At 49.6% G+C, this 139685-nt stretch overlaps 6 protein-coding genes and 1 long non-coding RNA gene across 16 annotated transcripts; 4 read left to right on the top strand and 3 right to left on the bottom strand.

The window, feature by feature from the left end:
- Positions 1-24360: 24360 nt before the first annotated feature.
- Positions 24361-34917, top strand: LOC138083832 (pepsin A). The gene is made up of 9 exons (XM_068977760.1): positions 24361-24416; positions 24826-24982; positions 27402-27519; positions 28563-28681; positions 29412-29611; positions 31585-31701; positions 33082-33226; positions 33320-33418; positions 34656-34917. Exons 1-9 carry the CDS (start codon positions 24361-24363, stop codon positions 34803-34805), a joined length of 1161 nt encoding a protein of 386 aa, XP_068833861.1. The 3' UTR covers positions 34806-34917.
- An 8024-nt stretch (positions 34918-42941) lies between these two features.
- Positions 42942-73382, bottom strand: VWCE (von Willebrand factor C and EGF domains). The gene is made up of 20 exons (XM_068978954.1): positions 73273-73382; positions 70497-70591; positions 70285-70374; positions 69805-69933; positions 67418-67534; positions 65366-65482; positions 64363-64491; positions 62712-63154; positions 62536-62629; positions 61001-61083; positions 59291-59378; positions 57459-57544; positions 56152-56269; positions 55190-55275; positions 53359-53455; positions 51772-51854; positions 50315-50405; positions 50149-50231; positions 49681-49771; positions 42942-43903 (listed from the first exon to the last, which is right to left on the bottom strand). Exons 1-20 carry the CDS (start codon positions 73380-73382, stop codon positions 43284-43286), a joined length of 2850 nt encoding a protein of 949 aa, XP_068835055.1. The 3' UTR covers positions 42942-43283.
- Positions 72844-77781, top strand: LOC138084610 (uncharacterized). Of its 2 annotated transcripts, none has more exons than XR_011145210.1 (3): positions 72844-72924; positions 76060-76172; positions 77306-77781. It is a non-coding gene; the product is annotated as an uncharacterized lncRNA (long non-coding RNA). The 2 variants fall into 2 exon arrangements; XR_011145211.1 differs by lacking the exon at positions 72844-72924 and adding an exon at positions 73768-73883.
- An 11-nt stretch (positions 77782-77792) lies between these two features.
- DDB1 (damage specific DNA binding protein 1) lies at positions 77793-104110 on the bottom strand. Its single transcript, XM_068978953.1, has 27 exons — positions 103963-104110; positions 102612-102760; positions 101440-101556; positions 100874-101095; positions 98697-98811; positions 97688-97785; positions 96832-96990; positions 96150-96233; positions 95464-95580; positions 94761-94863; positions 92084-92159; positions 91887-91995; positions 89082-89260; positions 88822-88985; positions 88609-88716; positions 88245-88452; positions 87375-87470; positions 87158-87269; positions 86076-86199; positions 85594-85758; positions 84794-84888; positions 81300-81470; positions 80890-80999; positions 80463-80632; positions 80179-80281; positions 78878-79001; positions 77793-78284 (listed from the first exon to the last, which is right to left on the bottom strand). Exons 1-27 carry the CDS (start codon positions 104021-104023, stop codon positions 78201-78203), a joined length of 3423 nt encoding a protein of 1140 aa, XP_068835054.1. The 5' UTR covers positions 104024-104110; the 3' UTR covers positions 77793-78200.
- A 209-nt stretch (positions 104111-104319) lies between these two features.
- TKFC (triokinase and FMN cyclase) lies at positions 104320-115999 on the top strand. Its single transcript, XM_068979207.1, has 18 exons — positions 104320-104591; positions 105747-105862; positions 107769-107958; positions 108914-109024; positions 109099-109280; positions 110565-110643; positions 110924-111013; positions 111627-111661; positions 111738-111822; positions 111909-111998; positions 112631-112747; positions 113071-113190; positions 113352-113489; positions 114450-114556; positions 114660-114763; positions 114880-114913; positions 115020-115109; positions 115475-115999. Exons 2-18 carry the CDS (start codon positions 105860-105862, stop codon positions 115634-115636), a joined length of 1737 nt encoding a protein of 578 aa, XP_068835308.1. The 5' UTR covers positions 104320-104591; positions 105747-105859; the 3' UTR covers positions 115637-115999.
- Positions 116000-117517: 1518 nt separating this feature from the next.
- Positions 117518-126796, bottom strand: CYB561A3 (cytochrome b561 family member A3). 4 transcript variants are annotated; one of them, XM_068979208.1, is made up of 7 exons: positions 126681-126796; positions 124345-124450; positions 123117-123315; positions 121147-121355; positions 120374-120528; positions 119494-119650; positions 117518-118271 (listed from the first exon to the last, which is right to left on the bottom strand). In XM_068979208.1, exons 3-7 carry the CDS (start codon positions 123298-123300, stop codon positions 118149-118151), a joined length of 828 nt encoding a protein of 275 aa, XP_068835309.1. In that variant the 5' UTR covers positions 123301-123315; positions 124345-124450; positions 126681-126796; the 3' UTR covers positions 117518-118148. The 4 variants fall into 4 exon arrangements, with proteins under 4 accessions (XP_068835309.1, XP_068835311.1, XP_068835310.1 ...); XM_068979210.1 differs by having other exon boundaries at positions 118135-118888; XM_068979209.1 differs by having other exon boundaries at positions 118135-118433.
- A 344-nt stretch (positions 126797-127140) lies between these two features.
- TMEM138 (transmembrane protein 138) lies at positions 127141-133237 on the top strand. 6 transcript variants are annotated; one of them, XM_068979218.1, is made up of 5 exons: positions 127141-127404; positions 129152-129405; positions 130639-130810; positions 132371-132446; positions 132719-133237. In XM_068979218.1, the coding sequence occupies exons 2-5, from the start codon at positions 129278-129280 to the stop codon at positions 132829-132831; spliced, it is 489 nt and encodes a 162-aa protein (XP_068835319.1). In that variant the 5' UTR covers positions 127141-127404; positions 129152-129277; the 3' UTR covers positions 132832-133237. The 6 variants fall into 6 exon arrangements, with proteins under 6 accessions (XP_068835319.1, XP_068835313.1, XP_068835318.1 ...); XM_068979212.1 differs by having other exon boundaries at positions 132371-132845; XM_068979217.1 differs by lacking the exon at positions 127141-127404 and adding an exon at positions 127544-127619 and having other exon boundaries at positions 132371-132845.
- The last annotated feature ends 6448 nt before the right edge of the window (positions 133238-139685 follow it).

Here is a 139685-nt window from a genome sequence, read left to right as displayed (position 1 = left end):
TCATCAGCTCACTCTTTCTCTCCCTGGCTGTTTCTCTTCTCTCATCATTGATTCTCTTACCTGACAGCTTTCTTCCCTCAGGCCTCTACACCTAGTGAGGGAGTCTGAAGCTGCCTGCCCCAGGGTTTTATCTCTCTAAGACGACTAATCAATAAGGAAAGAAGCTCAGAAGACATCAGGGTTCCAGGGAGGGCTCTGAATAGGCCACATCAGAGCATGTGTCCAGCACCGGACCAACCATCCTGGCAGGGGCATGGGGCCCTGTGCCTGGCTCAGTTGATCATGTGGCCCTGCCCCCACAGCAAACATGATTGACCGATTTCTGCAGAAGCACGTGGTTGAAACTGGGGAAAGGCAGCCCAAAGAAGTGACAGGGGGATGTTCTAGACCATCTCACAGATGGAGAAACAACAGAGGTGTAGGCGGGAGACCACAGGAGTAAAGAGCTTCCTCTTCAGGGAGACAGGAAATGGCTGGCATGGGACAAGGGGAGGGGCACTGCCTTCTGGCTTGTCCCCCCAACCCTGAAACACACCCGTAAACCCTGCAGTTACCATCTGTGTGCAGATCAGCCATACGTCCACGGGTACTTGTGCCTGGCTCCTCTGAGATGATGCTGGATTATGACTGGCTTGAGGGGAGTGAGAGCGGACTGGGTGCAAAGCTGATAAATGGGGAAGAGGTGAGTGTGGAACTGGTGATTCTTTGTTTTAACAGTAAATATTGTGAAGTGAGCTAAATGAAGACTCGAGTGAACAGTCTCTCCAACTCATTTTCCAGGTGGTCTTCATGGAACCATAAGCAACAATTCTGTCGATGAGAAACCACCAACAAAAGTTAGAATGATAACTCAGGTTAATTACAGACGCTAAATCTTACTGACCCCCAAGGAGTCCTGGCAAGGCATAACCCCCATTGTACCGATGGAGAGAAGCCTTCTTTAGTCTACTGGCTCCAGCACTGGTGAGGCACACAGCAGGCCCTCAAGTAACGCACGTTGAGTAAATGAATGGGTGAATTAGCAGATACTTCTCAGAGACACATTGCTTCATCCATGTCAGAACACATGCACGGTCTCAGCACAGCTACTGCATAGTATCAACCAGAGAAGGTCAGGCTTTGCTCCCCTAGATGAGCCTGAGACCAGGGCTGGAGCTGGAGTCTGTTAATGAGCCCCCTGGTCCTGAGGTTCTGTATTTGCAGCCTGTGCCACCAGCTTGAGGATGAATTCTGATCTTCAAAGCAACTATCTTCCCCCAACCTCCACTTTTATCCTTTACAAATTGTAGACCATAGATTATTAGACTTTGGTGAGAGAAAAGGTCAAAACAAAACAAGAAAAAGGTAGGTCATGAACACTTCTACTAAGAGTGTAAATTTGTTCAATCTTTTTGGAGATGATTTGTCCTAAATATACCTGTGGCCTTATGTCCATGAAATTTTGCTTCTAATATTTATGTAAAGCTATTGGGCTTCCCTTGTGGCTCAGCTGATAAAGAATCCACCTTCTATGTGGGAGACATGAGTTTGATCCCTGGGCTGGGAAGATCCCCTGGAGAAGAGAAAAGCCGCTCCAGTACTCTGGCCTGGAGAATTACATGGACGGTATAGTCCATGGGATTGCAAGAGTCGGACACGACTGAGCGACTTTCACTTCTATGATCAGAAGCACCCACAAACATAAGGAAGCAAGAAAGAATTCTTCAGAGTCTCTTACAAAAGGAAAACACTGGGACATTCCAAGGTCCATTCAACATAGTGTCCATAGCATAGACAGGCCATCATGCAACCAACTGCCTGAAAATAGTATCAATTTTAAGAGAAATTCTTGCAGTAGGACACTGAGAGAAAAGAACAGAATACAAAGCAGCATGATCCCAGGCTTGCAAAGCACGTGGAAGACAGTGCGGCATCGTCGCCAGGCATGTGCATCCTGGGGCTGTTCTGCCTGGGCTCAGATTCCACCTCTGAGACCTACCAGTTGTGACCTTAATAAATTCATCCCTGGAAATCAGTTTCCTATTCTGTATATTTGGGGGTAGGGATTGTTCCTTCCTCACTAATCATCCGGAAAACCCAAGTCAAATGACCATAAGGTACTATCTCACATCTATGAGGATGGTCATTATCAAAACTCGAAAGGTAGCAAGTACAATGAGGATGTGGGACCCTGTGCACCAATGGTGGGTGTGTGAAATAGTGCAACTGCTGCCAAACAGAATTGAGGTTTTTCCAAAAAGAAGTCTTTTAAAAAATCACTATTTGGTCCAGCAATGCCATGCTTGGGTATTTATTCCAAAAAAAAAAAAATTATAATCATGATCTCAAAGGGACATTTGTCCTGCCATGTACATGGCAGTGTTTCCCACAATAGCCGAGATGCAGAAACAGCTTGGATCCATCAACAGTTGGATGAATAAAGAAAACGTGGTAGAGACAAACAATGGATATTATTCAGCCTTTTTAAAAGGAGGAAATGCTGCCATTTTCAACAATTTGAATGAACCTGGAGGATGTTATGGGAAGTGAGAGAAGCCAGTCACAGAAGGATGAACACAGTATGATTCCACCCATAAAAGTTGTCTAAAATAGTCAAATTCATAGCAGCAGAGAGTAAAATGGTGGTTGTCAGGGGTTAAGGAGAGGAGAAAATGAGGACCTGCTATTCAAATGGTATGAAGTTTCAGCTACACAAGATAAGTAAGTTCTAGAGATCTCATATACAGCCTAATGCCTATCATTAACAATACTGCATTGTGCACTTAACTTTCTGTTAAGGCAAAGGGTCTCGTGTTAAATGTTTGTTATTGTTGTTAAGTCATTAAGTCGTGTCCAACTCTGTGACCCCATGGACTGCAGCACGCCAGGCTTCCCTGTCCTTCACTACCTCCCGGAGTTTACTCAAACTCATGTCCATTGATTCAGTGATGCCATCCAATCATTTCATTCTCTGTAGCCCCTTTCTTTTCCTACTGCTACGATAAATAAAGAAACAAATACCTTTTTAAAAATGAAAAGTCTTATGTATACATACAGCTGACTCACATTGTTGTACAGCAGAAACTAACATAACATTGTAAAACAATGATACTCCAATTAAAAAAAGTAAAAATGAGTAGTCCTTTCTAATTGGAGGGAAGGGAGCAGAGGCTGATTGCTAATTTGTACATTACTTCTTTCTGGGGTGTTGAAAATGTTCTAAATTTAAGCCATGATGATGGCTACATAACTCCATGAATATATGAAAAATCACTAAGCTGTACACTGTAAATGATAGAATTTATGACATTTGAAATGCATCTCAATCAGATAGTTATATGCATATATAATATATGCACATATATATATATAAACAGCAAAGAATAATCCCCAAACTTCTAGAGCGATAGTGAGGATGAAGTTAATTAATCTACGGAAAGCCTTTAGGACAGCGCCTGAAACACAGCAGCATGAGCTGTTACTATATTTCACTGTCACACCAGACAAAGACCGAACGTGTATAACAATGGTTTCTATCAAGGTGGTAGCAATTCGGAAAATATTTCCCCTTGTGCTTTTCTTAGTTCTTTCAGGAATGGCATGTATGATCAGAAGAAAGTTAAGCATTATTCTATAAAATACAGAGCCTTCCGACAAAGAGGGGACCGTTTCTTTGGTGGAGCTGGCTGCTGGAGCATATTGAGGCTGCTGCTGCTGCTAGGCCGCTTCAGTCGTGTCCGACTCTGTGCCACCCCATAGACGATATTGAGTCCCATAGAAAAACCCATCCTGCAACAGATGGTGAAGGACTGACATCTAGTGGCCACGGTGGATATTGCAGGCACATTTCACCCGCTGTGACCTCTCTGCTGGGGAACCTGCCAGTTGATTTCATCTACTTGGAAGGGCTGTTTAGCAATATGAAGCCATTCCCATCAGCTCTCCCACTTTTAGACCTGATAATCACACTTTGACAAATGGATTCCAAGTATATATATTTATCTATAAATGATTTATTAACTATAAATATTGTCCCAAAGATTTGATATATACTAGTAAAAAGTTCGGAGAACGCGATGGCACCCCACTCCAGTACTCTTGCCTGGAAATTCCCATGGATGGAGGAGCCTGGTAGGCTGCAGTCCATGGGGTCACGAAGAGTTGGACACGACTGAGCGACTTCACTCTCACTTTTCACTTTCATGCATTGGAGAAGGAAATAGCAACCCACTTCAGTGTTCTTGCCTGGAGAATCCCAGGGACGGGGGAGCCTGGTGGGCTGCCGTCTATGGGGCCGCACAGAGTTGGACAAGACTGAAGCGACTTAGCAGCAGCAGTAAAAAGTTAGAAACCACCTTAGATTCTAACATCAAGGAAATTATCACCAGGAAAGAATCAGCTCCTAGCTCTCTAGGGGACTATGCCCGAATAAAGAAATGTACAGCCTGAATCTCAGGTCACAAACACACTCACTCTCCCTTCTTCACCTCCTTCAAATCAGTAGAGAAATGACCCCTCCTCTATTTAAAATGCTTAACCCTCCCTGCCCTCTCCCTTGCTTTCACTTTCCTCCAGCAGCACCAATTCACACACTATATCATTTCTCTATCTTTAATTATCTGTCTCCTTCCCTGGAGACACAAGGGCAGTGATTTGGGTTTGTCTCGATCCTTGATGAATCTCCAGTGCTTCCGCTAGAACCTAGGACATCATAGATGCTCAATAAATATTTTGGTTATGAGTATTAGAGCAATCAAGGCTAAGAGAACACCGTGTTATAGGTTCATGCTGAGTATAACTCTGTGAAATTGAGAGGCATGAATGTTGCTGCTTCCCTGGTGGCTCAAATAGTAAAGAATCTGCGTGCAGTGCCGGAGACTCGGGTTCAGTCCCTGGGTTGGGAAGATCCCCTGGAGAAGGGAATGGCTACGCACTTCAGTATTCTTGCCTGGAGAATTCCATGGACAGAGGAGGCTGATGGGCTACAGTCCATGTAGTCACAAGAGTCAGACATGACTGAGCGCCAAGCACATACATGAACATTGCCAACTGTACCAGTCTGTTCAGGCCAATAGCAGATGCCACAGACTGGGCACCTTACACAACAGGCATTTACTTTCCCATGATTCTGGAGGCTGGCAGCCTGAGATTAGGGTATCTGCAAGGCTGCTTCTTCTCCTCGATGTATAGATGGCCATCTCTCTGTGTTTTCACGGGGTGTTTCCTCTGAGCATGTCTATATCCTAATCTCCTGGTGACCTCATTTAATCTTAATCATCTCTACTTCCAAATACAGTCATTCGGAAGTACTGGGGGTAGGACTTCAATATACGGATTTTCAGGGGGGAAGGGGGAGGGTAGGGACACACAATTCAGCCCATAACACCATAAACACAAAAACAACCTTGAGACATGTCAAAAAAATACAGGAGTCAGCATAAAGAACTCCAGTGGGCCAAACGTGGGACAATTTCAGCATGAAAATTATGATAATAATGGATTATCACTGACTGACTGAAGTCAGAAACTATGAGCTCACACTGATCAATAAATACAAGTATAAGCAAACAAGATGAAAGGAAATCTCTTCCTTGCTGAAGAACACCTATTTCTTCAGTATTTATTTACAGCTGCACTGGGCCTTTGTTGCGGCTCAAGGGCTTTTCTCTGGTTGTGGCAAGCGGGTTACTTTTCCTTGCAGTGCAGAGGCTTCTAACTGTGGCGGCTTCTCTTATCTTGGAGCACAGGCTCTGGGAGCCCAGGCTTCAGCAATTGTGGCTTACGTCCCTAAAGCGTGGGCTCAGTAGTTACGGCGCAATGGCCTACTTTGCAGCATGTGAAATCTTCCCGGACCAGGGATCGAACCCGTGTCCCCTGCATTGGCAAGCGGATTCTTATCCACTGTACCACCAGGAAGTCCAATAATTCTTAAAATGTAGAAGAAACAACAGAGTTATAAAATTACAACTCTATAACCATCATTTCAGTCACTGATTCAGGCAGAAATCCTCAATGGTTGCTTAAACTTTGGGTGAAGAGTGGATGGACCACAGGTTACTTATACAGTTACAAAGTATCTCCCTGCCAAATGCCTCCATGATCACAACCCAGTAACTACAGTGGAGAAGCTTGGTGGGAGACACCACCTTCACTAAATAATCAAGGTTAATGTCACCAATAAAGGAACGAATCAACAATTATGTACCTCCCAATATGATGCCCTGAGAAGGACACAGCATTGCTTCTATAATATTCCTGCTAAAAAACAAGTTACCTGGGACTTCCCTGATGGTCAAGGGGTGAAGACTCCACTTTCCAATGCAGGGGACACGTTCCACCCCTGGCCAAGGAACTGAGATCCCACACACCATGCAGTGTGGACAAAAAAAATAGAAACATAATCTGAACTGAACCGTAATAAAACATCAAACAAACCCAAACTGAACAACGTTCTGCAAAAGTGGCCTGCACTTTTCGAAACTGTTATCATCAGGAACAACAAAGGCAGGCTGAAGAGCCATCCAGACTGAAGGGGAGTGAAGTGACCAGGCAACCCAAAACAATATATGACCCTGGGTGAAATCCTGCAGAAGAAAAATCACTAAAAGGGACAGTTTTAGGACAACTGATGAAAACTGAATGCGTGCCATGTATTAGACAACAGGGCATCCCCGGTGGCTCAGTGGTAAAGAATTTGCCTGCAACATAGAAGATGCAGGCTCAATCCCTGGGTCAAGAAGGGTGGGAAAAGGAATGGCAACCCGCTCGAGTATTCTTGCCTGGAGAATCCCACTGACAGAGGAGATTGGAGGGTTACAGTCTGCGGGGTTGCAAAGAGTTGGACAAAGCTTAGTGACTAAACAACAACAATTTGATAATAGTATTGCATCAATGTTACATTTTCTGAATCTGTTCATTTTTGCGCTATAGTTCTATAAGTAAATATCTTTGTTCTTTGGAGAATATCAATAAAGATTTAGGAGTAAAGATCACAGTGCCTGCAATTGATTCAAATTATCACACCAATATGATAATAAATAACAGTGTGTGTGTGTGTGTATAGAAACAATAAATATGGTAAAACATCAATAGTAGGTGAATCTGGGTAAAGTATATATGGGAGTTTGTGGCCCTGTAGTTGTAATTTTTCTGTAGATTTGAAAATTTTCAAAATAAGAAGTTTTTTAGGGTCTTCCTTGGTGGTCCAGTGGCTAAGACTCCGAGCTCACACTGCAAGGGAGCACGAGTTCCATTATTGGTCAGGGTATCAGGATCCTGCATGCCACATGGCATAGTCAACGAAATAAAAAAATTAAAAGTAGCCTTTTAAAATTTTAAATGTTCATGTACGGATGTGAGAACTGGACTATAAAGAAAGCTGAGCACCAAAGAATTGATGCTTTTGAACTGTGATGTTGGAGAAGACTCTTGAGAGTCCCTTGGACTGCAAGGAGATCCAACCAGTCCATTCTGAAGGAGATCAGTCCTGGGTATTCATTGAAAGGACTGATGTTGAAGCTGAAACTCCAATACTTTGGCCACCTGATGCAAAGAGCTGACTCATTTGAAAAGACCCTGATGCTGGGAGGAATAGGGGGCAGGAGGAGAAGGGGACGACAGAGGATGAGATCATTGGATGGCACCGCTGACTCGATAGACATGGGTCTGGGTGAACTCTGGGAGTTGGCGATGGACAGGGAGGCCTGGTGTGCTGCGGTTCATGGGGTCGCAAAGAGTGGGACACGACTGAGCGACTGAACTGAACTGAACTGAACTGAACCAATAGAAAAGGGAGGGGGAATATTTTTCAAAAGAAAAGATTTACCTTAGCAGAAATAGAAAGACAAATAACATATGCTATCACTTATATGTGGAATCTAAATTATGATAGAAACAAACCCTATCTAGCAAGCAGAAACAGAAGCACAAGCACAGAGAACAGATTTGTGGTTGCCAGGGGGGCAGGAAGTGGGGGGTGCATGGATTGGGAGTTTGGGATTAGCAGATTCAAGCTATTATAACGAGGATGGATAAACAAGATCCTACCGTATAGCATGGGGCTTCCCAGGTGTCTCAGTGGCGAAGAATCCGCCTGCCAATGCAGAAGACGCAGGTTCAACCCCTGGGTCGGGGAGACCCCCTGGCTATAGTCCAGGGGTTTGCAAAGAGTCAGACATGACTGGGAGACTGAGCATGCATACACTGTATGGCACAGAAGCTGTATTCAGTATCCTGTGATAAACCATTATGAAGAAAGAAAATACATCTGTGCATAACTCAATCACTTTACTACAATTACAGCAGAAATTAATGCAGTTAGTTGCATTGTAAACCAACTAAAGGAAATCAGTCCTGAATATTCATTGGAAGAACTGATGCTGAAACTAAAGCTCCAATACTTTGGCCACCTGATATGAAGAACTGACTCACTGGAAAAGACCCTGATGCTGGGAAAGATTGAAGGCAGGAGGAGAAGGGGATGACAGAGGATGAGACGGTTGGATGGCATCACTGACTCAGTGGACATGAGTCTGAGCATGCTCCTGGAGTTAGTGATGGACAGGGAGGCCTGCCGTGCTGCAGTCCACGGGGTCACAGAGAGTCGCACGACTGAGCGACTGAACTGAAACCAACTATTCTTCAATAAAAAAATTAAAAACAAAGAAAAGAATTGTCTTTTTTAGGAAAAAGAAGTTATGAGTGATTTCATCTCTCTTACTGTTGTTCCAGACCTTCCCTGGTGGTCGAAAAGGACTTGGACGTGACTTGGTGACTAACAACAACAACGTTGTTCTGGAACTTTGGCCACAAACACGATCACATGTCTCTCCTTCCCACAGCAGAAGTGAGAAGAGAAGAGCTCTCCATTTGTCTGCTGCCAACTGTGGACCTATTTCACTCTATCTGTGACCCAACCGATTGGATGTTAACGCCCCTTTTTATAAATGAGGGCAGGGAGGCTCACAGAAAGGTCACTCAAGGTCACTAACATGGAGGCAGGGGCAGAAGCAGGGTCTGACGTGTGTTCATAGGCTCCGTCTTTGCATACTGTGTACTCCAGGCTCTGGGCCAGGCGGAGCCAGGCGGAGCCAGGCGCTGTGGTGAAAGCCTGGGAGGACCCTGCTCCCATCCTAGGCTCACAGTCCACTGCTGGTGGTCAGGCCCCATGAGCTTGATGCCAGGGGGACGAGAGAGTCACAGGACAACAGAGGGGATGGCACAGGGGCCCTTTTTTCCCTTCATCTCCAGATTCTTTCTCGGGGATCTGCCCTGCTCAGAGCCAGGAGGCTGCCCACAGGCCCCTAGGGTGGGCCTAGAAGCCCTAGCGGAGATCGGACAGCAGGGAGGGGGCCGATACTCCCTGTGCTCCTGGCCGCTGCATCCCTCTGCCTTCAGAGCCCCAGGTTTCGGTTGCTGCCCCCTCCCTGCCCCCCACCACCGCCTCTGGCTCCTGTGCCCCTCCACATCCCTCTTTGGGGTCACCCTGCCCGCTCCTCTGTACACAGCCCCTCCCTGAGTCTCTTTGGTGAAACCTCTGGCTGGTCACCTGTTTTCTGCAAGGACTCTGACCCCTACGTCTGGTGAGGAGAAAGAAGCACATTCAAAGGAAACAGCATGTGCCAAGTCCCAGAGGCAGAGAAGGCTGGCCCGCTGGGAGAACTCAGACAGCCCCGGCTGGCCTGCCGGAAGATTGGAAGGCAAGCTGTTTCAGCCCAAGTCCCAGCTCTCAGCCTTGGACTGGAAACTGTACACCTCCTTCCCTCCATTCACTGTGGCCGCCCATATGACCCATCTCTAGGGGTCTGCCTGCAGCCTTCCCTGGGCCATCCATGGGGTCTGCAACCTGGGGCAGAGAAGCCAGAGAAGGCAGGCCTCGGGCTCCACTCCCCATAACACAGGCCCGCCTCCTGCTGAGAATGATAACGTGAGCGGCTGGTGTTGCCTGTACACCAGCAGCGTGATTTCAGTGCCTCCAGCTGGCCTTAGAACCCTCCTCTCCCTAACTCAGCCATCCAAGGCTCATTCCACAGGGTCAGCTCCGGTGTCTACCGCTCAGCACTTAGTCCAACGGGTGCCAAGTGCAGATCCCTATGAAAATGTGATTTCCCCCTGAGGGGTTTTAACTTCCAATCCGAATATTATTAAGACAGCTTGAATGCCTCCTCGCCCATGGCAACCTCAAGTGAGCTCCTTTTTCTAAATGACCCATGGCATCTCTTCTCAGTATCCTGCTCTCGTTAACTAGCACTATCATTTTCTCTCTTATGCACCTGTGTGTTAGTTGCTCAATTGTGTCCGACTCTTTGTGACCCCATGGACCGTAGCCCACCAGGCTCCTCTGTCCATAGTTATTCTCAAGGCAAGAGTACTGGAGTGGGTTGCTATTTCCTTCTCCAGGGGATCTTCCTGACCCAGGGATTGAACCCGGGTCTCCTGCATTGCAGGCGGATTCTTTACCATCTGAGCCACCAGGGAAGCCCTTTCTGTCTTATAGGGATTTTAAATTGGGTCGTATCCCTCCCATTCAGATGTGAACCTGTTAAGAGAAAAATTCACAGCCAATTCATCTCTGTTGAGCTTACTACCTGGAATGTAGAATGAATGAATGACAAGATGAATAAGGCAAAGGAAGTGATGGGTGCTCGGGAACACAGCCACGGTGAATGGTGCGAGGCAGGCACCAGGGCATAAGAAGCTGGTAAAGCCTTCCACATAGACTGCAGCCTCATTCCTCACCTCCACCAAGGCATGAAGTTGCCTGAAGCTGCTGCTGCCGCAGGCTTTTTAGGCCAGGAGGGCCTGGCTGCCTTAAGAATGGATTTGTCCATCTGGAGCAGGAGGGTAATAAATACCCTCCAGTCACATCCCAGCTCCCTCCACTGTAACCAAACATGATAAAGACACCAGTCAGAAGCCAGGACCCAGGTCACTGAAACAAAGAACAGGGCCTGCATCGAATGAGATTGGATCAGAAAAGGCATAGAGGATTGGGTCCAGAGCTGTGCTCACCAGGGAGGGATGTGGAGTTAGAGATAAGGAGAACAAAGGAGATGGGGGCCGCCGGGGTGGGACCCATTATCAGCAGAAGGACCCTTGACCTCTGTCCTCAAGTGGGGTTCCCCCATGGCCACCATCTCCAGTAGGTTTGCTCTGCAGCCCAGGGAAGGACCGACTCAGAGGAGGCACCATGAGGAGGAGCAGGGGCTGCAAGGGCAGTGGGGGCTTTCTGAGAGCCCCTTTGTCCCTGCTGTGGGACTTCAAGCCAATTCCTTGTTATGCTCCAGTTCTCAGGAATTTTCCATACCCTGGTTAATATCTCCATCCCCCGCCAGCCCCCTCCCAGGTTCCAAACATTTCCTCTTCTGCTTCCAGTTAACTCTTGCTTGGCCCAGTTTCGAATTTCTGCCTCCTACAAGCCCTTCTCTCACATTTTACCCAAAAGCAAGTATCAGAACGCTTTCCGAAAGCTGGCCAGACTGGTCGCAGGAGGCTAGGGTTGAGGTTCCTGGCTTCGCCTGTCCCTTCCCGGGACTCTACATGGCTACATTTCTGCCCCCAGGAACCACTGCCTAATCGGTGCTTTCCAAGTGTCCTCGGGAGCTTGGACTACAGTGCCCACGCCCTTCCTGTTCAAAGGACCACACCAGGGGGGCTATCAGGGGCCAAGTTTCTCACTCCCCTTGCCCCTATCCTCAAGGGAAAAGTCATTCATTCATTCATCCACTTAATCTGTGAAAGTGAAATTGTTAGTTGCTCAGTCGAATCCAGCTCTTTGCAACCCCATGGACTGTAGCCCACCAGGCTCCTCTGTCCATGGGATTCTCTAGGCAAGAAAACTGGAGAGGGTAGCCATTCCCTTCTCCAGGGGATCTTCCTGACTGCACTTTCTTTACCATCTGAGCCATCAGGTAGATAACTTAATCTGTATGGAATATCTATTCTGCATCAACTGCCAGATGGCATCTCAGCTTCTTCTTACATACTTCCCATGGAGCAGAGCTCATTACCTGTAGGTTACCTTATCCACAGTAAATAACTCAATTTGCTCAAGGCTGGACCCCATGGAAGGGCTTTGGGAGCTCTGAAGCTGGGGATGCTGAGTTTCAGAGTTAGAGCTAGAGCTCTGAAACTAGCTCTGAAACTATGTCTGTGTGTGTGTCTTCCTGGGAAGGGAGCCCTGAGTTTTCACCACATTCTAAAAGGCAGTGAATGCTTACAGGTGTGGACTCAGGAACCAGACAGCCTGGGTTTGAAACCCACCTTTGCCTTCTGTAAACTGTGCAACCCTTCAACAACTTAGGAACATTTCTGCACCCCATCAGTAGAATAGGAGTACCTACTGGATAAGGTTGTCAAAATGAGACTTCTTCATTGTATAACACATGTGGCTTTATCCATGTTAGCCATTGTCATGCTCATGGGTACCTGTGCCTTACTGCCACTGGCTCTCAGCTGCCTCCTTGTCCTGGTGACTTATCTAGGTGGAAGGGGTGTTGTACCACCTGCCCCAGGGATATGGACTGTACTGAGGAAAGCATTCTCTCTTCCTGTGTTCCTTTGATCCCCAAAGAAACTCACATGCTGCTGGCGGGAATACAAAATGATAGAACCACTTTGGAAAACTGTTTAGCAGTTTCTGCTGAAGCTAAAACATCTGCCTACCCTGTGCTCCAGCCGTTCCACTCCTGGGTCTTACAGAAATGCAAGCATATGTTCACGATAGGGTATGTACTATAATGTTCATGGCAGCTCTTTTCCTAAGAACCCTACACTGAAAGCTACCCAGATGCCCGCTGACCAGAAACGAGATAAATAAACACAATGGAAAAATATGCACAGCAATGAAAATAACCTATTTGCAGCTATATACTACACTGCTGTGAATCCCACTGACATGATTTTCAGTAAAGAAGCTAGATACAGAAGCACGCTTGTTACACAATGCCCTTTATCTAAACTACAAAAATAGGCCAAAGTAACCTTTGTTGTTTGAAGTTAGAGCTTTGATTAGCTTGGTTCTAGAGGCTGGGTGTGAAGGAAGGAAGCCTGGGAGAGCTTGGGGGAGGGGGAGGGGCTACTTGTAATGTTCTGTTTCTTGATCTGCATAGAGGTTATATGGGTATATTTGTGAAAATTCATCAAGCTATTCCCTATGACTTGCACTGTTTTGTGTACATATTACACTGTAAAAAGCGATGATGTAAACTTTTAAGAAATCACTTGAAAAAAACATTTTTTCTTTTAAAATCAAGTTGCACAAGCTGGTTGGAGACACAGCCCCACCCACCAACAGGCCTGCTGCCTTGAGACCCCCTGAGCCTATGGCCACCCAGGGACACAGCCCTGCCCATCAGAGGGTCCAGAACCTGTCCCTGCTCATCAGTACGCTAGCACTAGTCCCAGGAGACCCCCAGGGCCCTGTAGCCAGAGACCCCAGGACACAGCTTTGCCTACCAGTGGGCCAGTACTAGCCCCTAGACCCTGTGGACCTCAGCTCCACCCACCAGCAGGCTGACACCAGCCCTGGAACCCCCTGACCCTACAGCCAGACACTGGCCCACCACTGGCCTGGCCTTAACCCCAGGACCCAGCCTCACCTACCAGTGGGTGGGTATCAGCCCTGGGATCCTCTAGGCCATGACCTATCCACCAGAAGGCCAACAATAGCTCTGGGACACCTTGCATCCCTCAGCCAGCTGCCCCAAGACCCAGCCCTATGGACCAGCAGGTTGATATCAGCTCTGGGACTCCCAGGTCCCTGCTACTAGAGACCAAGAAACCTGGCTACTAGTAGGCTAGCACTAGTCCTGGGATCCCAAGGGCCCTGCTGCCAGCCGCTGCTCCACCTACCAGTAGCCAGCAGTCTCTGCATAAGGCAAGGCCAGGCAACCAACCAGACTAGGGGCCATCCATGCATACTAGACCACCTACAGTAATCAGCTCACCACAACAGAAGGCCCCATGCAGACCAAACAGAGGGCACCCCTAGAGCATATGGCACAGTGGTTAAGAAGCCTCCTGCCAGTTTATGAGATACAAGAGACGTGGGTTCAATCCTGGGGTGGGGAAGATTCCCTGGAGAAGGAAATGGCAACTGTTCCAGTACTCTTGCCTGGAAAATTCCATGGACAGAGGAGCTTGCGGGCCTACAGTCCATGGGGTCACAGAGCTGGACACAACCGTGCAACTGAGAATGCGTGCACCAGAGCATATGGCTCTGGTGACTACAGGGAAGTGCACTGATGGGACACACAGGACGCCTCTTACAAAAGGCCACTTCTCCAGAGTCAGGAAATGTAACCAACCTATCAAACACGTAAAAATAACAAATTAGGCAAAATGAAGAAACAGAGGAATATGTCCCAAAGGAACAAGATAAAGCCCCAGAAGAAGAACTAAGTGAAGAGGAGACAGGCAAGCTACCCAATAAAGAGGTCAAAGTAATGATCAAAGAAACTGAGGGAAGATTGGATGAACAGACTAAATTAGACCTTTGTAACAAAGAGTTAGAGAATATAAAGAACCAAACAGAGATGAAGAATACAAAAGCTGAAGTGAAAAATACACTATAAGGAATCGACGGTAGAGTAAACGGTGCCGAGGAACAGATCAGCGAGGTAGAGGACAGAGTATAGCAATCACTGAAGCTGAGCAGAAAAAAGAATGGAAAGAAATTAGGACAGTTCAAGGGACAGCATCAAGCACATGAATATTCCCGTTATAAGGGTCCCAGAAGAAGAGAGAGAGAAAGGGGCAGAAAACATATTTGAAGATATATAATAGCTGAAAATTTCCCTACCTGGCAAAGGAAACAGTCATCCAAGTCCAGGAAGCACAGAGAGTCCCAAACAGAATCAACCCAAAGAGGACCACGCCAATACACACTGTAATTAAAATGGCAACGATGGAAGATAAGGAGCTAATATTAAAAGCAGCAAAGGAAAAGCAACAACTTACATACAAGGGAACTCCCATAAGGCTATCAGCTAACATTTCAGCAGAAACTCTGCAGGCAGAAGGGAGTGGTATGGTATCTTTAAACGGGTGAAAGGGGAAGCCCTACCACAAGAATACTCCAGCTGGCAAGGCTTTCATTCAGATTTGATAGAGAGATCAAAAGTTTTACAGACAAGCTAAGAGAGTTCAGCATCAGCAAACCAGCTTTATGAGAAATGTTCAGGAGACTTTCTCTAAGTGAAAAAGAAAAGGTCACAGCTAGAAACATGAAATTACACAAGGAAGAATCTCACTGGTAAGGGCGACACACAGGACGTCTGCACGGAAAAGGTAGTAAATCAGTCACATTGCTTATCTGCAATAAGCACGTAAGGGATACACAAAACAAAAAGATGCAAAATATGATGTCAAAAACCGCAGACATGTGGTGAGAAATAAAATGCAGAATTGTTAAAATGCATTTGAACTTAAGAAATTAGCATATATGCACCCCTACATTCACATCAGCATTATTTACAATAACCAATATATGGAGACAACTTAAGTGCCCATCAATAAATGAATGGATAAATATATATATATAGTGTGTGAATATATATATATATAGTGTGTGTATATGTATACACACACAATGGAATATTACTCCATTATAAAAATGAGTAAAAACTTGCCATTTGCAACAACATGAGCAAAACTAGAGGGTGTTATGTTAGTGAAATAAATGAAACAAAGAAAAATACTGTATGATTTCATTTATATGTGGAATCTAAAAAAATTAAACAAATGAACAAACATAACAAAGCAGAAATAGACTCATAGATACAGAGAACAAACAGGTAGTTGCCAGACAGGAGCAGGGTAGGAGAAGGAAAGATATAGGTGAGAGGGATTAAAAGGCACAAACTTCCAGTTACAAAATAAATGAATCATAGGTGTGAAACATACAGTGTGGGGAACACAGTCAAATATTATATATCTTTTTATGGTGACAAATCGGACCTATTATAACTAAGATCATGGCATCGGGTCCCATCACTTCACGGCAAATAGATGGGGAAACAGTGGAAACAGTGTCAGACTTTAATTTGGGGGCCTCCAAAATCACTGCAGATGGTGATTGCAGCCATGAAATTAAAAGACATTTACTCCTTGGAAGGAAAGTTATGACCTTTGCCAACAAAGGCCCGTCTAGTCAAGACTATGGTTTTTCCAGTGGTCATGTATGGATGTGAGAGTTGGACTGTGAAGAAAGCTGAGCACAGAAGAATTGATGCTTTTCAACTGTGGTGTTGGAGAAGACTCTTGAGAGTCCCTTGGACTGCAAGGAGATCCAACCAGTCCATCCTAAAGGAGATCAGTCCTGCGTGTTCACTGAAAGGACTGATGCTGAGGCTGAAACTCCAATACTTGGCCACCTCATGCGAAGAGTTGACTCATTGGAAAAGACCCTGATGCTGGGAGGAATTGGGGGCAGGAGGAGAAGGGGACGACAGAGGATGAGATGGCTGGATGGCATCACCGACTCAATGGACATGAGTTTGGGTAAACTCCAGGAGTTGGTGATGGACAGGGAGGCCTGGCATGCTGCGATTCATAGGGTCGCAAAGAGTCGGACATGACTGAGCGACTGAACTGAACTGATTGGACCTATTTATTGTGTCGATCATTTTGAAATGTATAGCAATACCAAAGCACCGTGTTGCGTAACAGAAACTAATATAGTGCTGTTGGTCAATTATACTTCAAAAACAAACTCATAGGGAAAGAGGTCAGATTTGTGGTTACCAGTGTGGATCACAATAAACTGGAAAATTCTGAAAGAGATGGGAATACCAGACCACCTGACCTGCCTCTTGAGAAATCTATATGCAGGTCAGGAAGCAACAGTTAGAAGTGGACATGGAACAACAGACTGGTTCCAAATAGGAAAAGGAGTACGTCAAGGCTCTATATTGTCACCCTGCTTATTTAACTTCTATGCAGAGTACATCATGAGAAACGCTGGGCTGGAAGAAACACAAGCTGGAATCAAGATTGCCGGGAGAAATATCCATAACCTCAGATATGCAGATGACACCACCCTTATGGCAGAAAGTGAAGAGGAGCTAAAAAGCCTCTTGATGAAAGTGAAAGAGGAGAGTTAAAAAGTTGGCTTAAAGCTCAACATTCAGAAAACGAAGATCATGGCATCTGGTCCCATCACTTCATGGGAAATAGATGGGGAAACAGTGAAAACAGTGTCAGACTTTATTTTTTGGGGGCTCCAAAATCACTGCAGATGGTGATTGCAGCCATGAAATCAAAAGACGCTTACTCCTTGGAAGAAAAGTTATGACCAACCTAGATAGCATATTCAAAAGCAGAAACATTACTTTTCCGAACAAGGTCCGTCTAGTCAAGGCTATGGTTTTTCCTGTGGTCATGTATGGATGTGAGAGCTGGACTGTGAAGAAGGCTGAGCACCGAAGAATTGATGCTTTTGAACTCTGGTGTTGAAGAAGACTCTTGAGAGTCCCTTGGACTGCAAGGAGATCCAACCAGTCCATTCTGAAGGAGATCAGCCCTGGGATTTCTTTGGAAGGAATGATGCTAAAGCTGAAACTCCAGTACTTTGGCCACCTCATGCGAAGAGTTGACTCATTGGAAAAGACTCTGATGCTGGGAGGGATTGAGGGCAGGAGGAGAAGGGGACGACAGAGGATGAGATGGCTAGATGGCATCACTGACTCAATGGACGTGAGTCTGAGTGAACGCCGGGAGTTGGTGATGGACAGGAGGCCTGGCGTGCTGCGATTCATGCGGTCGCAAAGAGTCAGACACGACTGAGCGACTGAACTGAACTGAACTGAACTGAGGTGGGATTAGGGGAAGGGAAAATTGAATGAAGGCTGTCAAAAGATACAAACTTTCAGATATAAGATAAATAAGTACTAAGGATGTAATGTACAACATGATAAATTAATTATCATTGCTATATATAATCTATGAAAGCTGTTAGAGTAAATCCAGGGATTTTCCTGGTGGTCTAGTGGTTAAGAATCCACCTTCCAATGCAGTGGACACAGATTCAATCCCTGGTCAGGGAACTAAGATCCCACATGCCGAGGGGCACCTAAGCCCACCCACTGCAACTACTGAGTTTGCAGAGTCTGTGTTCCACAAGAGAGAAGTCCGTGCACCACACCTAGAGAAAGCCTGCACACCAGAATGAAGACCCAGCACAGTCAAAATTTAAAAGGGAGAGAGTAAATCCAAAGAGTTCTCATCAGAAGAAAAAAAATTTTCTATTTCTTCAGTTTTTGAATCTGTATGAATAGATGGATGTTCACTAAACTTATTGTGGTCATCATTTCAAAACAGTGCTGTAGGTCAATTATGTCTCAATAAAATTTGAATATCAAATAAATATACTGTATTGAATTACCTCACTTTTGTAAGTAAATATATTCATTTATAACATTAAGGGTGGATAGTTCTGGGTAGTGGAGTTGAGTTATTTTAATATGTTTATAAATCTATAAATATCTACAATGAACATGTGTGTGTGCATGCTCAGTCAGTTCAGTCATGTCCAACTCTTTATGACCCTATGGACCATAGCCTGCCAGGCTCCTCTGTCCATGGGATTCTCCAGGCAAGAATACTGGAGTGGGTTGCCGTGCCCTCCTCCAGGGGATCTAGACCCAGGGATCAAACCCATGTCTCCTGCATTGCAGAAAGATTCTCTACTACTACTGAGCCACCAGGGAAGGCCACAATGAACATAAATTATTTGCAATAATCGGGTCCCAAAAATGTTCTTATAATTTTAATTTTTAAAAGCTATGTCTGTCTCTGGAGAAACTCCACAGATTCAAGACTGAGAAGTGGAGATATGTTCTCTGTGTTGTTGGATGACCACATGCCTGGGATGAGACCCTGACTGAAAGCTCCCAGGGGACCAGCCATCCCAAGGCCTATCAGATCAGCTCAATAACACTGATCGTGCTTAACGTGCTCCATTCCAGTCTTGCCATGATTCAGTTCTTCAGATTTCCTTCCATTGCTTGATTTGATATGTTCGCAGAACATTTCTGAACACCTGTGCTCTTGGCAGGAGATCCCATGCATTAGCAAAGCAGTTCCGAAAACCTCCAGAAGCCAAGTGCCAAGTAAGGCTAATGGCAAAGTAAACATTGTTGTCTAATCTTTCTGCCACGCCAGTCTGGCACAATGAGATTACACAGCTTCCCTGAAGGCAGTCATGGATCAGTCCTGGCTGACATCAGACTTCACGGAACGTTTACTATACACTCTAACCAATGGACGGAAACCAGGAGGATGTATGTGGGCACAGAGCCTGGCCCAGGACAAAAGCCTCCCAAGACCAGAGCCTTCTAAGACCCAGGGGTCTACTCCTGCCCACATCACTACATAGTTGTGTGAACCTGCACTGATCACTTAACTCCTCTGAATTGTGACAATGGGGATGATGCGGGAATAATACTTTTTCAATAGGTCATGTATCTCAAAGCACTCGTAAAAGCATTGAAAAGCCACAGAAACACAGTCCTTGTCATATTGATGGGGATTTACAGATAAGCAAACCAATGATGTCAGCCCCCTCCTTCTCAGATCATTCATATTGCCTGAGCAGAAAACCACCTCGCAGAACACTGAAATGGCCCCCAAATGGCGAAGAGCAGGAGGCAGCCAGGTGCATCTTTGTGGAGTTTTCTAGGAGGTGTCGAGCCCTGTATTAGCTTTCCATCACTGCGACAAATTAACACAAACTTAACAACTTAAAACAACTCACATTTATTATCTCAGTGTTTCTGTGAGTCAGGAATCCAGGCCTAGTCTAGGCTGGGTTCTCTGTTTCAGGGCCTCTGACAAAGTGTCAGCCAGGGATGTGATCTTATCTGATGCTCCAATAGAGGTCATCTTCCAAGCTCACAGGGTTGCTGGAAGGATGCAGTTTCTTTCTACTTTTTTTTTTAATTTGGCTGTGCCAGGTCTTAGTTGTGGCATGTGGGATCTTTAGCTGTGGCATGTGGGATCTGGTTTCATGACCAGGGGGTCAACCTCAGGCCCCCTGCATCGGGAGCATGGAGTCTTAGCCACAGACTACCAGGGAAATCCCTGGATTCAGTTTCTTGTGGGTTATCAGACAAGGGGCCTCAGTTCCTTGGGGGCTGGAGGCCACCCTCCGTTCCTTGCCATGTGGGCCTCCTCATGGGACATCTTGCCTCTTCAGAGCCATCCAGGGAGAAAAATCTATACAAAAAGCCTGCTGGCAAGACCAAAGTGACAATGTCACATAATCTAATCACAAAAGTGGCACCCCATCTGCTTTGCCATATGCTATTGGTTAAAAGCAAGTCCTAGGTCCTACATACATTCGAGGGGAGGGGACCACAAGAGGCATGAACACCAGGAGGTGAGGATAATTGGAGGCCATCATAGAGTCTGCCATATATTGGGAATTGGTGCCACCAAGCAGGTCAGCACCAGCCCCCATGAAGGTTTCCCCAGACTTCAGATTCTTCACCAATCCAAGGGTTTCCCGTGTGATCCAAAGGCGTCTCCGGGTGGGAAGGAAAGGGACCTTCCCCTGCCCTCTCCTGACCTGACCACGAACTCCTCAGCGTACACCCTAGCTCCATCTTCTTCATGGATGTACGCCCAGCAACTAGGACAGCCTACCCAGCACAGAGTAGGTACAAAATAAAAACATGTTGAATGATTGTGCACATGGATCCTGCAGGTTACTGCCTGAGGAGTCTCCCTCCTGCTTCCCAAACAGATTTCTCTTCTGTCCAAAATTCCTATGTGGGTCCCACAGACAAGCTATTCCCCCAGGCCGATGCCTAATCTTGGGCTCCAAGCACCATATGTCAGCTCCAGGATGCTCAGAGAAGCATCCCTCCTAAGTGGACTCGGGCCATCCCACACTTACCCCCAGGCTGACATGGAAGAGGCCATCTGGACAGCCCAGTGCCCAGGAGCCTGAGAAACGTTCACAGTCCCCACCCAGCTCCTTGGAGTTTTGCCGCCACCTGCCAACCTTGTCACCCCTGCCACAGACATGGAGTATGGACATATTTTACTCATGATTCAAAGGACCAAAACAGAAGCAGAGATGATGATCAGTTGTCCTTTTCTTTTGTGGGATTGCATCATTTTATGTGAAATGAACCCAGTGTGTCCCAGCCAAGGCCTCCATGGCCCTGGGCAGTGCCTGGTGCCCAGTTCTGCCTTCACTCCTACGGTGTGGCCATCTCTGGCTTAGCACTCCACCTGCTGTAAAGTCGGGGGTGTCTGGTCTATTGTCACTGAGTGAAATCCACCTTTTCAGGTGAATCTAGACTATTTTCATCACCCCGCATAGCTCTCCCATGGCCCCTTGCAGTCAGTCTTCTATCTGACCCCAGCCCCTAGAAACCATGGGCCCATTTTCTGTTCCCATTATTTAGCCTTTTCCAGGATGCCATATAAATAGAATCCTACAAATGTAGCCTTTGCATCTGGACTCTCACTCTGCATAACGCCCGTGAGATTCAGTTCTTCTCTTTCTATCACTGATGGTCTTCCATAGTTGGCTGTACACTCTTCACTTACCCAAGGATCTGCTAACTGAGTTGTTTCCAGTTTGGGGCTATTACGAAAATAGCTGTTATAAACATTTGAGTGGTCTTTGTGGGAACAGGTCTTTGTAGGGACATATGTTTTTTCATTTCTTTTCAGTAAATAGCTGGGAGGGTGGTTTCTGGGCTAAATGGTAGGTACATGTTGACTTGATAAGAAACTACTAAACTGTTCTCCAAAGTGGCCATAACATCTCAAGTTCCCCGCCTGCAACAGAGGAACATTCTGCTTACCCAGCACCCTGATCAGAACTTTCTATTTCAGACATGGTATGTGTATGGCTGGTGAGGACTCTGTACTTAATCCTCACAAAAATCCCATGGAATTGGTGATACTATTATCCCCCTTTTACAGATGAAAAAACTGAGTCTCAGAGACTGGATCAGTAGCTCCGGGTCTGGAAGTTATTCAGAGGTAGGGCTGGGATTCAAACCGAGATCTTGAAGCCAGGGCTCTTCCTGAGATTCTTCCACAGCTCCTCCAGTAAACCCCAGTTAGCGGGTACACAAGGGAGAAAGCATGGGGAGAGACAGGGACCCAGATTCAAGCCCTTGCTCAGTCACTTCTCACCTGTGTCACCTCAGGCAAGTGGCACAGCCTCTCTGGACCTCAGTTTCTTCATCTGTAAAATGGGAATAATAATATCACTTACCACAATGAGCTAAGAGTAGTGAATCTAAACCCCCGCATCTCCCCTCAGTGTCAAGGAAGAGAAACACATGAATGAAGCCCTTCTTGAGTCAGTTACTGCAATGGCTGGCAAACGGCAGAAACCGCTAACTGTGAAATCATGATCCTGCTGAGTACACTCCCAAGCTGCTCTTAACTAAGCCGAGCTTACATGGGATTAATTAAAGTGTTGAACACTTGATGCACCATATAATTCACAGAGGGAGATGAAAGATGAATAAAACACACGTAATGTTCTTCATGGTTCATTGCCCACATCTCAACCCTGAGGGTTCCCTGACTCACCCTGCTCCACCCAACCTCAGTTGCCTCCATTTCTAAGCTGAAAAGTATGCAGAGCCTCCTTTTATTTTTTGAAAGTATCATAAACAGTTTCATATTTGCATAACCTACACATAAAGTGTGAAAAATCATGATGAGCACCCACGTACCCACTGCCCAGCATGAGACACCAAGTACCTCTGAAGACCCCGGCCAGCCCCCAGAACATGCCCCTCCCTCCACCCACCCCAGGGGGAGTCTTGAGCTAGGGTTTCCATCTGCTGTTCCCAGGACCAAGCAGGCATCTTCAGGACCACCAGCTCCTCCTAGAAGCACTGAGATGTGCCCAAAGGAGACGGCATAGCTCAAAGAAGAAATGCTCAAAGGGGAGGAAAAGAGCAGAGAGGAAGCAGGCACTAAAAGATGAGAAAATGCAAAATACAGATCAAGGATCCATGATTGGGGCACAGAGGTGTCTGAATGGGTATGTTTCGAATGCAAACATGCTTTGTAGTTAGGCTCACTACCACTGGCCCAGAACTTGATTCACACTGCCCACCCCTCCATGCTCATCCAGAGGCCCTAAGGAAACTGGAGTTTTATAGTATCTGTGTTTCCCACTGTTGGAAAAACCAGGTGTGGCCCAGGGAATCTGTTATCAGAACAAGACCCACAGACACGTCTTGCTACCAACTTGTGACCTCCCCACCTCCCACCCCCTCACCAAAATTTCTACATCAAGCTTCTCACTCCACTTGGTCCACTGAATAAACCTCACAAAGGGAAGCAGAATCCACTGAGCTAGAAAGCATCCCTATTAAGAAGAGAGCTTTTCACTCCGTGTTTCCACTGCAGGGGGCATGGGTTTGATCCCTGGTGAGGGAAGGAAGACCTAGTATGTCACGAGGCATAGCCAAAAAGAGAGAGAGAGGCAGAGAGAGAACTTTTCTCAGTCATTCACACCCTAGTATGAATTTGCCTGGATTGCTTTGGTCCACTGCAGCTGATTCAGTCAAGTTTTAAGCATGGAGCACTTGGGAGTCAGACCCAGATGGGGTCTCAAAGGCTTTGAGTAACCAAGAGGGTGGGAGAGGAGCAGTATGAAGAAAAGGGTGTCAGAAAATGAGGGACACAGATTCCACAGACAAACCCAGCCTGTTTCAAGTTTGCTTTCTCCAGGGTCGGAAGCATTCTTCCACCCACCCCATCCCCTTGCCCTGTACTATATACACCACTTTCCCAAGACGCGGCCCAAGAGCCACGAGCAGCAAGAGAAAAATAAGGCCCATGTGCTAGCCAGACACCCAGCAACCCCATATAACGATCCTTTCATGGGGAAATGTTTCCTGAGTCCCAAACCACCCACCCAAGGATGTGCTTGAGGACTGACACTCTGGGGACATGACCCATCACTGCAAGGACATCCGCTCTGTCCCACCATCTGTCCCACAAGGACCATTCAGGTACCTGGAGCTCCTCTGCCATCTGTCCAACATTCTGTGCACTTTGGACCAATTTTGTCGAAATATTCCACTTATCGAGTTTGGATGCCTTCTATCATTTAAGAAATAAGCCGCCACTTGGCCACTTGCTCTCCGCGGGGTCATTCCAGCCTGAGGTCTGGATAACAAATGGAAAGCTACTCAACTGGAAACTCTGAACATGGCATAGGGCAGGCACAATCTTATCAGGAAACTTTCTGCTTGGGGTGAGAGTAATGGGTGACGTTGGTGGCTGATAAGGCCATGCCCGAGGACTCGGGCTGTATATAAGGAGCGGCTCCTGCCTGCTACGGTACACTTTCCCGTCTTCCCTTCTCCGGAGGCTTGGGAGCCAGGAAGAACCATGAAGTGGCTGCTCCTGCTTGCTTTGGTGGTGCTCTCTGAGTGCAGCGTCTTCAAGTGAGTCTGGGGAACGCTCTGCACCAAGAGCTGTTTTCCTGGGGTTATTTCCTTTTGCTGTCCTTCCCTCTTCCCTCCCACAACTCCTCTCTCTGCATCCGTCCGGAGCCTCTTTTCTCTGCTTGTTGGGGGACGCAGCACAGCAGACGTGGTTAATAGCACAGACCCTCCAGGCCAGGCTGGGTAGGGTTCTCAGCACCAACACTGGGCCGGGCCACTTCCGGCAAGCACTTCTCCTGTCTGCCTTACTCTGCCCAAAGACGGGAGCATCTCCCTTCTCAACTTCCTTCTTGTGCTCTTGGGCAAGCTTCCTTTTCCTTCTGGGTCTTCCACAGCACCCCATGAGCAGGTCCTTTGCCTAATCACCCTTCTTCCTCCAAACCAACTGTGTGCAAATGCTCCGCCACAGGATCCCACTCGTCAAAAAGAAGTCCTTGAGACAGAATCTGATCGAGAATGGCAAGCTGAAGGAATTCATGAAGACACACAAATACAACCTGGGCAGCAAGTACATCCGGGAGGCAGCCACCTTGGTGTCTGACCAGCCCCTTCAGAACTACCTGGATGTGAGTATGTGGGCAGGCAGCGGGCCAGCTGCAAGGACTCAGCCTAGAGGAGAGACAGGGGATCCCAGGGTCTGGGAAGACAGGCCAGTGTACACCCCTAGGCAAGTGTAACCCAGGGTCTGCTCCCTGGATCTCAGAGACACAGGGAGAGTAGAAAAACTCACAGTCAGAGGTGTTGCTCTCAATTCATTTATTCATTCGTTCATCCAATGCTTACCTAGGTGGAGCACCTCCTATGTGTCAGGCTCTGTGCTGGGCCCAGAGAAGCAACAGTGGATGAATGTCAGGGTCCCACAGTCTAGTAGGAGAGACAGATGATAATCAGGGAGCCTCACTAAGCATGACAAGCACGACCAGGCCAAGGCCACCCAGTGAAGCTGACACACTGACTGCAAGACAGATGACGGGCAGGGACACCTCCCTGGGGCAAGGAAGAGAGAGGGGAGTTCCGAGAGGACAGGAGAGTGTCCCAGAGAGTGGGAAGACTTGCACCAGACCCTATGACAGCGGGGAGCAGAGTGCATTTGAGGAATGGAAGCCAGAGTCCATTTTCAAAGCGAGGTCCGTGTCCACGGGGGCTGGTGGGTGGAGCCAGACCAGAGTGGGTCGGGGGGATAAAGACTGGCATCTTAATTGCCACCAGATCACCTTAACTAGGAGGGGGGATTGACAAGATCAGATTGGAGTTTCAGGAAGATCATTCTGACTCTTCCATTTCGGATCCGATGGGCTTGCCCTTCCGTGGATACTATACGTCCCCTGGGTGAAAGCCAAGGTCGTGAAGCAATCTTGCCTGTCATTAAGAGCTTGGCCTATGACATTTGCCAGACCTAGGGAAGTCTAGGCTCTCATGTTTCCAAGTCATGGGACCTTGAACAAGTCTGAGTGAGACTCAGCTTCCTTGTCTGTAAGACAGAACTATTACTATCCACCACCAGAGGGTTGTTTTGAGTAATTCAAGCAGTAACGTAGTGGGGGAGGGTTGATTTGGGGGAAGTTGTTTCATTTGGGGTTTTGTTGGGTTTTTTTGAGTGCTTAGGTGGGGGCTGGACTTTGGTTAGAGCTTGGGAAAAGCTTTGTAAAGTTAGCCCATTTGTTCACTTTACAAATATTTATAAAACACCTACTCTCTATCAGAGACTATGCCAGGAGCTGGGGAAACAACAGTGACTAAGCAAAGATCCTGGAGCTTATATTCTAGATGGAAAGACAAATAAGAGACAAATAAATAGGAATGTAAGATAATTCCAGGTAATCACAAGTGCCACAGAGAAAAAAGCCAATTAGTTAGAGTAAGGAGAAAAAGAATGGGGCAGGGGCAAATTTAGATAAAGTAGTCAGGGAGGGCCTCTTGATGGAGCTGATATTTGACTACAGCACTGAAGGATGGATAAGAAGGAGTCAGCCAAGGAAAGATCTAGAATAAACATTTTCTTAGCACAAGAAATACCAAGTGCAAAGGCCCTGGGATGGGAATGAGCTGGTCATGAAAGAACCATAGCAGTGTGGTTGGAGCAGGGCTAGCCAGGGAAAAACTGCTGCCACTAAGAATAAAATTCGTGAAGATACTTTCTTTCTCTTTTTTTTATTTATTTGGCTGCACCTGGTCTTAGTGGTGGCATGCAAACTCCTAGTTGTGGCATGAGGGCATCTAATTCCCTGACCAGGGATGGAACCCAGGCCCCCTGCATTGGTACCATGCAGTCTTAGCCACTAGACTGCCAGGAAAGTCCCAAGGATACCCTTTCTTAAACCCATTGCAGTCATCTAGACTTAGGAAAAAGATATCTCAAGGGGTCTTCACTTCTAGGTGACTTATTTATCTCCCCATCAACAATTTAAAGAAAAAAATGTTTAAGCATTTACTCTGCTGGGGTTTCCCAGGTGGTGATAGAGGTAAAGAATCTGCCTGCCAGTGCAGGAGACACAAGAGACCTGGGTTTGATCCCTGGGTTGGGAAGATCCCCTGGAGTAGGAAATGGCAAGCCACTCCAGTATTCTTGCCTCGGAAACCCCATGGACAGAGGAGCCTGGCAGGCTACAGTCCATCAGGCTGCAGATGGTTGGACACGACTGAGCGGCTAAGAACAGATTTACTCTGCTGGGTAAGTTTCTACCCTGTCCGAGAGTGTGCATTCTCTAGGATAACAAGACTAAGACATTCAAGGCAAGAGGGGACAGCAGGTTATTGTTGAGTGTTCATGAGGCTTAGAAGAGAATAGCCAGAGGTTGACAGGAGAGCAATCAGGGAAGACTTCAAGGAGGAAGGGAGACCTGGCTGGGCCTTGAAGGATCAAGAGATGAAGGAAAGGGGGCCAGTGAAGGGGGAGACTGGATGTGGCCAAGAGGACCCAGCGACAGTCCCTGGGGAGGCCAGGCTGGGGAGTCCCCATTTGCTGAGCTGTGTGTCCCCCGGCAGACGGAGTACTTCGGCACCATTGGCATCGGCACCCCCGCTCAGGACTTCACTGTCATCTTTGACACCGGCTCCTCCAACCTGTGGGTGCCCTCCGTCTACTGCTCCAGCGAAGCCTGCAGTGAGTGTCCCCCCGCCCTCTCCAGGTTCCTGACACTGAGTCACCTGGGAGCCCCGAATGCTCAGGGGCCTCACATAGGTCTGATTTCAAGCCCGCTGAAGCCACTCAGTTATCCACTCCAAAAGCATTCACTGAGCACCTATTATGTGCCAGGCTCAGGTGCCCTGGAGGATGAAGGTCCCAGCCCTCAGGAAGTTCAGTCCAGGGGCAGAGTGTGCACCTGCACATCACCATGGGTAGCTGTGGGCCTGCTCCAGTCAGCATGAGCCTGGCAGGACCTTCCATCAGCGTTGCTGCTGTTCAGGCGCTCAGTCGTGTCCAACCCTTTGTGACCCCATGAACTGCAGCACACCAGGCTTCCCTGCCCTTCACCATCTCCCAGAGTTTGCTCAAACTCATGTCCATCATGTCGGTGATGCCATCCAATCATCTCATCCTCTGTTCACCCCCTTCTCCTTCTGCCTTCAATCTTTCCCAGCATCAGGGTCTTTTCCAATGAGTCAGCTCTTCGCACCAGGTGGTCAAAGTATTAGAGCTTCAGCTTCAGCATCAGTCTCTCTAATGAATATTCAAGGTTGATTTCCTTTAGGATTGACTGGTTTGATCTCCTTGCAGTTCAAGGGACTCTCAAGAGTATTCTCCAACACCACAGTTCGAAAGCATCAAATCTTCAGTACTCAGCCTGCTTAATGGTCCAACTCTCACATTTCTACATGACTACTGGAAAAACCATAGCTTTGACTATGGGGACCTTTGTCAGCAAAGAGATGTCTCCGCTTTTTAATATGCTGTCTAGGTTTGTCATAGCTTTCCTTCCAAGGAGCAAGCGTCTTTTCATTTCATAGCCACAGTTTCCATCCACAGTGAGATGATCCCAGTTGGTCCAACCAGATAGGAATGGAACCTGGGAACACTAGATCACCAAAGTCTAAAGAAAAAAGTTAACTTTCTCTTCCAAAATCCAACCCAAAACGAAGGCACCCTCAGCCCATGACTCTGGCTCAGCTTTTGGAGTTTGACCATGTCTCCTCTTGTCCTCACAGCCAACCACAACCGCTTCAACCCTCAAGACTCCTCCACCTATGAGGCCACCAGCGAGACACTGTCCATCACCTACGGAACCGGCAGCATGACGGGCATCCTTGGATACGACACCGTTGAGGTGAGCACACTCTGGCCGGCCGCCTCATCCTGCACAGCTTCCAACTTCAGGGACCTTGGAGGCCACAGCACAGACCTCTCCCCACCCCCTCCTCACCCTCTGTGGCAGCTCATTCAATATGGATCTTGGTATCACAAAAGCAACCTAACTGGGGCATGAAGAAAGTGGCAGAGATACCACAGATATTTTGGAGGGGCTGGTGGCGGCAGGGTGGGGGGCAGAAGTAGTAAGGGAGGGGAATGCCAGAAGCCAACGTCAGCACCCAAGCTGAATGCTATGAAGGGGTAGGAAGAAGGTAGGAAAAGGCTCAGTTCTCTTTTAGCACCTCCTCTTCTTCCTCCTCCCCGAGCCCACAGCCCCCCTGAGTCACAAAAGCTCCACCACAAGCATCCCCAGCCTTTCCAGGGCGCACCAGGGGTCCAGGGTTCTGATTTGCCCGGCGTCTGCTTTGCATCTGATCTTCAAAAACACACACACACGGTGACCATCTGTTCTGCAGCACATTCTCACACCAAGTCGCAGACGGTGCCCATCTGGGGATCAGCCTCAGTTGTTCTTTCCAGCAGAATAACAAGAAATTCCAGGGCTAATCCCTCTCCCCTCCTTCCACCCTGATGCCCCAGAAGCCAAGTCCTACATGCAATGAACCAGGGGATGCTCTGAGCCCAGGGTGGGCACCCCGCGGTGCTCAGCACAAGCCAGTGAGAAACGTCTTGGTTCCCCCACGCAGGTCGGAGGCATCAGCGACACCAACCAGATCTTTGGCCTGAGTGAGACAGAGCCCGGCTCCTTCCTGTACTATGCTCCCTTCGATGGCATCCTGGGTCTTGCCTACCCCAGCATCTCTTCCTCTGGGGCCACCCCCGTCTTTGACAACATATGGGACCAGGGTCTGGTTTCCCAAGACCTCTTCTCCGTCTACCTGAGCAGGTAAGTGAAGGAAGGAGGTCACGGTCACCAGGTCCAGCAGGATGCTGTCAAAGGCTGGATGGGCTGGAATCTTGGCAAGCAGGGGGATTGGCAAGGTCAGTGTATTAGACTTGAGAGGTGTATCTTTGGAGAGAACAGTGCCAAATTCCTCTCTGATGAACAGTCTTCATCATCTTATTTTACTAGCAAGATTCTCTGTCGCCTTGCTTTATGCAAGTCAAATATCATTAGCTATTTGCTCTCCAGAAGACCACCATTTAATGTGAGTCCACTTAGGGACTTCCCTCGTGGTCCAGTGGTTAGGATTCTGCTCTCCCAGTGTAGGGGCCCAGGGTTCAATCCTTGGTCAGGAGCTAGATCCCACATGCTCCAACTAAGACTCGGTCCAGCCAAATTAAAAACAAAAATTTAAAGAGTGAATCCACTTAAAATTGGAGCCAAAGTTCATAGCAATAAATGAAAAGAAGCTTTGATTGGGATTTAGACCTTGAACAGAGAAACTTTTAAATGATGAAAGCAAGTTTCTTTTATTAGTTAACAAAATTTAGGTTCCAGGTGTGGCTATGAGCTAATTCTAAGAATAAAGAATAACCAAGCTTTGGTTTTGGCTGAGTAGAGGTTTGTGCCAGAATATCTGAGGTTGTGTCATCAACTTTCTTGAGACACTCAACCTTCCTCTGACACTCACATCCTTTTCTTTTGAAGCGATTTGTCGTCATTGATGGGTTGTTTGTTTTTTTTTTTAAGATATTGACTGTCCTATAACCTCACTGGTACTATCAGATGTTTATAAGGAAGGTGGGGTGGGGTTAGGGGAGTGGAATCATCTGTCTGTGACCAGTTGTTTGCTGAATAATTTCTTAGTGTCATCTACATTTGCTTTCCTGTCTAAACTGAAACTGCAGAAATTTAGACAATGAATATTCCAGTAATCAGGACTCCAGCAATGTACAATAGGAGGGTCTTTTTAGCCTTTTTTTCTCTTGACCACTTAATATTCAAGTTTCAGCTCTCTTAAACATAATCTGTTTTTATGGGCAGTTAGGTAATTCACATAGGGCCAACTAGATTGAAGTTTCACAATCCCAGCACTATTGACATTTTTGGACCAGATGATTCCTTGCTGTTGGGGGCTGCTTTGGGATGTCTGGCAGCCTCCCTGGCCTCCACCTACCAGAGGCCAGCGGCTCCTCTGACCCCCACCTAGTCGTGGCAATGAAAAACGCCTGCTGCTAAGTCGCTTCAGTCATGTCCGACTCCGTGCGACCCCACAGACGGCAGCCCAGCAAACCACGAACTACATTATCAAGGCTTTAAGAGCAGACACTGTCGTTCATTTATTTCTCTTGAGGTCCCCACAGCAAAGAGAGCATGTGGTGGAAACCACACACACTTTGGAACCAAAAAGATCTGTGGCTCCCGGGCTGTGTGACCTTGGGCACACTGCACCACCTCTCTGAGCCTCAGTTACTTCAGCTGTAAAACAGAAATAAGAGTGATCATGGCATGGGTCTTGATGTCAGGATTATAAGAAACCCTGTGGACCACACACACTGCTCAGCTCTTGACGTAGGCAAGATCCCAATTAAGAACAGCTCTTAGTTTTTGGTTGCTGGGGAAAGGATGGGAGAAAGGGACAGTTAGGGAGTTTGGGATGGACATGTACACACTGCTATATTTAAAATGGGTAACCAACAAGGACCTCCTGTATAGCACACGGAACTCTGCTCAGTGTTATGTGGCACCCTGGCTGGGAGAGGAGTTTGGGGAAGAATGGATACATGCTTATGTACAGCTGAGTCCCTCTGCTGTACATCTGAAACTATCACAACATTGTTAATCAGCTATACTCCAATACAAAACAAAAAGTTTGTTTTTTTTTTAAACTAACTCTTAGAATGCACGTAGTTTATATGTTCAGTTGGAATTGTGAATGTATGAATGAATTCCTGTTTTCCCTCCACTGTCCATAGCAACGAAGAAAGCGGCAGCGTGGTGATGTTTGGTGGCATCGATTCTTCTTACTACTCGGGAAGTCTGAACTGGGTGCCTGTTTCTGTTGAGGGCTATTGGCAGATCACTGTGGACAGGTGAGGTCATTGTGGATGGGCTATAACCTGGCATGGGCCCCAGACTCCATTTCTTTACACACTTGAAATTAACTAAGAATTCCAACATCCCCCTGGAACAGCCAGCACAGGGAAATGTGCTCCAGAAGGAGGTAAAAGTTGGCTGAATCAGAGAGACCCAGGGAAGGGCACATCACTGGAGGATAAGCAGTGTCTGGGACCCCTGCCCCAGAGACTCAGCAAGAATGAGACAGCCAATTCCCTTCTGAGCAAAGAGACAGGACAGTCTACCAGAATCTCTATAAAGAGTGAGGGGTCCCCTGTCCATACATCTTGGCTTCTCGGGGGCTTGTCACTTTTGGTCTAAGGTCAGGGCAAAATGGTGGAGAAGTTGTTTCAAAACATATCCTCCTATTGGCTTCCCTGGTGGCTCAGACGGCAAAGAATCTACCTTCAGTGTGGAAGACACAGGTTCAGTCCCAGGGTCAGGAAGATCCCCCGAAGAAGGGAATGGCAAACAACTCCAGTATTCTTGCCTGGAGAATCCCATGGACAGAGGAGCCTGGCAGGCTACAGTCCATGGGGTCGCAGAGAGTCAGACAGACTGAGAGACTCACACACACACACACACACACACACACACACACACACACACAAGCTTCCCTCCACTTTCCACTTCAAAGACTGTCTGCCCCCAGGTAGCTTTAACCTCCAGCTGTTCTGCCCGCAGTTGGCCTGCTTGGGTGACCCATAGCCCAGGTTTGCCCAGGAGTGAGCAGTTTCCTGGGATGCCAGCCTTTCAGTAGTTAAACCAAGACAGTCCCAGGGAAACTGGGACACACTGATCTCCCTATGTCTGCCCCAGCCATGCCAAAACCCCATCAGTTCCTCGAACTCCTGCCCCTCGGGTGAATGGGGCAGCCAGGGCTGGACTTACCCGGCCATCAGTCCAGCACCACTGCCCACCCCCTGTCGCCTCTACCTGTGGTGTCCTCCTCTAGCTCTTCTTCTCCCCAGCAACCTTTGGGTGTCCACCTCCCTGAGAAGCCTTCCCTGGCGTGGTCCACACCAGCACCCTCACCCTGGCTTGGGTTCTGTTCCCCTACTCATCCTGCTCCTCCTCAATCATAATTTATCTTTCCAGCTAGAGTAGGAGCTCCCGGCGGCCAGAAACCATGCACCCGTCTTGTTTGGCTTTGCATGTCCTCTGCCTAACACAGAGCAGGCACTCAGTAATTCCTGGTAAACTACATGAATTCAGAGAATGACCGTGAGAACAAGAGAAGCTGAAATGTTATGCACTGGCCAATGGATGGGGAAGGAACCAGGGTCACCTGGTTCCTCCTTGAGAGATGTACCGCCTAGGGGCTCAGGGGACCCTGACTTGCCTCTTTTCTTCAGCATCACCATGAATGGAGAGTCCATCGCTTGCAGCGACGGCTGCCAGGCCATTGTTGACACCGGCACCTCTCTGCTGGCCGGCCCAACCACTGCCATTTCCAACATTCAGAGCTACATTGGAGCCAGCGAGGATTCCTCTGGCGAAGTAAGTTCAGCCCTGGCTGCCCTGTTCTAGACTCAAGTGGTGGATCTGCCACACACGAGCAATGAAAGCCCTACTAACCCTCGCTCCTTCCAGGAGGTGATCAGCTGCTCTTCCATCGATAGCCTGCCTGACATTGTCTTCACCATCAATGGTGTCCAGTACCCTGTGCCCCCCAGTGCCTACATCCTGCAGGTAAGGGGGCTCTGGGCCTTCCACTAGATGTGCCCACCCAGAATGTGGCCACAGACTGCCCCTCAGCACAAGGGCAAGGGCACTTCCACAAGCTGGAGCTGCCATCTGCTCTGGACAGCCTCCGGAGAAAAAGAATACATCACAGATAAGTGTGCGAATGAGAATTGAGAGGCAGCACCCCCAGGGAGGAAAAGCAAGGCAAAGGTTGGTGGTGTGAAAGGAGGATTTCTAGCTGGGCCCTGGAGTCCAAGCTCTGGGTCTCGAGGATTAGCCCGAGGTTCTTCAGCAAGGTACTGGCCCCTGGATCCCTCCTGTATCTAAAACCTAGACCTTTCCCCACACCAGGGTGCAGTTATTGTAATCACGTGGGATTGCCCACATCAAAGCTACAAAATGTTGGGCAAATGGAAACCACACCTCCCATAGGGTCAGGGCTTATGACACTCCTATGGTTTCGCTGCTGCTGCTGCTAAGTCGCTTCAGTTGTGTCCGACTCTGTGCGACCCCATAGACAGCAGCCCACTAGGCTCCTCTGTCCCTGGGATTCTCCAGGCAAGGACACTGGAGTGGGTTGCCATTTCCTTCTCCAATGCAGGAAAGTGAAAAGTTAAAGTGAAGTCGCTCAGTCGTGCCGATGCACCCAGGAAAACCCTGCCTTCTAGTACAATGCTGGATGGGAAACTAGTTTTGCCCAGTGGGTGGATGTCATTCAGCAAGAACTAACTAGGCCCCTCCCCCAGCAATGCTAATTAGGAGGGGGTGGAGCCTTAGCCATGGTGGGGGATGGGGTGCAGAGGGCTTGAAGTTCCAGAGAGGATTGTAATATGCAGCCAAAATCACAAAGTCAGCGACTTAGTGAATGAAAAGGACTAGCAGCTGATCCAGTTTGCCACCGGTGGGGATCAGAATAATGAGAAAAGGCTGTGTCACAGTGCTTCCAGAATCCTTCCCGGCAGCTGAGTTCTCCCTAAACCCCTTAGCTCCGATGCTGACGTCAGGGTGTGTACATCTGCCAGAAACACTGGATAATGTCTGGTAATCCCTGGAAACCAAGACAGCAGCGAGTTGCTTACAGAGGCAGACCCCAGGCCAGGAAGAGCCAAGTCCCCAGGCATGAGCCAGGAAGCTCCTCTTTGCACGTGGCTGGCAGCGCACCGTGGTCCTGGATGCTCAGGCCCTAGCGCCTGTCCCCAAAGGGTCTGCGTCCCAGCTCGGGTTTTATTCTCCTTTCCTCCAGAGCGACGACGTCTGCTCCAGCGGGTTCGAGGGCATGGATGTCTCCACCTCCTCCGGGGACCTCTGGATCCTGGGTGATGTCTTCATCCGCCAGTATTTCACCGTCTTCGATAGGGCCAACAACCAGATCGGCCTGGCTCCCGTGGCCTGAGCCCGTGTGATTCCAGCCACTTCCAGGAAGATCCCTCCCTCATTCTGCCCCTGATCTTTGATATAGATAATTCTCCTGGTTGTTCCCCCTCTGGGATCCTGGAGGTGGAATCTTGGCCCTGTTCCCTGTCAGTCACATCAATAATGTAGAATAAATCATAACCTCCTGGAAAATGCCTTGTGTGGTTGCTTCTGTTTGTCGGAGTTCCCCTTTGCATCACTGGGGTCGGAACACCAGGGCAGGGGGACAGAGTGGACCACTGCCATTTGGACAGCGCCAAACACAGTGGCAGCACATGCTTTGTAACAGAGCTCGGAAGATGAACGAGCCTCTGCCGGACCAGCTGGGAGCGTCATATAAAGACCTGGGGACCAGAAATGCCAGGGCTGCTGCATTCTCGCAGAATTCGCAAGCGCCCGCTCAGTCACTTCAGTCGTATCCGCCTCTTCGTGACCCTATGCACTGTAGCCCACCAGTCTCCTCTGTCCATGGGGATTCTTCAGGTAAGAATACTGGAGTGGGTGGCTATGCCCTCCTCCAGGGGATCTTCCTGACCCAGGGATCGAAGTCCCTATAGAATAGAGCACCTGAATTCTCTCTTTTTTTATATATATATATATTAATTGATTGATTTGGCTGTGCTGGGTCTTAGTTTCAGCACTCAGGATCTCTAGCTGTGATTTGCAATTGAACTCAACTTAGTTGCGGTATGTGGGGTCTAGTTCCGCAACCAGGGAAGGAACCCAGGCCCCCTGCATTGGGAATGCAGAATCTTAGCCCCTGGACCACCAGGGAAGTCCCAGCACCTGAATTCTTGATTGAGGGAGTAACTTATTTTTCCCAAAGCCAAGAAGAGATGATGAGAAAAGGAAAAGAATTAAGGAGAGGTTCCCAGTGATGGTGACACCCCTAAGTATGCCAGGCAAGGCAGAAGTGACCTTGAGACATGGGCCAGAATGGTAAGAGAAGCTGACATCCCCAAATCTACCAGGCTGTTCTGTGATGAGCTGGTTGATGCAGACTAACCCTCGGGAGCTTCTCAACACTCTGGGTGCAAGACAACGAGCTGATCCGTTTCCCCATTGGTGATTGAAAGAGGGTGGGTTTCCATTCCCCAAGGAGAGGAACAACAGGTGATAATGGAGCCTAGACAATTCTACCTTTGGATTATAAAGAGAATAAGATTTGCTTGCACATACATAAACAGAAAAAGGGTCCCCAAGAACCAGATATCACAAAAGGGGTGGCATGGGATGAGGGGAGATGTGGTTAGGGGAAACACCTCACTATTCTCCAGGCAAGAACACTGGAGTGAGTTGCCATGCCCTCCTCCAAGGGATCTTCCCAATGCAGGGATCCAACCTAGGTCTCCCGCATCACTGGCACTCTTTACCAGCTGAGCCACAGGGGAAGCCCAAGAATACTGGAGCGGGTAGCCTATCCCTTCTCCAGGGGATCTTCCCAACCCAGGAATCGAACCAGGGTCTCCTGCATTGCAGGTGGATTCTTTACCAACTGAGCTATCAAGGAAGCCCTGCTGTGGCTTGTCCGCAAGCCTGTTTATCTAATAAACAAAAAATTCCACTAAGCTGGTGCACCACAACTATTGAGCCTGTGCTCTAGAGCCCAGGAGCCACAACTAATGAGCCCAAGAGCCACAACTTCTGAAGCCCGTGCACCCTAGAGCCTGTGCTCCGCAACAGGGGAAGCCACCTCAGCAAGAAGCCCACACCACAACTGGAGAGCAGTCCCTGCTCGCCACAGCTAGAAAAAAGCCTGTGTGGTGATGAAGACCCAGCACAGCCAATGATAAACAAAATTATTTTTTCAAAGTGTCAAAGTAAGTATGGGATGGGCTAGATTCTAGGCCCTTCTTCGAGGCTCACGGGGCACAGACCCCAATCAAAGCCTCTGAGAACTCCTACTGCAAAGTGATCTGTTTCACTTGGACTCAGCCCAGCTTGATCCCAGTTCCTCTCCTGCTGGTGAACTTATCACAGTCTCTCCTTGCACACGGCGCCTGCTTCTGCTGTGCTGAAGGCGGTCTGCTGGAGACACCGGCCTGAGGGCTTGAGCCCAGCCTCTCTGCTGAGGGGGACTGACTTTGGGGTGCTCAGAACAAAATGGCTTTGGGCACTCTTGTCATAACATTCCCCAATTTGTAATTTATCACATAAATGTAAGATATTGGAATCAACAAAGGGGTGGGGTGAACTCTCCCAGTCAATGTCCCAGGCCTCCCCAGTGTCATTCATACCCATTCTAGACTATTGTCCAGAGCTGCACGATCTTTTTTTTTTTTTTAATTTTATACAAGCCTTTCATGAAACCTATTCTTTCTTCCTTTAGCAGTGCCAGGTCTTAGTTACAGCACCAGGATCTTCGATCTTTGTTGCAGGGTCTTTATTTATGGAATGCAGGACCTTTCAGTTGAGGCATGTGGGATCTAGTTCCCTGACCAGGGATCGAACCCAGACCCCTTGCATTGGAAGGGCAGAGTCTTAGCCACTGGACCACCAGGGATGTCCCAATATTTTTAAAACATAAATTTGATCACATTCCTCCCTTGCTTCAACTCTTTCATCAATGCTCTGCAATTGCTTTTGGAATAAGACAATAAATCTCTGGCGTGGTTTCCAAGCCCTGCAGGCTCTGGTACCCCTGGACTTACCCTGTCTCACTTTGATCCCTCATACCCTTAGCTCCCACTGCCCTAGCCTTTGCCCACCGCCTGCACAAGTTCTCCCCACTTCAGACCTTTATACAGACACACTGTTCCCTCCTAGCATCCTGCAGGTATCAGCTTACACACCACTTCTCGGCAAAGCCCTCCCTGGCCACCCTCTCACAGGGTGGCCCTCCTTTACTTCATGGCACTGGGCGCAGCTGGTGATGATATCTTGGTAGGAGTACTTGTTTCAGATCCACCAAGGCAGAGACTGTGATCAAATATTTAACCGTTGAAGCACCAGCAGCCAGAGCAGGGCCAGGCACACTGGACGTGCTCAATAAATATTTATTGACTGAGCGATGAATTTGAGATCATGTTTTAAAAGGAAATAACTAGGATAAGATGAGAGAGTGGATCCGATTTGAGAGAGGCTATGGTTAAGACCACAGATGGGTCCATTCCCACTCGCGCTGACAGTCTGTCCTAGTCATACTTGGTCCTAGGACAAACAGGTGTATTCTCAGGTTTCTGGGGGTGAATTTCACCATGTCCTGGCTCTTTGCTCTGTTTGTGTTTCTGCTATTTCCTGACCTCCTCGCATGCCCCAGGCAGTATTCTAGGCTCCAGGGATACAGCCAGGTCTCCCCAGACCCTTCCTGTTCTCCTGTTCCTGGCCCCAACCTCCCAACTTCTTCCGCCGAGTTCTCCCTACTCAGCCCAGCAGCTGCAGCTCAGCCACTCCTTCCCAGCCCCTCTTCCACTCCCTCACCCTGGGACTCCTGGATCCACACAGAGTCTAAAAAGGCTCCCCGTTAGATCATTCATACTAGAAAACCCCAAGCTAATTTGTCTGATCTGACATCCCTCTATGAGATAAAATGGATTCACATTCCGTTTCTATGGTCTCAGGCCTCTTTCCCATCCATCATTCCCTACTTCCTGAGAGCCTCGGGGGTCTAAACTTAGCTCAATCCATCCTTCCCACTCATACTTATCCAGGAGTGTTTTGATTTTTTTTTTTTTTTTTTTTTTTTTTTTTTGCCGCAGCATGTGTCTTGCAGGATCTTAGGTCCCGACATGGGTTCGATCAAACCCAGGCCCATGGCAGTGAAAGCACCAAGTCCTAACCACTGAACCTCCAGGGAATTCCCCAGGAATGTTATTTTCATCTCATAAGTCTCTGCTCTGATCTGGGGAACTTGGACCCTCCCAGACTCAGATACCTGCCCACCACTGGTGGAAACATCACTGGTACAACCCCTAAGGAATGCCATTTGGCACTATCCATCAAAATCAGACAGGCATATACCTTTTGGCCCAACAACTTCACTTCTGGGAATTCATCTTAAAGACAGACTTGCACACGTGCAAAATGATGTAAGGCCAGGGTTATTCTTTGTAGCATCTTTTGTAAAGGCAAGATTTGAACCGACCCAAAGTCCACCCCAGGAGACGGTTAAAAGTCTGCTGTGTGCTGCTGTGAGCTGCTGTGCAGCTGTAAAAAGCAAAGGAAAAGATGCGAGCTAAGGATGGGATGGAAAGATCTCAAGAAGAGATTATTAGGTGAGAAAAACACACACATGCTGAACAACAGGTGATAACGGAGCCTAGACAATTCTATCTTTGGATTATAAAGAGCATAAGATTTGCTTGCACATATTTAAACAGAGAAATGGTGCCCAAGAACCAGAAACCACAAAAGGGGTGGCATGGGAGGGGGTGTTTGGTGGATATGGTGAGGAGAGATGCCTCACTACTCTCCAGGGAAGAATACTGGATTGGGTTGCCATGCCCTCCTCCAGGGGATCTTCCTGACCCAGGGATCCAACCTGGGTCTCCCACACTGCAGGCAGATTCTTTACCATCTGAGCCACCAAGAAAGCCCCGCATACAATTTTACAGATCTTTATTTCTAATGATGCGGGTTACCACACATTGAAAATAAGTTAATGAAAGGTACTTTTAAACCTCAGAGTTTGTCCCAGTTCAAAACCTACCATGGCTTGTCCTCAAGCATGTTTATCTGCTGCTGCTGCTGCTGCTAAGTTGCTTCAGTCGTGTCCGACTCTGTGCAACCCCATAGACAGCAGCCCATTAGGCTCCCCTGTCTCTGGGATTCTCCAGGCAAGAATACTAATAAACCCCAAAAGCAAGTCTCTTGAACCACGTCTGATCATTTGGCCCTTCAGGAATTCCCTGGGTGCAGTAAAACTGACTCAGAGGGAATAGGCTCCAGCCCACCCTCGCTGTCCTCTACTGCTCAGAACCCGACAGATGGACTCCTAGGAGAGAGAGTGCAGCGTGAACTCACCCAAGAACAAGTGAGCTTACTGGAGCGCAGGCTGCTGAGAACTCAGACCAGTTCATCTGTTGGCGAAAAGCACTCTGTGCCAGGAACTTCTCTGGCAGTCCAGCGGTTAGGACTCTGCACTTTCACTGCCATGGACCAGTTTGATCTTTGCTCAGGAGGCTAAGATCCCACAAGCCAAGCGGTGTGACCAAAAAAAAAAGCACTCTGTGCCTATTTGGGATCTTGAAAGTGGTTTTCCTGATGCCAGCCGTGGGCAAGGGGCATCATACTGGGCTCATTGCCGGCAGAGCATGCTCTTACCAAGTCCCCCCAAGACCTCCCACATGTCTCAGTTGGCACTGCCTGCCCACCAGGGGTGGGGAGACCACGAGGCTCCAACCTCGGGGGTCCTGAGAAGGGACTGTGGTGACCGCAGTGTGGGCGGTAAGAGCCCTGGCCCAGCTGGGGGATGGCTGGAGTGCTCTGCCGGCAGCTCCTGCATTTCTTCCTTCCCTTCCCCACTCCCGCACCCCCCCCCATCCCCTGCCAGGCCTTCTTAGGCCTGGAGCAAGCAGACAGGAGGCAGGCATGGTCCTTGGGTGGGGACAGCCAGACTCACTGGGGAGCAGACAGTCCAAGAGCAAGACAGGGACAAGAGTGACATCCTCAGGGCTTTGGGGGACAATTCTGAAGCATGTGCCACATGGCCTCCCAGAGGGTCCGCAGAAGGACAGGGTGCCATTGGCCCACAGCAGTGACCCACTCTTTAACAAAAGCTGACTGGCTGTCTTCCCTTCTCTCCTCCTCCCCCTCATCCCCACCATGCTCCCTGGGATCCCCTCCAGGGCGGTGACTCTCACCCAGTCTCTCTCTCTGGGTCTGCTCTCACAGAGTTCCAACTAAGACAAGGGATCACAGCACCCTAGCATAAACTGCAGCCATCAACTGCCTCTCTGCAACTCCAACGGAAGAAGCCAACAAAATGCCACGCGAAGGAAAAAAGCCCAGACTGGGAGTTAGAAGGCTGGGCCCTCCTCCCAGCTCAGCCTTCCTAGACTGTGCAACCTTAGGACACTCTCCTGACCTCTCTGGGCCTCTGTGGTCTCAGCTGTAAGTAGGGGATGGGGGAGTCTCAAATAAGCATGTCTTTATTTTTAGACCAACTTGGAGGAAGTGTTCACAGCTGTCCTCCCACTCCCCTATCCCCCAGCTTTTTTTTTTTTTTTTTAATGTTCAAAATGAATACCATTTATTATACTTAAGTGTTCTGTACAGGGAGGACTAGTACTAAAACTTGAATCGCATCCTCTGTTGAATACAGGGATAATGATGAGAAAACTGGCACTGACTTTGAGCCTCTACCATGTTGACAGCTGGCTTGTCTGAGGAGGGGCAGCCAGTGTTCCATACTCTCATCCTGAAATCAGATCCCAGGCAGCGCAGTGAAGCTTGGCAGGCTGCACAAGGTCACCACCACAAAGCAGAGAGACCAGTGGAGTCTGTGTCACATGCAACCATCTCAACTCCAGGAGGAAGCACTGCCATAATCCCATTATACAGATGAGGGAACGAAGACCTCCGGTCCCACGGCGAGTCAGAGCGTAGGGCTCAAACCTGGGTTTCATGCTACCCCAGGCCTCATTATACCACATATTTTGGGTCTCACTGCACTTGATGGTCTCTAAGTCCTTTGCATCTCTACAGTCTTTGGTTTTCAGGCTCCTAATTCCAAATTCATTATTTCTGCCACCCTGCTTGGATTAGGACCCCTCCTTACACTAACATAGGGCTTCCCTGTTGGCGCAGAGGTTAAAGCATCTGCCTGCAATGCGGGAGACCTGGCTTCCATCCCTGGGTTGGGAAGAGCCCCTGGAGAAGGAAATGGCAACCCATTCCAGTATTCTTGCCTGGAAAATCCCATGGACAGAGGAGCCTGGTGGGCTACAGTCCATGGGGTAGCAAAGAGTCAGGCACGACTGAGCGACTTCCCTGTACACTAACATGAGGGCTTCCCTGGGGGCTCAGACAGTAAAGAATCCGCCTGCAATAGAGGAGACACAGGTTCAATTCCTGGGTAGGGAAGGCCCCCTGGAGAAGGAAATTACTCCCTTCTCCAGCATTCTTGCCTGGTAAATCCCATAGACAGAGGAGCCTGGCAGGCTACAGTCCATGGGGCCACAAAAGAGACACAACATGGCGACTAAACAACTACACCAACATCTGGGCTGGATACCCCCAGGTGGCCTTTGCAGTCAATAACCACTGGGAATCCCCCTCCTGGGATACATGGTGAACAGCAGGGCAGAGAAGAGCCAAGGGGAGGGTGGCCTGGGCCAGCGCAAGTGGGGTCCGTACACCAGGGGCTGCACGTGATCATGCAGCCTTCTTAGGTTTCAGGGGTAGCAAGTTGGTGACTTGGTGACAGTGTAGTTCTCTGTCTTCCACTCCCACCTCACCTCTCCCCATCAATGACAACACTGTCCTCTTTCTGTCATGGAAACTGGGCTGCACCACCCAGAGGCCCCCTTCAGGACAGACACATTTACTCCCTCAGTCGGAAAGAAGGTTGTTGAGTGGCAGCTCTGGGCCACCAGCCCTCACAGAGAACTGCTCTGGCTGACGCCCCTTTCCGGGAGCAGCTCAGATAGAATTACCAGTCAACATGGAAGCACGAAGCTCTGTGCCGTTGCTCCAACTCAGGACGACTCTGAGGGCCATCTCAGCCTCAGAGCTCCACAGAGGGTTGGCTGAGACCTTGGCACTGCCCAGCCCCACCCCCTCAGCCTCCTGCTTCCCTCCCTCGCGCCCAGAGATATTAAAGCTGAGCATGGGCCGTAAGGCTCCATCCGCCTCCTACTCCAACTCAGAGGCTCCCTCCCAGAGAACCCACCCTGCAAAGCCCTCTCCATCTGTCTTTCCCCCTTCTCACTTTAGACGTCCCCCAGAATCAAAGGTCACCAGGCGCTCACTTAAGACCCCTCCCAATCCAGCCCCAGACCCATGCAGGCTTTCTTCCCAAGCTGGGGGTTGAAGTGGGCGCTAGTTCATCCCCCATGGGCTTGGCAGTGACGAGGCAGTGACTTCTCCCTTTCCAAAGGCGAGAAGTGAATGAGCAGGGCAGCCTGCAGGAGACCAGACAGATTTTAATCAGGAGACCCCAGGTGAGGACATGTGGCGGCTGGTAGCACAATCCCAGTGGAATCCTAGGCCCTTCGGACCTTCCTCCTCCTCCGGGGCAGGGAGTCAGCTGCCCTAACCTTTCTCAAAAGATAGGCGGGCTGTGGTCCAGGCAGGATGCTGACCATGGAGAACACGTTGCTAGATTCTCACAACACATCCCAAATGCTTCCTGTGAACAAGGCTACATCAGGCCCTGAGGATTTTCCTGCCGTGCCAGGAGTCCTGCAGGATCAGCAGCTTCGTTGGTCCCCAGAGCGGCCCTGCAAACCCCCAGGGCCGCTGGCAGAGTCTTCTCTGTCCCGCATGCCCTGGGCATGACCCTGAAACGGAGGCCTGCTTACACCGTGGACTCCTCCTCCTGTGAGGTCCCCAGGGTGGGCTGCCGGGGGCTGGGGCTGGCTGTGGCCACGAGGGCTGCAGAGAGTCTGGAGGTGGCTGGAGAGGACCTGCGAGGCCTGAGGACAGTGACGGGGGTCTCTGAAGCGCCGGGGCCTGTTGTGGAAAGGGCTGAGGCTCCACGAGGGACAGCGGCAGGCAGAGAAGGCCTTCTGGACGCTGAGTGGGCCCCGGAGGCAGAGGACGGGAGCGCTGGAGTCAAAGGAGGGGGTCCGGGAGCCCTGGGAGAGGCCGGAGGTAGAGAGGAGGCTCCTGGAGGGATCAGAGGCCCCTTTGAGGGCTGAGGAGGCTGGGAGGCCCCGGGCCCCCCTGGCCTTGAAGACGGTGAGGGTGAGGCCTGGGCTCCTGAGGGGCTCACGGGTAAAGTCTGGGTGTTAGACAGGTTCATTCTCAGGAGGAGCTGGAGAAGCTGGAGCGCTGGCCTCTGAGGAGCCACCGCTGGGGGCCCTGGGCAGGAGCTGCAGTTGATGGGGGCCTCGGGGTCTCCACGGGGGCTCCGGGCTGCTTTGCTGAGCTCCACGTCTCCACGAGGGGACAGTGCCCGGCTCTCCTCCAGGGACTCTAGAGAGAGGGGCGGGGGCGAGAAGATGCACAGTGGTTCTCCCTGAGGCAGGTCTGGCATGAGCTGCCCCGGGACGATGCCTAGTATGTGTCCTCTGAGGGTCCTTGCACAGCTGGGGGCCCAGCGGGGAGGGGGACTTGCCAGCTCCTGCTTCCAGGAAGGGAAGACCCAAGAGGAACCATGAACAGAGAGAGGCAGTGCCCCAAAGGCACTGGCTGTGTGACCTTGTGTAAGGCATTTAACTCCCTGAACCTCCATTTCCTCATCTGTAAAATGGGCTTCATAATAACAGTGATGATCATAGAAGCTACACAGTGAGGACTGAATGGAATGGAGCCGGAGAGGGCTCACCTAAACCCGGATGTAAACTGTGGGCTTCAGGTGACAAATGTGGGTCAGAGTGGGTTCATCAGTTGTAGCAAGGGCACCATCTGGTGGGGGGTGTTGACCATGGAGGGTGCAGTGGCTCTGTGCCTGGGGGAGGGCGGGAGGTAGGTACATGGGGAGCTCTCTGTAACCGTCTGCTTGATTTTGCTTTGAATCTAAAAATGCTCTAAAAAAAAAGTCTACTGAAAAATAGTCATTTTTTAAGTCTCAACCTGGAGTCCAGCATATCATAAGGACTTAATCCACGGTGGAAGGAAAAAAACTACTGGGAAAGGTATGATCAAGGGAGGAGACAGAGGCTGGCAAACACATTAGAAACTGGGACGATTAAATGTTAAAAATCATCGAGAGATAACCTTTAACAATTGTGAATCACCATGCTGTACACCTGAAATTTGTACATCAACTATGACGTGTTGGTTGCTCAGTCGTGTCCAACTCTCTGCGACCCCATGAACTACAGCCCACCAGGCTCCTCTGTCCATGGGATTCTTCAGGCAAAACAAGAGTGGGAAGTCATCCCTTTCTCCAGGGGATCTCCCTGACAGGGATCAAACCCGGATTTCCTGTACTGCAGGGCAGATTCTTTACCATCTGAGTCACCAGGGAAGCCCTAATCAACTATACCTCAATGAAGTAAATACATATATACATATACATATATATATAAGCCATCAGAAGGACAATCATACAACTCTACCAAAAACCACTGAGTTGTGTACTTTCAGTGTGTTACCTGTATGGTATGTGTATTATATCTCAAGAAAGCTGTGGTTTTTTTGAATTATCAAAAGGAAACAATTCACCTTGTATTTCAATAAAAAGCAATTTCTCCTTAAAAATACATCTCATTAGGAAGAGGTGACTGCAGCTGAGACAGGTGAAGGAGAAGGAGGTGGGTGGGCTCTGCATCTCGCCTCTTTGGGCCTGATTCCCCATCAGGGGGCTACAGAGCAGAATGGGACTGAGTAGGGAGTGAGGAATCAGAGACCTGGCCCTGAGTCTGAGGACACCATCACCTAGAGCATGGCCTTAAAGACAGAAACTTGGGAATTCCCTGGCAATCCAGTGATTAGGACTTGGCAATTTTGCTGCTGGGGGCCCAGGTTTGATCCCTGGTTGGGGAACTAAGACACTACAGGCTGGGTAAAGAAATAAAGTAAAGCAAAGAAGATGAAGTCGCTCAGTCGTGTCTGACTCTTTGCAACCCCATGAACTGAAGCCTGCCAGGCTCCTCCATCCATGGGATTTCCCAGGCAAGAATACTGGAGTGGGTTGCCATTTCCTTCTCCAGGGGATCTTCCCAACCCAGGGATGGAAGCCAGGTCTCCCGCATTGCAGGCAAACTCCCTACTGTCTGAGCTACCAAAGAAATCCTGGTGGCATGGCCAAAAATAAATAAATAAATAATAAATAGTTTTTTTTTAAAAAGACAGAAACTGAACTTCTCTGAGTCTCCACCTCCCTATCTACAAAATGGAGATAATAAAAGCACCCATACATGAACTTTGCTGACAAAGTTCCATTTAGTCAAAGCTATGGTTTTTCCAGTAGTCATGTATGGATGTCAGAGTTGGACCATAAAGAAGGTTGAGCACCAAAGAATTGAACTGTGGTGCTGGAGAAAACTCTTGAGCATCCCTTGGACAGCAAGGAGATCAAACCAGTCAATCCTAAAGGAAATCAACCTTGAATATTCATTGGAAGGACTGATGCTGAGTACGCCAATACTTTGGCCACCTGATGCAAAGAGCAAACTCATAGGAAAAGACCCTGATGCTGGGAAAGATAGAAGGGAGGAGGACAAGGGGGAGACAGAGGATGAGATGGTTGGATGGCATCACTGACTCAATGGACATGAGTCTGAGCAAACTCTGGGAGATAGTGAAGGACAGGGAAGCCTGGTGTGCAAAGAGTCGGACATGACAGTGACTGAACTACAAAATGCATGAAACATTCTTGGGGTATTTAAATGAAATGATACACATAAAATGCTCCGTATACTGCCTGGCACTTTAGCTAATGATTAGTCTCTAGAAATTGGGGGAATAATAGCCATCAGGTTGCAGAGTGGTTTGTGCTGGTTAAAGTGGAATCTACAATTACTCAACAGTTCCCAACTTAATGACTGTACAGGATCAGAATGTTTCCAATCCCTCCAGTCCTGACAGCAGCTGCTCATCCACAGATCTGAAAAGCTGCTCTAAATACAGAATGTCCTCTTCAAAAGGTCAAAGGAATTAAAGAGGTCTTTTATACAAGAGGAACTTCAGGCCACAAATCCATGGAAAAATTCACTGTCCTCCTGGAAGTTTAAAAAAGTGCAAAATAGCCACATGTGAGGTACTCTACAGACATGCTAAACTGGAAAAATTAAATTCAAAACACACAGTGTAGAGTTGGTGGGTAAATGGGGAACCAGTTATATCCATCTCTGTAAGCTTCCTCTTTCTCCAGAACCCCATCTGGTAACATGCTGTCATGCCGTGGGAATCACCAAACAACTCCTGACACCCTGTGACGCAGTTACGCCACCTATTAACCACAGGGTCTGAACACAACTCACAAAATTTGGGAAAAAATAGTGTCTGACCAAAGATGTTTCATAGTAGGTCCATTATGGGCAGAAAAAGAAGAAGAAGAAGAAAACCACCTAAATGTCAACCAAAGCCGCAAGGGGTAAGCAAGCCACAACATTCAGGAACTTTTTAAATGGCCAACTGCGGGCTACATGAATTCTTTGAAACTGTGTGGTGACTCCTAGTGGTAAAAAACTCGTCTGTCAATGCAGGAGACATAAGAGATGTGAGTTCAATCCCTGGATCAGGACAATCCTCTGAAGGAAAGCGTGGCAACCTACCCAGTATTCTTGACTGGAGAATCCCATGGACAGAGGAGCCTGGCAGGCTACAGTTCATAGAGTTGAAAAGAAGCAACTTAGCATGCACACAGGCACGTGTTACAGTAGGATGTCCATGTCTCATTTATACTTCTGCAAAAAGATCTACATGGATGAACACTCATGACATAGAGTTCCTAATAATGTCCAGGAGTTAATGCAGCAGAGTAGCAAAAAGCATTGACTCTGGGCTCAAATCCCGGCTCTACTGCCAACCAGCTGTGTGACCCTGAGCACCTCACTTCGTCTCTCTGAGCCTCAGTTTCCTCACCTGGAAAATGGGGATGCTAAGAGTGCCTATGGGCCTTCCCAAGTGGCTAGTGGTAAAGAACCCATCTACCAATGCCAGAGATGAAAGACATGGGTTCGATCTCTGGGTTGGGAAGAAGCCCTGGAGGAGGGCATGGCAACCCACCCAGTATTCTTACCTGGAGAATCCCATGGACAGAGGAGCCTGGCAGGCTACAATCCATAGGGTTGCAAAGAGTCGGATACAACTAAAGCGACTTAGCACACACAAAAGTACCTATCACAAAGACTTGCTGTGAACAGGGGATGAAACAACACATATGAAAACAGACAGATGGCCAGCACATACATGAAAAGATAATCAACATAACTAATTTTTGGTGAAATGCAAATCAAAACCACAATGAGATGCTACCTCACACCTGTTAGAATGGCTACTGTCACAAAGACAAGCAATAAGAAGCACTGGTGAGGATGTGGAGAAAAGGGAACCCTCATGCACTATTGGTGGGAATGGAAACTGGTACAGAAACCGGCATAGCCATTGCGTTAAACAGTATGGAGGTTTCTCAAAAACCGAAAACTAGAACTACCACAAGACCCAGCAGTCCCATACCCGGGTATGCGTGCGTGCTGAGTCGCTCAGCCGTGTCTGACTCTGTGCAACCCTGTGGACTGCAGCCTGCCAGGCTCCTCTGTCCATGGGGATTCTCCAGGCAAGAATACTGTAGTGGGTTGTCACGCCCTCCTCCAGGGGATCTTCCCAACCCAGGGATCGAACCCAGATCTCCTGCATTGCAGGTACATTCTTTAGCTGCTAAGCTACCAGTGAAGCCTATGCCCAGGTATATATCCAAAGAAAATGAAAACTCTAATTCAAAAAGATATATGCACCCCCAGATTTGTTGCAGTATTATTTCAATAGCCAAGACATGGGAACAACCTAAGTATCCATCAATAGATAAAGATGGATAAGTATGTGGTGTGTGCATATATATATATCAGTTCAGCTCAGTTGCTCAGTTGTGTCCAACTCTGCAACCCCATGAACTGTAGCATGCCAGGCTTCCCTGTCCTTCACCATCTCCTGAGTTTGCTGAAACTCACGTCCATCAGTTCGGTGATGTCATCCAACCATCTCATTCTCTTTCATCCCCTTCTCGTCCTGCCTTCAGTCTTTCCCAGCATCAGGGTCTATACATATATTTATATCTATATTTTTTTTATATATACTTATATTAATACATATATATACTTATATTTATATATATAATGGAATATTAACAACAGAAAAGAGTGAAATCTTACTATTTGCAACAATGTGGATGGATCTAGAAAGTATTATGCTAAATGAATATATCAGAGAAAGATAAATATCATATAATTTCCCTTATATATGGAATCATTTTTAAAAAGCTGAGCTCACTGATACAGAAAACAGATCAGTGGTTGACAGTGATAGGCAGTGAGGGATGGGCACAATGGGTGAAGGCGATCAGAAGGTGCAAATTTTCAGTTATGAAATAAATAAGTCATGGTGAGGTACTGTACAATATAACTACAGATAATAATACTGTATTGAAATATATTTCAAAGTTGCTAAGAGATTAGACTTTAGAAGTTCTCATCACAAGAAAAACATTGTAACTGTGTGTAGGGAGATATTCACTAGACTTCCTCTGGTGATCTTTTCACAATATACAAAATATCAAATCATTATGTCGTACACCTGAAACAAAAATATCAGGTATTGTGTCAATTATACATTAACTAAAAAATAATAATATATGATGTTCCCTGATAAATAAAGGGTACTCAATACATATTAGCAATTATTCTTTTGCAAAATTGATTTAGTTCCTAAATTCTAATTTTTAGAGAAAGGATTTAGAAAACAGAGGGGAAAAAAAAAGCACAAAGGAAAAAAGAAAGAAAAAAAATAGAAAGCAGGGGAAGAGACTCAGAAAGGAGGAAATGAAGAAAAAGGAGCAGTAAATAGACTCGTCTAACAGCATGGCACAGTGTAGAATAAAAAGCACCGACGCGGCTCAGCACACGGGTCAGCGAGCCCAGGCGTGGGCCCGGGCGCAGCACGAGCCAGCTGTGTGACCTCAGGTGGGCCACGTTCCCTCTCTGAGCCTGGGTTTGTCACATCCAGCCCGGTACAAGTTCTGTGTTTCTGAGAAGAGCAGAGTGGGAAAAAGACGGTGGTGAGACTCCAGGTCGCAGAGGCCCGCCTACCTGGACAGGAGGAGCAGCAGTCCCTGCGGGGCGTGGTGCGGTCCGAGCAGGCCTGCTGGCAGGACACCTTCTCGCAGGTAACCTCTCCCAGCTGGGGAAACAGAAGGAGACAGGTGAGAAGCCCAGAGCATCTGATCCACCCAGAGCATCTCACCGGCCCAGAGCAGGACCCTTGAGGAACTCTTACACCAGCAGCTGGACCCACAGAAAGATCTCGGGCAGAAGCTGCAGGGCCTGGTCCTCACCTGAACAACAGGTGAAGCCAGGCCCGGTGGGGCCACCTTAAGGAAACTACGCAGGCAGAGGATACCGTCAAACCCAAAGGTATTCCCACAGGTAATTAAAGCTGCAAAACGGCGGGCAGAAGATGGGCGTACACTGGCTAAGAGGCTCCAGGTTTGGCAAAGGGACTAAAGGCTGGAAGCAGCCCCCAGCTGGGCAGCTCCGGGGTCCCCAGGGCCAGCTCACCTGGCATATGCATTGGGTACAGGGCTCATCGTCCAAGGTGAACACCTGGCCGTTCCCCACCTTCCTCCCCTCGTAGTTGCAGTCTGTAGGGGGCAGCAGAGACAGGGGCCGTGAGAGCCAAGGCCCACCCGGGAGCCCTGGAAGGGGGGCGGCTGGTCCCACTCACCTTGGCACACTGGACAGCACTCCCCATCAGGGTGGAAAGGGTAGGAGCAGGTGATGGGGCAGTCCACGGGTGAGCAGGCCACGGAGCCCAGCTGCAGGACACAGAAAACTCGCAAGGCCTTTCGTTCTGGGGGCTGAAGGGACACTCGGGAATGACAGACCACACAGCCACTGAGTGCCCATTGGAGCCACCAGGGTCAGGCTAGGGGTCCATGGTGAGGGGACAGACTGAATAGGAGCCTGTCTTCCTGCTAGAACGCAAGCCCTCCGAGGCCAAGGGCCTGGCCTTGCCCTGAGAGCTCATCTGTCAACGGGTACCTGTTGAACGAGTCATGAATGGCCCAGGGAAGCTGAGCACCCAGAACTTAGGAAGGACTTCCCTGGGGGCTCAGTGGATAAAATCTGCCTGTCAGTGCAGGGTGCACGGGCTCGATCCCTAATCCTAGAAGAATTCTCATGCCTTGGAGCAACTAAGCTCATGCACCGCAACTACTGAGCCCGTGGGCTACAATGAGAGAAGCCACCGCAGTGAGTAGTCCCCACCTGCAACAAGAGGAGCCCCTGCTCAGCGCAACTAGAGAAAGCCCACAGGCAGCAGCAAAGACCCAGCGCAACCAAAGATCAAGTAACTAATCATTTCAGTTTAGGAGAAAGGACCCAGAAGTCAAAGCTCCCCAACGTAAACAACTATGGATGAACACGGTCACCCAGAGGCCAGGGATGTTCACCCCAAGTGCCTCAATCTTTTTTCAGCAGACCACCATCAACAAAGAAGGCTCATCAGCATGAAACATATCCAGCATGACAAGCAATGAGGGCTTATTTTTTCCATTTTCCAAATACCAAACGATACTCCTGTCACGTAGACTGAGATATGGCCTTGGTGATATGGCTTAGGGTAAACATGTGCTTTCTGAAAGAGATTCAGGTTGCTAGGATTGATTCCCGGTACCTCACTTGACTACTTATGGAGTCTTGAGCAAATGACTGTCTCTCTGTGACTGGTTTTCCCACCCATCAGCTGGGGACGGCGGTGCTCCCCACCTCATAGGCCTCCCTGGGGATTAACTGAGGTTGTGTTGCGCTCAGGGACAGGCACATTGCAGGGGCTAAGAAACGTGAGTATATTAAAGATTCCATGCAGAGTCCTGGGCTTTCATTCCTCACCTTCACTCTCATGGAGAACCTTGGGCCACATTTTATACCTTAAGGGCCCCCCAGACCCTCCCTGGTCACCCAGAAGCAGAGGACGTTTGCTGGGCAGGGGTAAAAGTATTTCTCTGGCCTTGGGTGAAGATTCACCCCGGGCAGGGCTGGAGGGAGCCGCCTTTCAGCATGACCCAGAAGCGACCCAGAAGTTTTCTTGGAAGTCTCTGGATGTTTGCCTCCAGAGTTCAAGAGCTGGTGGCAGTTCCTGGGGAGCTTCTACAGATGGGAACAGGGTCAGGGTGGTCGTACCAGGCAGATGCAGCTCAGGCACGGGTCCAGCACAGATGGGAAGGTCTGGTTGTTGTAGAAGATTCTGCCTGTGTAGGTGCAGCCTGCCAGAGAGAGCACATGGTGAGCGCTGGCCGGGGGCGGGGGGGGGGGGGGGGGGGGGGCACAGGGAGGGCAGGGGGAGGAGGTGCGGGGGGAGGGGGTGCGGTGGCCCGCCGTCGCCTGGGCCAAAGTCCAAGGCCTATCCAGGCAGCAAAGGTCAGGCCAGCGGGCTCTGCAGGCACTTGCCCAGGGGAGGGGGGAAGGGACAGAACACACTCCTGGATCGGTTGCTGACTTTTTTCTCACTGGATTCAGCAAAGGGATCACAGTGTCTTCACTTCAGGGTTCTCATCCGGGCAAGGGGGCCGTTCCTCCCACCCCTCACCAGGCAGGATCAGGATGAAGGACTCGGGGACTCAACCAACCTGTGTGCCACAGCCACCCTGTCTGCTCCTCTGCACTCAGCCAAACCCCAAACCCCACCCTCCAGGAGGGTCCCCCACAGCTCCCCTCTCTGCTTCCCAAAGCCTGCAGAGGCCCCGCCCAAGGGTGGCCACCTTGATATTTATCCCATGTCAGTCACTCAGTCGTGTCCGACTCTCTGTGACTCCGTGGGCTGTAGCCCACCAGGCCTTCTGTCCACAGGATTCTCCAGGCAAAACACTGGAGTGGGTTGCCATGCCTTTCTCCAGGGGATCTTTCCCAACCCAGGAATTAAGCCTGGGTCTCCTGCACTGCAGGCAGATTCTTTACCATCTGAACCACTAGGGAAGCCCCTTTATCACACACAAGTAAGTATAAAAAAGCAGGTGATGGGATAGTAGAGAAACATTTTATAAGAAAAATTATATAGGAAATTCCCTGGCAGTTCAGTGGCTAGGATACTGTGTTTTCACTATCAAGGGTACCGGTTCAATCACTGGTTGAAGATTTCACAAGCTGTGTGGCACAGTAAAAAAAAAAAAAAAGAAAAGAAAAAAGAAAAAATATGTAATATATATCTATGATATGCTATATATTTATGACATGATAGATATATAAATGTATGTTACAGATACATTATAGAGATACATAGATATTGATGTTATATCACGAAAAGAGACTGGAAAGACAAAACCATAAAGTTAAAAGTGGTAATGGCTGCTTTTTAATTTTTTCCTTTGCTGTCTGTATTTTCTAAATGTTCTATAACAAAATGTTACTTGTGAAATAATGGAAAAGGTGAAAATTACTATTAAAATATAAAAGATCGCTTTAATTTCCTCTCCCTGTTCTCCAACTGTCTCGCAGGGATGTTCGTTTATCACCCCACCTAGGCTGCAAGCTCTGCACATCCTCATGTCTGCTTCCAGCACCCAGATGGAGCTTCCTTTGGGCAAACCGTTTTCCGTCCCTGAGCCCCAGTTTCCTCATCCCTAAAATGGGGTTGCCCCATGGATTTGTTGCAAGAACGAGCAGAGATGAAGCAGGAGTGGTGCTCTGCACAGAGAAGCCCGGTGCAGGGTGAGCCCGGATGTGGCGGCTGGGGTTCTATGCTGCCCCCCCCACCCCAAGACAGAACATTACCTGCCGAACAGTCTGGGCAGCACTGTCCGGGGATTCGAATCGGGTGAGGGCAGGAGTCCACACAGTCTGTCCTCTTGCAGCTCACTGAGCCATCTGCCTGGAGGAAGGAATAACTTCACCAAGACCCCACTTGCCCACCAGTCCCCACCTCCCCACCCTACTCCACCCTGCCAGCCCCCCAAAAGAAAGGGCAGTGCTGCGAATTGGCCAGGACCTGGCCTAAGGGGCATCGCAATGCAGCTAGGAGGTGGCAGGGTTCCCCCAAAGAGAACCAGCTACTTGGGAGAGGGGGCTTGAGCCTTCCAGAAAGCCTTCCCATACCCCAGAGGGGGAAGGTCAGAGCTGGGGTTCTGGTCTCCTCAGCTTCCCATCCTTTCCCCCAACAGCCAAGGCTGTGCCACGACCCCACCCAAATTCTTCTCTCAGCATTTCCCTGAAACCCTGGCTCACCCCAAACCTATGGAGTACAATAAAATCCCATTTTTATAGAAAGCTATTCCACTGGAAATGTCTTTCAGAAGATGAAAGCACTGTACACTGTTTCTTTTCTTTCAAAAGAAGCTGAAGTTTTGTGTGATTTTCTTGTAATATGAGTGCCCTAGACCAGTCCTGAAGGAGGAAAAAGGTAGCGGAGGTAACTTTCCTCCCCACTCTAATTCCAACGAAGCGTTTCCAAATTTTTTAAGAGTCTAAGGCCTTTTAACAAATGGCACATCAAGAGGATGTGAGGGCCGTGGTTCTCACGAGCTGGTGTGTACCCAAGTCACCCAGGGATTAAAATGCAGATGCTGAGTCCAAGGCCTGGGCAGCTAGAACCAAGGTTCTACCAAACCCCCCAGCGATATCAATGACACAGTCAGTACGTGCGCGCATGCTGAGTAGCTTCAGTCATGTTCAACTCTTTGTAACCCTATAGACTGTAGCCCGCCAGGCTCCCTCTGTCAATGGGATTCTCCAGGCAAGAATACTGGAGTGGGTTGCCATTCCCTCCTCCAGGGCATCTTCCCAACCTAGGAATCAAACCAGCGTCCTTTATGTCTCCTGCATTGGCAGGCAGGTTCTTTACCACAAGCACCACCTGGGAAGCCCACAGCCAGTGCAGGGACCTCATTTTAAAAAATAAAATTCAAAGGGACTAAAAATTCTTTCAAAGTAGAGAGGAAACTGGGGACTTCCCTGGAGGTCCAGTGGTTAAGACTTGTCACTTCCTCTACAGGGGGCATGGGTTCGATCCCCGGTCAGGAACTAAGAGCCCGGATGCCAGATGGTGCAGACAAAAAATTTTTTTTAATATTTTTTAAAGTAGAAAGGAAAGCCAACCTATACTCAAACAGGGGCTAAAACGATTGCGCTGGTAAACAGCTGTGCTTGCATTTCTGTTGATCTGACTCTCAAACTCACACACCCTCACCTTATCCATTTCTGAAGAGGTGAGGTCGTAGGATTGATGTTAATGAAGGAAGCATCACAGTTGCACAGAAAAGGCCTGAGCTACTGGACCTCGGGCTGCCTGGCTCCCTTTGTTAATCCTGTCCAGGAAAAACCTGCTCCCACAAATCCTAGTTCTGACTCCTTAGGCCAGCAGGTCCCCTCACATGCACCATGGGTCACATTCCACTCTTACGACAGACAGACTGCCAAGCTCTGCCGTCCTGAAAATCTACGGAGGACAAAATAACCTGGATCCCAGCTCTTCTACAAAAACAGGAGCCGACAGCACAGAAGGGAGATGGGGACGGGGCCTGACGTGGCCGCCTTCTGCAGGGGCAGCTGCGCTGGCCGGGACGGGGAGGCGGGGAAAGCAGCTGAAGGCGCGCAGGTTGTCATTCACCTGGCAGATGCATAACTCACAGGGATCACCGGGAGACCAGATCTGTCCAACCGGAAACTCAACCCCGTTGTCGTCGAGAGAGCAGCCTGGCGGGGGGCAGCGGGGGAGAAAGGACGAGTGGGCAGAAGTGCCAAGGGGCGGTCTTGCTGCCCGAGGGACCCACAGCACCGCCCGGTGAGGACAGACAGATGACTCCGCTCACTCGCACTGTGTCCATGCAGCCACCTGCCCCAGCAGCTGCGGCCTGGCTCCCCGTGTTAGGCAATTTCTTCCCTCGCAGCATGCACCTGGTATACACGGACACACACACACAAATGTACACGTCCATACATATCCATGAACACACCCATTCACACACAGAGACACGCTCATATGGGTACAACAGACACACAACAGAAACACAGAGACAGAAAAATGGTACAGATGAACCGATTTCCAGGGCAGGCATGGAGAGCGGACATGTGGGCACAGGGTGCGAGGGGAGGGTGGGGCAAGCTGGGACTGACATATATGTGTGTGCATACTGCCAAGTGCAAAACAGATACCCCGGGGGCACCTTCTGCACAACACAGGGAGCTCAGCTCGGTGCTCTGTGATGTCCCAGAGGGGTGGAACGGGGGATGCGGTGGGAGGGAGGTCCAAGAGGGAAGGGGATATATGTATACATATAGCTGATTGACTTCATCGTACAGCAGAAAGTAGCACAGCATTGTAAAGCAATTATACTCAATGAAACACACAGACAGCCCTCACAGACAACATGTACACAAACTCACACACAGATGCTACTCATATACAAACTTGAAACACACAAACATACACACTCACTGACACACACACACACATGCTTACAGAGTACATACACACACACGTGTCTCAGCGGGTGAAGCTCAGCCTCCTCCCTCTCCGCTTCCAGGCCTGGTGCTGGGTGCGGCCTGGCATGCAGGCTGGGTGGCCCTCACCTGTCATGGGCACGGGTTCCCTGCAGGCATAGCAGCACTGCCCAGGGCCCAGCCACCACTCCTCGCGGGGGCAGTCCAGTTCCGGACATGGTGTGAAGGAACATTCCACCTCCCCGTTCTGGAAGAGAACCAAAGGCATGAACCAGGGAGGGGCAAGAGAAGGCCAGCAGGCTGCCATCTCCTGCCCTGAAAGCGACAGATCTCCAGGGGGCAAGACGGGAAGGAAGGGTGAGTCCTTCCCTGGGGGCTGGTGGTCAGGCTGGGAGAGGGTCCCTGGAACACATCGACTGTGTGGCTGCAGGGTCCCAGGCTGCCCCAGCTGCAGCCTCCAGCATCTCTTCCCCTCGCTTCTCCAACAGCTTTCTGCTCCGACTCCAACCCACTGTTACATGCAGCCGCAGAACCTTCTCACGCACCAATCTGATGGCACCCCTCCATCACTTAAAACCCGACACCTCTGCAAAGTCCAAACCCTCTGCCTGGCAGGCAAAGCCTTTCCTGACTGAGTCTGAAGCAGAGGCTGTCACCCCCACATACAGACCCTGTCGGTCCCCTGCCACTGCCCTTGGCCGATGGGAACAGTGTCCTCTGCGTTCCTTCCCCCAACACTCCCTGGGAAGCAAGGGACTATATACAACCACCTGATGCTGGGGGTGTAAGAGCCCAGCTCCCTGGCCTCTGGACACACCTACTTCCTTGGTGTCCTCCCACTCCAGAGCTCCCCATGGGATCAGCCCGAGACCCCGTCTCCACGTGGCCCCTTCACCACCTGGCCTGCTTCCCTAGCCAATTCCTCCTGAGAGCACCACCGCCAGAAAACCACTTACACAAGAGGCCCACCCCAAGCCCTGCTTCTTGGAACCCAGCCAAACAGGATCCCTGCCTCAGCTGCATCTCCAGTTCCTCTCGCCATCTGGTCTCCAGCCAGAATGGACACCACCAGGCCTCAGACTATGCCATACTCTCTCCCGCCTCCTGCCTTCTGCTCACACTGTGCCCTCTGCCAGGCACACCACTGCCCGCCTAGCTGTGGGCCTCCTGATGAAGGGGCTCAAAGCTGCCCTGTGCTCAGCTGTGGCCCCAGGACTCAGCACTGTCCCAGGTGCACAGTAGGTGCTCTATAATAACAACGCTGAAGGACAACCTTCAAGGAGACTGCGGGAAGGCCTTGGGGAATGCTAAGGTCCCTTTAGTCTCTTTCCTGACTTGGTTTCCCGTTTGCTGTCCAGTGTCTCCTCTTCTCCCAGTCAAGGGCTCCTGGGAAAGTCCTGTGCCCCTGCCCGTCACCCACCAACTCAGCCCCCTACCTGGCAGACACAGGTGGTACACTCATCACCACCCCCACTGAACACGGCCCCGTCTGCATACCACCGGCCGTGGAAATAGCATCTCACTGTGGAGGAAAAAGGAAGAGACAGCTTAAGGTCTTTGGGCAGCTAAAGAAACAGGTAAGGGGGTCTCTGGAAAGAAAATGCACCCCTACAATACTCCACGGCTTGCCCAAACCCAAGAGCCCAACCACTGCTACCCTCCAAACCCTCAACTATAAATAAAATTAGATCGGTGCTTAAAAACTGATGGAGAATGAAGCACACACAAAATAAGGTCCTTAACCAAGAAGACAGGGAAGCCCTGAATAACTAAAGAGTAAGTGGGACTTCCCTGGCAGTCCAGTGGTTGAGACTTCATATTCCAACACAGAGGGTGCAGGTCCAATGCCTGGTTGGGGAACTAAGATTCCACATGCCTTATGCCAAGAAACCAAAACCATAAAACAGATACAATACTGTAACAAATCCAATAAAGACTTTAAAAATGATCCACATTTTTAAAAAATTTAAAAGAGTAAGAGAAAAGAAGAAATGAAAAAAGAGGGCCCCAGACACCTGCAGCCAGGTCTGGGAATGCCATCATTCCCTGGATAGGGTTGGGGAGGATTCAGTAAAAACATCTTATCTGAACATCCCTCACCCCTGATGGTAAAAAAAAACAACCTTAAACACTGGCCCAGGCTCCACCTGGGTTCAGTCAGAGAGCACTGGGTTCAAAACCTAGCTTCTCAACTCGCTAAGGGCAAAATACTAAAGTTCTCCTAAGCCTCAGTTTTCTCATCTGTAGAATGGGGTTAACAGTTCCTACCTCAAGGGGAGCATATTGCCTATTCAAAAAATGTTTTAACTAAAAATAACATTCAAAAGTTAAGAGGAAAAGTAGTATTTAATAAGAACACTAGCTCTGAAGTCAGGTAAACTTGACAGCAAGCTCTGCTCCTTTACTAACTGGCATGTGCTTCTGGGCAGTGATGACCTCTCTGAACCTCAGTTTCCTCATCCATAAAATGGAGCTATGAATAGTACTCCCTCAGGGCCGCACCACAGGGATTAATGAGATCAAGGGCTGGCAAGCACCCCACACAGCAGCAGCCCAGAGCCAGCAGTGACAGCCATGACGTCATTTCAGGAAAGAGAAGCCCATTTTAACAAAGAAGCAACTCATGAGTGGGGCAAGGGAGACCCCCTCCCAGCGTCGGGGCAGAGCCATGCCAAGGGTGGACCCAAACCCCTTCCTGTCAGTGTTGAACGCACCACCCCTGTCTGGGGGCAGGCCAGGCTCTGAGCCCAACCTAGCATCCAAACTGCTGTGTACACAGTAGGTGATCAATTAAAACCGGCACTTTGAGACTTCCCTGGTGGTCCGAGGGACTATACTTTCCCTGATTAAGACTTCACCTTCCAATGCACAGGGCACAGGTTCGATCCCTGGTCCCCTGGCTGGGGAATTAAGATCCCTCATGCCAGGTGGTGCCGCAAAAAAGAAAAAAAAAAAGCACCCTAAAATGCTTCACTTAATCTGAGTTTCTAGAGCAGAAATCAAAGTCCTTGCTCTCTCCTGCACTCAGTTCAGTTCAGTTCAGTAGCTCAGTCGTGTCCGACTCTTTGTGACCCTGTGGACTGCAGCACACCAGGCTTCCCTGTCCATCACCAACTCCTGGAGCTTACTCAAACTCATGTCCATAGAGTTGGTGATGCCATCTAACCATCTCATCCTCTGTGCTCACTCCCCCTCAAAAAAAACATACTCAAAATACACCCCTCCACCCCCACCTACGCTGCCGTCCTCATCCTGCAGAGTCCCTTACCTGGGATGCAAGTACAGCAGTCCGACTTCGGGGAGGCCTGGCAGGGGTCAGGGGGACACTCGGGGGAGATGCAGGACACGTTTCCAGCCTGGGGAGGTGAGAGGTGGCATGGAGAGAGGAGGATGCACCGTCAGGCCCGTCAGAACCAGCTCACTCCCTATTTCACACCACCTACAGGACTCCTCTCCCACACGAAAGTCTCCTAAAGGAAGCCATCCAAGACCTTTAAATGCCACCATGGACACAAAGGGACGCAGGCAGGGACCCAGTAGCAGGGTTTATTATGGTATTGGTTTCCAATATCCCACTTTCCAAGACGAGGGGCAGAACAGAAAGCAGAGCATGCTGCCTTCCTCACGAAAATGGACGAGCCTAGACCCCCATGGTACTGTTCCCCATGGCATCCCCCCAAGGCACTTCCCCACCATGGCACTGCCCCCCACTGATTACCCCCATGGTATCCCCCTACGGCATTCCCTCCCATGAACTGCCTCCCCATGGCATTCTTTCCCATGGCATTCCTCCAGGGGCACTGCCCCCCATGGTACTGTCCCCCATGGCACTTTCCCCTCCCATGGCACTGCCCCCATGCCATTCCCTCCTATAGCATTCGGAAGCTCTTGGAAGGATGCTAGGCAGTGAGGAAGAGGTTACTCCATGTTCCTGTGCATGTGAGTTTTGAACCAAGTCACTGATACTGGCCAGAGAATTAAAATTCAGTTTTTAAAAACTGAAGCTAAGACCAAAAAAAGGTCCCCAGTTTTGGAGTCAGCCAGACCTGAGGCCCAGGGTCTGCTCCTCCTACTCTGGGCAGAGCATATCACCTCTCTGAGCCTCTGTCTCCAGTGTTGTTGAGGATCGCGTGAGATGCGATCAGGCACAGAAGTAGTTGGTCACTACAAGAGTGTGGCACATGGGAAGGGCTCAGTAAGGGTGGTGGTAGCGGTCTACGTGCCACCCTCCCCCATTTTACATTGCAGCTCCATCATCCCTGCCAGGCTGGGGCCACTTTGAAAGACGACCAGAGGCAGTGAGGACTGGTGGGCAGAGCCTAGGCTTGGACGCAGACAGACCTTGGCTCAGATTCCAGTTCTGCCACCTGCCAGCGTCAGTCTTTGCATCTGTAGAATGGGGACAGTAGAGCCAACCCTGAAGAGCTGCCAGGAGCCGCAGGTGAGGAACTAGATGGAAAGTACCAAGCCCCCAGACTTGTGCGCACGGGGTGCTCATGAGCCAGTCTTCAGGACAGCACCTGATTGCGTCTGGCACATAGTAGGAGCTTAATAACTATTCTTGGAGGTGTGCTCTTGCCTCTTGCAAAACACTAAGAAGCTGAGTCTGGTAACGGGCCTTCTCCCTCCCCATGTGGACACCTTTATTGTGCTGGCAAATATTTTGCCTGGAGAGAAAAACAGCCTCCCTGGTAGGAAGTTTCCGAGGGAGTACCCTCCCCTTCCCTTCCCAGACAGATGGACCCTGTTTGCCTGTTGGCTCTTTTCTGCTCAGCAGAAGCCTCCCTGACCCCACAGACTACTGCCTTCCCATCCCCCATGCTTTTAACTGTGACAAGTTCCAACCCAAATCCACAGCCTAAGAGCTCTCCCTCCATTCAACTAGCTCACCTGTAACATCCCGTCTTTCCCTCTTCCTCTAAAGCCCCCAAAGGTTAAGAAAACACCCAAGAGGCTTCAGGAAGCTTGGGATGCTCACCAGACAGACACAGACGGTGCAGTTTTGGTTAGGAGGTGAAAAAACGTCCCCTTCAGCCCGGACGACGCCACTGTGAAAACAGCCTTTGAAAGACAAACAGGAGTGGAGGCATCAAACCTCTTCAAAGGAGAGGAAGCTGGAGGTCTCGTTCCTTTTTCAGGCATAACGTATCCGGAACCTTCTCTCACTGGCTTTGATGCCTCAGCAGTGGCCAGATCTAGGTACTTAGAATTGTGGGGTCCTAAGACCCCTGGAAAACCACAGGAGACACCCACTTACAGTGCCCTGGGAAGGTCCTATTCATGTCTGATAAGCCCAGAACTGTGTTGAAAGTATGGCCCTTTATTCCCATAAAGCAAGAAAGGCAGCCATACAGCCCCAGGTTCCAAACCTGGCCTGTCACCTGAGTGGCCTTGGACTTGGATGTGTCACTTAACCTCTCTGGGACTCGGTTGTCTTTTTTGTTAAATGGAAACACCACCACATGCCCCGCAGGGAACCTGGAAGGAGCCACAACCTCAGATGTAATGTAGACAGCAACTGACATTTAGGGCTTAGTACACCGTAGAGACAACAGTAAAAGATAACAATCATCGTTAAGAAAATCAGTGAGTTGCATTTTCATTGTCACCCTTAGAAAGACTTTTTCACTGCTGCTCAAAGTGCAGCAGCCTCAATATCTTATCACCAGGAGCTTCACAGAAATGTAGCAGCTCAAGCCCCTCTCTACAGCTTCTGAATGAGAATCTGCATTTTAACAAGATCCCCAGTGATTCATGTGCATGCGTGTGTGCTCATTTGCTCAGTCGTGTCTGACTCTTTGCGACCCTATGGACTGCAGCCTGCCAGGCTTCTTTGTACATGGAATTCTCCAGGCAAGAATACCAGAGTGGGTAGCCATTCCCTTCTCCAGGGGCTCTTCCTGACCCAGGGATAGAACCCAGGTGTCCCCCATTGCAGGCAGATTCTTTTACCACTCAAGCCACCCGGGAAGCCAGCAATTCCTGAGCAGGGTGAGTCTTAAAGCACTCTGCTGAAGGACTTGTTAAGATTTGAGGTCTTTATCCTAACAGCAATGAAAGCAAATTTTAAAAATTGTCAGCAGATAGTGGGAGGGAATCAGGAAAGCGATACAATTTATGAACAATTACTCTTCCTGCAGTTAGGAGGGGGATTGAGACAGGGGAGGGGACTGCAAACTGGATATGGAGAAACCTGCTGAATGAATGAATAAAGCTTAAAAAAGGATGTCCTTAAGATGAAACCTTCCCCTTGGGAACACAGATACCAGTGGTTCTCAAAGTGAGGTCCCTGGACCAATAGCATTAGCTTCACCTGGGAACTTGTGAGACATGCAAATTCCCAGGACTTATCCTATACCTGCTAAATCAGAAGCTCTCGGGGCTAGGCCCAGGGATCACCCTTCAGGTGATATATCAAAGTTAGATAACTGTCTTTCAGTTGCAGAAAGGCAGGAAAAAGGAAGTGGCAGGACCTTGCAGGAAACTCACAGCCTTCCCTGGACCAGCTCCCACCTGTACACGATGGGCAGCACCCTCCATCTCTGGAGGGAATCGGGTGGGAGCAAGCAGCTTCACACGTCACCTTTTCACAGGTCACCTCCCCATCCTAGAAGCAGAAACGGAAGTTCCAGCCACCACGAGGCCCCAGACACCAGACCAGGGAAACCCCAAGGACCTCTCACACCCACCTCACACCAGCACTGGGAACAGCCAGGCTCTGTCCAGCGACTCCCTGACTCATACGTGGCCCCTAGGTGCCAACAGGCAGAGGGTCCTGGTGCCAGCCATGTGGTCTTGGGGCCCCTGGGCAAGGGAGGGGTCACCGCCGTCTTCTCCTGGAGTTGTGCGGGAGGTCTGAGGGTTCCCAGCAGAGAGGGATGCGGCACGGGGGTGGCCACCGGGGTGGACAGCAGCGGTGTCGAGGCGGAAGGGGAGAACGTGGACAGCGCAGGCGAGGGAGGTGGTGGTCGTGTGCTCCTGACTCCAGTCGGGGGCCCTGGAGCCCCAGAAGGAGGGCTGTGCCCGGGGGAGAGGCCGGGCCGGCCTGCCTCTGGAAGCAGCAGGAGCATCTTAGGAGGGCGCTGTAGAGGCTGCAGGATGGCAGACGGGGCCAGCACAGCTTTGGGGAAAGCTGAAACAGAAACACAGAAGGGTCTGGAAGGAGGCAGCAGGGGCAAGAGGCGCGATTCGCGGGGCGTGGACTCGGGGCCACCATCACACGGCGCTGAACGTCTCTGGGTCAGTTTCTTCATCAGCAGGACGGGTCTAACGCCACCAGTTCAACCTCAGACTAATGGGGCTGCAGTGACAATCAGGAGAGAAGATTGATGAAAAAGTACCAAACAAGCAGACTGAAGTTATGAGTTGGTGATGCTGGCAGTCAGAAGCTTCGGCCACTGCAAAATCAGTCTTCTCCCTTCCCCTCCTCGCTGGCCACAGAGGAGACTCAGGATCCCTGAAGCCTTCAGGGATCCATCCCGGGAATGACCCTTCCCTACTTCTGTGTCCCAACAGGTTGGCAGTGTCTCCCCTGCTCCCCTACCCAGATGGGGCTTCCCACGAGGAGATGCTGAGGCTCAGGAGAAGGAAGAGCCCAGGGTCCTCTCTGGTCCCACCCTAGACAGGCCAGCTTACAAGATGTTGCCTCCTCCAACACACACACACACACACACACACACACACACACACTCACATACATGCTTAGAAAAGTGCACATTTTCCCTGCAGATGGACTGCCCAACAATCTGAAAGAGAGATCCGACCACCATGAGAGAGAGGAGGCAAATGTGGGGCAAAGGTAAGAGGAAAAACGGAGAATCACAAATCAGAGTGCTCCCGGGAGAAAACAGGCTGGGCAGGGAAGGGGAACCTGGGTGGCCAAGCTCAGACCAACACGGGCAGTCACACCATGGAAAACTGGCCCCGGGACTAGACAGAACGCCTTGGATATTGACACGATATTACACAGACGTTTACAGGCACGCTGTTAAAGCATGGCAGAGAACTGACCCCACACTGTCCGAAGTGTCCCGCGGAGCCCAGGTTACTGGGACTCCTACATCAAAGGCTTCTCTATCACTGATTGTTTTTCGGTGGGTTTTTTTCCCTTTACTATTTGGGGGAAAACAGTAGGGCTGGGGAAACAGTGAAAGGAAAACAAAAGAAGGCTGGGTAAAGGGGAAAGAGACAGAGAAGATGAAAGGTCGGTGGTGGAAATAACAAAGATAAACTGAAAAAAAGTTCCTGCGGAAGGAAGAGGCACCGCGTCTCCCGCGCTCAGCGAGAGCAGGGAGAGGCTGGGGGCGGGGCCTAGAGCCGGGGGCGGGGCCAGGCGCTCACCTTCACAGGACACTCGGTCAGCCCGGAGCCGGAAGCCAGGTCGGCAGGTGCACAGGAAGCTGCCCACGGTGTTGTGGCAGGAATGGTGACAGACTCTCCTCTCCAGGGGCCTCCGACACTCGTTTACATCTGAGGGAGAGCCTCGCTACCGACGGCTGCCTTGTCGGGGCTACCAAGCTATCCTTCCTCCACTTCTTAGCCCAAAAGACCGGGGAAGTCTCCCTGCCCCAGGGCGATGACGTGACTCAGATGTCTGGGAATGGGGCTGAAGTCTAGTGCTGGTCCCCTTGGAAGGTCTGTACATCCAGTAGGCATTTAATGGATGCACCAGTGACTCACACTCCAGCACTGTGCAGCAGCAATTAAGTGCTGGCTGGTGGGGATGGGCCCCCACTGGGAATCTCGGCTCCAAACCCTCCACCATCCCAGTGCTGGGCATCAGGTGCTGTGGGCCCTTCTGAAAAAAGAGTCTCAAAAAAATCACTGCACTGCTCAGGGCAGGCTTCAGGACAAACACCCAACTCTGCTAGAACAAGGTCTTTTTTCAGGCCCATGGGACCCCACCTTCAACCCATGAGCCAAGCTCAAGCCAAACATGCCAATCCCTTTCTGGAAATTTCTGCTAATGGGCTGAGAAAACAGGGGTCTCCTTCTAAACCAGAGCAGCCAAGACATAACGTGCTTTATTTACCAAGGGGAGCAAAGGCAGCCAAGAAAATGGGTGAGCAGAGAGGAATCCTTGGGGTGTATCTGGGAGAGGGTGGAAGAGGAACATAACAGGATGAAAGTGGCATGTGGCCAGGAAAAGTCCAAGACAGGGTCTTCCATCAGGAGCCACGCCAACCCCAGGGCAAGGCAGGCTCTGAGCAAAGGCTCAAGCGATTGCAGGCTCCAGGGAACCAAGGAGGTCCAGCCTGTTGACCTTTCCCTGTCCCTGGGCTCACCCTGTCAGTCTTCCTGATTGGCAACCTAAATATGAAGACAGCAGGGTCCCTGCCCTTACCTACACAGGAGTGCCGGTTGCCATGGAGATGGAAGCCAGTTCTACAGGAACACCTGTAGCTGCCAATGCTGTTTTTACATCTCTGCTGGCAGGGGGTCCCAAGGCATTCATCAGTGTCTGGAAGGGAACAGGACATGGCTGGAGCTCATTTCCCTGTGGGGTTTTGGAAACATACAGTCCTCTCTACCTACCTCTCTCATCACCATCTCCTACCAGACTCTTAACCCCTCTCCTTCTCAAAACCCACATCCAGTCTATCAACTCCTAAGTTCTCCGTGGACCAGCCCACTTCTCTCCATCCTCACTGCCATATCCTAGCCCAGGGCACCTTTGTCTCTGGTCTGGAGGATAACAAGTGTTGTGTGTCTCTCTGCCTCCCCCTGTGCTCCTCCCAAGCTACCCTCTACACAGCCTCTAGGAAGTTCTGACAAAGAGTGCCTCTGATCAGGCTACTTTCTGCTTAAAATCTCTCCAAGGCTCCCACAAGTACTAATGCTACACCATAGCTCACAAGCCCAGGGCTGCCTTTCCAAGCTCCCTCCTTCCCCCTCACCTTTACTTTGGCCTAAATTCTGGCCATTTTCCAAATGCACCATGCTCTTGTGGCCCTCCTCCTTTACACATGTTCTCCTATCTGCTTAGAATGTTTTCTCATCTTGTCTGGCTGGAAAACTCCTACTCATACCTCAAAACCCAGCTTCTATACCACCTCCTCTGTCAAAGTCTCTCCAAGCCACCCCTTCAATTTTGTTTGAAATTAGAAAAAAACTGAAAATAATCTGTATATTCATCAATAAGAGAAGAGTTAGTAAACTGTGAGATACTTGCACTGCGGAGCACTAGGCATCAGTTGACAAGGATAAAGCAGATCTGTTGACCCTGATGTGGAAATATCTTCAAGATGGACTGTTGAGGGGGAAAAAGCTGATGGAGGAATGACTGGGTTCAGATCTCAACTCTAATATGATCTTGACCAAACTAATTTCTTTAAACCTCACTATTTCTACCAGGAAAATGGAAATAAAACAGTACCAACTCCATAGGACAATTCTGAGGATGAAATGAGAAAATGTGTGTTAAGTACTTAATGTGGTGCCTGGAACACAGGAGTTGAATAACTATTAACTCCCTGCATCTCTTATCCTTCTATCTCTATAAGGGCACATGTGTGTCTGTTCATGTACTGGGGAGAGGCAGGCAGGGCACTCATCAGTGCTATTCAACTGCATTCTCTCCAAATTCATGTATGGAAGCCCTAACCCTCAATGTGATGGTATTAGGAGGTGGGGGTCTTTGGGAGGTAGATGAGGTCTTGAAGGTGGGGCCCTCATGATGGGATTAGTGCCCTTAGAAGAAGAGCCATGAGGACCTCACTGAAGAACCTCACTGTTCTTCCTCTTCCATCAGGCGGGGCGCTGGAGGGCAGAATGCTTTCTACTGGCTGTGTGTCTCCAGAGCCCGGCCCAGCACAGGGGCAGGTGGTGACTCTATCACAGCATGGCCTTGCACATGACACACCCCCATGTGTCACAGCCCTGTCCCCTCAGCCCTCCCTCGTCTCAGTGGCCTCCTCGCTCTGCTTAGTCTGCTCCGCCTGCCCCTGGCCCTTCCCCCTGCCTCTCCCTCCCCTACCCCCAACCCTGCAACGATGGCAGCAGCAGTTTCTACTGAGTCGTGGTCCAGGGCAAAGGCCTTAGTGTCAGACATGCAACCTGACTCCCCCTCCTCCTGCTGTCGGAATGGCTTGGGCAAGCCTCATCCATAAAGTGAGGATGAGAGCACCATCTCCTGGAACTTCCCTGTCAGTCCAGTGGTTAAGACTTCACGTTCCCTGCTCGGGGAACTAAAGTCCCACATGCCAAGAGATGCAGGCAAAAAAAAAAAAAAAAAAACAGAGAGAGCAGCATCTCGCTTAGAGGACCGTGGTGAAGGTGACATGCAGTCATGCCTGGAAAGCACAGGCTGGACCTGGCAGGGGCTCGAGGTCCACATCAGAGCCTAAAAGCTGTGGCGACAGCATGCAGCCTCACCACCCCTCCCAGAGCCGCTCACCTTGGCAGCTGTGGCGGTCCGCAGACAGCTGCATGCCCGGCCCACACTCGCACACGAACCCGCCTTCCGTGTTCACGCAGTGGCCCTCGCAAGAGGAGCTTAAACATTCATCAATGTCTGGGGAGAGAGGAAACACTCTTGCATAGCTCACTCTGAACATGTTTTGTTTGTGGGGAGGGACTTCATCCCACAAGGACCCTGAGCCCACATGGGGCATGCCCCACTGCCACCCCAGGAAGAAAGAAGACACTAGGTAAATCTTCTGGTTTTAGGGGACCCCAGTCCAAGAAAGAAGAGGCCACAGGGCCAGGCCTCTTCTGACCCCCATAGAACAGATGACGGGAGAGACTGGTTGAAACAGAACCATTTCCAACAGTTCCACCTGCAAGGCAACCCCAAAAAGGCCAGGGGAATGGGCAGGAAGGTTGATTAAATTCCCTTCGGTTCTTGTGGAGCACCGCTGGCATGCAGTGGACCTGGAAGGGATCTGTCGAGGACACAAATGTGACTAAGACACAGGGCTGGCTCTCCAGACGGTTGCAGCCTGAGAACACAGGAGTCATGACGCACACCCACGAGAGGCCAGTGTGGGGCAGGGGTTATGTATGTGCCCCACCAGGGGCCGTCCCGCACAGCAGGTGTGTGATGGAGGAGACATGGGCTGAGAGGACCAGGTGGCATCAAGAAGGGAGCTGTCGAGTGGAGCTTCCAGGAAGCACTGGGAACAAAGTGGAGGACTTGGGGGTGGGGGGCAGTCTGGTGGGAGGCTGAGTTGGAGAGGTGGTGGGTTAAGGTTCAGCTGTGGGGCACAAAGGAGCCCCCAGGCTTCTGTCCAGGGGGAGCCAATAGTGCTTTAGGGAAGTTCAAGCCTGGCGGGGAAGGGGGCTGAGAGACAGAACCACTCCCCCCAACACCCAGCTTCAAAGCATCCCTTCCTATCTCAGAACCATGGAGACCTACGAGGTCAGCTCCTCCCACTCCAATCTGCCCACCTGAGTCTCCCTTCCACCCCTGGTCCCCATGCCTACTGGTCCCCTCCATTCTCCTTTCTTGCTCTTCCCACAGCAGGCAACTTTGGGACTATGCCCACTTCCTCTAAGACATCCCCCCTGACTCCCCCTATCCCACCCCTGTGACTCCCCTGCCCTGCACTTGCTTTGACATTGGTCTCTGGCTTTTCCTTAGTCCAGTTTGCCTCTGCAGGGAGAAATGTGTCTGGAAAGTACTTCAACCTTCCGAAAAAGGCGGGGAAGGGGTTGGGGGAGGAATAAGCACCAAAACTCCTTCATGGGACCTTTGACCCAATAGTCTTCCTTCTGGAAATAATCAGAGAGGCCGACTAGAAGCCACTTTACTGCAGCATTACTCATAGCAGCCAAACATTGCAGACAAGCTAAGGATGGAGAGCACAGAAGTAGGTACTTAGATTACAGAAGCCACATCTGCAGCCATTAAAAGTGATGTTGTAAGGACTACTAATATTTCCTGCTCACAGAACAAAGTGAGAAAAACAACGAACGAAAGTGATAGATAAGGTATGATCCCAATTTTATAAAACAGACAGAGAGGCATGCCTGACACACAGTCCCACACACACAAGTACACATACAGACCCAGGGGACGAGGGCAGGAAAAGAAAATAACTTCATTTTAGTAACAAATATCTCTGGGTAGGAACTTCTGGGACATGTTTATTTTCACCTTTATACCCTTCTTTTACTTTCCAAATGTTCCAAAGTAAGTTATTTTTTATTTTTATATTCAGGGGAAGAAATGTTTATTTTCACAAAATGTTAAAAAGGCACAAGGGTCTGGGTGGGGGTGGCTTGCAAGCTCTCTGGAAAGACAAGTAAGAAGCTGGTCACAGTAGCATCTATGGGGAAGGTAACAGACTTGGCCTATAGGAAATTTTTTGAATCATGAACAAATAATACTTTTACAAAATAACTATTGAGTTTATCCTGCCTCATCGTTCAAACGTCACATTCTCGAGGGAGTCTTTTCCGGTCCAGCCCACCTCCAGCCCCAGTTCCCTGTGCCCCTGTGGGCCCGGCACTGTCCACTCCTCCAGTAGTGGTCCCATTAGGTGGGACTGTCACTGTCCTTACTCACCTCCCTGCACTATATCTTGAAGCAACATATGAGCAGAGACCGCCCGCATAACCCCAACCACAGGTCAGTTCCTGGTCCCTAAGACACGTTTGATAGGTATTTGTGGAATAGCCAAAGGGGCAGATTCCTTGTCAGCTGCCCACGTGCCCACTTGCAGACTTCAGAGCTACTCCCAGCTCAGCTTCACTCCAGCATATCCCAGGAGACTGGCCTCGGATGACAGGGAGGAGACCCCTTTCCCACCTGCCTCTCCCTGCTGCTCCCAGGCCTCTCACCAGTACACCTGATGCCAACCGCTGTCTCGGTCATGGAGAACCCCACGGGGCACACTCGGGCCACCTCCTGACAGCCGCCGTGGTTACAGGTGAGATCACAGCCGTATTCCCCGCAGGGTCCATGGGCTTCTGAAACAATTACTACACCTGTGAGCATGCACCATGCTGCAGTCCCAGCCGCCCCGCCTCCACCGCTCCCCCTCCCCCCCACCCAGTTTCTCCTAAATTCTGTAGGGAAGGGGGCCCTGGAAGCAAACAGGACTGAGTTTAAATGCAGCTCTGCCACTTACTGGCCATGTAACCTTGGGCGAGCCACTAGCTTTTGCACCTCAGTTTTCTCATCTATAAAATGGGAATGAGAATGCCTACCTCATAGGGTTGTTTGAAAATGATGCGCTAGGGCACAACTGCCCAGTGCCCGGCACAGTCTCAGTGTAAACAGAGCTCTTCCCATCAGCCAGGGCCCGCGCCCCCAGTTACCTGGGCAGGTGGGCCCTTGCTCTCCGTCCTGGCAGGAGCAGACATTGGGAGCGATGCAGATGCCACTCCCACAGCCAAAGGAGCAGAGGGCTGAGAGGAGAAACACAGGTGAGGGAGTCGGGGCTGGAGCCCCCCAGTCTGCCCCTCAGGCCAGCCCAGGGAAGGCGCACCCTGCTGTGGAGGACGTTTGGGGCATAGGGACAGGCACTTACGAAGGGTGCAGTGCCCACTGCCCATGGAGGGCGCCCAGCCAGGGCAGCAGCCACTCCCGAATCCCGAGAGGCAGACGTGGGGGCCCAGCCGGCGTCTGCAAGAGAGGAGAGAGTACCTTCCATGTTCTGTCCTGGGGGTCGGGGTAAGATTCATCTCCTGGGCAGTGAAAGCCTCCCAGCCAGTCAGTAAGTCAGTCAACCAACACTTCTGGAAACCCCCACCTCCACCCCCAATGGACAATGAGAAGTTTCCAAAGAAAAATGACCCAGACGGTCTGTCCCTCCTGGAGGCAGGACAAAGACAAAGTTGTAAGAGAACAGACACTAGCTGCCTGTATATGCCTGTCATGTGGACACTTGCTCTGAGAGCAAGGCGGGCCCTCAGAGCTGAGAAGGGAAGACTGCAATGGATGAAGAACCCCAGGGACAACAGCCTCAGGGCCTTTGCACTTGCAGTTTCCCCTATCAGGAGGGTTCTTCCCCAAACATACACACACACAGAGCACCCCCTTTCCGGTAAAAGTCTCTCTGCTCAAGTCTCCTCAGAGAGGCCCTACTTGTGCACCCTTATCTCACTTTATTCTGCTTCATAACACTTACTTCCTGGGACAGTGAATTATTGGGCTGGACAAAAAGTTTGTTCCCTAACATCTTAAAGTTTTTTGCCAACCCAATACTCCCTAGTTTATTGACGTACTCACTCCCCGGCTCCCCTACCATACCCTGAGGACAGGGGCTTCATCTTCTTGCTCAACTCCACACCAAGGGCAGCATCTGGCACATAGTAGGTGCTTAATCAATGGCAGTTGAGGGCAAGGTTGAGAAGGGATAACAAAAGAAGAGGGGGGAGATGGTGAAATGTCATTCCCCAGGTGACATCTCTGGGAAGGGAGAAAGGGCGCCGCTGAGCTGCCCAAGGGAGTGAAGGGGAACCCAGTGTACCCAAGGCTGGGTGAGGCGAGGCAGTCCAGCCATGAACAAGCCATTTTCTTCACCTTCAAGGGGCAGACAAGGAACCATGTATAACAAGTGCCACAATGTTACAGGCTAGGGAGCCCCAGGGAGCACAGGAGTGGTTTCCTCAACTGAGGCTGGAGAGAGAATGGGGGCAGCCGGTGAGAGTGGAGGAATGTTCCAGGCAGGAGCGGCATGTGCATGGGCCTGGAAGGGGTCAGAGATGATGACAAGAACTGGTTCTGGGCTGGGCAGAGGATGATGAAGCCCAGCCTAGTTTGAACTTGGAATCCTAGTCCAACAGGACAGGGACAAGAAATCTCCCCCAACAGTGTTTTGCCCGAGACTGAAGACTGGTGGGAATATCCTGCCAGTCGGGCAGTCTACGGGCTTCCCTGGTGGCTTGGGGAGAAAGAATCCACCTGCCAGGACAGGAGACGCGGGCTCGATCCCTGGGTCAGGAAGATTCCCTGGAGAAGGAAATGGCACCCCACTCCAGTATTCTTGCCTGGAAAATCCCATGGACAGAGGAGCCTGGACGGTTCCTCTGGGGCCTTTGGGACCCCAAAGAGCTGGACACGACTTAGGGACTAAACAACAGCAATAGGCAGTCTACAGAGCATCCATGATGCGCGGCAGACACTGGGGACATGGATGGAAAGACAGTCAGTCTGGTCTTCTGGAGAATAATCAGTGTCAAAAGTGACAAGTATTCTGGAAGGGGAAACTCTGGGCACAGGGTAAAACAGAAACATCTGCAGAAAACTGTCCCTGGAGCCTCCAAAAGTTTTTTCCCTCTCTGAAGTCATTGCACAGAAGGGGCCCTGGAAGGGGGTGGGGGGTGCGGCAAGGATGTCTCACCCGCTGCCCTCGCGGGAGCGAATATGGCAGCAGCCTGAGAAGGAGGCTCTTCAGATGGGGCTCTCAAAGGGACAGGGGGGCCACCAGAGCGGCGGATGGAAGGATGCCCGGGAGGCCACTGGAGCCTCATCCTCAGGTGGGCAGGGAAAGAGCGCCCCCAAGGGGCCGAGGGCGGGCGGTGACGGGGACACAGGTGGCAGGCAGCAGGGCTCTGACACGCCGGCGGAGCGGGGCGGGTCTGAGCAGGAACTGGCGGTGGCTGCGGAACACACGTGCGAGTTGCGAGCCTGGCGGGGCCGTCCCCCTGCGCGCCCCCCGCCCTCGAGGCCGTGGCCGCGGGCCAGGCCGCCCGCTGACACCGTGTTCCCTCGCTTTGAGCATCACGCACACACGCGCTCCGCCCGCGGCGACCCGGCCCTCCCAGGAGGAGACACGAGGGGAGGGAGACATCAATCGGGAAAGAGCCAAGGGACAGACACCCCACCCCCGCCCGCGTGCACACACTGGCAGAAACCGAAACATAACCTAGAGAGACCGCGGCGGTTCCAAGGTCCACGGCGGGCACGGAGCCTGGACGCAGGCAAAGCCCCCCACTGCCTAGGCAGAGCCACGGGTACGTTTGGGAGCGAAAAGCGCGCCAGTCCTAAGACCAGCTGGAATGTCCCCGGCCCCCTGGCCAGGGATCCGCGCTCCACGGTACTCAGAAGGGCTCACCTAGCGTCAGGGTCTCCGGTCCCCCCGCCAGATCCCAGTCAGGACAGCCCCGGTCAGGGGCGCAGGACGACCACCCGCCCGGACCACAAGCTGCTGTCCCTTTGTCCTGACCTCCCAGGCTCGCCCGCGCCGACAGTGCCCCGGGCGGGTGCCCGGACCCGCGGCTCCGGGACGCCCCTCCGCGCCTCGGGGCTCCGCGCCGGTAGCGCTCCGGCGAAGGCGCAGAGGAGGGGTGCGGGGCGCTTACCTCTCGGGCCCGAAGTGCCCCGGCGTCTTCCTCCCGGTGTAGCCGCGGGCCGGGGTGCCCGGCAGCAGGAGCGCGACGCAGGCGGCCCGGAGGAGCAGTCCGGCCCACATGGCCGGCGGCGGCGGGTCCCCCCGGCTCGGCTGGGCTCCGGCGCCGCGCGCGGGGGAGGGGGCTGCGGGCCCTCGCCCCTCCTCCTGGCGCCGCGGGGAGCGAACCAGCGAGCCCCGAGCTGGCACGCGGAGCCGAGCAGGGGGGCTGGGGACGCCGAGAGGAGGCGCCGGGGGCCGCGAGGGGACGCGGCGAACCGCTGGGGGTCTCTCGCACCTCGAAACGAAACACACAAAAGGCAGCGGCGCCCGCCGGCCCGCCGGTGGCCTCCCGGGGAGGCGCGGAGCCCGGGGCGGGGGCAAAGATCAGGGACCCCTGGGGGCGGGGTTTCGTCCTCGGCCCACACCCCCTGCCCGGGTTTGGGAGTCGGCTTCCTGCGAAGGGCTGTGGGCGTGAGACGGAGGCCCAGGGAGGAAAGAGACTCCGGGAACAAGGCTGGAGGCTGCGCGCCCCAGGAACTGCTGGTCGCGATGGAGCCCGAGATACCTGTGTTGTACGAGAAGGTGGGATGCTGGGCCCTTTCGCTGCTGGGCACTTCTAGGCTAGCCCCCAGCCTACCAGCAGGTTTGCACCCTAACCCTCCCTGGGTGCGCCGGTCAGTGGGCTCCCTTGCTCCCTGACTGGGGGCTCTAGCGGCTCTTGAACCCACAGACTCCCCTTGTCCCCTTCAGCAGCTGCCCCAGGCCAGTCGAGAGATGGTAGGCAGGAGGGTGGTGAGCAGGTGGTGGACGTAAGTCAGAATCATCCAGCTGGGAGGAAGCTGAAAGGCTGACTAAATTCTACCTTCAGCTTTGGGCAGGAACCTCCCCTCACCACCCAGACCCAATCGGTCCAGCTTTTACTTAAACACTTGCGGGGATGAAGGTCTCACTACCTATCAGAGGGCAACCCAGTCCAATTTTGAGTGACTCCCATTTGTTGGGAAGTGTTTTTCCTTCCCAGCTAAATAACTCCCGTGCCTTTGGTTCTGCCTGTGCAGTCGCCCTTCCACTGGCGACCTCAGCCTGTCACTAAGGTCCTTAACATTGGTGGCCACAAATGAACACGGTGCCAACAGTGGTCTGGATTCTTGCCTCCTCCCTTCCAGATGCCATACTTCTATTAACACAGCCTGATATTACTTGGCCTTTTTGACAACCCAATGAAGCTGTCAGTTCCTTACATAAGATTTACAGTAAAGGGAAGCCTCCGGTGCTATTTGTTGTCATGTCTTTTTGTTGTTATTGAACACAAACTGCTAAGCCGATCTTACCTGAACCTGTGTGGCTGAGTTTTTGCAGATGTTCAATTCAGGGTGGTTACCTCACCCTGCTGGAGAAGGAAATGGCAACCCGGTCCAGTATTCCTACCTGGGAAATCCCGTGGACAGCGGAGCCAGGCTACAGTCCATGGAGTCGAGAAGAGTTGGACATGACTTAGTGACTAAATAAGCTCATCCTGTTAGTTTGACCCATCTAAGCAACACGTTTTCAGCTGATAGGTTGCCAAAATACTCTGTATTGGAAATGAATGCTACTTCCATATTTATGTCCATTCTGAGTCCTGAGGACCCTCAGAGTCTTAGGGCATCTTTCCTTTATGTTAAACATCCAAAGGTGCACTTCCCCCTCTGCCGTTCAGACTGCATCCCTCACGACCACTCACAAAGTGCTTCGATGCTCACTGTCAGTGGGCACATAGTCAGAAATCTAGCCCTGATATCATTCTTTAAAAAATATTTATTTGGCTGCGCTGTGTCCTAGTTGTGGAGTGTGGGATCTAGTTCCCTGACCGGGGATGGAACCTGGGCTCCCTACTTTGGGGATATGGAGTCTTAGCCACTGGACCACCAGGGGAATCCCATAGCCCTGAATTATTAAATAGGGATAAACAGAAAACTCTTCCTTCATTCGAGCCTGCAAAATCTATCACACCACCGTCCTTATCATTCCTATCTAGACCGCCATCAGTGTCAAACAGGTGCTCTGTGTTCCTGGATCTAGAAGCTACCCACAGATTCTCAACACATTTGCACAGGACAGTTTTTTCTTTACACACCTGTCACCCTTCATGCCATCTTCTCCCATGCTCCAGCACACCTCAGCTACCTCCTTTCTGAACTTGACTACTTTATGGAGTTCCAGCCCCTCCATCTCACCCTGTAAGTCTGGCAGACTTGGGTCAGTGGGCAGCCGCAATGACCGAGATATAACTTTGTGTATAAAGAAAATCCTTACCTACCCTCGACAGAAGCCCAGGATATTTAAATCTGTAAATTCCTACCAGTGAATTTTGAAAGAAACGACTTTCTAAATAGCCCCTGACCTTTCTTTCATTTCCTGTTTCTTTGACCTTATGGCACTCACCTTGCTCGTCATACCAAGTTCACCTCTTCAGTTTGGTTTTCACTATTTTCTGTTTGTTTTGTGTTTTGGTTTGTGTGACCTCGAGGCGTCTCAAACTTTGGACCCGGAGAGCTGCTCACTTAAAATCATTCATCCTCAAGGACGAGTTTGGGCCCATATGGTTCCTCAATATTTCCTCCCCGGTTCTGTGGCTTGTGGCTGCTCAGTAACAAAAGGGACCCTCCACCGAGGGTGGAGGATTCAAGTTGTTGTTGGCTGTAGAAAGGAGGCCTCTGGCTTGTGACCCTTCCAAATGGTCATGTGATGAGTCAGTGTTTCTATTATTCTCCCAAAGGTCCGTTCGTGCAGAGGCCGGGAGTGAGGCGAGCTCATCAGCGCCTACATGGAGAGGAGCCATTCCAGCTGGCTGCAGCAAAGCTCCAAAGGCAACCTTTCACCCCGGGAGAGGTGATTAATGGTTTTAAGAGGGGATGTGGGAGTGTGGCAGCAGGATGTCAGTTTCCAAAGGATTGCTGGAATTCAATCCAGAGTGAATATACCCAAGATTGTAGGAAACAAAAAGCTGCATGCACTCTGGTTTCCAAAGTGAAGACTGAAGCCACTGGTAGTAACCTTCTCCTGAACATGGCAGGTCTCCGCAGCTGCAGGTCAAACCACTGAGAAGCACCAGAATAATAACCCTGCCACATTCTGTTTTTCTCCCATCTAGGATTAAATTTTTTAAATAATCACAATCTGGAGGCCTTTGCTTGCCTGCCTCATTAAAGCTGGTCTCTGGCATGGGGGCAGGCCTTTTCAATTCAAACCATGACTTGAAGAATTCAAATCACAGTGTTGAGTTTCAAGTTCAAACTGTGGTTTTTGAGAGATGATTATTTTTTCCCTTAAGACCCTTATCCTCCACCCTCAGAAACCCCAGGAGAGTAAGGGGAAAAGAACAGTAATGAAACTCAAGGAATGCCTCCAGGGAAGGAAACTTAATCCCAAAGACCCCCAAAGCAGAGATGCTTCCTTGCTCTTTTCCTTTTAAGCTAGAATCTCCCCCAAACCACAGTTTGAACTTGAAACCACAATTTTCCTGACACTGTATCAAAGGCTGGTCTTAAAGGAGCCAGCCAATATGCCTGGGATCAACCTCGCTCCACTGCTGGGACAGAGCAGCCTTTATTCCCACTGGATCACTGGTGGAAACGTGGGCCCGGACACTCTGACCCACTGAGCTGAAAGAAGACCGGCTCTGTTTGCTGAACAGAAGGGTGAACCCCAAATGTGCCCTACTCCTGTATTTTCAAACCTAAGGCACCAAAGGTTTACTCAATGAAACCAGAGGAAATAAAATCTGAATCCAAAGGGCATGTGGCAACAGGAAGCTGGGAGGAGTGTGAGGAGCAGTGCCTAGGGGGCTAACTGGCTGAATGCTGCACATACAGCTGGCTGTAAAATGACGTCAGGAGAGGCAGCCCAAGCAGCATTACTAACAGAGGCCACTGGGAATAGAAGGATGACTGGAGTCAAAGGCAACCCAAGACAGCTGAATTTCAGAAACCTGACTCCCTTCATCCCTGGGATCCCACCAACAGTGATCATATGACAAAGGAGAGGTACAGCGGACACTTCTCTACCTGAAAGGAATGTTCCAGCAGCCAGGAAAAGGGGCCGCTGCAATGGCTGTGAAGGACAGAATGGCGCTTGCAGTACCCTGAGCACAGAGCGTCTGGGATGCTGGAGAGCCAAGCAGGAAAAGAAGAGCAGAAACAAATGAATCTTTCTTCTTAGACTCTACTTTATTTGGTAAAACTCAGAAACTAACCACCAATTCACGGCCCCCCACCTCCTTTCCTCTGAAGAAGGCAGTTCCCCAGAGACAAAAAGGCTGTGGCTTGGAAATCATCCACCATCTGCAGGTCTTACCCTCAGGCAGCCCATGGCCTGGTGGTCAGCCCTCCAGACCCAAAGCCCTCAGAGGCAACAGAAGAAAGTGAAGGAAGCTCTCACCTCAAAGACAACGAACCCCTCCCACCCCACCTCCCCCCTACCCACAACCCTCCCCAACCCCAAACCTAAATAAAAAGATAGTGAGGACAATGCATGAGTGTGGGAGACACACACACACACACACACACACACATACACACACACACACACACAGAGCTTCCTTTCAGCCAAAGAGCTGCAAAACTGCTCCCTGGAAGGAGGACAATTGGCTGCACCAATCCAGGCTTGGTGGCCCAAGGTGATGGCTGGAATCATGTGAGACTGGTAAAAATCCAGGGAGAAAATATTTCACCATCAGCCCTTGCCCAGGTCTCCAGTGAACTGGTTTTCGTTCTACGAAATCCCCATTTCCACTCAGGTAGGCTGTGGCTTCTGGGGCTTAGGGACAGGCTTCCCATAGCCGAGAGACAGTGGCAGGGAGGAGGAGAGCAGGAGGGCAAAGCCTTCAGAGAGGGTCTGGGAAGGGATCCCTGCCCTTGGCTAATGGATCCGAGTTAACTCCTCCACCACCTTGATCAGGTCATCCGCAGTGGCCTCTCGCTTCATCCCGCTGCCATCGTCATACTGCAACGAGGAAAGGGGAGGAGGGGGGGCCGTGAGGGCTGAGAGCGGGCTCTCCCTCCCTGGGGAAGGGGACGCCCACAACGGTACCCTGCGCCACACTGCCGTGGCAGGAGCGAGGACTCATCACCAGAAGCCCATGCTTCTCCTTGGGGGTCCAGGTGAGCATGGTCTGCTGACAGCAAAGCTGCCCAGAGGCTGCCACCCAGTATATACATCCACCTCCATCCGGCTGTTTGCCAGAGGCACCACCTCCAGTGGGCAATACCCCAAACTCCAGCACCATGGAAACTCCTCTTCTCTGCAGGATCCTGTCCCTGCCCCTTTCCTAAGGATGTGCCAGGGATCCCAGACATGCCCGAAGGTGCCCTCATTGCTAAAGTTACAGTGCTTGGTGCCTGGTGGGGGAACCCACGAGCCTCAGCCTTATCTCCTTGCCCTTGGACACTACCTTTCCATGTGGGTAGAAGAAAACTTTAAAAAGAGCTCTTGGCACTTGGGAACCAAGGGAGGGGAGGCCTCCTGGTGTGCCTTGCCCTGCAATGGACTTGAGTCACTGGCCCCAGGGCTGCACCCTGCACAGTGGCACAGCTCACCTGTAGGTTTGCCACAACTTCCTGCATCTTGGGCCGGCTGATATCCAGGAAACTCTCAATCAAGTCACCATCGATGAAGCCAGTGGCTGGTTCTGTCTTTCGTTCAGTATGAAAGGATCTCCAAGTGGACAGGTGAGTTAAGGAATGTGCTGATCACTGGGAAATAATAAATACCCTCTCCGAAGTCATCCCTACCTCTGTGCACAAGACCACAGTCTGAAGCAATTATCAGGAGAACAGAAAACAGGTTCAACTAAATATCACAGCTGTTTGGACAGTTTTGCAATTTCAAAGACCTATAAACCGTTACCTAATCCAATGATCCTCTCAACTGGAATAATTGTCAAAATAACATTTTAAAAATTACAGGGATTTCCCCTGCAGCCCAATGGTTAAGAGTCTGGGCTTTCAATGCCGAGGGCATGAGTTTCTTTAATCCCTGGTCACAGAACTAAGATGCTGCAAGCCACACAGCAAGACCAAAAACAATTAAAAAATTAAAATTTTAAAAACAGAATACACATGATTCTTAGTTCAGAGCATGGACATGTAGAGATTTTTTTTTTTTAACAAGTGCTCCACGCAAACTGGATGCTTGCCTAGGAAGAACCACTCTTTAAGCCTGGCCTTCACAGATTAATAAACTGAGGCTCAGTGAAACAAGAGATGTGCCTAAAGTCCTGCGGGTTAGCAAAACAACAAGTCAGCCTCCCTCCTCCCTCCTTGGCGAGAGCTGGTTCATCCTGCCTTACAACAGACTTCTCAGCAGAATCCCCTCCAGAGCCCGAGGGCTCCTCGTCCCTCTCCCATAATAAACAAACTTCCAATAGTACTTGGATCCTCACTGTCCAGGGGGCTGACCCTTGGGCTTCTGGAATTTACAGCTTCTTTGCTTTTCCCCTCCTTTTCCATTTAGCCTCTCTAGCGAAGGTCCTCAAACACCGCTGCCCCAAACAAGATCTCTGAAAGGATGTTCTAAGTTGTGATCTAAACTTAGGTCTGACATGCAACGCCAGAAGGTCAGAAGCAGACACAGTGCATGAACATCAACATACATTTTCAAGATGAACCAATAAAACTGGGAGATAAGTGCATGGGGGTTCATTATACTCACACGATTCTCTCCAATATCGTGTGCTTGAAATTTTCCATGAGAAGTTTTTACGTAGCCTGTTCCCCACTGGAATCTAGTCAAGACATTTTCTAGAGGGACAAACTTCCAGAGGCTGCTCACGGTAATGTGCACTCTGCCTGGGCCAGGGCATGTTTTTGAGTAAGGGGGGCACCTCTGGGAAGGATATAAGGAGTGCTCAATCTTGCCCACACTTTTGATGACTTTATTGAGTCGATTCTGCATGTCCAACAAGAGGTTGTACCAGCTCTCTGACAATGAAGTCACCAGGCCTAAGGAAGCAAAGGGAATCAAAAGCTACAGGGCGCTCCAGAGCCCACAGCGAGCACTGCCTGCCAAGGGGAGCCCAGGGAGGAGGACAGACGAGCCGGCCACGGACTCTCGAAACCCTGCCCTCCCCTGGCCCTGGGAAGGAGGGCTGCATGGGAGCACCCCCCTCGGGGCCACCCTTACCAATCATGCCATTGACTGTGCCGAAGAGCACCGAGCCCTGCGTGGGCGTGGAAGTCTCGCCCAGGTTCTGCATAACCAGAGAGCCATGGCAAAAGACGTTGACGAACTCGCCCAAGTGGAAGAGCCCAACCTCCTGGAGGTGTTGCCGCTCCTCGTCCGTGGTGGCAGCGCTGCAAGGGGTGCAAGACACTCACAACCCAGGCCTCCTGTCCCCCCTAGACGGGACCCCAAGGACCGCGTGCAATGATGGACAGACTCCCTGGTGGGCCCACCCAGGCCACAGAGGAGCCGGCCTGAAGAGGCTCATCCATCTCTGCAGCCTGATTCTCTCACAGATACCGTCTACCCCTGTGAAGAGGCACATGCGAGCCTGTGAGGGCCCTGTGTCCTCACCTACCACAGGCCACTCCCACAGCTGGCCACTCACCTATCCTTCTGACACACAAACAAGTTAAAGGCATTTTCAGCCCCCAGGAAATTGTCATCATCCAAGATTTCCACAGCACTCATCCAGTTGGGGTTAAAGTCTCGAGCAATCTTAAAAAAGACAAAATACAAGAGGGGAAATACAATCAGCAGTTTGCACGCAAGCCAGTGCTGGGACTCGGCCAAGTGCCTGCCCTGCCTATGTTTAACAACCACCCCTCTAGAGAGAGTCTCCCCTTTGCCTGGCCAACACCGTCCTGAAACAGGGCCTACTCACAGTTCAAGTTGGGGGTCTCTAAAAAGACTGAACAGATGCACAATTTGTGCTCCAGGGATGAGGTTTCCGCCCACACTGGGCTTCATCACCCCTGACCGCCAGCTTAAGCAAGCCGACTGCCCACACCCCCCTACCTCTTCGAAGTTGCCCTCCATGGGCTTGTAGGCCAGCAGCAGCACCGAGCGCATCAGGTCGCCCACCAGGATGAAGTCGCCCTTGGTCTTCAGGTAGAGCGCCATGATGTTGTTGTAGTGGTTGCACTCGGTGCGCAGCTCCTTCTCCGTCGTCCACTCATAAAGCCGCACCTGGGGGGGCGGGGTGTGAGGGTGGGCAGCGCGTTTCTCTCAGCCCCAGGGGCCTTCCATCTGCTGCACCACTTACCCAAGTGCAGTGTGGGGTGTGAAATGGTTTGCTGCGGAACTTGCATGAGCATTTGTAATTATTATATATTCATGAAAGATGAAAACAGAGTGAGCACATGAAACAATACTACAAAGTCTTCCTTTATATTAAAAAGTCAGGATAAAGAAAAATACTAAGTAAATAGTAATGCAAGTAACACTACAGAAATGACAAGAGATGGTTTTGTGACTTAAGTCTGGTAACTGTCTACAGAAATATCTCTAGAAAGAGAAGATCCATTTCCAATTTCCTGATCAGAAAGAAGATCACCTCCCACCAAACTGCCCTTTCTGAACCCTTCTCAAAACACATACATCCCTGGCACCTTTTGATGTACATCCAATGAGCAAAGAAAATAGAACAGAAAAGTCCAACAGAAACTTACTCTAAAGAACTGGAGTCTCTGGCCACCCCTCTACCCAAAGGGGAAAAAATACCTCTTTTCACTGCAGTGTTTCTTCAGTTATAACCATATCTCCAAAAGAAACAAGATGCTTTACGATCAACAGACAGATGAACAGATACTCGGCATGGCCCAGTCCCAGCAGATCCTTCAGGGTCAAGGCAGCCCCACCCAAACCTCTGCACATACAGACACTCCTGGGAAGAATATATTAAGCCATGATTTCTCAAGATGTGTCCAAAGAACCCTAGCTCCACAGGTGTGCACTCCAAGGCTCACTCGTAATAATCAATGGCTACCACACCTCCTGTTCTGGGTCAAGTGAGCCCAGAACACCACAGATTAGGATAAGCCAAGTTGGACTGGGCTTCCAGACTTCCAAGAGTGGGGTGAAGAAGCGGCAAATGCAAGTAAACATTCTGAGTCTCATGAGCCCTTTCAGCAAATTATGAAACCTAATTGTGGGAACCCCTAACTTAGGAGCAAGTCAGACAGAAGTGTGAGGAACACTACTTGGGCTGGGGTTTGCATAAAGACAGTCTTGTGGGACCAAGCCCTTGAACCTATGACAGCTGACTCCAACTCTGGGCAGCTAAAATCAGAATTCAAGTAAATTACAGGACCCCCAGTTGGAAAACTGATTGTCGTAGGGATAAAAACTCCTCACACATGTTGTCAGAAATGTTGTGAGCAAAGATAGAGTTTTCCCTTACTCTCCAAACCTGCCCCACTCACAATCTTCCTCCATCAGTACAGAGCAACACTATCTCTGCTACTCAGGCCAAAACTCTTGACCCTTTATTCCCTTCTCACGACTCATCTTCAAGCCCTCAATACTAACATCTGTGGAATCTGACTACCCTTCAGCTCCTCGGTCAGCACATGCTCCCAGCACCGTCCACTGCTCTCTGGGTCATCACCAGAGCCTCTGAGCTGACCTCACTGCTCCTACCCCTGGTCTTCTACCACCCTCTCCGAGATGTGCAGTGAGCTTTTCAAAATGTAACTGCAGGGACTTCGCTGGCGGTCCAGTGGTTAAGAACCCACTTTCCATATAGCAGAAACCAACACAATATTGTAAAGCAATTATCCTTCAATTAAAAATAAATAAATTTAAAAAGGAAAAGAATCCACCTTCCAATGCAGGGGACATGAGTTCAATCCCTGGTTGGGGAACTGAGATCCCACATGCCATAGGGCAACGAAACCCCCCCCCACACCACAACTAGAAAGCCCGCGCCTACAACAAAAACCCTGTGTGCCACAACTAAGACTGGACACGGCCTAATAAGTAAACCAGCATCTTTTTATATATATATTTATATATATATATATACATATTATACATACTTATATAAAAAAATTACAGTCATGTCATGCATTTGCTCAAACCCTCTGGAGGTTCCCATCCCCTCAGAGTAAAACCCAAAGTCCTTACAAACCTAAAGCACACAGCCTATCTGGTTCCGCACGTGCTACCTCCCGGCTGCCTCTCCGACCTATCTCCCAGCACCCAGCACTGCCTTCCCACACTGGGTGCAGGCCGGCCATGGACTCCTGTCACTTGTCTTCTTCCAGATCAATGCATGGCTGGCTCCCTCCTTTCCCTTAGACATCTGCCCAAAAGCCACTGTGCAAACCCTCCTGAGCATATGACAAAACAGCACCACCTCCCTGCTTGCGCTGGTACCCTGTCAGCTTCTTGTCCTGTTTTTATTTTTCACAAGGTACTTCTCATCATACATACACATATATATTCTATTTGCTCACAGGCCCCAGGAGGCTAGCTCTTTGTCCAGTTCATCTACTGCTACATCCCAACTACCAAAACAGTGCTTAGTATACTTCAAGTGCTCAGTTAGTACTTCTGAATGAACGTCAAGTTAAAGTACTTAAGGGGACATCCCTGCTGGTCTAGTGGTTAAGGCTCTGTGCTTTCACTGCAGAGGGTGCAGGTTAGATACCTGGTCTAGGAATTAAGATCTCACGTGCCGCAAAGCACAGCCAAAAAATAAATAAAGCTGCTTTTTCTTTGGGAAAAAAAAAAAAGAAGTATTTAAGCAATGATTTTCTACTCTTGATCTTCTCAGAATCTTTCATATGCTACAAGGCACTGAGAAGCTTCTAAGCAGAAGATACAGGATACAGCAAGTCCCAAATTTGTTTGACCGTGTATAGTGTACTACTTTTGTGTTTTTTTGGCAAGGGAGGAGGTGAAGTCATGCCAGAAGAAAAGTGGAGAATTTCACAGGCCTAGTATTTCAGGGGTTTACTCAGGATGAATGCAGTTTGGCCCATTCTGTCCCACACAGATGAAATATTGTCAGGCCATGACACATTTTGAGTGCAGGGACGACAGTTCTTACCCTCTTCTCAATTCCCACAGAACAATACGTACAGGGCTTCACAGAACCAAACCTGGTATCTGGTCCAACCCCAGCTCCCCATATTCCCAGCGCCATCCTCCGTGCTCGCTACTCTGCTACCCTTAAAATCAGGACACACACGCAGTTCAGAAAATGCACGGGACCCAGGCTCTGTGGACGGAGGCGTGAGGCCTGAGGCCGAGGCCAGAGGGAGAAAATGCACGGGACCCAGGCTCTGTGGACGGAGGCCTGAGGCCTGAGGCCGAGGCCAGAGGGAGAAAATGCAAGGAAACCAGGCTCTGTGGACAGAGGTGTGAGGCCAGAGGGAGAAAATGCAAGGAAACCAGGCTCTGTGGACGGAGGCATGAGGCCTGAGGCCGAGGCCAGAGGGAGAAAATGCACAGGGACCCAGGACAGAGGCTTGAGGCCTGAGGCTGAGGCCAGAAGGAGGGCTCACCGTGCTGTTGATGCTGGCTAACAGCTTCCCGTTAAACTCTACCATGGAGTACACGGCCCCCTTCACCTCCTTTTCAGCCACAGTCTGTAGTTTTCCTGGGGGAAAAAAGATACCCTTCAGTCTCCTTCATGAGCCCACACTTTAATCAGAAGAATCTTGTACTTCCCTTCCCCCCACCCCCAGCTCTAATTCCTGCCCCTCCAAACCCCTCATTTCAAAGCAGAGAATATAGAATCCATATATGCTGGGGTTAATTACCTCTAGAAGTGTGGGCCCCCACATAACATGCAGCGATTCCAGACAGCGCTCAGATTCTGCCTCCCACCTGGGACTCCAGATCTCCCCTCAAGATGGAGACCAGACTCTACCTCAGCCATCTAACCTGAGGTTTGGGGGCTGACAGCTAGTCTTCAGAGCCATCATGGGTAGGGAGATGAGAAGATGCAGAAACGAGCACCAAGTGCTGACGCTGGGAAGAGGGCCTAAGAGCAGCTGAGTGGAGTACACTCCACAGAGTCCTACCAGAAATCCTAACTCTCATTCTGGTCGCCCCTCCCGTTCTCTTCCTTTCAAAGAGTGAAAAAGGAAGAAAAAAAGGGCAGATTTTATTTGTGCCGCTGCTCACATACTCCAAAACTCATTCAGACCATCAAGAGCTTAAGAGAGAAACATCTTGAATCTTGTGTCACTGCAATTACCCCAAGTTCTTCTGCATAACTAAGGCTGAAACCTAAAACTGTCTGTCTGCTTCCTTTCCCAGTTTTTAAATTTCTCAAAAGCCAGAGACTGTGTCCACTTACCATCTGAATACTGAAAGACCACAATACGACCCTGCTTGGGCTCTGCCTCTTCTGGGTACACCATGGCCGTGCCCACAATGAAGTACGTGTTGGGGTCTTTGCCCAACTTGCAGGAGACCAGGCTGAGGGCATACTCATTCTGCAGAAACTGGTGGGCATGAAGCACTAGAAGAAGAACAGTAGAGAGGTGACTGACTGACGACCCCACGCATGTGTGCTTCTGCACTTCTCTGAGTCCACAGCTCAGCTTGGAGCACAGTACAGAAGGCATCTGCCTCCTGCTATTCCTATCTCCTCGCCAGCCTATTCTGACGTGAGGAGGCCCAGTACTCTGAACTCACAGCCAACTCTGAGGTCCCACCCTTTCTTCTCCTCCTAGGATAGTCTGCCAGTGTCTATCAAATTCTGGAATACAGCAGAGCCCAGAAGAGCCTAGCTTAGGGAGGACGTAGGTACACATGATAGAAAGAGCTCATTTGCACCTTCAAAGGTGTGCTGGTCAATGATAAGGAGGTTATGCACCTCCACCTCTTCTCCAAAGGAGGTCTCGTGAGGGGCTGTGCTGCTGGAGAACAGCTTGCTGGAGCTGACGCTGCTGGACAGGGCCTGGGAACAGAGAGAACACACATCACCCCTCTCAAAAGAACGGGTGCTGGGACAGCAGTGTGAGCATCAGACAGGATCAGAGAACAGAGGCAGAGTTTGAACGAGAAAAACTTGAGGCTGGCCGCCTGCAGAGCCCAAGTGCAAAGGGCTTCAGAGAGGACACAGGGACTGAGGCTAAGGATCCAAACTCCATATGGAATTGACACAGCAGTCCAAAACACTGCCAGAATCTAAGGGCATTTAAGAGCACTAAAACAGTGATGCTAAGTCAATCAAGAAAGCTAACAAGAAACCCAGGCGACCTAATAAAGTGACAGGCTTCCACCTCTCTCAATGGGAACGGCAGGAAACCACTGCGAATAAAAACGAATACATAAAGACCTACTCTGGATTAAGGGAAGAAGTCAGACCATGGATGTCTGCAAGCAAGAAAGGCAAAGAATACATGGAATAAAACGACCAGCTAACATCTCCACCGGGTCTGTGATGTACGGCTCTAGACGGTTCATTATCATTTCGCAGATGAGAAAACTGAAGCTGCCCAAGGTGACACAGCGAGCCACAACCCCGCAGCCAGTTCTGTCAGACTCCAAGTCCCACGCTCTTACCTACGGCACGACGCTGCTACCCATACCCGACACCAAGTGCCCAAAATGATAATGAGAGGAGAGGAATTATTCATCAGGCAAGGGCACCAGGTAGGAACATCACCGAAGCCACACTTATTCAAAGTTCTTCTCAAGCCTCTACCAAGGCGGCCAAATCCAGCTCCCTGCCTATTTTTTTAAGATTTTACTGGAGCCCAGCTACGCCCACCTGTTGTCTACAGACACCTTTGTAAGGGCCGAGGCAAGTAGCTGTGACTGTGACCTGCAAAGTCTAAAGTATCTACTATCCGACCCTTTCCGAACAGTCTGCCGCTGCTCTCACACCACTGTTCTTCATCCGCTGCCCTCACCTGGGTGCTGGCGCTGGGCCTCAGAGCAGTTGTACCCCCACTCGTGTCCTGGACTTCGATGCGGCTGGAAAGGACCCCAAAGCACTGGGACACCTCTTGGTAGCAGATCTTCCTACAGAACAAGCATGGAACAACAGGGCCCCTCAGGAAAAGGCTGAAGCGCTGCACGCCCACCCCAGGGCCCCCTCCCCCGCAGCTCCCCTGCCCTGCCCCTCACCTGGGAGATTCATACAGGGGAACCGTCCGAATGTGCAACTTCTGGATCTCATCGATGGTGCCAATCGTGAGGGTGCTGTTGTTGGCCAGTGCCAGGCTGGAAAGAAGGTTCTGGGTTTAGACTGAGTACACCCAAGGAAGAAAAGGATTCTATGAGGCAACTCCATAAGAGGAAGAAAAACAAGGCAGAATTACACTAGTTTACTACAGGGCAGTGATTCTCAACTACAGCGCTCTGTTAAAACACACCTGAAGATCAGCCCCACCTCTCCAGATTTTATTTAATTGGTCTGGTTGGGCCTAGGCTGAGATTTTTACAGCTATCTGTTTAACACTAACGTGTAGCATTTGGATATAGAACAGTGATTCTCGAACTATCAAACCACGCTGGCATCAAAACGACCTGGGGGGCTTGTGAAGCTAAGACTGCTGGCCCTGCCCCTGGAGCTTGATTTGGTGGGTCCATGGGCGAGGTGTGAGAATGTACACTTCTAAAAGAGAGTTCCCATGTAGTGCCACGGCTGCTGTGAGAGAGCCACTTTGAGAATCCCTGCTCCAGGGGAACGCATAATGAATCTCTGCCACAGGGACTCTGAAACTTGGCCAGTCACTTGAATTGCCTAAGAGGTTTTCTAAAAATACAGATTCAGATCTGGGCCCCAACCCTAGATCTGCCAAAGCAAACTCTAAGAAAGATTCAAAACCCATTCAGCACATTTAAAAGGCTTACGAGGTATTTCTGCTGCAGGTCTGCAAATCTCTGTTCTACACATCCCATCTCAGCCAGGCTTTGTCACTGCAGAAGGCTGGAGGGGAAGGGTCATGATGCCTTCCGTCCTGGCTCTCACTGAAGAAAGAAAAAGAGGCTCACCTGTCAGGATAGCCATCTGAATTGAGGGGACACATGTAGTTCACTTCCTTGAGGTTGACATTGGAGAAGACCAATTTGTGGTTGCTGCTGTAGATGACAGTAGGGCGGTCGGAGCAAGCAAAGACGTTGGTGGTTGAAAGAGAACGGAAAGTTCTCAATACCGTGGGCTGGGTGCCCAGAGTCACCTTCTTACGGTCGCTCAACAGGCCTACAGAAAGAACAGCATCAGGAGAAAAACAGAAACAAAACAGGACAAACAGCTGGACTGTCAAGGTTCGAAAGCTGCACCCTGAAGCTAAGCACTCTGCCAACTCCAAAACCCTGGATTCTCCAAAGCGCCCCTCACCTGACGCGCTAGTCTCACCTGTCTCGATGTTGAGCCCAAAGTAGAAGAGTGCTCCGTCTCCCAAGGCACAGAGGAGGTAGTGGCTGCTCTCAAAGGTGGTCATCAGGATGGAACGGGGAATGATCTCTGTGAGAAAGACGTACATTGAGCTCTTGTTCCAAATCCTGATTCTGATCCTAACTCAGGCCTTTAAAAGAAACACCCTCCTCCCCACCAAAAAAAGAAACACACCTCCACCCAGCATCTCTTTGTGCAGTAGCTCGAAAGAGGGCAGCTTCGCAATTCGGGCTGAGATGTCTGTCCAGAGGCCGATGGCACAAAGAGGGGACATTCCATTGCTGTCTCCTAGAGGGGTAATGTCCAAGCAGGCCACTTCGTGTTCCATCTCTGTGTGGCTAAACAGAAAAGAATATGGCAGAGAAAGGACTCCAGGAATCAAAGAAGTCCCAGAGAAGAGGGGAGGCAGAAAGAGCAGAGACAGAAACACACACCTGATCTGCCGGAGCTCCTGAGGATGGATCTGCAGGTAGTAGAGGGCCCTCCCCACGGCGACTACTACCTGGCTGCTGTTGCAGGAGGCCACGCTGATATTCTTGCCCTGAGGCTCCTTCCACTCACTGACAAGTGCTTTGGGCTCTTGAGAGACCAGCCTCACAGATGCTGAAGTGATCTAGAGAAAAAAGAGCCATGTCTCCAAGCCCCTGCAGGGATCTGCACAGAGGTGAGAAGGTGGTAAATGCTGCCCTCATGGAACCCTAAGAATAAGGTATGAAGTCCTTCTCTGCTATATAGATAGATTTTTCCAAGTTCCGCAATGACTGATTACATGAAGATGTCATTTTAAACTGAAGCCTTGAAGAAGACTGGCTTCAAGCAGCTTACAGCTCATATACCTACAGCCCGAAAAAGAGAAGGCATTTCCTGTTTCACTCTGATTAAGGCTTGGGTATCACAAATGGCACCCTATGGAAAGGTATCAATGGAGTAGGACCCTGTTTTTCTCAACCCCAAAATCAGATCTCTAAAATACCCAATTTCTGGGAATTCCCTGGTGGTCCAGTGGTTAGGAGTCTGCATTTTCACTGCCGAGGGCACACATTCAATCCCTGGTCAAGGAACTAACATCCTGCAACCTGTGTAGCACGGCCAAAAGAATCTAAAATATCCAAGTTCTTTACTATGCATGAACCATTAAAATCACATAAAATTCTTCAGTAAATATCAATATATCTTATTTATCAAAATTGAGTTTCTACTTAAAGAAAGACCTTTAGAATTATAAACACTATGGGAGATGCAGAAAAATACCACAAGCTATTACTGATACTAATGAACTACAATGGGATTACATAATACTTCCTGGAGTTATTAAGTCTTTCCATTTGGTAAAGAAACCCATCATTAGTAATAAGTGAGCTGGCATAAAATAGGAAATCAGCTTTTGAAGGGTCTGGTCCAGCACAAATTACAAAACCCGTGCAGCAGCGTAATTTTGAAAATTTAAAAAAAAAAAAAAAAAGAGGAATGTCCTTGAATAACAAGATATGTGAGCTGGGGCCAGAATTCAGGTCCCAGTTAGAAAACACTGACAAAGCACTGAGTCAGTATCTGGGCACTTCCCACACTTGTTCAACAAAGTGACAGACCTTCCCTCTGGTTTTTAACTAAACCCACCACTGCCTGTTGGCTAAAAGGAAGACCAAGCGAATAAAACGATGGAGACAGTTCAGTAATCCTTAGGCCCTCAAGTGCTATAGCCACGACAGGCAAATACTGCCTCTGCTCAGTGTGGAGAGCAGCTCCCGAGGTGAGGAGGGTGTGCAAAAACCAAGAGCATCACGGTCACTCCCAACTTAAGCCTGCCAGGTCCTGAGAGGTGCACAGAAATCAGGCTCTCATGGCTAACAAGTACAAAGGGCTGTATGATCCTCATTATCACAGAAAAAGTTAAAATAAGTATCTGAACAGAGTTAGAACTCTAGTTATAAGTAGTACACTGGAAGTGCTATCAAAAGTCACATAGGGATGGTAGCATATGACTAATCTTTTTCTTCTTTGTGCTTCTCAGTATTTTCCAAATAAGTATATATTACTATTAAAATGAGTGGGAAAATGTGTCTCAGATGACAGGATATAATTAGTGCTAAAACAATATCGCCCTGCCCCCCCAAGTATATATATATATTTATATATATGTATGTATACACAATGATCCCATCCATAATAGAAAATGTAAATAAATATGACATAAATGTAATATGTAATAAATGTAAATAAGTACAACATACAGCCATCCCTCAGTACCTGCAGGGGACTGGTTCCAGAATCTCCAGTCAATATCAAATCCATAGATGTTCAAGTCCCTCATATAAAATGGAACAGTATTTGCTTATAACCTGCTCACATCCTTAAGTGCACTGTAAATCATCTCTAGATTATCTATAACACCTAATACAATGTAGTGTTAGTTGCTCAGTCGTGCCCGAGTCTTTGTGACCCCACGGACTGCAGCCCACCAGGCCCTTCTGTCCATGAGATTTTCCAGGCAAGGATACTGGAGTGGGTTGCCATTTCCTTCTCCAGGGGCTCTTCCCAACCCAGGGATCGAATCCAGGTCTCCTGCACTACAGGCAGATTCTTTACCGACTGAGCTACAAGGGAAGCTACAATATAATATACAATGTAAATACTGTAAATAACTGTGAATACAATGTAAATGATATGTAAACAGTGGCTGGTGCAAAGCAAATTCAAGTTTTGCTTTTTGAACTTTCTGATGTTTTTTTCCCCCAATTTTTTATTTTTTTGGCTGCACCGAGTGGCTTGCAGGATCTCAGTCCGCTGACCAGGAATTGAAGTCCAAGTATCGAGTCCTAGCCACTGGACCTCCAGGGAATTCCCACCCCAAATACTTCTCATCGTGGTTGGTTGAGTCCATGTATGCAAAACCCACAGATAAAAAGGGCCGACTGTACATACATTTGCAAAAGAAAATTAAAACTAAAAGGAGTAACTCCAAAGTTAAAAAAAAAGTTACACTGCTCTCAGTAATGGGTGATTGCTGCTGCCACTGCCAAGTCACTTCAGTCGTGTCTGACTCTGTGCGACCCCACAGACGGTAGCCCACCAGGCTCCCCTGTCCTTGGGATTCTCTAGGTAATTTCCATTTTTTTCCAGGCCTTTTTACATTACTTTTAGAGACATAAAAATTGACTTTTAAAACCCAATGGTGTTCTGTACTACACTCCAGGTCAAAGTGATGCATAAATGGGGCCTGCTCTTTCCTCAGTTACTACCTGGATAAGTTGTTGATGAGCCACGTTGCCACAGAAGAAAGTCTGCTGATCGTCCACAAAACCCATCAGTTCGGTTTCTTCCACTTCCTCTCCATTTAACATGAGAACTCTGCAGCAGAAGGGAAGGCTGGGGTTAGCTGGACCAGCTGCCCCACCTTGCAATCTTTACATGGATGCTTGGAGCTGACTCGTCTTACCTTGTCTGGCCCACAAAAGAGAGCACCAAAGTGTCATCGGTCTCCCGGTTGGGATCAGACCTCAGTGGCCACAGGCCTGGAACACAGATCAAAGATTAAGAGGCACAGCATGGACCAACACTCGGCTCCACATGGTCTAAGGAAGGAGCAGCCTAACCCCACAGAAAGAGCAAGAAACTCGGAGTCAGTCCTAAGATGAAATACCCACTCTGTTCCTCCCTGGCTTCAAGACACTGAAGAAGTTTGGTATTTTTTAAACTGTTTGAGCTTAATATTTCAAAGCTTTTCATCTGGGAGCTAGGTTGGAAGGAGAGGTATAGGGGTGAGACTATATTGATTTTGGATGGGATAATTCATTTCTACAACTCAAGTCAAAATTTATTTTTTAAATATTTAATACAGAAGTCTCACTCCTATACTTCTACTAGCCCCCAAATAAGTAAACAATAATAATTTATCCCTCCAATTCTTTTCAATAGATAAATGCTGTATTGCAAGCCAACACAGTAGCCTCTCACAAAGTGTCTACACACTTTTTTTCATCTAATATATGTCTGAGTCCTTATCAGAACCAAACAGTTCCTTGTTTTTGATCTCTGCACAGTATTTTATTTTATGGATGTACTAGTTTACTAGCAAGTTCCCAATGATGGATGCTTTTTCAGTATTCTGCCATAATATACAATACCACAATGAATAACCTTATATTTATGTCATCTTATACATATGAAAGTCTATGGGTCAGATGCCCAGAACTGGGCTTGAAGGGTAAATCAGCTGTAATTTCAATAGACACTGCCAATGAGCACGCCCATTCCTCCCAGCCTCACCAACACAGACATTGTCACATTTGGATTTTGGCATCTGGTTAAAGAATAGTATCACTATTTTGTTTTGATTTGCACTTATTATAAGCTGGCTTGTTATCTGTCCATTCATGTACCCTGTCAATTTGGGGGCAAGAAGTTTGGTGGTCTTTCTAGAAATTTTTTATCAATTAGATAGATTAGGCCTTTGTGTATAAGATGAACTACAAATGTTTTCATCTAACTGACCATTTCTTCTAACTCCACTTATAGTGTTTTGTTTCTGCCAAGCAGAGTATTTTATGTTTATGTTGTTGAATTTATCAGTCTCCTTTTGGCTTCTGTACTTTTGACTCAGAGTTTAAAAGACTTTCCCCACTGCAATATTAGAAAGGAAATCACCAACTTTTTCTTCTAGCTTTTGCATGGCTTCATTTTTTCACATTAAGTCTTTGATCTATTTAGATTCTACACATTGTGCAGTGTGTACCCAAACTTATCTTTTTTCAAATGACTCTAGTTATCCCAATACTGTTCATTCAAAAGAATCATCCTAAGCTTACTGAGTTGAGATACCACCCCTATCCTACACTAAAGCCCCATATACAATTGTGTCTATTTCTGGACATTTGAGTTTGCTCATGGGACTCCTGCCTATTTGTGCACCAAAACCACACTTTTAATTTTTAAGGTTTAACAGTCCTTTTAATATCTGGTAGGACTAGACCCACCTCATTGTTCTTTTTTAAGTTTTTCCTACCTTTCCTTGCATCTTCTGCTTCACATTTGGACTTTGACTTGTCCAGGTCAAAGAAAAAAAAACTGATATTTTTTTATTGAAATATATTTTAATATAAATATCAAAGAGAGAAAAAGCTTTTATAGTATTAATTTATAAGACCTTACCATGTCTTTTTTATTTGATCAATCTATCCTTTCAATCCTTTTAAGAGTATTTCAAAGTTTTCCTTAAATAAATTTTGCACAATTCTTGTTAAACTTATTCTGTGGTATTTTATCTTTTTAATGCTATTGTAAATTGCCTCTTTCCCTCTACTACACCTTCTAACTGACTGTGTTTTTACATGAAAGCTATTGATTTCAGTACATTAATTTTATATCCTACCTTAATGAGTTCTTACTGTCTCTAGCTATTCAATTAATTCTCTTGAGTTTTGTAGTTTTATGATCTCTTCCTAGTTCATATCTTTTTTTAATCTGTTCTCATCTTATTTTTTTATATTCTAAATTATTTTTTTAAGTTGTGTTGTATATACTACTTTGAATTAATTTTTGCCTTATCAGCCAATCTGATCATCCACTTCTCATAATAGGTGATTTCAGCCTGTTTACATTTACTGATAGTAGATATCTATCAGTTACTCATACAGATGTTCGACATTGAGTTCTATCATATTATTTTAGGTTATGTCTACTGTTTGTATATTAAAAAACTCTTTCGCTATGTAGTCTGTCTTTGATCTTTTTGATCATTAGAGTTCTCCTGGAATTTAGGAAGATTTGTACTTCTGTTCTAGAAGTTACCTTTGATATGTACCTCGTTCTATGACATTCTCAGTCTCCTCTTTCTTTAGGGATTCTATCAGTTCCCTTATATAAACAACATTAAATTTTCCACTAAATTGCCCATTCCTCTACTCCATTATCCAATTTTGGTCAATATCTTTTTTTTTTAAGTTTACTTTGAAACCTTTAAATACATTTAACCTTCCACTGCTTATCTGGCATTAAAACTTTCTTTTTCTCTTCATTTGATTTGCATTCCTCTAGCTCCCAAGCGTCTTCATGACATGTAATGAGGCCAAAGTCACTCAAATAAGATCTGCATCCTATGTCCACCGAAAGGCTACCTTTGATGCCTGGCAAGTCAATGCTGGCATGCTCGTGGATTCCAATTCCGTTCCGGATGATTCGCAAGGAACCTTCCTTGAATGCCCCAGAGCAAGTGACCAGCTGCAAGTAGAGAGAAGGTTTCTAAATAACCCCCTCCAGAGATGGGGCAACTAGACTGATGCTCAGAAAGTAAACAAGGTGTACCTAAATCCAAGCACCCTCTGCTGGGGAGCTAGGTTTGAGGATGCAGAATTAGCAGAGGGTAACCTCCAAAGTGTCTCAAATTTATCAAGCAGATAGGGCGCCCTAGTCCAAGAAGCAAAAGGGTCCTACCACTGCTCCCAGCAAACTTGTTTCCTTCCTGGGATCCTAGTTTACTAGAAAGTACACAGGATCTGGGGGCAGACACACTTGCCCTTTAATAGTTACATGACATTGGACAAGTTGTTTAATCCTTCACAGCCTTAAGTTTCCTCACTTCTGAAATAGCCAAGAATCCATATCTAAAAGGGTGCTGGGGTGATCAGAGATAATGTATGTAAAGTGCCTGGCAGACCAAGATAGGCACTCAATAAGTGGCAGTAATTCTTACATTTTTGGAATTAGTGAGTGAGGCTCTCAAAACTTATCTGCAGTGCACATTCCCCATTCAAGCTAAGCAGACCCAGGACACAGTTTGAGTGGCCATACCAACTATCCCTTTCCAGGATGACCCCTTACCTGTCCCTGCCCCTGCCTCTCCAGGTCCACAACACACATGTCCACAATGGGTCCTAAATTGGTAAAGGTTTCCATGGCCACTACGTAGGAGCCTTGTTCATTGCTGTCAACATTGAGCTAAAAAAGAAAGAACAACTTTAGTCTTAGAACACTCCAGATGCACCCTAGAGAGATAGTTATCATCCAAAAGAAACTCAGCCCTACTAGGTCTGCCTTTCCTGTGCCCTACTGGATGCTTCCAGAAGGGCAATGCTGACTAAGGGACATGGGCATCCTATGGGTGACCTACTAACCAGCCAGGAATTTCTAATCTGGCATCCCATGGATGGATTTCAGAGGAATAGTTTGGAAATTAATGTAAAATGTTTGCATGCATTTTCTACAGAGAAGGCTGAAATTCTCATATTCTAGAGGGGATAAAGTATATTAGACTATGATCTATTTGAAGGCAGAAGCTGGGTCTGGTTCACCATTGTATCCACAAAACCTAACACACTGCTGAATGAACATTTAGGACAAAAAGCTCATCAAGGTAGGATGCTACATCAATCAAGCAAAATGGTGTATAATAGGGATATGGATGAACTGAAGAAACTCTGAGTGGCACCAAACACAGGGGGAAAACTTGATGAAAAAGCAGTGAAGACTGCAAAATAGAAGCCAGAAAGAAGAAAATGTCTTCTCACCTTCACAAGCTGGGAATCACCAAGGCGAGAACCGACAAACACAACACCATTGTCAAGGTACGTCAAGCACTCGGCAATAGAGGTCTAAAAGAAAATCAGTAGCATGAAAGACACCAGAAAGTACTTCACAAGGGAGCCAGACACCATCCTATCCATCTCTCAGACCTGTGCCTAGAGAAACAACAACTGCAGCCATGGTCCCCAAAATAAATCTCCATTTCAAATCCCCAGGTAACATGCAATGAACGTTTCTAAATCCCTTAAGTTTGTGATTCTTCCTTTATCGCATCCCTATAGTCAGAAACATATGTAATTTGTCTTGCAGGTGCCTGATCTAAATGACCATTTTAATCCCAACAGCTCCAAATAGCTAGAGACCTCTAAAATTCACTGAGTTGTTCTTAACAGTGCGATTTTGGAATGTCCTCCCATAAATGAGTATCAGCCTTAGATTAACCTTTAATTCTATAGTGTATCTTTCTGTTTCTCTTTTTACTTGAGCTAGCACCCCACTGCTTGTGAGATTCTCTAGAATCTACTCATTCCAAAACTAACTCCCACAGCAGGACTGAGCATTTGTTATTCGGTGTCAACTCATGTAATTCCCAGCTGCAGTTTGGGACTACACATCTGGGGTCACCAGGCACCTAGCAGAATGTAAAAGAGTTGGGACAAGGCCCACCTCCCCAAGGAGTTCCACACGGAGATCCTTGAGGGTGACAGTGCCATCCATCTGTTCCTCCTTTTCCAAAAGCAGCATGAAGAGCCGTCCTTCCATGTCTCCCAGCAGATAGCGAGAGCCATTGGGGTCCACTCGATTGTGACACACAATTGTGCTTTGCTGCCAAGAGGGAAGACACAGTTATTAGATATAAAGCATCTTCCACACCAGACAGTAAACTCTAGCAGACCATTCCATTTACCAAATCCAGTCACTTCATGAGCAAGGAATCCACTCAAGTCACATAGGTGACCAAAAACAGGGACGTTTGATGTTTGAGGACAACGTTCTAAGGAGCTCAATATACTTTAACTGTTTACTCACATATTATTCTACTGGAAAACAAATATACAGAAGAGGAAACGGCTGTAAGTATTCCCTGGACTACGCTACCAGATTTTGTTATTTAGCCTCAGAAGATAAAAAAGCATGTAAGGCTTCATTTTTATGACTCAATATTTTAAGGTGAATTTTTTTATGACTAATGTTTTAAGTCTATATGTATTTTTCACTTTATTATTTTACATGCTTTGTGCTCTTAAGACTTTAACATTCAATAAAATTACCCGAATTTCTCCTTTCTTCAGATTACACCAGTGAATAGAAAGGATAATCTGAACTTTATTCTCTCTCCCTTAGTTAGCAAGCAAGCTCTTTGTTAGCAAAACCAAGCCAATCTCTCTTTGTACTCCCAGTGACCGACACAGTCTCATATACACAGTGAATAACCTGACGGTTATGAATCCCCTTCTGATCAATGAGGGGGGAAGGAGGGAGAGACAAACAGAAGGAAAAAAAGGAAAGGAATGCTGCTCACCTTAATGATGGGAGGGGCAATCGCCAGGTATTTGTCACCATTGTGATACGTGATGGACTCCTGTCCAATGATGATGGCGCCTCCAAAGGGCTCAGGGACTGCAGGAGAGAGGGCCGCATTAGAATGCTGAGCACCCAGACCCTGCCAAACCCTGAGGCAACTTAGGCACTGAGCCAGTTATCTCTGAGGCGAACTGGAAGATAATCATTATTTTAGACATCAAAGTCCAGGGAACACGATAACCTTTTTCTGAGATTCCTGTCTTAGAAATTGTAAGCTGCCCACTCTGTACTCCTGATAAATATTTTTACTGCCACTCTTTTGAAGTTCACATGGCCTGAAGGGTGGGGAAGTCTTCCCAGTGTTCTTCCATATGCATTCTGCCCCTTTCTCTTCTAAACGTCTGATCCAAAAGTTTTTACTTTTCCCCTTGTTCCTTAGCTGAACTTGCCCCATTATCAGGGTTACCATACAGAAGAACCAATTTGCACTTAAGACTTTTAAAATTTCTCTACTGGGTAAAACACACAACAATGTTGAGGAAGGATATAGGATAAACAGCAAAGAGACCTGGACTTCAGCCCAGGCTTTGCCAGTGAGGTACAGGCACAGGCAAGTCCCTCGGCCCTGTTTCCTCGTCTGGGAAATAAAGGAACCAGATAAGATAAGCATTATTGCCTCTTTTGGATTTTAAAAATGTCTGCCAACAATAAAATGAGACTATTTTCCCTTTGCCACTTGGCAAATCAATCTCATTGTTTTAGTTAAACCCACCACTGCAAAGAAAGGAAAACTATACTTTGAGGGAAAAAAGTGAAAAACAAGACAATCTTGAAGATGGAAATGCAAAAAGCAAAGAGAAGCACATTTACAGAGAGGAGACATAAGGGAGGGGTGAACAATGCGTGTGCTCAGCAGCACTGGAGCACGGAAATAAAGGGGCAGAGAAGGTGGGGAAGGAACAACAGAGAACTGGGGCAGGGCCTATTTCCTACGTCCCCCAACAAACCTGCAATCACCATGGAAGCTTCAGCTTCTACGTTTTCCTGTTTCCAAGGGCCCTTATTGAACTCCTTCTCTCGGAGAGACACCTCATAGGTTTTTACATGCCGCCCCTGAGGGTCCTAGGTGGGGAAAGGTAGAATCATTAGACCCTAGGAAGGGTGAACCCTGGGCTGGAGAAGGGTCCTGAAAGGGACAGCACTGGACGCTCCTGTCACACCAGCCTCCCCATCCTTATCCATGAGCGTGCTGACAGCCACCAGCTGGGCTTGGGACAGTCTGGGGAGACTGCGACTGAGGCCAACTGTTTCTAACAACGAAACCAACAAAGAGATTTAAAAAATAGAAAAATGAACATGTCACACCGTACTAACCACTATAGAAATATAATGTGCATATACGTACATGTGTGTGTATTTGTGTGTGTGTATCTCCTCTATTCCTTACCTTCAAGGAACTTACAAAATAGCTAAAGAGGAAAAACAAACACATTGAGAAGTGAAATGCATTTACAAATTTTAAAACTTTGTTTGACACACTCTCAGACGCAGACTGACGGGGCGGCAGCAGAAAACAGAGCAAGCAGCCCCTCTAACGCTGGTCGCAGCTTCCGACCCTGCGTCACCAACACCACCGTCCCCTCCTTTTTCTGAGCCGTGACTCACTTCAGACCTGGAACCATCGAAGTCACCTTTAAGAGACTAAAGGAGCTGGCCTGGGGCCAGGGGAGAGCGGCCGCATCAAAGGCCGGGGCCGGCTCTGGGAAGTTATGAGAGGAATCCGACAGTGTGTTTCAAGGCAGGGACCACATCTCAATCACGGTTATAGCTCCTGACGCACTGTGCATGACTACCTTTCACATGGTATTTTCCTTTTTCTGTTATCTTTTTAATTTTGGCCATGCCGCGGGGCTTGAAGGATCTCAGTTCCCAGATCAGGGACTGAACCCAGGCCACGACAGTCAAAGTGCTAAATCCTAACCACTGGACCACCAGGGAACTCCCTCACGTGGTAGTTTTCAAACTAACTTTTGAGCACAAAACAGGAGGAAAAAAATAATTTATAGCTGATGAGGATTTTCCCAGCAATGATTAGGAGTAAGACTCAACGTCACCATATGTTCAAGATGGGGTTTGGATTTGGGTCTCCATTTCCCACGTATGGAAATGAAGGTCATTCACAACTGGCAGCCCTGAGCCTGCCCAGAGTCAGTCCTGAATAACCAACATCAATGTCTTAATGACTGGATATTTACAAAACTGAAGAAGGGAGAGAAATCCTAAGTTTTTATTTCAGCTCTGATATTTAATGTATTATAAACAAGATTAAACAAAATCTCCAAAGCTGGTTTCAACCTATTCAAATGAACTATATACCAACCAGGATCAAAGCTGTAGCACTCAGGTGACACTAAGAAATACACAAAACTACATCAGTATTTCCAATACTTAACACAGCTTTCAAAGTGTTTACATGCCCACACACAGTTCTTAAGACTTGGACTAAGCTTCCTTCCAACATTTATTCAAGCACATGCTACTGAAATAACCTCATGCTGTATGGCCCTTTGTTAAAAGGCTGAGATTTTACCAAGATACAAGCATGTTAGTCTGGTGCTCCGCCACCCTGCCCCCCCCCCCACCCCCTCAAGAGATCTGGCCCAGAGAACAGCTGCCCAGGATCAGCTCTACAAAAGTTTTAGGCACAGACTAAAATAGAAGTCAAGAGCCAGCAGTCACCAGAAAGTTGTATGCTGATCAAAGTGTACTTCTTCTTGGAAGACACATAAAGCATCCCCAAGACATTTTCTCACTGCGTGTAAAGGCAATTTCCAGATCATTTCTCTACAGCTAAATTTTAATAATCCCCTAGCATGCCAGTAAGTGACAAAGTATAAACTGGGTCACCCTACACAATCTCCCAGGCGCACAACCAGAGTGTAATCTCAGGATTAAAGCCTGCTACAAGCCCCTGACTGTTTCCTGCCTCCACAATAAGTACTACTGTTCTCAAGGTGCAACCAAAACCTAACACATACTAATTGCATCATTCAAAACATTTCAGGACAAATACATTAAACACTTCTGCCCATTCTACCATGAAATCCAGACATTCTGATAAACAAAAATGAACCCGCCACTGTGCCAAACCACGCTGCTGCTCCCTCTCCTCCTGCTCCAATACCTGGTAGACAAAGCAGATGGTAGGTGCTTGGCAACCATATAAGAACTTGACGTCGATAACATGCAACTCCTCCAGGCGGATGTTAAAGGCCTTGAGCTCTTTATTGTCCCGGTCTAGTGGAATAACCTTGAACAGACCATCATAGAGTCGCAGGCCAATCATTCGGCACTCGGGGTCAATGATGCCAATAATGCCCGTCTCTGAGGGGCGGCCAATTCGGTCCTGAGAAATAAAACTGGGGTTAGAGAAGAACCTCAACACCTAGGGTAACAGAGAACGCTGGGTACCACCTTCCCAGGACGACTTTAGCAGGAGTGGTAGTAAAATGAGTGCCATCTTTTTGACATGCCAAGCAGCCCAAATGTCAGTGTGGGCTTTTTTGCAATACACTGAATCTCAATGAAGTATTATTACCTACCTTATCCCTTGGATTCTGAGTAAAAAAAGTGTTTTCTCCTTGTTTCTCTAACCACACAGAGAGAGCTGCCACAGCACGTCAATTTCCTTCACCAAATCATGACAACCCTACCTGGAAAACTCTCATCAGCCTGCAGCAGCCACCTCACCTGCACATTGCCATGAGCTCGAGTTATGATGTCAATGCTCTCGCCACTCTGCTTATACTCCAAGATGCAGGCATTGTACTTAGCTGTCAGGATAAACAGCAGGTCCTTGCTCTCCCCCTGGAAACCAACATCATACTATCAAAATAGATTTCTTTTGAAAACAGGAGTACCTATCTAGACTTTCATCATTCCCTAAGCATATGAAATTCTTCAAGAATTTTCTTTTCTCCCTGAAAAAACTCCACGGTGAGCATGTATGTTAATAAACAACATGAGTTACACACACCCTAAGGGTGTGTACAAAAGGTCAAAACTGAAGCTGGTAAACATTTAGTCCACTTTCAAGATTCTGTATCTCTGCTCTACAAACAATGTATTCATCTAGTTCCATGTCAGCTAATCTCAGTCATTCCATTCAAATTCTGAAAGATGACTGTAACGCCTCCTCTAATCCCTCCCAAGTACTTGGAAAAAAGGAAAAAACTGTGAACAAGGGAAGCTCAAATGCATCTACCAAGTCTTTCTTACTTATTAATATAGACCCCACAAACTGAGTTTTTGTTCAAAGGGTTAGAATTTAAATTTTGAACCCACTGCTTTCTTATCAGATTCAATAAACACATAATGAAGCAACATGGTGGCTATTTTGAAGAAAGCAGCTGGGTTATAATAATGATAATAATTCGATGGTAACTGGCGACAGTGAATGCTCATTATGTGCTAGGTGCTATTCATCTTCACAATAACCCAGAAGACTGGATACTGTTATCCCCAACTTGCAGATGCAGAAATAAGGCTCTGACAGGTTAGGTGACACCCAAAGTTAGATTTAATAAGGAATAAAGTGTACTGCCCTAACTCCAGAGCCTACTCTCTGAATCACTATGATGGCCCACAGGATGGTGACCCACATTTCAAACTGCTTTCATATCCTCTCCTAAAGAAGTCAACTTGATAAAATAAATTTTTTCCCCAGTGAATTTCTCCTTCTATCTCTTGAAACTTATTAAATAAGAATATAAACTAAAATCTGCCATTCAAAAAGAGAAAAGTTTCTCTCCTAGGCCTTATTGCACCCATCCTAAACGAGCAATGACATAAAACAACATAAACTCAACTACAACCAATAGTTCTCCCCTTGTTGCTGGGCCCAACCAACCCAGAGCACTTACCTTGGGCCTGAAAAGCTCCATGACAGCAATCTTCCCATACATGCCCACCTCTTTAACGGGCCGAAGCCCCTCAGCAGTGACCACATAGATCTCTAATCTCGTATTTTTGGCAATCAACAGGTTCAAGTCTTCCGCTGAAGTAAAGTGTCCTGCAAGAACAGATCCTCTAATTTTTGAAGCCAAAGCACTAAGTAATCCTACCACTTCTACTTAAAACCTCCTGAATTCTCATTTACTTCACATATTTCTCTGGCTCCCTCCATTCTCTCCCTTCTCAACAAATCCTCAAAGAGTGTCACTCCATACGTTCAAGAAAGCTACTTTCTTCATCAGAGTAAAAAAAGCTAGCCTGGGCCTAACAGCAGCATGTCCTTCAACTGACAATGACTGTGAAAACCCTTCAGATGGCTCTGTGCCCTCGAATTTCACTTTTCCCATTGCAGCGGCCGACTCATCCTCTAATTAACAAGAGATGCTGGAGAAAGTGTTCCTCTCTTGTCAGTTCCTTAGTTGGATTTTCGCAAAACCTTTACCAAACAGACCAGATCAAACGAAGAGAATTCTCAGAGCTTCACCTTAAAACATTGCTTTGTTTGTCCCGCCTGCCCTCCCAGCAATCTACCAAAACCCCCTCCACACTTCTTCACCGCCTCCAACTCTCCAAACAGTAGTTTTCTTTTGGAATCATGACTAGAATTTATATAAAAATACAAGCTTGAGAGCTTCCTATTGTTGAAAATTTGGTTCGAGATGATTATTCCAGGGTTCTGGACATCTGTGTCCTTAACAATTCTTGCACAAACAAACAAGGCAAGCCCAGCACTGGGCTGGGCCATTCTAAACCCTCTTCCCCAGAAGCTTCTTCTTGTAAACAACAGCCTCAGGCAAAGCGGACTCCTCTCTTTCGCCTAAGTGCGGACACTCTTCACATCCCTGCACCTCCCAGGCTCTTCCACTTGAAAATTCGTGCCCCCAAATCGCCATCACCACCGCCCTTTCGCGAGGCCAATCTCGCGGCTCAAGCAACACCGCACAATCAACTCATACCCCACTCTCTGTCCCACTGGGCCCGTCCCTGTCCTCGAGGCCAAGTGACCTCCGAGAACGAAAGTGGACCCTCAAAAGCAGCTTTGACTCCCCTAAAGGCGCTTACTCCCCTAAAAGGAGTGTGTTTAGACAGCTTCTTTGAAGTCGGGGACTGTGGGAGGTCCTTCCGCAGCCAGCGCCTTTCATTCCCCGGGCCCGGTCCTGGCCGCGGGCTTGGTGGCCACCCGGGGGCCGCGGGCTTCCCTAGGCCTCGGTTGCCCCCAGCTCCCTCCCTCGCAGGGGTCTTCTGCCCTGGCAGCCTCACCGGTCACGCAGCCGTTCACGGCGGTGGGCTTCTGTGCCGTTACCACGTAGTTGTACGACATGTCGAGGCCTGGGGCAGCCCACTGGGACTCAAGCGCAACGATAGAGGGATAGACACGAGCGAAAAGACGGATCCCCCACCCGCACGGCGAACTCCACTGCCGCTGTCTCCGCCCCAGAGACACGTTGCAGGCCAGAGCGACCGGGGCGCGGGGCATCACGGGACGGCCTCACCTGGCCTCTTGGAGGACTCAAGGCGCCAGAGGCGGCCAACCAAGGGAGGCCCCGCCCCCTGAGGCCCCGCCCATTCTCTACCGCCGGAGCTTGGAGTACCCGGATGAGGGCGCCCCGTCGCGAGTCTTTCGGTACTGGCGGTGGTTACTGGAAAGGCTGACCCGGACGAGAGCGGGTCGCAGAGGTTCGCCGACTCCTCCTTCTTCCCCGGAGCTGACCCGCAGACCTCATCCGTAGTCCGCTCCCCTCGCCCTTCCCCAGACCCGGTCCACATCCCCTTCTTAGCTCCAGAAGCCCTCGGAGCTGTTCCCTATTTTGGAACCAGAAGATACTGCAGAGGCCCAGAGAGGAGAGGAAGGTGACATCGATTTGTGCACCTCCCAGACTAGAACCGAGGTTCGTACCTCCCTCTCCCTAGCCTTCCCAGTATCTCTAAACCCAGCCCTGCCTGATCCTAGAAGGACCAGTCACTCCATCTCACCTGGCGGGCGTCTGGGGGAGGCACTTAGACTGTCCCTTCTCTCCTTTGAACTTGTTTGTGTTTGAAACTTTGTGTTTCAAGGTCCCAGCAGACCACTTCTCCAGCAGAGTTAGTGCCCCCATGGTCTGTGCAAACTCAGACCTCAAACACGAAACCAGAATTTCCCTGATGAGAACCTTAGTGACCCAGGAAAGCAGTCAGTTAGCCCTGCAGCTTGCAAGCCACTCCACATCAGACAGGCTCTGCAAGGAGTAGAAGGAGAACCACGTGGCTTGGAGCACCTGCCAGAAGGCTGTAGAGGAAGCTGCCCCCATTTTACAAATGAGGAAGCTAAGGCTCAGGCAAATTGGTTTACCCAGAATCCCCTAGGAAATCAGAGGCAGAGCTAGGTGCTGAGGCTGGTGGGGATTCTTTCCATTGCAGAAAGGTGCCTTGAGCTCAAGACACCTCTGAACCTGGCTGAACCAAAAGGAGCTAAAAGGTCTTTGTGATTTACATATGTGATTTCCCACACCCAGGACTTTCAGCCTTGACTTTGGAGGCACTGAATTTATCAGTGGAAAGAACACAGGATTTGTAGAGAAGCTAAACATAGGTTTGAATCCTGGCTGTTGTTGGAATGGCCTTGGACACATCACAGAGCTTGCTGGGTCGGTTTCCCAGGAGGAAGATAGAGCCACAGACTCAGCCATCTCCTTCCTGGTGAGGTGCCAACACTGACAAGAGCAAGTCTGTGAAGATCTTTAGGAACATATTCACTGCCTGTGTGCCCGTGTAATAGATGAAGTTACTCTGTGGGTAACTTTGCCCCTTGGTGATAAGGTGGGCACCACTCCTGAGCATAAGGCAGATGTGTGTCCAGCATGGATCTATCAGTGTTCTGGCAGCCAGGTGCAGAATGTGAACCTTGGTCAGCCCCAAACTCTTCTCCATCCCCAGCTCACATTCTAGAGTTTGGACTTAGATCAAAGTCTAGGGAAGCTCCCTAATTACCAGGGTGCTGGAAGCATGACTGTGCCAGTAGGCTGCAAGTGTCTTCAGCAGTTCATGTTGTTACCCACCTCTTGCAGATTCTGCTTGCCATCTTCACTGTGCTCAGACCTGATTGCACCCACGGGATTGCCCATCTGCCAGAAGCTCAGTGAGACCGTGTGAGGCAAACTTCCTTCAGAGCCTCCCCATCATGGTGAGTCCCATGAGGGCCAGGGCAGAGGAAGGGCACTGTGGGCTTGGGGCATTAGGTGTGTCAGCCCTGGGCATGTTGCAGTTCCTCACTCCCTGACCAAAAGATGTTGCTGCCTCCTGAGCTTAACAGAGGGAATTATCCTCTGTCTCAAGGCCTGACTTCCCTTCATTTCCCAGCTAGGCCCAGCCCCGTCTGTGGCTGCAGCCTCTGAGTCCCTCCAAGGCCCGCATGGCCCTGGTCTGGGTCATGCGTTTAGAACATTAACAGCTACCTACTCTGTAATATCCACTACCAGACACAGGAGTCCAAAAGAAGGACCTGTTGTGTCTTCCTTAAGCCTTGGGCATGTGTGGGCTTGTGGGATCTACAGTGCAGGAGGCTCAATATGCCCCTCGGCATGCCCCAACCTCATTCTAGGACTGATCTGAAGCAAAACAGCCCTGGGCAGTTGTGAAATCTCTTAGTCGTGTCCAGCTCTTTGTGACCCCACAAACTGCAACACACCAGGCTTCCCTGCCCTTCACTGTGTCATGGATTGTGCTCAAACTCATGCCTGGGCAGACCTGGGTTCAAGTTTCAGCCTACTACTAACCAGCTGTGTGACATTTTACCAAAACATGACCTCTCTGAGCCTTTTTCCTCATCTGCAGATTAGTCGATGGGGTGTTGACCAGACCAGGATCCAGGAGTCCCACATTTGCCTGTGGGAGGCAACTTTCCTTTCTTCTTCCATCCCCTCAGGCCACTGGGAGCCACAGATGGCACTGGTCCCTGACCTCTCCACTGGCTCTGGTTTGGGAATGGTTGCAAATCCCAGGCAGGGTGGACTGTCAGGGTTGGCAAGGGGATCCATTCTCAGAGGATGGTGGCGTTGGAGGTTGGGCTTGGAATTCAGACCCACTCTCAACTTCATTGCACATATTCCAGTCCCTGGCAGGCTCTGGGAGCCACAAGCCCATGCCTTCACTCGGGCAGAACGTCTGCCACTCTCAGCCTCCCTTCAGCCCCTGGGGAAAGCAGCATGATAAAGCCAAAATGGAACTAGCTTTGGAGCCAGGCTGACCTGGACACTTGCTGGCTTTGTGACCTTGGGCAAAGTCATACAATTCTGCCTGTTTCCTCACTGGGCTAATTTTACTCCATAGGGTTGTTGGAAGATTGAATGAGATGTGCTTGAAAACGCTTAGAATCAGATCTAGAATGAGGTCTGGCTCACTGCCCTGGCCCACCCCCGACCCAGAAAAGGCCAGAGTTTGCGTCAAAGAACCAAGTTCCGCGGGACTTGGAGAAGGCTCAGCTGCAGGCTGCCCTCAGGCCACCAGGGGGCGCTGGGAACCCGGCCCTCTCTGATCCTAACTGGGCACCAGTTCCACTGTTTGGGACAAAGGCATGAGCCACATGGAGCTCTTTCAGCCAGCTCCAGCTTTTCAGAGCTGGCAGTAGAAGAGACTAGCTCCCTTTTATTCAGTTTTTACTGTATAGGGGGCATACCCTGTAGTTCATTAAATCCCTGTTTTGCTGAGGAAGCAGATGGGTGTGGGACCTGCCTGGCCCCTACCCCGGGACAGGAGCCCCAGCCTGGGGCTTCTCCTCCTTTGACAAAAGGCTGTTGAACCCCAGTTATTTTTGTGTACTGAGGACTTCAGTCCCCCCATTTTCTCTGTATCAAAGCCGTTCTTCAGGATAAATTTAAGCCACAGGTTAGGCACTGAAGAAAAAGTCACAAATTACGAAGTCATAGAAACATCCACCACATAAAATGATGCCTAATTCAAGGAACCACTGTTCCCTGGAGTTCCTGGGCAGGTATGGGCTAGGGGTGTTAGTCACAGCAGTGTGGCTGGGCAGGACAGGGGGTTGTCCCTGCCAGCTACACCCAGAACCTCCTCCTGCTTCTCTCCCACAGACCTCCAAGAAGCTAGTGAACTCAGTGGCAGGCTGTGCCGACGACGCTCTTGCCGGCCTGGTGGCCTGCAACCCCAGCCTACAGCTCCTGCAGGGCCACCGCGTGGCTCTCCGTTCTGATCTGGACAGTCTCAAGGGCCGTGTGGCCCTACTGTCGGGTGGGGGCTCCGGCCATGAGCCTGCCCATGCTGGTGAGCACCCTGAGCAGAGGTAGGGGGTGGGCACTGGGCAGAGTGGACGGGGGCTGCTGGGAGATCGTTGGTGCCATTAGGAGGTTCAGGATGGAGCCTGGCTGAGAGTTGGAAGCCTGGTGTTGGCTCTGGCTCCCCGCTCCCTTGAGCTGTGATCTGGAGCCGGGCCTGGCCTCGCTGTGCCTCAGTCTCTACGTCTGTAAAAGCACAAGGTTGGGCCAAATGATCTCTCAGGCCTTTCCAGCTCTGAGTGTCAGTGATTTCACAAATTCTCCCTGCCTGCCAGGCCCAGCTGATCTGCCATCTCCTCCTCCACGAAGCCTTCCTGACTCTTCCAGCCTAGAGCAGTATCCCTCTTCTGAATTCCCAGCCTGAATTTTCACATTCAAAGTGGACTGTCCTGGATTGTTTCCTGTTTAGTGCCAGGCATGTGGACTTTCCCTGAGAGCTCAGGGATGGGGGTGGGGCATGAGGAGGAATAGGGACCAGGCTTTTGTATCCTCTGTATCTTTCCTGTCTTTCTGGCGAATTCATCCATCCATTCAGCAAACATTCCTGAGCACCTGTGCTTGGCACTGTCTGGCCACCAGGGGCGCAAAAGTGACCCAGACAAACGAGGTACCTGCCCTCATGGAGCTTCTGTTCTCCTCTGGGGAGACAGAAACCAGGTAAACACACAAATGAAAGAGATCATTTCAGAGCTTGTAAGTGAGGTAGGGAGGGCAGGAGAGCAGGATGAAGGAGCAGTGAATAGCTAGGGGTGGAGTGAGTGACTGTTCAGTTGGGAGTTTGGGGAAGACCTCTCCAAGGAGATGAAAGATCTGTGGAGCGTGACCCAGGTGCTCTTCTGCAGCAGGCACACAGTAGGGCTCACCAGGGCATGAATCCCTGAGCCCCAGGGCCTGCAGGTGCAGGTCCCCACCCAGCATCCTCTCCCCACCTCTCTCCATCACAGGTTTCATAGGGAAGGGGATGCTGACGGGGGTCATTGCGGGAGCTGTGTTCACCTCCCCGGCAGTGGGCAGCATCCTGGCAGCTATCAGGGCCGTGGCCCAGGCGGGCACAGGTAAGCCTGGCCTGCAGGAGGGGCTGCTGTGGGGAGGGCAGGCTCTGATGGGGCCCTGCTGGCTGTTCCCGCAGTGGGGACCCTCCTCATCGTGAAGAACTACACCGGGGACCGGCTTAACTTCGGCCTGGCCCGGGAGCAGGCCCGGGCGGAGGGCATCCCTGTGGAGATGGTGGTCGTCGGGGACGACAGTGCCTTCACCGTCCTGAAGAAGGCAGGCCGGCGTGGGCTCTGTGGCACAGTGCTCATACACAAGGTGAGGGTCCCCTCCTGGGACCGTAGCCCTTGGCTTCCAGGCTGCACCCAGCGCCAGACCTTTCCCGCCATCTGTCCCGCCCCCCAGGAAGCCACTGCTTCCCCAGTGCTCCCTGATCCAGGAAGGCACCCCCATCCCCATAACTAGCTCAGCCCAGGTACAGGCTTTCATCCTCCCAGCCCCTTCCTTGCCCTCCCCCTACCCGACCTTCCATCACCCCATCCTGCGGCCCTACTCCCCAGGGCCTCCAAACATACCTCCTCCTCCAAGCCCTGCCCTTCCTGTCTTAGCCTTGCTTTGGTCTTGCCTGCTTGCACCCAGGTGGCTGCCGCTGCCTTCTCACCTGGCTCCTCTGCCTGCTTCCTTCCCACCCCTGCCCCAATCTCTTCCCCATACCACCCCAGAAGTGTCTTTTAACAATGTGTCTCTGACCAGGCTGTTCAGCTACAGAAAGCATACCCAGGGTTCCTAGGGTCAGCACAGGCTTTCTGGTCAGGTGCCCATCACGCTCTTGCCCCTCCTACCTGGCTTTCAAGTTCCTCTCCCATTGTTCCTGTGGTCTCCTCATCCTCCATGAACACCGGTGCCCTGTACTACTGGGCTGTGGCTCACCTTTGGGGCTTTGCTGATGCTGAACCTTTGACCTTGAAAATCCTTCCACTGTCCAACCCCCCTTTAGCCTGGCTAACTCCTGCTATTCTGTAGAGGCCCGCACCTGCTGTCTATCCTTCTGGGAGGCTTGCCCTCTCACCACGCCAAGCAGGCTAGGACCCCCTGCCTTCAGCGTTCCCATAACCACTACCGTGAACTCCATCATCAGATTCGTCACCTCACATGAAACGTTCAGTCTGTGCTGTCTGTTTCTCCAACCCCTCCCCAGACCGAGTTCCTCCAAGGTAGGGACTATGATTTAGACACCTTTTCCCCTTTTCAGCACATACTAGATGCTTGGCAAGAAGTGGGTGGGTGGCCAAAGTGAGCCACAATACATATGCCATGGAGAGAGGACTCTAGACCAAGAGTTGGGAAACTAGCCACCAACTGGCTATGTGACATTGGACAAACCACCTCCCGTCTCTGGGTCCATTTCTCCATTTGTAAAGTTCCTCTGGCTCTGGGATTCTTAAGAGTCCTGGCAGTTGCCCTAAATACAGCGGGCCAGGTTGATGCGGCAAGACGAAGAGGTTCCCTGTTTCCAGCTAGAAGCTCAGCCCCAGCCTGTCTTCTGCCTGCAAGTGGTACAGTGACCCCTTCCCCACTGGGGGCCTGTCTCTGCGGGCACAGGTGGCGGGTGCTCTGGCCGAGGCAGGTGTGGGACTGGAGGAGATCACAGATCGGGTGAGCGTGGTCGCCAAGGCCATGGGTGAGTGCCAGCTCAGGGCTCGGGAAGGGCAGGGGAGGTCGAGGCCCACCTTGGACCAGGAGCAGGTTCCCCGAAGCAGCACAGGAGGCCTCCCGGGGGCTGTGGGAGGGTTTCCTGGGAACGGCAGCTTTGGGTGCCTGAGCAGGGCTTCTCTTCCATCACTGAGATGAAGAGACCGGCAGCCTGTATCAGTGAAGAGACTTCCGAGCTTGCTGTTGCCCAGCTGACGCCTGACGCGAGGAGCAGAGCAGTCATCCCCTTCATAGCTCATTTCTCGTAGGAACCCTGGGAGTGAGCTTGTCCTCCTGCAGCGTCCCTGGTTCCAAACCCACTTTTGAGCTCTCAGCTGATGAGGTGGAGCTGGGCCTGGGTAAGCTTGTGACCCCTTGGGCTCCCTGGGTTTTTCCAGCATTTTCTACCCTGGGAGCCATCTACTGGGTCCTGTGTGCTCACATGGAGCCATCGCCTAGGGGCTCTGAGGTTTTTTAATTGGGCCCATGAGGCCGCTCTGGCCCAACCTGCCTGATTTCTACCAGCCATTGCCCTCCGCACCCAGGGCTTCGTGTCCCATGCACCTCCTTGCCCGTGCTCCCACCATTCTCTGGTACCCACGACCCTGCCAAGATGCAACCCTTCTTTCAAGGGCAGTTCTGGGGCCACCCCAGCTACAGAACTTCCCCTCTTCCTCCCCTGTGCTTCCAGAGTTATGGGCAGAGGCCTCATGTGGACTCTGACTGCCTCTAGGTGGGCTACTTCACTAGTTGGAAGTTAAGTAAAGCTCTGGCTCTCTCCACCACCAAGCCGTAGCTCCCAGAGAGCAGAGACTGTGTATGTTTCACTATTCTATCTATGTCCCCCAACCCCACACTCCCCAGATACACATGCCTAGCCTAGTGTGGTCCACTTAGAAAATGCTGGAGCAGAACAAGCTGAGTGAATCCCCAGGCTCCAAGCGGGTCAGCAGTGCTTGTGTCTGTCCACAGGGATCCATGGGGAGGCTGGCGTGCGCCGGATAAAGGTAGGTGGCCTCCCCAGCGCAGGCTAGCCCGAGACCAGGGCCCCCGACACAGCTCATTCCCGGCTCCCCGTGACAGATGGCGCCTGCCGACGAGATCGTGGCGCTCATGCTGGACCACATGACGAGCTCCTCCAACGCGTCCCACGTGCCTGTGCAGCCCGGTGAGGCACTGTCACACTGTCTGCCTATCTTGCCTCCCCCCTGGAAATGGGGCCCAGAGTCACCTGGGTGTCGTGTCCACCCACAGGCTCCTCAGTAGTGCTGATGGTCAACAACCTGGGTGGCCTGTCATTTCTGGAACTAGGCATCATAGCTGACGCTGCCGTCCGCTCTCTGGGTGAGCCCCACACTGGAATCGGACCTCCTGACCCCCGAGCTTCCTCCTGCCCGCCCTTTGAAGCTGGATGTAAGAAAGGCACCTGAGATGGAGCCTTGCAGTGATGGTCCGGAGCACGGGTTGTGCAATCAGAAGAGCCCGACTTAGATGGCCGTCTGCCACCTACTTGCCAGGAGTCTTGAGCCTGTTGCCTGGTCTGTAAAAAGAGGGTGGTAATAGTAGCTGCCTTAAAGGGTTGTCATGAGGATTGTTGTTTAGTCGCTCAGTTTGTCCGACATTTTTGCAACCCCATGGCCTCCTCTGTCCATGGGGTTTCCCAGGCAAGAATACTGGAGTGGGTAGCCATATGAGATTTAACACACTTAGCAAGGACATGGGACCTGGTAAGAACCCAGTAACTGAGACCTGTCGTTACTCATCTGCCCGCATAGAAGGGACGCCTCCAGGGTATATGGTCATTCAGGGTATCTTTAAAGGAAGCCTTGAGGAAATCTGACCGGCTCCCCGCTGACCTCAGGGCCCCAGCTCCCAAAGTCCTTGTTTTTCTCTTACTCTGTTTCTCTGATGCTCTGGAGGAAACTGCCCAGAAGCACTTCCCTTCTTCCTCACACTCTCATGCTCTGGTACTGCAGAGGGCCGTGGGGTGAAGATCGCCCGTGCCCTAGTGGGCACCTTCATGTCAGCTCTGGAGATGCCTGGCATTTCTCTCACCCTCCTGCTGGTGGATGAGCCCCTCCTGAAACTGATAGGTGAGACCTGAAAGCTGGGGTCAGTCAAACCAGGGCTCCCTGGAGCTGGAAGGAGCCAACTCCATCAGGGCTGACCATGACAGTTAGGACCCTGTGGAGAGGCCCTTTCTGGCTTCCCCAGCCTTCCCCAACTCTCACTTGACTGTGGAGGAGTTGGAATTAGGCTCCTCCCCCAGGGGCCCTCATTTCCCATGTACACAGTCAGCACTCATTACCCACTAACTGCGGTGGAGGGAACCAGGCCACCAGGTGGGGAGTCCAAGCCCTACTTGATCCCTGGCCAGCCGACCCGTCTCTAAGAAGAGTCATCCTGCTGTCCCCAGATGCTGAAACCACTGCCTCGGCCTGGCCCAGCGTGGCCAAGGTCTGGGTGACTGGGCGGAAGCGGAGTCGGGCCGCCCCCACGGAGCCCCCGGCAGCCCCTGACTCCACTGCTGCAGCAGGTAGGGGCCATGCTCTTGGGGAGGTGGCCCAGGCATTTGGCCTGAGGCCTAACGGCTGCAGTGTGTGCAGAGGGGCGTGCAGGAGCCCTGGCTCCTGCACCTGCACTCTGGTCACATTCAGCTGTGAGAAGAGCCTCTCTCCTGCTGTCCTCCCTTTGCAGGTGCAGCCTCGAAGCAGACGGTACTTGTGCTGGAGCGGGTGTGCAGTACCCTCCTGGGCCTGGAGGAGCATCTCAACGCCCTGGACCGCGCTGCCGGTGATGGGGACTGTGGCTCCACCCACAGCCGTGCAGCCAGAGGTTGGTGCCAGGACCCCCCTGGGGCAGGAGATGGGTGGTACGGCACACTCATGTGGAGATGGCGGCATTTCATGAGTCAGAATGATTTCAAAAGCATTTGGAGCACTCACATGGGGCTGGCAACTGTTATTTTGCCAAAAGAGGTCGTCACAAACTTAGCGTGCTTTTCACCTGTTTTCATAAAGAGATACTTCTAGCACTGCAAATGTAGGAAGGTTGTTATCACAGAATAAAATCTTCACAGTGAATAATAACTTTGAAAGTCACTCAGTCATGTCTGACTCTTTGTGACCCTATGGACTATATAGTCCATGGAATTCTCCAGTCCAGAATACTGCAGTGGGTAGGCTTTCCCTTTTCCAGGGGATCTTCCAGATCCAGAGATTGAACTGAGGTCTCCAACACTGCAGGAGGATTCTTTACCAGCTGAGCCAACCACAAGGGAAGCCCAAATAATAACTTTCGATTATCCTAAAGGGAAACTCATGCCCTTACTCTTTCTCAGCTTACCCAGACGAGGCAAAAATTCTGAATTATCCAGCGATTATCTTGTTCAATCAAGAAAAATATACTTAGTGCTCACCATGGGTCAGGTGCTGCCCTCAACTCTATGGATACAATAGCTGGAAAAACATTAAAATCACTGCCCTTGTGGCTTATGTTCTGGTAGGAAAGAAAGACCATTAACAAGGTAAATCAGTAAAAGACAAAAAAGAGGGAAGCGAGGAAGCATCATCGCCTGCTCAGTGACCACCAAGGTTGCCATTGGTGACCTGTCCCCGCCCCTCTCCAGATGCAGCAGGACAGAGAGGGGCCTGGGGAGTCTCTTCATGTTGCTTCCCTCAGCCTCTCCTAGCGCCCATTCCTCCCGCCTGGCAGTGAGGCCTGGGTACTTGGTTGGGGTCCAGGCAGACAGGAGGGAAGGCCTCTGAATTCCTTGCCATCTCTATCTGCCTACAGCTATTCAGGGGTGGCTAAAGGAGGGCCCACCCCCAGCCAGCCCTGCCCAGCTACTCTCCAAATTGTCCTTCCTGCTACTGGAGAAGATGGGAGGCTCCTCAGGGGCGGTGAGTGCCAACAGCCCCCAGGGGTGGAAGGCTGACACAGAGGGGTTCTGTGTTGGCCAAGGCGCCAGGCCAACACCGTGCTCAGCATCCTGGTCCTCCCCAGCTCTATGGCCTGTTCCTGACTGCAGCGGCCCAGCCACTCAGGGCCAAGACTGACCTCCCAGCCTGGTCTGCTGCCATGGATGCTGGCCTGGAGGCCATGCAGAAGTGAGCCAGGGCCCAGGGCCCCAGACCGGGAGTGGGCTGGGGGTGGTGGTTGATGTCACCCACCCCCAGAGTGGTGATAGCCTGTGGTGAGCCTCACTAGTTCTCTTCCCTGCCAGGTACGGAAAGGCTGCCCCAGGTGACAGGACTATGGTGTGTATCTGGCCCAGGCCTTCCCCCTTTTGAGCGTAGAAGCCCTGAATGCCAGTCATAGTGGCAGGGCCTGTCCTCAGCCCCTCTCTTCCCTCCCCCTGTCCAGCTGGATTCTCTGTGGGCAGCAGGACAGGAGCTCCAAGCCTGGAGGAGCCCAGGGGCCAATCTGCTCCAGATTCTGACCAAGGCTGTCAAGGTGAGTGAGGGTGGGCCCAGCCACCCAGGGAGACAGACTCAGAACCACCAGGCTCCCATCTCCATGCGACCTTGAACAAGTTCATGTCCTTTCTGTACTTCGCTTTCCTCTGACAATGGAGAATACCTATCTCAGAGGGTGGCTGGGGACTAGAGAGATACATAGGGTCCCAGCAATAGGTCTGGGACATAGCAGGCCCTCAGCAAATGGTGTCCCCTTGTCCCTGCTAGTGGTGGGTGGGCAGTGACCTCTCCACCCTGGTGACTGTGCAGAGGGTCCTGGCAAAGCTGGGACCCCAGGGTCCATGGCAGGAAGGAAGCCTGATGGCTCCTCTTTGAACCTGCTCCCACACCCCCATCCCTCAGAGTGCAGAAGCCGCAGCCGAGGCCACCAAGAACATGGAAGCTGGAGCTGGAAGAGCCAGTTACATCAGCTCTGCACGCCTGGATCAGCCAGACCCTGGGGCGGTGGCAGCCGCGGCCATTCTGCGTGCCATCTTGGAGGTCTTGCAGAGTCAGGGTGTGTGAAGGCCTCCATGGGCCTCAGGGCCTCTCTCACTGCTTTCCCCAGCAGCCACTGTCACTTCTGCCTTCTTCCGTCCTCCCCTCCCTCTGGCTCTCAAGACCTGTCTTCTGCATTCAACAGGATCTCCTCAGCCAGCCTACAGATCTTCCACTGCAGAAACTGCAGGCCCAGAGTGGGTGTCAATGCATTCTCCCTCTTCGGGGAGGGGGCAGTCCTAGGGTCACCAGGCTCTGCCTCCAGTCAGTTCTGAGCTTTAATAAGGCTTTTCCCTGGGTGGCAACACAGCCTTTAACTGGTGATGCTAATTTGGTTTTGAGACTCCCCGTGAAAGGTCTTCTGCACACGAACTGAGCCAGTGTGGAAAAGCCAGCCAATAAACCACACTGAAGCAGAAAAGCTGTGCTTCCTCTGAAGGACCTTCATCCAAGCGTGTGAACAAGTGGGCCCACTGATGCCCTGAGGCTCAGAGCTCAGCCCCCATCTCCTCCCACCTGAGGCCCGAAGGCAGGTTCTGTGCAGGTGGGCCAACTCCACTGGGACCCGCAGTCTGTCCTTCCGGTGCACACACCACCCCGGACAGGTGTGCTTTACTCAGCTGTAGACTAATAGAACTCACAGATTCTTCAGAAATCAAATGGGCAGGTGTGTCACCAAAAGGAAAACAAATCACCATAACGCTTTTAAGGATCAGCAGAATAGAAACCATGGTTAGGTTGGCCCCACGTCTCCAGAGCCATCACAGACAGCCCCAGGGGGCAGCAGGAGGGCCTGTGGGGTCAGCATGGTGCCTGGTGGAGACACACAGCGCACCCTTGACCCCTGCTTGGCACGGGGGCACAGTTAAAGCCATTGGTGTGACTTACTTTAGACACTGACATGACCTTGAATCCTGGTCCTGTTTCAAACTAGCTACACATAAACTCAGGCCTATTTAGCCTCTTAGAATCTAAAACCAAGACTGGTGCCCACCTCATAGGCACGTGTGCTGAGTCACTTCGTGTCCAACCTCTTGCAACCCCACGGACTATAGCCCACCAGGCTCCTCTGTCCATGGGATTTTCCAGTCAGCAGTACTGGAGTGGGTTGCCATGCTCTCCTCCAGAAGTAGCTCCCCAACCCAGGGATCGAACCTGCGTCTCCTGAACTGCAGGCGGATTCTCTCTGCTGAACCACCAGGAAGCCCCATAGGCACACAGAGGATTCAAAGGATCCAGTGAAGATCAAGGGCCGGAGACCATCCAGATGCTCACTCACTGGGGGTTGCTAGCATCCCATGTCTGCATCCAGCTCCTTCCAAGTCCTCAGCTCCACCACTAGGTGGTCTCAGCTCGTCACACTGGGACCACTTATTTTGCCCAAACTTGACTGCAGGCTTCAACACCTTGGTTTCCCCTTCTCTGCCCAGGGTCCCCCACCCATCAGACACACCACGGGTCGCCGGTCATAGGCACAGTGATCGGTGGGCACAGGTACACGTGCCCAGCAGCTGGGAAGGAAACTCTGGCCTCAGACACCTGGCCTGTGGATCCCAACTCTGCCACTGCCTCGCTGGGTGACCTCAGGCAAATCACTTAAGCCTCTTTGAGTCTTGTGTTCCAGAAAATGAAAGAGGAAACAGCTCCTTCCTGGTAAGATAACCAAATCCTCAAAGGCCGTTTACTTTTAAGGACAAGTTCAGGATCCCAGAATCACGTGCAATTGCAGGAAAAGAGTCATGTGGACCTTCGGTGCCTTTGGGTTTGTCCCTCCCCAAGTCTGAGGGTCAGAACTAGCCCATGGCTTCTGCAAATGGCCCAAGCTCACGTCACAGTGTCATTTCAGCACAGAAGCCTTTGATTCTTAAAAACACATTTAATGAAAGTCAAGCCTCTTAAGTCAAATGCCTACCCACGTGGAGAAAAGGGGGAACTGGTCTTGTGACCAGAGTGCCTGGTGGGCATCCCAGTGCCTTTGGAGGGTCTCAGGCGCTTGGGAAGTTTAGTCACAGCCCTCTTGCCAGCATCTGGCCACGTGGGGTGGGGTGGACAGTCAGCCTTCTTGCCTCCTGCCAGAAGTCAGGACACCAGGTGTCCTGCCGCTTGTCACCTAAGCACAGCAGCATGGAGCCTGGGACCCGGCAGGGCCTGTGTGCAGAGGGCAGTGCCAAAACTTAGGAGCAAGCCCTGCCACCCCAGTCTCTCACTGGGAGAAAAGCAACACCTCACACTTGCGTCACACCAGAGACTTGTCTGCTAGGCAAGCAGCCACGGTGGGGGGGTGGGGGGGTGGGAGGGGCAACTGAGGCACCTGGAGGCTCAGCAAGGGCTGCCCCGGGGGTGGCCATGGCTACCAGGGCTCTGCTGGGTACAGCGCACCGCCGCGTCTGCTGGGTACAGTGCACTGCAACATTGGCACGTTTGATGGTGAGCAGCAGAATGAAGATGGCTGGGCAAGGGCCCTGGTGAGCGCAAGGTTGATCCCACCTGGGGACAGGCAGGCGAGCTTGGACCCAGTAAGGGAAAGGGAAGAGGTCTGCTACTCCGAGGGACAGCTGGACAGGCTCTTCTCAGAAGAGCAGGTTACGCAGGGCTGTGCAGCAGTGACGGGCATGTCAGTCACAGGGAAGAGCCAGGATCCAGGCCCCAGTCGCAGCAGCAGCTAACAGGGCACATAGAACACGTAGACACAGAAGGCAGTGACAGGAAACAAGTAGCAAGCAGCCGGCCCTCAGCTTCTCTTCTGCAGAAGCGGCTCTGCCAGTCCCCGCGCTCCTTCCAGCATCACCTCTGGCGTTCCCACCCGGCCTCGTGTCCTGGTGGGCTGGATGGGAGGTTACAAGAACAGATGCAGCCTGGCCAGGGCGGCAGCCTAAACTTCGGGGGAAAGCCAACGGAAGCCCTGGCTCCCCCACTCTTCACAATGTGGATGGCACTCAATTCCCAGCTTATCTGAGTCCTCAGGATTCCCTACCACATCCTTAGGTGTATGAGGGGAAGCGAACTTGACTTCATACAAGCAGCAACAGCATGCGCAGCCAGGGCAAGAAGGCCAGGGGTAAACGGATGACCTGAGAAGTCAATGCCAAGAAGGGGCAGAGAAGCCAAAGCCCTCAAGGAAAGCACATGGGCAGGCTGTGGGGGAGCAGGCCCACCCAGAGGCAAGGGGAGCCTGGGGCCCGCAACCAGCGAGAGCAGAGCTTCAGGGAGGAGTTTAGACTGCACACCGACTGCTCCTGGGAGCCCCTTCCTGCTTCACTCCCCGCCACGCAACAGAGCCTGGAAAGACAAGCAGGTGTCAAAATGGCCCGTGGCCTGTAGGAGTCCCGCCAGGCCTGAGCTGCTCAGACAGACCCCAACCTGCAGGGTGAGCCCCGAGTCCACCCACCACACTGTTCAAGGAAGCCCCAGAGTCCCTCAACCGACACACCCCATCCCTCAGGTGCCTACATGGCCGAAAACAGGCAAAAAATGCCCCAAGCCCTCAACCGGTCACCACACCCCCACGAGGAAAGCTCCCATCCCACTAGATGAGCTCTGAAGCTGGAGAAGCAGAAATCAGCACACCTCCTCCTCACACTACAGCCCTTCCTTGGGGAAGGTAAGGCCACACTTGCCCGTGAGACCGCAGCCATCTGGGGAGGGGAGGAACCCCCTGCTCCCCCAGCAGACAGACCTCTAGGAGCAGCTGCACTTGCCACAACAGGAAGTGCTGGGTTCACTCTGGTGCTCCCCGCCAGCCAGCAGAACCCCGCCTTCAAGCAACTTGGTTTCCCACCATGTTACTGGGTTGGTCTTCCTGGCAAAGCCCAAGCCTTTACTGGGTGACCCCTCCCTAGACCCGGCCCTACCCCAACCTGAAACAGGAGACCAAGACCCCTTACCTCTCTCTCGGCCTGCATCCCTGGCTCTGGGCGTTTCCAAGATGAAGCCAGTAGGATATAGAGCACCAGCAGCCCGAAGACCACCACCAGCATCCCAGCGCAGTTGGCAAAGACAGCCTCACTGGGCAAGTTGGAGTATGACTTGGTGCCATTTTTCCTGAGGATGACAAAACAATGCAGGCCCTTGAGAAACTTTTCTACCTGTTTTTGCCCAATGCAGGACCCAATGCCACTAACAGAGGATGAGAAAGACTTCCCAGGGCCCGCTGCAACCTGGAATATTAACATACTTTCTAAGTCTCTGCCGTGACTAGTGTCTGCAGAATGCTATCTACCCTTGAGGAAGCTGAAGCTCCCAGACATGACATGAACTCGTCCTGAGTTACACAACTAGGAAATGGCACAGCCAAGATCTATACCCAGGTCTGACCTCAAATCTTGTCTGCTGCTCACTGCACCCCCACTGCCTCCCCAAATGGAGAACAGTAGTGGTTAGGTGTACGAACTCTAGTCCTCTAACTCAGAGCTCTGCCACTTACTGGCACATTGCTAAACCTCTCTGTGCCTCTGTTCCCTAATTTATACGTGGCAGTGACAACATTACCAACGCTGTAGGGCACTTGGAGGATTAAATTTGAGACGTTTAGAATAGTTTCTGCCACAGAGTAGGTTCTGAATCACTTTGATACTGGGTAAGTATTTGGTGACCAGTTTACCAATCTCAGCCTAAGGAAAGATGAGTCCATTACCTTTCAGATCAGGAACGAGCTCAACCCCAAAGGCTTCCCTCCCTCAGACGGGTCCTATGACCCATCTTTTGAAGACCCTGTTCCTGCCCCTCACCTTACAGTTGGGGGTCCCACGCACCCCCCACACTCACAGACTGAAGAAAAGCTTCTCGTTAATGCCAGAAACAACAGATGCAATGGCGAGAGAGAGAATGGAGGCTCCAAAGAAGACGTGGATGGGTTTCAGGAGGCTGCGCAGCCACATGGATGCCCAGGGCAGCAGGAAGACCGAGAAGCCCAGGAACCACTGTGGACACAGGAAATACCTGACTGTACTGCGTGTCACCAAAGGCACACCGGGTCACACCACCCATTAGCACCCCTGCTCGTCAATGAACCCTGGCCCACCTCTCGCAGCTCAACCCTCCTGCCAGGCACTGCAGCCTCCACCCTGTGGTCTGACACAAACAGGAATGTCACCTACATGAAAAGCCTGGCTACACCCCCACCCTCCCGCAAACCCAGCCCTCCTTGTTTGTCTCTGCTTCCTTCCTATCCTGGCTCACAAAACTCCCAACTCGTACATGGCTACAATCAGGATGTGGATACTACTGCTCGAATTGCTTTCAGTTCACAGAAAAGGGGAGTGGAAAAGGTGACTTTGAGTCAGCCTGGTACGTCCTGGGATCGAGTTAGCTCAGAGCGCTCCAGGACCACAGTGGGTGGTGTGAGGGGTGAGAGCGAAACAGGGTGAATGGGAGAACCACCAGCCTCCCAGAGCCCCTCCCACTGCCAATCCTACAGCATGTGCCCTGCCACACCGTCTCCAGGCACTGAGCAGAAGGAAGACTTGGTGCTGATGCCAGGGAAGCCCCAGCCGGAGTGGGCAGCCAGTGGGAACCCAAGGAGGACGGAGAGTACCCACCTGGCAGGCGAAGAGGAAGACGGTGGTGATGCCCAGCCAGCTGTGCAGGGAGTAGAGATGGGGGATCTTTGCATGGTTGTGAAATTCAAAGACTGCGTGCAGCCCCAGCACAGTCAGGAGGAAGGCCAGCAGGTGCATGGCTGCGTGGCCGGATTTCCAGGGCAGCCTGGGCCCTACCCATGACTGGGGCAGGCGGTAGACCAGCGATGCTGTTGGAGAGAGCAGTCTCAGGGCTCGGCCTCTTCCCCTCGTGCTCACCCAAGCATCAGGGGAATCAGCCTGCCGTGATCCCAAACAGCTTCCCAACAGGGAGGAGGAAGTGCTAGGACACCAGTATCAACTCTCCAGCATCTTCCATCCTGGCATCACTTCTCGTGCAGCCATCAGCCATGAAGGGGGAGAAGGGACCACGATAAAGAGGAGGAGCGGGGGCAGGGATAAACCAGGAGTTTGGGGTTAGCAGATACAAATTACTACATATAAAACAGATAAATAGTAGGATCCTAGTGTGTGACACAGGGAACTATATTCACTGTCTTGTAATAAACTATCATGGAAAAGAATATGTGTGTGTGTGTGTATAATATTTATATACACTGAATATAAAACTGAATCAGTGTATATTGGAAACTAACACAACATTGTAAATCACCTATACTTCAATTTTTTGGACTTCCCACGTGGCTCAGCGGTAAAGAATCCTCCCACCAATGCAGGAGACGTGGTCTGATCCCTGGGTCAGGATGATCCCATGGAAAAGGAAATGGCAACCCGCTCCAGTACTCTTGCCTGGGAACTCTCATGGACAGAAGAGAAGGGCAGGCTACAGTCCATAAGTTAGTGGCTAAACAACAACAATACTTCAATTTAGGAAATTCCCTGGTGGTCTGGACAGGGAAGCCTGGCATGCTGCAGTCCCTGGGGTCACAAAGAGTTGGACACGACTGAGCGACTGAACTGAATTGGTGGTATATGCCATGTGTATGCATTTTTATATACAGGTTGAAAGCAGTGTCACATTCATTATTTCATCTAACTGGAAGAACTCTCACAACTGAAGTGAGCTGTCAAGGACACAAGTTTTAAGGTTAGATAACCAAGGTCCAAATCCCAGCTCCACCTCTCAGCTATCTGGCATCTTCTTTCTAAATCTCAGTTTCCTCATCTGTAAAATGGAGACAATGGAGCCCACCTCACGGTTTGCTCACACACATCATGAAATGATGACCACACTAAGTTTAGTGAACCCCTATCTTCTCATACAGATTCAGAATTAAATAGACAAAAAATTTTTCTTGTGATGACAACTCTGGATTTACTATCTGAACAACTTTCATATTTAACACACAGCAGTATTAAAAACCATATTGATCATGTTGTACATTATATCCCTAATACTTACTTATCTTAAAACTGGAAGTCTGTGCCTTTTGACAACCTTTGTTCAATTCCCCCTCCCCTCCACCCCTCACCTCTGCTGCTGCTGCTACTAAGTCGCTTCAGCTGTGTCCGACTCTGTGCGACCCCCATAAACGGCTGCCCACCAGGCTCCCCCATCCCTGGGATTCTCCAGGCAAGAACACTGGAGTGAGTTGCCATTTCCTTCTCCAATGCATGAAAATGAAAAGTGAAAGTGAAGTTGCTCAGTCGTGTCCAACTCTTCGTGACCCCATGGACCGCAGCCTACCAGCCTCCTCCTACCAGGCTCCTCCATCCATGGGATTTTCCAGGCAAGAGTACTGGAGTGGGGTGCCATCACCTCTGGACCCCTCACTCCACAAATCTGATCTTTTTTACTCTTACTATGAGCTTGTTTGTTTTTGAAGTATAATTGACCTACACAGCACTATGTTACTTCCTGTTATGTAACACAGTGATTTGATACTTCTGTACATTTCAAAATGATCACTGTGACGCTGCCCCGCACGGGCCTGGGCCACACCACGTGTCCGCTGCCGACCCGTACTCACCAGCACTGTAGAGCACCACCATGCTTGTCACCATGAGCACCGGGTGCCAGTTGAACATGAGGATGCTGCCATCCCAGGCGAAGCCACCGTGCCAGTACCGCATCCAGTAGATGGTGGAGAGGATGCATATCGAGCCCAGGGAGCACAGTGCCAGGACGGACAAATAAAACCATCCCACAGCCATTCTGACCAGGAAGCCCTAGAGGAAGGGGGAATCACACACCCCTGCTGGCTCGGGGGCACCCCACACGCCAGCTGGACACCCCACACGCCAGCTGGAGGAGGTAACATTGACCTTGCTCTTGGCCGGAAGCGTGGTTCCCCTGCCATCAGCCTGGGCACTGTCCCATGAAGCCCTGACGGCAGGCTGGACCCCATCTCTGGTTATGAACAATGAGTGAGAGTGAGGCGCCGCCCCACCATCTGGCGGTGTACAGTGCAGCCAGCTCAGCCCCAGGGCTGGCCCTGGAGAGAGGCCTCCTCTGCGGTGGCCAGATACTAAGTCCAGAGCCCTAGGATGGGTCCTCCCCTCACAGGACCAGAGATAAAGAATTATACTTCCACTCCTCACAAAAAGAAAGGGCAGAAATCAAAATCCAGGCTAGATAAGCCCAAGCCTTCCGTTCTAACATAAGGAGGCAAAATTCACAGTCTCCACACTATTAATCAGGCCACCTGGGAGAAAAGTGTTATAGGATCCCACTTCCACAGCAGAGTTCTTCCCCAGACAGTGACCTCTACCCATGGGAAGGTAAGATAGGGTCTTTGCTCCAGTCCCCATACTCCACATCTTAAAAGCCTGCAGCTGGTCCCAGACCTGCAACTTCTGCTTTCTCTTCTCTAGGGAAAGTCCAGAGGAGAAAAGAGGAAGCAAGAACTCATGATCTAGAAAGCAAACAGTTTATTTTGAGGTTTCCACGTATACCTGATAACTCAGAAACCAACTCTGGTTCCAGGCATGGTGAATGCCTAGCCCCCTAAGCAGCTGCTCTTAAAAGCCAGGCAAGTGGGCATGAGGGTTGGCAGGCAGTCTGCAAAGCCACAGGATTCCCCTGCTTTCAGCATGAAAACAGCTCTCAAGGCAGGCACACCGTCCCCAACGAGTCAGGCCAAGTAGGTGACACATGACTTCTGGAACTTGAGGTTCCTCAACTGGAACCAGCTAACACAAGAGGAGGCCCCTAAAATCGCCAAGAACTCCCAAGGAAATAAAACATTTGACCCTCACCTTTATACCCAGTGACAAGCTGACAGAGTAGTGGCCTGGACTCCAATTCTTAGGCTCTGAGGCTCCTTGAGCAAATCAGTTAACATCTGAAGGACTGTCTTCTCATCTGAAAGAAAACCATGGCAACAGGATGTAACTTACTGAAAGGCAGCTATGAACAGACATCACACCAGAACCTTAAGACACATGATTGATCCCATGTTCTCCTCTTGACAATCCTGTGAGGGATTATTTCCATTCCAAAACCCCATGTTTTTCACTTGATCACAGGTTGCCAGAGGATCAAGTGAGAAAATATGTAAGGACATTGTAAATTATTAAAATTTTCTTAGTAGTATTACAGCATTTCATCCTAACTACCAATGAAACCCTGAAGCCCATGGCCCCTATGGCTGCCCAAGCCTCTCGGTGGTCAGGATTCCATGTCGTGCCAGCTCTCTTGATGCCAAGTGTCCACCTAATCAGAAACAGGTGTGGAGCTCTCACAAAGGGATCCAAGGTGGCAGAAGTCTCTGAGAAAGCAAGATTTGAGTGCTGGGGGGAAGAAAGATATAAGTTTCCAGGAGGTTAGAGGGAGAAAATCATTCCACTTGCTTCCCGGAAGCTTTTGGACTCAGCTGCTGAACTCAGCAATTTGCTCGCCAGCCTGAGGTGTCCCCTTCGTTCCTGTAAGAGCAGTGGAAGTTTCAGGTCACCAGATGTTCAATCACCTCCTCTCCAGGGAACCCAGCACAAAGAGGCTCCCCATCAGCAGGCTCCATCCACTGGCTAGAATCTACTTTTAAATTTGTTTCCCTTTCTAAGAGGAAAAAAGAAAATGTCCAAAAGGGACCATACCCACCCCCCTAGAAGAGATTCTGGATTACTGCTCTGGGACAGACTTGGAATAGACAGTGGGGACACTTTCCTGACAGACCGGCTGCAATGTTTTACTGCTCAGAGTACACAGATGAGCCCTCCCTCTGCTTGAAATGGAGAGCAAAAGGAGAGAAAAAGAACGCAGTGAAAATTACCATCCAAATACTAAGAATATCCTCTCATTTATTCCAAGAGAGTAGTATGTGCTAAGATTTCAGGATGTGTGCAGGCTCCTAGTCTGCCCACACTTGTAGAGCCACATTCGAAGACAAAAGTCCACAAAGTCCTGTAAAGTGTGAGAATAGTAAATATCTTAGACTTTGCAGGCCATATGGTTTGTCATAAGTGTGCTATCAACTCTTGATATACTGCAAAAGTAGTCATAAACAATACTTTCACAAATGTACGGGCTGTGTTCAAAAAACTATGGACACTGAAATCTCAGTTTTTGTATCATTTCGTCACAAAATATCCTTTTCTTTTCAATCACTGAAAAATGTAAAACCCATTCAGGCCAGCCAGATTTGGCCTGTGGGTCATGTTTGTTGACCCTGATCTAAGGAGTTGTACTCTCCCAACCTAATACACTCTCAATCCCTAAGCAAAAAGGATTCTCCCAAGCTGCACTAAAACAGATCAAGCCCTGGGGCAGAAATGGGTATATCCTACTCAGCCCTAGTCTTAGGGAAACCCACGATTCCAAACTTTTTCACAAGCACTTAGAAGTGCAAATAGAGCTGCTCCCACTTTTCAGATGAATGGTGGGGGGCTTTAGGAATCTTGAGACCCAGCGTTAGAGCTCAAATCCTAAACTTTTATCTTACAGATTAAAAATACTGGGGCCCAAACTATGAAAGTGACTCGGGCAAGGTGAGTGGCAGAGCTGGTAAAAAGACTCCAGGCTGACTCCCCCTCAGCTCCAAGGACGCCTCACTTCCAAACGGAGCTTCCTTAAAGTCAGGGACTCAGGAGTGAGAGGCCTTAAATACCAGGCAGGAGATAGATAAGCAAGGTCCTCCTGAGAGCCAGAGGGATTACAGGAACGCCCTTCGCACGGTGCTCTGGTCTGACCAAAGTGTCCAGAGACTGATCCTTGACTCGCCAGCCGCCGGGACCACCTTGGTCCCAGCTAACCTTGGCATCACCGACTCAGTGGAGTCTGAGTAAACTCCGGGAGCTGGTGATGGACAGGGAGGCTTGGCCTGCTGCGGTTCATGGGGTCGCAGAGTCGGACACGACTGAGCGACTGAACTCAACTGAACCTTGGGTGAAAAGTAGGCTCCGCCTGCTGACTGCGACTTCCGAAAAGTTTTCGTGCTTTACAACCACCACCTGTGGAAGGAAGGGCATGGAGAATGGTGTCCATTTCCTAGGAGAGAAAACTTAGAGAGAGGGGTCGTGACGGCGCGAAACGAGATAGTAGCGAAGCTAGCACTCGAACCCAGATCCCTGAACTCCCAGCCCGGGCTGTTTCTCACCCCCGAACCACAGTGAGACGAAAGGGGACTGGGGTCTCCGAGACCCGTCTCTTGCCAAGCCGCGCCAGAGCCGCTGCTCCCTTGGCTCCTGAAAGATGCAGAGAGACTCTCAGCAACACTATCGACCACCACGTACCGCTGCACTAGAGCCGAAAAGCTTGGGGGGGAGGGGGGGTACTGTCCTCTCATAGGCGCGCATACTTCCGGTCGCGCGCGTGGCCACCTGGGAAATGAAGTCCCGGATCTCGGGGTCCCCAGCTCTCGGGCTCCAAGGCGCTGACCCCCAACTCCAGTTCTTCGGCGGGCGTTTCTTCCCTAACCCCGAGGTACCGGGGACCAGGAACGCCGTCACGGGTCGGCCCTGTCCTCACCCTCAGCCCCACGATTCCGTTGAAGCGGAAATGTTCGGGCCAAGGCGAAGCCTCTGGCCAGGGGCTGGCCCTCCGCAAGGCGGCGAGCGGGGTGAACGGGAGGCCTTGGCCGGATCTAGGAGCCCTGGAACAGGCCGCGGCGACGCTGGGAAGGCCTGGAGAGACGCGAGCCCAGAAAAGCGGGGGCCCAAACATGGCGGCCGAGTCGGCCATAGAGCGGGGTGAGAAAGCCCAGGACAAGCGTGTAGCACGGCGCAGGCTGAGCCCGCGTCCGCCATCTACTTCCGGAATTTAAAGCCGGTTTCCGGAAGCCAGAGTGGTATCCCCATGACAACCGACGTTGGACCTCTGAGGTGAGTCCTTGTTGAGGAGTGTGTAAAGAGGCCAGAAGTCGGAATTACGTTGTTAATTGCTTTGGTTTTGGTTTTTCGTTAAGGCAGTCCCATTTAAAAGTGGGTTGGGACGGGTGGGGAAAATTGCTCTGCTTTACCGAGGGAACGCGGCAGATAGCGGTGAGAAGACCGAATTGCTTCATTACCTTGCGAAATCACCGCTACGCTAACCCGAGGTGATGGTCATCCTTCCCTTAGTGATGGCGGTGAGCGGTTCTTTTTAACGGAGCCTCACAACAGCCTTCTGTGGCGGCCTGTGAAGTAGCGGTTAAGAGCATGGGCTTTCGTATCACACCTAGTTGTGAATCCTGGAGGAACGGCTTGAACTCTGACACTGTCGTTGCCTGTAGAATGCGGATAATTCTTTCCCATCTTGCAGAGTAGTTTCGAGGACTAAAGGAATTTATCTTGGTTGACAAGTTTATCATGGTGCGGGTACATAGGTGATACTATCAATGTTATTTGATGAATAACGAAACGCGGCTCAGAGAAAACCACAGTGTACATCCTCAGTGGGAGTTCATTAGGTGAGGTGGACGAGGTTCTGCGACTTCTCAGAGGCTCTGTGTAAAGTGGGGCTATAAGCATAACAACAGCTAGTTCTTAAAATGGATATAGGATTAAATAAGGAAGTAAATATGCAGAGTTTGTAAAGTAACATTTAACAGATGTTGATTTAATCATTCTGTAACACTTCAAAACATTTTGAAATTTGCTTATGGATTTGATCCAGCTGGAGAGGGTCATAGGACAACCCAGAGCAGCTTCTTTGTCTTGGAATAAATGAAAATAAAGGCCCAGCCCCTCTTACCTGGTGCCATTGTGTCGCTACCATAATCTTTAACGTTAGAAGAGCACTATTTCCTCTCAGCTTTTTCTGCCTACACCATTAACCACTTCTCTGCCAATGTTTTTCCTGCCTGTGTGCATGCTCAGTTGTGTCTGACTCTTTGTGACCCCATGGACTGTAGCCACGAGGCTTTTCTGTCCACTGAATTTTCCAGGCAAGAGTACTGGAGTGGGTTGCCATTTCCTCCTCCAGGGGATCTTCCCAACCCAGGGATCAAACCCACGTCTCCTGCATTGGCAGGTGGATTCTTTACCACTGAACCACCTGGGAAGCCCTTTCCTGCCTAGTTGCATGTAAACCTGTCAGTTTTGTAAGAGGCAGCTTTGAGCAGTAGTTAAGTGCTCAGACTCCAGACCCAGACTGCCTAGATCTGAATGCTAGCCCTGCCAATTACTAGCGATATGACGTTGGACAAATTATTTTACCTCCCTGAGCTTCAATTGTCCCCTCTATAAAATGGAGAGAGTAATAGTGTGTCTTCCACCTCAAGGGTAATGGAGAGATTTAAATAATGTTCTGCTTAGAACTATAAGTGATATACAAAGATTTGCTTCTGCAATTAGAATTATTATCACTATATGACCAGACATATAGTGTATTTGTGTATTTTCCCTAGATTCCTTTGGACTCAGAACTGGTTAGAAAGAGCTCTACATTTAGAGGGTTCCAGGCATGGAGACAGGTTTGAGGGTGAGTGTCCCTGGAAGGAATGACTAGTTGGCATTTTTTGTTGTTGGTTTTGTCATCGATGTATCACAAGCACCTAGAACGGTGCCTGGCACATAGTAGGTCCTAAGTAAATATTTATTGTACTGTTGAATTTCTAACCTCTCTTTTCTTTTTTTTTGGCTTCAACAGACCCTTGTCTTAGAGCAAGGGAAGCAGCTGCCATTCTGAAGAACTCAGTGCCTGGGGGAGGACCAGTAGTTGTTTTCTGAGGAACTGTGGAATGTGCCCTTGGGGACACAAGAGAGCAGAAGGAAGATGCTTCAGACCAGTAACTATAGCCTGGTGCTCTCCCTGCAGTTCCTGCTGCTGTCCTATGACCTCTTTGTCAATTCCTTCTCTGAGCTTCTCCGAGCAGCTCCAGTCATACAGCTGGTGCTCTTCATGTGAGTGGGACTGCGCAGCTCAACCCAGTCATTTCAGAAAAGCATGATTTAGCATTTTACAGTTATTAATAGAGAAATATCAGGGAAAATAAAATTGCAGTTTGTCTTGGGTACTCCATGGTCCATAGACATGTCACAGGATACACTGTTTTGATACTTCCGCTTTGATATACTTCTAACGAGGGTTTGGGACACGGGAAGCAGTGCACATAGAAAAAGAGGGTCAGACTGTTGACACTGTCATTATCTGCATCTGTGAGTAGAAAGTGTCTTACAGTGCCATGAAACAGGGTTGCAAAATGTCAGATAAAGGGGTTATCAGGGACTTCTGGCGGTCCAGGGGTTAGGACTTGGCACCTTCACTGCCCTGGCCCTGAGTAAAAATAATCGTTTTTGGCGGGGGGGGCTGTTCTGGGTTTTCATTGCAGCACAGGCTCTCTAGTTGCCCTGTGGCATGTGGGATCTTAGTTCCCTGACCAGGATTAAACCTGCATCTCCTGCATTGGAAGGCAGATTCATAACCACTGAACCACCAGGAAGTTTCCAGAATAATCATATTGATAACATATATGCACCCCAGAGGATGGAGGCTATTGTCATTTTTCGTCCACAGTGATTTTTAGTCTCCATGAGTCAAGTTCTAAACAGAAAACGACAATTTTAGACCCTGTCTTCACTCAGCAAATGTTCATCAGCCTACCAGACAGTGCTATAGTTGCAGTGGTGGACCTGACAAGTTCTGTTTGATGGAATTTCCATTCTAGTGGAGAGAGACAAATATTTTAATAACTTCAGATAGTAATAAATGTTATACAGTAGATATAAAGTATGTGGAATGGGGAGAAGAAAGTAGTGGCGTGAAAGAAAAGTTTCTGAAGAGGGGACATTTGAACCAACACTTGAATGGCACTAGGCACCAGATTACTTAACAGGGCTGGCATTTTATGGATACAAGGAGGAAACTAGCTGCTTCTCACAGGTGCCTCAGAGGCTTGTTGAGTTGGGAGTGTCAGCAGGAAAGCCTTGTCCATAGACTGCCACTCAACTGATGGGACCAACAGGTAGCAGGTAGTTTTAATTTCATGTCATTTGGGGTCCAAAACCCACACTACCTCTGCGGGGCGGGGTTCAGAGGCAAGGAAAGACCTCATGGTGTCCCTTAGGATTCAGGGCCGACTCGTGGATGCTCCGCAGGCCTCCATTTGGCTGTCCTTTTGTTTTCCATGTTTGCAGCATCCAGGATATCGCAGTCCTCTTCAACATCATCATCATTTTCCTCATGTTCTTCAACACCTTCGTCTTCCAGGCTGGCCTGGTCAACCTCCTCTTCCATAAGTTCAAAGGGACCATCATCCTGACAGCTGTGTACTTCGCCCTGAGCATCTCTCTTCATGTCTGGGTCATGGTAAGAGGGAGGCTCTGAGTCCTTAAAAGACTTGAAATGTCTTATCTGTGGGAACCCAGCAGCTCTGGATGTTTATCTCACAGAATCCTTTATAAGAAACAGGTGAAATGAATGTGGTCCAGCCTGGAGCTCGACACATGAGAATTTCATAAGGTACTTTTTCTCAACCTTATGTGTTGAAGAACACCCTTATCCCGGAGTTGAGGGGCACTTGTGGAACGTTTGATTCTTTTTGCCCCAGAAGACCTGCAGGTTAAAACAGGAAATTGAATCTGTTCCATCATTAGCTGTTTGGGCAGGTGCGTGTTGATACAGGGTATTCTTAGGCATCAGTGTCGCATGGGAAAGAGCCAGGCAGGAGTGCCACGAGCCCTCTGCTGTGTCCCTATCACTTACATTAGGAGAACGAGCCTCCGAGATGCCTCCCTCTGGTTCTAACATAGGCCTCGAAGCAGATCCAGTTTTCGTGGTTTCGGATTTCTTTTTTTTTTCTTTTTTGCTGTACCTAGTGACTTAATAGGAGAAGGCAGTGGCAACCCACTCCAGCACTCTTGCCTGGAAAATCCCACAGTGGAGGAGCCTGGTAGGCAGCCATCTGTGGGGTCGCAAAGAGTCGGACACGACTGAGCAACTTCACTTTCACTTTTCACTTTCATGCATTGGAGAAGGAAATGGCAACCCACTCCAGTGTTCTTGCCTGGAGAATCCCAGGGGCGGGGGAGCCTGGTGGGCAGCCATCTATGGGGTTGCAGAGTTGGACACGACTGAAGCGACATAACAGCAACAGCAACAGTGACTTATGGGCTCTTAGTTCCCCGACCAGTGATCAAACCCATTCTCCCTGCATTGGACGTGCAGAGTCCTAACCACTGGGCCACCAGGGAATTCCTTCAGGTTTCTTCTCCACAAATTCTTCTCTGTGGGTATCTCATGTGTTTCTTGGTACTCATTTAATGGAACACGTTAAAACCTCAGGGTCCTCTAGGCATTTCTTTACTAAAGGCACCTTCTCAGATTAAACCTCCCATTAGATTGCCCCTGTGATTCCACAGAGAGAACGAGAACTCACAGGGGAGAAGCGGCACAGTGCCAAAGTCTCAAGGTGCTTCCCAGAGAGGATTGTCTCTGCTCAGGTTCCTAGAGCCAAAATAGTCCTGGCTTTGTACTGTGAAGCTGCTAATCTGATTAAACCCTGAGTGCACCAAGCCTTTATCTGACAGGAACCAAGCCTCAGATTTCCAAGGCAAGACAGTGACCATGCTGAACTCCCGAGATAATGTGTATCATTTCTCATTGGCTAAGGCAATGGGATGAAAGGAAATAAATGGCTTAGTTCAAACTTACTCCCTCAGGGTTAAAAGAATTACTTCCTCGGCAGCAAAACACAAAGGGACTTGCTGAAGCTTGTTTGAGAAACACTCCTTTGGCTTGTGGAAAGAAAGAAGGGGGTGAGATTAGCCTGATACTAAATCAAGCAGCATCTCTGCAGCTCACCAGGCTGGAGATGTCAGGGCCTTATCTGGCCATTCACTTTTCTCTGTCTACTCTTGTCTCCTTCAGAACTTACGCTGGAAAAATTCCAACCGCTTTGTCTGGACAGATGGACTTCAAACATTGTTTGTATTCCAGAGGCTAGGTAAGAACCACAGCAACCTCAGGCCTCACTTTGGCCCCACCTGTGGCTCTGGCAGCGAGGGCCTTGATCCTGACTTCCCAGCCCATCACAACCGGCGTGAGATGAGTGGAACAGCCATGCCAAGACCAGGAGAGACCACTGCCCTCTGCCCTTTCTGGGAGTCACTGGGAAATCGTGAGACAGGGACCCTCAGCCTCGTCTGGTCATGTTCTTCCCCTGAAACAAACACTCGGGTGCATCCCTGACTCTTCTTTCCTGTTTATTCTCCACAGCGGCAGTGTTGTACTGTTACTTTTACAAACGGACAGCTGTGAGGCTAGGCGACCCTCGCTTCTACCAGGACTCTTTATGGCTGCGCAAGAAGTTCATGCAAGTTCAAAGGTGACCGTTTTCTGTCACATCGATGAACGCCTTTCCTTCTTGACAGAAGTCACACTGGGGGCTCTGCAGAGGGGGCGGTCGGCCCTGTGTGCTAGGAAGTAGCTTGACATTCTGAGGACAGGCCCCAGCCAGTCAGTGTGCAGCAGGTGAAGAGGCGGAGCCTCCCTCTAGCACATTAAAGTGTCCCCAGTGCAGACTCCTGAACGTCATCCCTTCCCATCCTCCTGCTGCAGCCCTGCCCCCTTTCCTTCACGCTCTCTGCCCCACTTCCTCACCAAGGGCTCCGTGGCTTTTTCCCAAGGGAACTTTCCACTGACCCTAGTACAGGAGGAGCTCCCAGCCCCAGCTCTGTTTGCACTGCACACTGATGATTGAAGGATGCAAAGAGTGACTTTTCTGGGCTCCTGACTGAGCACACCTCAGACATTTAGATTTTATACCCAAGGAGTTTTTTTTTTTACATTGTATAAATAGGAAATAAATTCTTTTCCATAAATGATGGTTTCTCTGCCTTGCTCAGTCCCTCTGTGGTTAAGAGGAATGCCAAGTCCTAGCCTAGCCTAGCCTTAGCGTCTGCTTGGTCCAGTGGGCAAATTGAGCCACAGAGCAGATATGGGTATTCCTTGAATCCCATTGTGAGTACAAGATATTTTTGCAGAAAAGATGTGATCTGATGCCCCACCCCCATCTCTGGAGTTTCAGACTGCCATGTTTTATTCAGTCTTTCCCCCGTCAGAGCCCAGAATTGTCCTCAGGAGAGTGAAATGTTGCCTAGCCTCTTTTGGCAAAAGAAATTTTAAACATTCGTGTGTCTGTAGTATCAGTTTTCTGTTGCCGGAATAGTTGCATGTAACAGCCCCACCACTACACTTGGGTGGCATGGCTCTCGAGTGTTGGGGCTCAGCTCATCTGACTGGGTTTGGGTAGTTTCTGCTGGGCTTACACACGTGTTTGTGGTCAGCTGTGGGTCAGCCATCCAGCTGTCATTATCTTGAGATCATTGACTTCTGGCTAACCTAGGCTGACCTCTGCTAGAATGACTCTGCTTCACATGACTTATTGTCCAGCAGGCTTGCCTGGGTCGGTTGACTAGACAGTGGCAGAGAGGCAGGAAATCAAGCTATAGGGAGCAACCCCAGTTCAAGCCTCTACTGTGTCTCTTCAGTTCCCATTGGTCAAAGCAAATCATGTGACTGAGCCCAGTGTCAGAAATGGGAAAGCGCTAGGAGGTTTCTTGGCAAAAGACACGGGTGCGGTCAGTCCGTCCCACCAGAAAGCTGCCCCATGAAACTCATTATTCAGAAGTACTTTGGCCCGGGAGTTGGCAAACTTTTCCTGTTAAAGGTCAGATAGTAAATATTTTAGATCTTGAGGGCCATGTGGCCTCTGTTGCAATTACTCAACTTTGACATCAAAGCACAAAAGCAGCCAGAGATGAAACTCAGATGAATGACCCATGTCAGAAATATTTAGATTTTGTTGCAACCACATGAAAATGTAAATCTAATCTTAACTTGAGGGTCATACAAAACGGGCTAGATGTGCTCTCAGGCCATGGTATGCTGACCCCTAGTTTAGAAGCCTACAATGAAGTCCTCGGGAAAGAGAGGCTTAGTTAATCGCTGTGCTGTCAAGATTTATCAGGTATTTTAAAAGAATGTTACAGAGTTCTAAGAAAATACCTAAGATCTCATCCCCTATAACTGGGAGACGTGATCGAAAAAGTCCTAACAAAACCACCATCTGTGTGTACTGTACCTTCGTCTGTACAAAAAATGACAACAGCACAATTTTGAATCTTTTCATAAAAGCTCTTACAAGAATATTATCCCCTTTGCTCATCACAGTCCCTGATAGATAGGAGATTTTTTGTGTCCCCAAATGAATCAGGGCTGGATTGTTCTCTGCAATCTCTGCAGCTAGTAAGTACAATCAAATGTTTGTTGTCCTCACTCCCAATATAAATGGCACTTTGTAGTCCCAGGAGTCTCTTGGGGTGTGTGTGTGTGTGTGTGTGTGTGTGTGTGTGTGTGTGTTCCTTCCTTTCTTCCTCCCTTCCTTCCCACCTCCCTCCCTCCCTCCCTCCCTCCCTCTTTCTGCCTTTGTTTCTTTTATCTTGATAGTTAATGCATTCATGTGATACAAAATTGAAGTTATATTTGTGCAATTAGTCTTCCCACTTCTGTATCTTCCCACTTCTGTATCTCACTGAGTTCCTTCTCCCTCCCCTCCTTGACAATCTACATTTACTTGCATAATTTCTTACAGACACTGTAATATTTCAGAAACATTTTTACAAAAGAAAAAAAATGACTACATCCTACCCCAGAAATAATATCATATCTTTGATGCTATATATTTATATTTTATATACAGTTGTGATTATGGGGACTATGCCATAACATAGTTTGGTTTTTCTTTTTCACTTAGCAGTAGGAATATATTTTTAAGATGTGATGTAAATTGATTGCTTGGGGCAGTTAGTTTTCAAAGATCAAAGGAAGAAAATAAACACTTTTAAAAGTGCTGACTTTTAATAGGATGGAGTTGCTTCTAGCTGACCAGTGCTCTATTAGAGAACTAGAAAGACCAGACAAAATATGAAAGTTATCTAAAAAGATCTTAGAGAGTTGCTGAACGGGCCTAAAATTCTGAAGTAGAATCAGGGACGTGAGCTGACAGTTTGCAGCAGACTTCCCCCTGGGAGCATTTGCTGACTCTGGGTTTGAGCAAGAGGCTGAGAATCCAAGCATTGCCCAGGCAGAGAGGACCAGAGAAGCCAGTGGAGCTTAGTGCTCTCATAACACTGGAAGAACAAAACCAGGGACTGAAAGAGCCTTAAAGACGTAACACATTTCTTCTCTAAGATACTTACCAAACACTGAAGCCGTATAGGGCCAGAAGCTATAAAAAGCTAAACCTCAAACTTCTGAAAAGCAGAATCAAATTTTTGGCAGGCTAATGGTGCTGATGATTAGAATTCAGGACCCACGATGGGGCAGGGATGGTGAACACATAGGCCTTCCAGTTCAAAGCTCAGGAGGGCTCCTTATGGGAACAAGGTGAAACAGGCAGACTGAGGCTTATCAAAATCCCAGCGCAACCTCAAACCATGTGGTCTCTGAGTGGATTAAGGTGATCAGCCCCCATTCTCTTGGTGTAACACAGAAAAGACTGGAAGAAAAAACATCTAGAGGTGCTATAATTTTTTTATATACAATTTCTAAATCCAATAAGAATTACTAGCAAGTCAAGAGATAAGACCATATTATTTAAAACCAGAGCAAAAGTAGAAAATAGAAACAGGTGAGCCAAATATTGTTGAGAAGATTGAAAAGGAGTTTAAACTGATATGTTCAAGAAATAGAGGAAAATATGGAAGAAATGGATTAAATATTTAGACTACACCTAAAGATGTCTAACAATGACTGAGTACTATGCTTGAGAATGACCCCTCCAACAAATAACTGTAAAACCTGAACATGATATGAAAAACAGCTACTTAAAGACTACTAGAGAATGAAAGGAGACAGTTTGATGGGGAGTTCACACTCAGGAGGAAATTGTACAGAGAAAGTTTCCTATTTTTGCTGCTTGTAACTTGGCAGCTGACAAAGCAGTAGGTATGTTATGCTGGTGGACAATCACAGTACTGAGCCGGGGCAACTGAAGCCACTGGAGGAAAAGATGGAGCCTCAGAAGGGAAGAGGCAGCAATCACCAAGTTCTGTCTGCCCACATCTCTGCCCCAGCTCTGGACCACAAATGTGTTCAGATTCAAGCAACTCAGCTAAAGACAGAAAATCTAAGCTGAGATTGGAGCTATGGCCCCATAGTGTGATCTGCACTGTGTATCCACCCAAAATGGACTTCCCAGGTGACTCAGTGGTAAAGAATCTGCCTGCCAATGCAGGAGACCCAGGTTCAATCCCTGGGTCAGGAAGATCCCTTGGAGAAGGAAATGGCAACCCACTCTAGTATTCTTGCCTGGGAAATCCCACAGATAGAAGAGCCTGGAGGGCTACAGGCCATGGGGTCAAAAAAGAGCCAGAAGGGACTTAAGAACTAAACAACAACAACAACAATTCACCCACGCTAACTGCCTGATAAAAGAACCATCACTCTTTAGAGACAAATAATACAAACCAGAGCCTCCACAATTTAACGTTCAAAACTGACACCAATACGGAGGTGACCCAGATACTGGAGTTAACAGACAAGGATAATAAAGCAGCAGTGAAATTCTGTTCTCAGTGAATAAAAAGATAGGCAACCTCAGCAAGGAAACAAATGACTTTTGAAAAATAGAAACTCTGGAAATAAAAATTACCACAACTGAAACATTTTTAATCAAATGAACAGATTTAACAGCAAAAAGATTACAGAACTGGTCAATGAAATAGAAGGTAAACCGATAGAAACTCCCCATGCTGCAGAACAGAGACAAAAAGAGGTTTTTTAAAAGTCTCCCAGGCCAGTTAGATAATGTCAAACAGCCTGACAAATGTATGATTAGAATCTTAGAAGGAAAAGAGAAGGAAGAAAGCAGAAAAAAAAAATAGCCAAAAATTTCCCAAACTTGATAAAATGTACAGATTTTAGATACTCCACAAAGCCACCTTAATTAACACAGAAAGGCCACATCTAGGAACATCATAGTCAAAAGCTAAAGATGAAGAGTAAATCTTGAAAGCAGCAAGAGAAAAACAAACCACATACAGAAGAACAACAATTAGCAACTGGCTACTCACCAGAAATCAGAGGCCAGCAGAGAGTGTAACACCATCTCTAAAGTGCTGCAAGAAAAAGAGGTCAACTCAGAAATCTAAATTTACCAAAAATATACTTCAGATATAAAACTGAGAGAATTTGTTGCCAGCAATCCGGCGCTATAAAGAAATGCTAAAGGAGTTATTTGGCTTGAAGGGGAATGGTAACAGATGGAAATTCAGGTCCTCTGAAAGGGATGGAGTACATCAGAAATAGTATCTGAGTAAATATAAAGACTATTTTAAAATGTTTTTCTTATTATTTATAATACATATGAATAAAAAATGCAGTGTTTTCCATGTATGCAGAGTAATGACCAGTGCAAGTCATGCTGAACCATAAAACAATGATCAGTACATTTATAAGGAGAAAGAGCATGTATTTTTGACAATGATGGAATTGAGTTAGAAATCAGTAACAATTAGATAACTAGGTGGTCCAATCTAAGTCCAATCAGAAGACAGAAACCACCTAGTAATTTAAACATGGCAGGTTTAATATAATCCTTAAATTATAAGAGACAGTGGAAAGAAAGTGGAGTCGCTCAGTCATGTCCAGCTCTTTGTGACCCCATGGACTGTAGCCTGCCAGGCTCCTCCGTCCGTGGGATTTTCCGAGGAATAGTACTGGAGTGGGCTGCCATTTCCTTCTCCAGGGATCTTCCCAACCCAGGGATCCAACCTGGGTCTTCTGTGTTGTAGGCAAATGCTTTACCATCTGAGCCACGTGGGAGACCCGGGTTGCCATTTCCTCCTCTAGAGGATCTTCCCGATCCAGGGATCGAACCTGCATCTCCTGTGTCTCCTGCGCTGGCGGGCAGATTTTTTTTTACCACTGACCCACCTGGAAAGCCCTATAAAAATGTAAAGAGATTTCTAAAAGGGTACCTGAGGGCTAAGGACAAACTTTGTAGGGTCCCCCACCCCCAAATCTGGGGTTTCGACCTCACGGCAGCCCACTGGGTGGTGAACAAGTTCACTGGTTGGCCAAGGCAGAGCTGGTTCACAGTTGCCAGGCAAGAAACAACCCCCTAGGGTACACATGAGCCAAGGCTGTTGGGCAGGTGCACACAGAACACCCCAGGTGCGCAAGGCCTGCAGTGCATTATGTCCATGCCGGGCATGGAGGACCACAGGAATCAACCCTCTGGGGAGAAGAGCCAAGGTCCATGAGCAGACAGGTGGAGTTGGGCCCCGCTTGGATACACACTGTCTGTGCCTGAGGGCTTGGGGAAAAGTGATCCAGGGCAGAGATAAACAAGGCTGAGGGGGCAAGTGCACAGAGTTAGGGAACTGCCATGTGTGCCAAGGCCTGGAGCATGCGGTATCCTCGACAGGAGGGCCACAGCAAAGTGGTCACCAGGCATGGACCAGGTTCATGTGGTTGCTGAGGGAGTGCCCGCTCTTGGTATGTGGTTGGAGAGGACCATCTGGTATCCTAGCTGTCCTCACACACGTGCACCGCTGAGACCACAGTGCAAGAGCAGGAAAAGCAAACCAGAGCTTATGGGAGCTAGGAAGACAAGCCCTTTCCTTCCTTCAATATCCCTCCAGCACCCTCTACAGACAGGGCTTACCATTGTGCTCACTGAAAGGGAGAAATGCCGAGTCCAGTCTGGAACCACAGGACAGGTTCTGAAGGTGAATGCAGAGCTCATGTCCCTCTTTTCAGCTACTCAGCTTTCATGCACCATTCTACACTTATTTGAACTTCCATGTTGCATTCCTACTGACAACATATATCTATTCTTAAAAGCGACATTCTTGGGACATCCCTCGTAGTACACTGAACCCAATGCAAGAGGCCTGGGTTTCATTTCTGGTCAGGGAACTAAGGTGAGGATTAGGGTTAACCCACAAATAAGATTTTGCAGCCTCATCTAACCTGCGTGTCACAACCAAGACCCGATGCAGTCAAATAGATAAAAGTATTTTTTTTAAGTGATGTTCTCACTCTTCCCCTAAAATAAGAAGACATACAGTCCCAACAGTCACTGTATCCATAGCTAACTATATTAATTACTCCACAAATTTGTCATGGTCTCACTAAATATTCTATTACATAAAGATTAAATTATGAAGTTGACCTC

The sequence above is a fragment of the Capricornis sumatraensis genome, chromosome 8 (genome assembly GCF_032405125.1).
Source record: "Capricornis sumatraensis isolate serow.1 chromosome 8, serow.2, whole genome shotgun sequence".
NCBI classification, from domain to species: domain Eukaryota; kingdom Metazoa; phylum Chordata; class Mammalia; order Artiodactyla; family Bovidae; genus Capricornis; species Capricornis sumatraensis.
The sequence above is the reverse complement of the archived record's forward strand: the minus strand, read 5'-3'. Positions and strand labels throughout refer to the sequence as shown.

What these genes read in the sequence shown, in the direction of transcription:
- LOC138083832 (XM_068977760.1), top strand. Translation starts at nt 24,361, where the DNA reads ATGAAGTGGCTGCTCCTGCTTGCTTTGGTGGTGCTCTCTGAGTGCAGC. An exon ending in TTCTCCGTCTACCTGAGCAG is followed by an intron (nt 29,612 to 31,584) that starts GTAAGTGAAGGA and finishes CACTGTCCATAG; the next exon opens with CAACGAAGAAAGCGGCAGCG. An exon ending in GCGAGGATTCCTCTGGCGAA is followed by an intron (nt 33,227 to 33,319) that starts GTAAGTTCAGCC and finishes CGCTCCTTCCAG; the next exon opens with GAGGTGATCAGCTGCTCTTC.
- VWCE (XM_068978954.1), bottom strand. Translation starts at nt 73,382, where the DNA reads ATGTGGGCCGGACTGCTCCTCCGGGCCGCCTGCGTCGCGCTCCTGCTG. An exon ending in GGGCACTTCGGGCCCGAGAG is followed by an intron (nt 70,592 to 73,272) that starts GTAAGCGCCCCG and finishes CCTCTCTTGCAG; the next exon opens with ACGCCGGCTGGGCCCCCACG. An exon ending in GCCTGAGCTGCATCTGCCTG is followed by an intron (nt 50,406 to 51,771) that starts GTACGACCACCC and finishes TGTGTCCTGCAG; the next exon opens with CTGGGCTCCGTGGCCTGCTC.
- DDB1 (XM_068978953.1), bottom strand. Translation starts at nt 104,023, where the DNA reads ATGTCGTACAACTACGTGGTAACGGCACAGAAGCCCACCGCCGTGAAC. An exon ending in GGTCTTTCAGTATTCAGATG is followed by an intron (nt 84,889 to 85,593) that starts GTAAGTGGACAC and finishes TTTTTCCCCCAG; the next exon opens with GAAAACTACAGACTGTGGCT. An exon ending in TGGAGGGCAACTTCGAAGAG is followed by an intron (nt 81,000 to 81,299) that starts GTAGGGGGGTGT and finishes GTCTTTTTTAAG; the next exon opens with ATTGCTCGAGACTTTAACCC.
- TKFC (XM_068979207.1), top strand. An exon ending in GCACAGTGCTCATACACAAG is followed by an intron (nt 109,281 to 110,564) that starts GTGAGGGTCCCC and finishes CTGCGGGCACAG; the next exon opens with GTGGCGGGTGCTCTGGCCGA. An exon ending in GCCCCTCCTGAAACTGATAG is followed by an intron (nt 112,748 to 113,070) that starts GTGAGACCTGAA and finishes TGCTGTCCCCAG; the next exon opens with ATGCTGAAACCACTGCCTCG.
- CYB561A3 (XM_068979208.1), bottom strand. Translation starts at nt 123,300, where the DNA reads ATGGCTGTGGGATGGTTTTATTTGTCCGTCCTGGCACTGTGCTCCCTG. An exon ending in GGTGGTGCTCTACAGTGCTG is followed by an intron (nt 121,356 to 123,116) that starts GTGAGTACGGGT and finishes TCTCTCCAACAG; the next exon opens with CATCGCTGGTCTACCGCCTG. An exon ending in GGATGCAGGCCGAGAGAGAG is followed by an intron (nt 118,272 to 119,493) that starts GTAAGGGGTCTT and finishes GTGCCCTGTTAG; the next exon opens with CTGCTGCTGCGACTGGGGCC.
- TMEM138 (XM_068979212.1), top strand. Translation starts at nt 129,278, where the DNA reads ATGCTTCAGACCAGTAACTATAGCCTGGTGCTCTCCCTGCAGTTCCTG. An exon ending in ATACAGCTGGTGCTCTTCAT is followed by an intron (nt 129,406 to 130,638) that starts GTGAGTGGGACT and finishes CCATGTTTGCAG; the next exon opens with CATCCAGGATATCGCAGTCC. An exon ending in CTCTTCATGTCTGGGTCATG is followed by an intron (nt 130,811 to 132,370) that starts GTAAGAGGGAGG and finishes TGTCTCCTTCAG; the next exon opens with AACTTACGCTGGAAAAATTC.